Here is a 115,559-nt window from a genome sequence, read left to right as displayed (position 1 = left end):
TTCTCAAATTCACTGTTTGCACATTTAGACAAAAATACCATTTAAGGCACTTTTAACTCTTAATACATTGTAAAAACTGCTCAAAATTATTCGACCAGTACTATTGTTATTTTCAACGTCTATTAAATTTTTCTTTTGTTTCACCCCCCAAACACTGCTGATAGGCGTTTATCACGAGTCTGACGGGAAATGTCTTTGATTTAATTATGCATTGAAGTGAACTGCCATACACATACATCGTAGGTTGAAACACGATATTATTTCTTATCTAACTACTGAACCATCGGTAAATACTTTGAATGGAGGAACCTCTTGCTTTAAAAAAAATTTGGATTTCATTTACTACAAATATCTTTATTTTCAATGAAATTCTGATAACTATTGCAATCAAATTAATGTTTATAATGGTAATGTTATATTTGATTTGAGGTACTTTTTAACATAAATAGCGACACACGATACTGTATGTTCATTTTGAATGAAAAATTGTTCTTTATTTAAATCAATCTGATATTATGAAGAGTGATACATTGTGTTGCTGAAGAATTAATTGTGTATAACTTTGGCAACAGGTACATTTGAAATAATTCTGTACATTGTTTTAAATTAAATAACTAAAATACCACACTAACTGATATATACCCAAATCAAGCATTTCAGTTTCAACCTAATCATGACTCAACAAAAACGCAAATACCAAGCATGGGATGAGAACATCAACAATGATAGGCCATGAAATCAAATTCTGTAATTCATTACACTGTTTTAACACCCTCTACCAACTACAGGGGGCCCACCCCAACCCCCCATATTCACCACTCTTCCCGAGATATTTTTCATGACTTATTTCTTAAAGCATACTAGAGTTTAAAAATTGCTAATGCATACAACATGTATAAAAATATGTATTAAAAATATACACTACTGGTATATATAAAAAGGGACGCCCTTTTTTACTATAACGGTGTATTTATATATATATTTTTACATGACTTATTTCACATCAACTGTGAATTATACTAGTGTAGTATACATCAACGTGTGCTTTGAGAAATAAATCACGAAAAAATAAATCAGGAAGCCCTTATTATAAATTAGTTTTATATTTTATGGAAAGGGGGGGGGGGGGTCTCGTCCTCAAGAACCTGTGGGCCGTGTAGCGCGGATTCAGCACATCCAATTTTAATTAGATTGGATACTCAACGATGACATATCTTTACGATCCACAAAATTTCAAGAAAGTTTATATAATATTCTTTTTAAAATATTCATCATGCATACATATCCGTGTATCGTATCTTTGAAGATATATCTTATATGTAACTAAGGATATTTGCGTTTATCCGATTAAGTGAAATACTTTTTTGCTTTATTAGCTCTTGAATTAAAATCTACATGCTACATGCATTGATCGACTTTTGATTTGCCTGTTATACAAAAATCCGGAAATATCTTGTTCAACGAATAGACTAGATATTATGCTACTTCCTGCCATTTCAAGTTAAATGCGCGGGCATGTTTAGACTTCCTTAGTTACTTAATAGTATTGCTAGAGAGAAGCTGCGTTTTCGTGACTCCCAAAGATTGATAGTTTGTGAATACTATCAATCTTCGCCATCGCCCATCGATTCGTCGGAAGTGTCGGGTACTCGTGTGTGGTTATATACATCGTTCAATTGGAACAGTCTATCAACTGTAAATTTATTTTTATTCTTTAATTAACCTCAGAAATTTGAAAGGCCGTATTGGATATCTTAAAATTCATCGTGTCCAAAGATGAAGGACACTATGATTGTGACAAGTGAAGTCCTGCCAAAGCGTGACCCGATTGTAGTAAATCGGGACGTTTGGTACAGCTTCATGAGCAAAGAGGATGCCGACCCTCAGGCCTGCTGGCTTGAGAGGAAGCGGCAAGAGAGGATGAAAGTAAGTTTTTGCTTTTAAAATATAAAAGTAATGATGTTGTTTACATTTGTTATTAATCTATTTTTTTATTGTTTGAAATATATTCATTGTATTTAAGGCTGAAAAAGCTGCCTTGGGAGCTTCTACATCTAGAGTTTCTACATCTACAACTTCCTCCTCTGGGTCTGTGGTTTTGGACTCCATGAAATTCAGAAATATTCAGCAGAAAGGTAGGGGTATTTGTATTTTACTTTGTATATATTTATTGGATCCTGTTAGCATTTACTTGGCTCGCCATAAAAAAAGTTTGCTTGCCTTCTCTGAACAAATGACAAAAGGTTTGTAAGCTTCAATCCAAAATATTTTTTATCAAACCTTTTTTTTTTCTTTTTGTTACTAAAAATACAATTATTAAAGGAAATCTATTTTCTATAAGATTAAAATAGTCAACTATTAAGCTGTTTAATGCAGCATTGATTAAATAGAAACAACTTCCAACACTGAGTTCAGGAGATTAATTAAATTTATTGAAAGTTAGTGGGGGTATGCTATTAAAGGAATGACTTTAAGATCATAAGATATTTAGAAATTTATTTTAATAATTCTCAATTTTTAAATCATTTTGAAACTTTGTTATGAAGGTATCATTTATTTGAAGAATGTATTTATACAATTATAGTGGACAGAAACCAAAACCAGACTCCTTCTCCACCAAGTTCAGTTTCTCCACCAAGTTCAGTTTCTCCACCAAGTTCGGTTTCTCCCCAAAGTTCAGTTTCATCAACTGCATCAGATGATGAGGTTCCCAGAAACCTTAAAGCTGCCTCAGATGATGAAGTCCCCAGAAACCTTAAAAAATCATCTTCCAAGGCTGAATATGAAACAAATAGTGCACCACTCTCAGGCCATATACAGGCTCCAAACACCAAACACTATGCCAATATCGGCCAATATTTGAATGAAATCTATAACAGAGAACAGATATGTGACATTTCATTCAAACTGGGCAGCATCATTTACCCGGTGCATAAGGTCGTCCTTGCGAGTCAGAGTCCTTTGTTTGAGAAGTTGTTTAACAGCAAGGACTTTACTCAGCCACCTATCAGACCTAGGCAAATTAAGGTTACTGGAGTTTCAGAGGATTCTTTGAAGGCATTCCTAAATTGCATTTATTCTGGCAATATCAGTCACATGAAGCCCGATTGTCTACATGAGGTACTTGATCTCTCTCGGATGTTTGAAGTGCAGCAAATCACACAGATGTGTTTGCAGAAAATCTCCTCTCTTGGTCACCATGATATGCTGAAACTATTGCAAAAGATGAGGAGTCGTAAAGATGTTGAACTTTGTGACATTCTAATGTATGTGATAGCTAAAAATTTTATTGAGATTAGGAACAGTTCCTCTTTCTACGATTTGGATGTGGACACAGTCTGCATGATTTTGTCCAATGATAGGCTCAATGTGAGTTCAGAGATGGACATATTTGAGAGCACCGTAAGTTGGCTTCACCATCTTGGGGATCGAATGAAGAATCTGGAGAAAGTAATGGATACGGTTAGGTTCTCGCACCTATCAAGCCAGCAATTGATGAAATGCTTCGTAAAATGTCCATCCCTTAAGCAGAGCCCCTATTGTGTTGGCTTGATCACTATGGCTAACTGGTAAGTACATGTACTCTTCAATATTACCTTACTTTTTATATATGAAAAAGATAAATCATATAGGTTCATAGCTTGAAATTAAACAATAAACATAATAATAAACATAAGTAATAAGGCATATACATACATATTACCAGTCTGTTATGTAAAACATGCATATTAAAGGATCTACTCTATTTTATTGTGAAATTAAAAAATGACAGTGTTATAAAGAATATGTGAATTCAATGCATCTTTTATACCTTGGTGCAGGGTTCAAACCTCCATCAGCCTCAACCAGCAAGACCCTCTGAATCAGGAGATTCAAGAACCTAGGAGCCTTGCCAACAGTGGAGGGAGTGTTGAGCAATATCTAAAGGTGCATGAATAGTTATGTTTTTTTATAACATGAGTACAGTGTACCAATTGTTTTTCCTTTTACATTAATTTTAATGCAGTGTTTTTTTAAATTAATTTATACAGTATTATTATAAGCAGGTTAATTACCTGTATAGTTAATTTTACTTCCACACTAAAAGATGATGCTTCTATAAATAATAACCGGCTGAATTGACAGCATTATCAGGTTTGCTCCATGTGCAGCAAATCATGCTTAGATAGATTGATCATCGGTCTGTATATAAAGTATTGTCAAAGGTAAGTACATGCAGTATTGTTAAAAACTCGCCTCAAAACTGGAATGAATTAATGGAATGACTGTATTGATTATAAACCACCTTGAAATTCATTTGTTTGCCCTTTCTTGACTTGCAATATTCATGAACTTAAGAAGGAAAATTCAGTTTTATTTTCAAAGTTGCATGCATGCATGAGAATTATTATGATTAATATGATATATGCCAAGAATTTTATTAGATATACCTACATGAATTACATTCTTATTTATTAAGGTAGTTGACTTATGGAGAGAACAAAAACTTCTTTGTGAGATGGCTTAAAATCATAAATATATTTGATATATATCATTTCCTTTTTAATGTTTCAATTTTTCATTCAACATTTCAATGTGCATTGTAAACATAAGCTATTTCAACATTTTAATGTTACATTCCATTCTAATCTTCTGACCTATTCCTTTTCTGTCTTCCTTCTTTCTGTTGCCCGTATAGACACACTGTAGCTCTGAGTTCAAGGAACCCGATGTCACTTATGACATTGTTCTAATGACGGAAGATGCAATCGAGGATTTTAATCGTCATGCCTGTTCCCGAAGTCAAAGCTGGTCCACCATTTCTGCACCTTGTATCGAGCAATGCAAGGAATCAAAATGTAATATTTTATTGTCAACATACATGTACCATCAAAAAGTTAAAAAAAAATTGATGATAAAATGATATAAAAAGGAGGATAAAACCGTAAAAAGTATTTAATTCCAGGCTCATCATGAGAAAATTGACAATGTACAAGTAGACGTAGCATGGTGTGACTTTCAGTATAGTTATCATTTTCGGTAAAACTCATTTACATGTATAAAGACCTCTTGGGATAAAGGAGTTTTATTTCTTGATGAGTACATATTAGTAGAAGAGAGTTTAACAAATGATGGGTAAAATATTACAATTTCATTCATAAATCCCATCTAAACCTATTATTCTATTAATTATCCAAATTCCTTGTAAGCGAGTTTTAATGTAGGTGTTTACCTTGGTAACAATTAATGTACTATTTAGGTATAGCTTAGATAACCATCTTATTTGTACATAACCACTTTTTAATCATTTCATCTTTATGTCACCTTTATTCACTTGATGTAGTTGGCAAAAAGGCATTGATAGTTTGATACTTTCAAATTTAAGTTGATCAAGGTTTAAACTAACAAACCTAATTATCAAAGTGCATGAATGCTTCTAATTTTTAGACACTTTAAATATTTAAATTTGAAATTCATTTAGAAGATGTTATAATTACGGTCTGTCCCAGGGACAGAGTATTAAAAAACTTCTCTACAAATAATTTCATTATCAATTTGGAAATTGATGTTGAAACATATATATATAATCATGCATGCAGTTAGGTATTCAGATAGGTATTAAAACAGAGCTAGGGATGTCACTTGCTTCCTAATTATGTACATATGACGACCAGAGTTTATTATTTTGTAATAATTGAACTTGCTTAAAAGTATTAAAACAGCTTATTATATTATCGTAAATTACATTTTTACCTAGGGTCTGTGATGAACGACAAAGAAAAAGAGAACGACATTAAAGTTCTGGCATGGCTGGCTGGAAAGCCAGCCAATGGCTTTAACAATCGTCCCAACCCAACTGGACTACAAAGCATGGATTGTATGATGGGGAGGAAACCAAAGCAAAAACATGTTTCCATAGTGGAGGGAAAAAGCAATGACAAACATGTCAAAAAGAAAAGGAGTAAAAGAGATCGAATGCAGGACCAGCTGCCCCTCTCTGATGGTGGCAGAGAGGATTCCAGAAAAGAGATGGTGTGGGGAGGAGACCAGTGGTACATGGTTGGTAAGTAGATACAGTTCTACCTCATTTTATAGAATGTCAGTAACTCTTTAAAATACATGTACCATGAACATCTGGAAGTAAATTGGAAGTTCTCTCTATTGTTTCTTTTTTAAACTTCTGTATGTTTCTTCCCTGTGGATATGACCTTCTCTTTGATCATCAGTTCAAAATGTTAGATAATGAAGCTTGACTTAGGCTTATGTAATGCTTTTAGTTTATCATGTCACCAAGATTCTAGACTGAAGGACATGTTTTCTTCCTTTACTGTGTCTGAACTTTTTTTTCTTGACCATATCTTATAAACTTTAAAATGGAAACTAAATGTCTTAATTTTTAAAGGAAAAAATCAGTGTTAGAGATCTATCAAGATTGTAGTATTAGATAGATCAAGGTGGTTGAATTTCCACGGGACTTTGACAGGGTTTGGGGCAAAGCATGTCACAAAATCAGCAAAAACTGCAATTGACCAAATTAATTTTCATTTTGAAGAAAATATTAATATATATTTGTCAAATCAAATCATGTTAAAATCAATGCAAGATAATCTGATTATGCAATTTTTGTAGGTGGAGCCAGGTACAAAGATTCGGAGTGTCCCTCCCCCACCAATAAAGTATTGGTGTACTCACATGAAACCAAAGAGTGGAGACCAGTGGCTCCATTGAATGTTGCGAGGATGGAGCATTCCCTTTGTGAAGTAGATGGCTATATATTCGCTATTGGTGGAATAGGTGAAGGCAATCGGTATGTACCAGTATGTCTTCACAATTATCAGGACAAAAAAGAGAAATATTGATTAAAATTAATCAAAAGAAAATTGGGTGACAACTTTTAGAATTATTTTCATATATTTTTCATCAATTCAGCTTGCTTTCATCGGTGGAGTGTTATAATCCTAGAACCAATTGTTGGTTCTATGTGAAGGCACTCCCTGAGCCCAGGGCTGCTGCCGCTACCTCGGCTGAGGGGGGCAATGTTTGTCTGCAAGGGGGATATAGTCAAATGAATCATGGGCAGCCCTCCAGTTTTTACTATGAGAACAAAGATAAATTGTTCTACAACATGGAAACCAATAAGTAAGTATAAAAGAAGTCATATTAAAGCTATGTCATCATAGCTTTTCTTGTCTGATAAGACTTATCTGCCTTAATTGTCAATGAATTTTAGTAAATGATGTAAGTAATATGAGAACTTTTTCATAGTTTTCTTCCTTTTTGTATTTATTTTAAGGTTTAATTGTGGTCAAATAGTATTTCTCATTTATTCACTGGATTAGTTATACTTAACAGTTTTTGTAATTCATAAATGTACATTATGATTATAAAGTAATCTTTTCATATCTTTTTGTTTTCAGGTGGTTAAGAAAATACTAAGGCCCATCCATCAAACTGAAATCTTTTCTGGAGTTGTTTTTTTTTAAGGAAAATTTTAAAATCTTAACTTGATCAAATTTAAATCTTCATTGTCAGTGTACTTTTTTTTTAAGTGGATATTTTAGAAACATTTATGTATGATGTGGCAAGAGTAATTAAATTGTATGCAACTGTTGGTATTCAGGGTTTTTTTAAATTTTACTTTGAATTTATTTGATAAGTTTGCATGTAATGATTATGAAAATACCCGGCCTTGAAATAGAGCCAGCATTGTGTGGGCTTAATTGCTATGGCAAAATGGCCAATACTTGTACTCTTATAAGTCAATATAACTTACTTTTCAAAAATATTCAAATTGGGATTGTTTTGTTTCTGTTTTTCAATCAATCAAATCAAATTCTGTAATTCATTACACTGTTTTAACACAACACAATCCCCCTCCCCCGCTTTTACACTATTATTATTACTGATTATATTATTATTATTATATTATTACCGATATAATTAACGTTTATGTTAAAATCTTCGTAATATCAAAAATGAATAAAACTTCATTTATCATTTTTTCGGAGGGACCAAAAACAAAAAAGTATGTATAGCAATCGAAAAAAGAATGTTGCAAACAAACTAAAGCATTTAAATTACTCAAACAAATTGTATCTCTTTTCTTTTAACATCGATGTTGATTGAAGTTTGATTATGCTTTTCGGGAAATTTTAGCTAGTAACAATTAAGATGTTTCACAAAAATACATCTTCGCTAGAAAAGGGTTTCTGATCCGCACCGCTTCTCACGAACCCAAGCTGCCAAGGTTTCGTGAGAAGCCTTTGGCTAGCGAAGATGCTTGATAAGCATTTTCCATACCGTGAACATTGGTCGGAGCAAGGATCCGGAGAAACTGGTCACAGGATTTTGCATCAGGGATATAAATCCCCTTTCATTAGCCACGTACCCCACTTTTAAAACAGAGAAACTTCACTACTGTTTGGTTATTCTTTCTGTTGGAAAAAAACACGTTTTTCATGGGAATTGAAAAATGATTTAGAAGTGTTTTGCATTTTAAATTAGGCTTGTTCAAAATAATCCATCAAAGATCATTGTAATTAAACGATGAGGTTAATGGCTATATACATTATTTTACAACATTTTTAGCGATAACACTTAAAAACAGACGACCCCCCCCCCCCCAAAAAAAAAACCACACAAAACAAACACAACACCAACACCCCCCCCCCCCCCCCAAAAAAAAAAATAAAAAAATTAATTAATGTACGTGATTATGTATATAAAAACAAATGATACAAATGTTTATTGTATATAATATAATTTATTGCATCCCAGAATATTTATGGAACATACTAAAGACCTGAAATACTAATGACCTGAAAGACCTGAAATTTTATATAAATGATACTTTTATAAGATTTTAGTCAAATGAAATTATTTTGTGGGGGTTTAAATCATATTTCCAGGTATAATTTTGTTTAAAAAATATCATAATGATCAGTTATTCAAGCAGAAATATGAAAGACCTGAAAATTTGAATTGACCTGAAAATTTCAAATGACCTGAAATTTTATATAATTGATATAGATGATACTTTTATAAGATTTTGGTCAAATGAAATTACTTTGTGGGGGTTTAAATCATATTTCCAGGTATAATTTTGTTTAAAAAATATCATAATGATCAGTTATTCAAGCAGAAATGTGAAAGACCTGAAAATTTGAATTGACCTGAAATTTTCAAATGACCTGAAATTTTAAATGATTGATACATTTCTATGTTCTGTGTCAATTTCAATGTCTATTGTTGAGTTTTTATCATATTTCCAGGTATATATGTGTCAAAATATATCAAACCGAAACATGGGCTGTTAGATGACCTACACAACTACACCATCACAAAATTTCAGGTCAGCCCAAATTTTCAGGTCAATTCAAATATTCAGGTTTTTCATTTTCCTGTGTAAATAATATATTTTAACACTTATATACCTGGAAATATAATAAAAACTCACAAATAAACATTTAAACTGATAAAGAACATATAGAAATGTGTCAATTATATATAATTTCAGGTCAGCCCAGATTTTCAGGTCTTTCGTATTCCTGCGTAAATAATTGATCAGTATGATATATTTTAACACTTATATACCTGGAAATATGATTAAAAACTCACAAATAGACATTAAAACTGACACAGAACTTAGAAATGTTTCAATTATATATAATTTCAGGTCAGCTCAAATTTTCAGGTCAATTCAAATTTTCAGGTCTTTCGTACTCCTGCATAAATAATTGATCAGTATGATATATTTTAACACTTATATACCTGGAAATAGGATAAAAACTTACAAAAAGACATTAATATTGACACAGAACATAGAAATGTATCAATCATTTAAAATTTCAGGTCATTTGAAAATTTCAGGTCAATTCAAATTCTCAGGTCTTTCATATTTCTGCATGAATAACTGGTCATTATGATATTTTTTAAACAAAATTATACCTGGAAATATGATTTAAACCCCCACAAGTAATTTTATTTGATAAAAATCTTAGAAAAGTATCATTTATATAAAATTTCAGGTCTTTCAGGTCTTTCAGGTCATTAGTATTTCAGGTCTTTAGTACGTCCCAATATTTATTACAATTTTTTTTTAAAATAATTTTACAGGGTACGTTTTCTCTTGGAGAAAACGTACCCTAGGAATTGGGTACGTTTTCTCCAGGGTAAGTTTTCTCCAGCATTCTCATACCAGTAAATCCTGTCATTTCGGTAATATTTGATGTACCGATTTCCGAGACATGACCCGTCCTTGGTTTTACTTTTACCTAAATAAAATGGCGACGTCCATGAAGTCGACAATGCTTTAATCAATTTAATGATATCATATACTTATCGAGGGATTGCAGTGTACATAAGTGCAATTCACAGAACCGCTATTCTGAAGGTAAACTTATACTGATTGTTTAAATTGAATGTTTCATCGAAACCAAGAATATAGTATTGGATTTTTAAAAAAATGCAAAAAAATGATTCTTTAACACGTGTAGCATGGTGTACCACTACCAGTATGTACACATGTATATTCATACGGTTTTTTTTTTTAAATCATTGTAGTTAATAGACACAATTGTTTCATTTATCCACCTAAATCCTTTACAACGTACAAAAAACAGCTTTGTGCATTATTGTTTTGAAGTCATTGCCTATATAATTCACTGGTAATGTCAGAGCAAAGGTGAGGACACAAATTCATCTCTTTTCAGATTTTTATTTGGGCACTCGTGTTTTCATTGCTTGACAATGGCCATTTCAAAAATGAAATTAAAAAAGCTTCAGGGCTATTTGGAGAGTGTTGACGTTTTTGAAAACCCAAAGATTTTGTTGGAGCAATATCCAACTACACCTCATATTGCAGCAATTATGCTTCACGAGATTCAAACAAAGTTTGGAGACATAGATGGTTGTTCTGTTCTGGACCTTGGTTGTGGCTGTGGGGTTTTGAGCATAGGCTGTGTGATGCTGGGAGCTTCTTATGTCCTGGGAATCGATGTTGATGAAGAGGCTTTGGAAGTCTGTCAAAAAAATTTGGAGGATTTTGAGATATTTAACGTGGACCTACTTCAACAGGATATTGTAAATATTTGTCCCAACTCGGACGACACATCAGAAAAACTTTTGTCCAAGAAATTTGATATTGTTATAATGAATCCTCCATTTGGAACAAAGAAGAATAAAGGCATTGACATGGAATTTGTGAGGACTGGTTTAATGATGTCAACAAATGCTGTTTATTCTTTTCATAAGTCTTCTACTCGGGAACATTTGAAGAAAAAAGCTCAGGATTGGGGACTGAAGATTGATTTTCTTGGACAATTTGAATTTGATGTCAAAAATACATTCAAGTGTCACAAGCAAAAAGAAGTTGACATTAAAGTTGATTTTGTTAGATTTGGTCACAAAAATAAATAATTTCATGAGAGTGTATTTGATAGTGTTGATGTATTTGTTTTACATGGAAAGGAATAATAAATGATATTATTCAGCTCATGTTGTAATAAAAGTAAGATAACTGGCACTTAACATGAATGATGAGCTGCTGCCACTGGAGATTCATCATTCTAGTATTAATTTACAAAAGAACTGTTATGTAATGGGTAGCAAACTAAATAGTAAAGTGAATATAATAAGTAATTAATTAAGTAAATATTGATTTGCTGTTGTTAATGATGTCCTGGTATTCTGCTGGCTAAGTCATTTGAAACCTGAAAGATTTTGCAAAGAATTACTGGTACATTTTTGATGTACTGGTATTATTTTCTCAAGGTCAAAGAAAATCTAGCTAAGGCATGCTTTCCATTTCACATACAGTACAGGAACAGTCACAAGTCACAAACTTATCAAACAAAAAAAAGATTGAAGGATGAATGGGGGGGGAGGCAGAGGAGGAATGAATTCTAGAGGATAGAGATATATGTACCAACATAAATCAGATAACATTATACCAGTATAACTTGAGTAGCTATTTAATGCATACCTTTTGAAAAAAAGAAAACAGATGATTTCTTTTTATTAAAAATGACACTGAATTGTTCAAAATTTTAATACAGTAAATTGTTGTTTGTGTCGTTGCAATTCTGACACGTAATAGCAGTAATGTCAAATCGATTGAAAAAAATTGTAAACGATTAATCGACAGATTCGGTTGTCTATTACCAACTGATAATTGGCCAATAATTGAGTCATTTATGAATTGTATCAAATTCATTAAAATAGGGCACTAAATTTAATGCTATTATAATTGTTTAGTTTGAAGTATATAAGTGCTATTTGCACAAACTTTTTAAATCTTATAAGGCATATCCTGTATTGTTATCAATTAAAATGTTACTTTTCTTTTGAGATTGATGTATAAAAACCCTGTTTGTAACAGTTTTCATTTCATTAAACTTAATACAGAATACTGTATACAGGGAAATATTCGCCCCTGACTTATTTTCGCCCCTTTCACCCTTGTTGTCAGCGGGTGAATTTAAGACTGGGCAAATGCCAAAGTCTTAAGTTATTTCTCTTTAAACAAACCTATGTTTGGCCGAATTCAAGACGGGTGAAACTGTTTGCAAGAAGGGTGAAAATAACACGAACCGAAAATAACACTGTATACAGTACCGTAATAAAGAAAAAGATAGGGATAGTGTTAATGTAATAAAAATATTACAATTTATTATAAAATCTCTAATCGATTATCATAAATTGACAACCTTTGAAGCATTCCAACTGATCATCGATTAAAAGTTGATCATAGTGACAACAATATATAACAGGCATTAAAGGTTATAAATAAAAGTTTAAAATTTTTTTCAGCAAGTCAGTAATCAATTATTGGTAGTCCAGAAGTTATTCATCTACATGGAAATGGATTTAAACAATTGTTGGGGCTAGTGTCAAGTGTGTATATTTTGACTAGATTTCTTTCCAGGTCATCGTAAAGAAAAGTCGCTATGGACTTCGAGTCTGAATCATGGGATATAAGTGAAGAGACGGATAGTCTGAACCGAAGTCTTTTTAGCAGAAGTTTCATTCCTACCAATTCAGTATGTAATAAGCTCTAACTTGTCCATAGTGATGTTTGAAATGCCAATCATAGATACTGTAAACATACGATCTGTGCATTTATATTCCCTCATTCTCTTTTGTAATTGTAAATGTAGTTTAGTTCATTTTTTAAAAATATCTTGCTGCTTCATATATACGGTACATGAATATTGATACAGTATATTAAACCTGTATTTATCAATGCATAAAAACCATAAATATTTGGAAGGATTGAAAATCTTCCAGTTTTTATTGTAGAAAAAAGAAAAGAAAAAGAAAGTCAAGGAGAAGAAAGGAAGTGGAGGATTAGCTGGCAGTCATGAAGAATTCACAGATATAAAAATAGAAAACCAAAAGGCCAAGAAGAAGGCAAAAAAAAGGAAAATTGAATCGGTGAGCAGTGACGACAATTCAAAGAGAAAGAAAATCAGTGTTCAAAGTGAAAATTCGGAACAAAAACCCGAAAACAAGGAAAGTGATTCCAAAATAAACGCACATCAGAGTAAAAAAAAGAAAAAAAACACAAAATGCAAAAATAAATTCAAATCGGAGAATTGTGTGACAAGACAACCTGGGGGTAAAAATCTCCAGAGGAGGGAGATAAAAGAAAAAACCACTGGGATTAGGGAACCAGCGAAAGAGGCACTGGGGAAACTTTCTAGTTCAAATACAGATGGTTCAAAACCAGATGGCAAAAAGAGTATACATTTCATGAAGACGGTGTCAAATGATGAAGCAAGTCGTTCAGGTGTAAGCATAAAGATGGATAAAAATGGAGAAAATAGTGATTTAATTAGTAAGAATTTGTCAAAAGTAAGTAAAAAGAAAAGAAAGAAAAACAAAACTATGACAGCTGATACAAACAGTGCAGAAACATTAGATGTTAAATTTAAAATTACACCCAAAACTGACTCAAATAAGAACTTAAATGGAAAGGTAAGAAAACCGACATTTAACCCTGCAATATTGTCCAGGATGTTGGCATCAGCATCGGAATCTAAAACCGACAGTTCCATAGAAAAGAGAACTGACTCCAGAAAAAATAAAAAACGCAAAGAAATGAAGATAAACGAGGAGGATGATATGGAAAAAGCCAGAAAGAAAACAAAAAACCAGAAAGAAAATGAATTTGAAGAAGAGATCAAGGTAGAAGAAGCCAGAAAGAAAAAGAAGAAACGAAAAGAAATAAAGGTAGATGAAGAGGCTGATCTTGAGAAAGCTCCTTCAAAGTCTCTTTCCCTGAAGGAGAGGTTGATGGAACAGTTGAATTCTGCCCGGTTCCGCTATATCAATGAGCAGCTATACACCCAGACTGGTCAGGAGGCGCAGGAAATGTTTGAGGAGGATGAGGAGGCGTTCCAGGTCTACCATCAAGGCTTCCAGACCCAGGTCAACAAATGGCCGGCAAATCCAGTTGATTTGTTCATCAAGGACATTCAGCAATTGTAAGTCGAAATCTTTTGTAAAAGTGAAAGGTTTTCATAGATAAATTTTGGGCACAGAAAGATGTGGGTCATGTGAATGTATCGTTTTACTTTTCAGACCTGGTAATAAAGTAGTGGCCGACTTTGGATGTGGAGATGCAAAAATTGCCAGAAATGTTCCACATAAAGTCCACTCCTTTGACTTGGTTGCCCTGAATGACCATGTAACCGCATGTGACATGGCACATGTAAGTTTTCAACAAGTTCATGAACATACCATGTTATTTGTAAGGGCAATGCAAAACCAAGATTGAAAAAAAGATGAAAAAATAAAGGAATATGTAGTGTACCTGGTATATTGATTGTTTGCATTTTAGATACCACTGGGGAATGGGAGTGTAGATGTGGCCGTGTTCTGTCTTTCACTGATGGGTACAAATCTGGCAGATTACTTGACAGAGGCTCACAGAGTTCTCAAAACTGGGTGAGACACACTGATACATTTTCCATATTTTGATGCAAGTTTATGAAGTATCGAGAGGCATTTGTCTCATTTACACTGTCTCCGACACATGAAAAAAGCATACATAAAATGAGAATCATAATTTTATATTTCATAAACTGTACCAGTAAATATTAAAATTAAAATCTTTTCATTAATGTGAAATTAATGTGTGCACTATTTTCATTTGAAATTCATTGATTGTATACATGTATGTAAACAAATGAGATGATAGTAGTACCCGAACCAGTAATTCTCATTGACGTGTATAATTTCAGTGGGCAGCTAAAAATTGCAGAGGTTGCCAGTAGGTTCCATAGTCTCCCTCAGTTTCTGTTAAAAGTCGAACAGTTTGGATTCCACCAAGTGTCAAAGGTACAGTTACAGCTTCATGGGCATCAATTCTCATGGTCAAAGTGAAGTTCACATTTCAAGGATAAGTACAAGTAATCTAGTTCGCCATTACCGTTACATTGTATTATATTTTTCTTCTTTTTCAGGACACGTCAAACAAAATGTTCTACATATTCACTTTCAAGAAAACAGGAAAACCAAAAGCCAAAGCTCCCGTGTTAACCCTTGACCCTTGTGTGTACAAAAAAAGATAGAATGTGAAATTTTCCAAATCAACAATTTATTTATACAATATCTGATTTTTATGTCTATGCAATAAATATACAGGAAAATTTAAATGTCCATATCATCTGTCTCTTCATCTTTGGTGTTCAAAATGTCGCCGATTCGAACGCCTGTTTTATTAATGGCCATGATGGGTTTCATGGCTGCCATCATGCTATTGTACAAATTGGGGAAAAGAATCTCTTGAGCAGCAAGTAACTGTTTTGTTCTGTGCCTCTCCTGTAAAGGTCAAAAGTCATTCATAATTATATGAAATTATTTTTACATATGTACACACATTGAAGTGACATTTGTAAATACTTTGAAAGTAATGTTTGTCCCAAAGATTTTGCTCCATCTATTTCTAGTTTTGTCCACAACAAAAATCTTCATTTGGCTCTATCTTTTTAACTATACAAGATTGAAATTTTCCTTAGTGGTTAACAATGAGAACATTTAATGAGGTCACAGTCAAATTGTGTCTGGGTTGTACATTTCAAGCTTGCGAGTTTGAGAATAAAAAATTAATATGCAACATGTATTACGTAGTTTGAGATGGCCTTGTCTTGTACCTTTTAAGCACTTTATTTTAACATTAAAAAATTACCCCATAGGAAGAGAGGGCAGTTTTATCTTGGCATGAACCACTGTGTGTGTGGCACATAATATTGATATTGTATATACTTATAAGTATATAGATGATTATAGAGACTAACGAAAATTATTTAGTTTTGAAATGTTTTGTTAGAATTGAAAATTAAACTGTCATGTTACCTTTGGTGCTTCAAAGCATGCAGGACAATTTTCTGCTATTACTGGCAGTTTATTCTACAATGGAGAAAAAGTTATTAGTACATGTATTAGGTATACTTACATGTATTGTCGGTACATAATAGGCTTATTTGGTACACTTTGTTTAGTTAAGGTTGCAGAAGGTTGAAATCTAATACATCACCATACAATAAGCAATAAAAAATGTACAGTTATGATAAAAATATAAAGAATATTTTCTCTTATTAAAACATAGGTAATCACAGATTACAAAGCTCACCGAGACGAGGCATCACCCCTATGAGATCACCTTTATCATATTATATGAAAATCATACTTTATGATCTTGGGTATTCATGAATTCTGTTTTGACACAAAATCATATATCATCTGTTAAAAAATTGTATGATAATCATATGTTCATATATTAATCAATATAATAATATAAAATTAAATATTGCATCCTATCATACTTACAATATATATCATATAATACAATAAAATACTGTAATAAACAAAGATGATATTGTAAATATGAAATGACATTGTATTGTGTTAAACCTTATTGTATTTGATCACATAATACAACATTATTATATATAATACAATATTGTATTATATGATACAATATCATATTATATAATACATTATAACATTGAAACATATGATATTATATTGTATAATATAGTATGATATATTGTATTGTATGATATTGTATAATATTTGATACATAATATGATATTGTATCATATGATACAATATAATTTGATATAACATTATATAAATAGTGCCTGTTTGGGAGGGTAACAGTTGAAATTGACACCCCGAGAAAACCATTGTCAACCGACGCGAAGCGGAGGTTGACAATGGTTTTCGAGGGGTGTCAATTTCAACTGTTATCCTCCCAAACAGGCACTATTTATTTTGTTATACTGAATGTCTTTTTTAAAATTTTTAAGAAAATTTTACTGCTTTTATATAGGAATAACGTGAATTCTACAGCGAACCGTACGCGCATAATTTTCGCGCATGTAACATTTTTTATTGTTATACTTTCATGTTAAATACTGAAATCTGATTGGTTAAGACGCAGTTAATAATATTTACTATTACCCTCAGCGTTAGCAACGCACTTGGCAACGGGTAACATTAAAAAATGTTACATGCGCGAAAATTATGCGCGTACGGTTCGCTGTAGAATTCACGTTATTCCTATATAAAAGCAGTGAAATTTTCTTAAAAATTTTAAAAAAGACATTCAGTATAACAAAATAAATAGTGCCTGTTTGGGAGGATAACAGTTGAAATTGACACCCCTCGAAAACCATTGTCAACCTCCGCTTCGCGTCGGTTGACAATGGTTTTCTCGGGGTGTCAATTTCAACTGTTACCCTCCCAAACAGGCACTATTTATATAATGTTACCCGTTGCCAAGTGCGTTGCTAACGCTGAGGGTAATAGTAAATATTATTAACTGCGTCTTAACCAATCAGATTTCAGTATTTAACATGAAAGTATAACAATGTATCATATCAAATGATACAATATTATGTGATAAAGTAAAATATTATACATACATATTGTATCATATGATACAATAATATATCATATAAACCAATATCATATTATACAATATCGTATGATACGATAATATATAATATTACAATATCATATAATACAGTTCAGTGTGATATAATTGTAAATTACAGAAACCAATATCATATTATACAATATCATATGATACAATATAATATTGTATCATAATATACAATACTATACAAAACAATATCATGATACACTATCAAATCATAAAATATCAAAAAAATTGATACAATATCATATCATATCATATAACTTTTTACAATATAACATATGATATTATATTGTATCATATTAAACAAAAGTGTTTCATATCATACAATACTTTATCATAGGAATCGTGTTATATCATTTAACAACAACCTCATCTTTCTATCAAGCAGGTTTAAGTGAGGTAGGAGATTTCTTTAACATCCTTGATAATGGAGATCAGGCTCTACATCTGAAGCAACCTCTGCGTTTCATTTATAATATAATTAAATCAACTATGCAAGCTATCATCTATAAATCATGTGACCTGTTCAAAAAAATCTAAACCTCATCCAGCATCCGAAACCTATGGCTCAGATTCAGCATTCAAGCCTGTCAGGTGCATCAGTATACATAAGACGCATCTCCATGCAAGTTTGGTGAAGTTCAGACCAGTAATAACTAAGATATCATCATCAGAGGGCACTAGCAATTAAAACTTAACCTGCTCCAGCATCCACAACCTATGGCTCAGATTCAGCATCCATGCCTGTCAGGTGCATCTGTATCATAAGACACACCATCCATTCAAGTTTGGTGAAGTTAGGACCTGTAATAACTAAGATATATTTTTTAGCATCCTTGATAAATGAGATCAAGCTCTGCATCTGAAGCTTCCTCTGTGATTCATTCATACTACAGTTTAGTCAACTATGCAAGTTTGAAATAGTACTATCATCTATTAAACATGTGACGTGTTCCAAAAAACTTAACCATATCCAGCATCTGAAACCTATGGCTCAGACTCAGCATTCAAGCCTGTCAGGTGCATCAGTATCATAAGACGCACCATCCATGGAAGTCTGGTGAAGTTAGGACAAGCAATAACTAAGATATAATCATCAGAGGGCACCTGTTTCAAAAACTTTAACCAGCTCTAAAAACCTTAACCTCCTCCAGCATCCGAAACCTATGGCTCAGATTCAGCATTCAAGCCTGTCTGGTGCATCAGTATCATAAGATGCACCATCCATAGAAGTCTGGTGAAGTTAGGACCAGTAGTAACTAAGATATCATCATCAGAGGGCACCTGCAACAAAAACTTTAACCAGCTCTAAAAACCTTAACCTCCTTCAGCATCTGTAACCTATAGCTCAGATTCAGCACCCAAGCCTGCCTGGTGCATCAGTATCATAAGACACACCATCCATGCAAGTTTGGTGAAGTACGGACCAGCAGTAACTTAGATATTGCTATCAAAGGGCACCTGCAACAAAAACTTTAACCTGCTTCAAAAACCTTAACCTCCTCCAGCATCCGAAACCTATAGCTCAGATTCAGCATTCAAGCCTGTCTGGTGCATCAGTATCATAAGACACACCATCCATGCAAGTTTGGTGAAGTATGGCCCTGCAGTAACTTAGATATTGCTATCAAAGGGCACCTGCAACAAAAACTTTAACCTGGTCCAACAACCTTAACCTCCTCTAGCATCTGAAATTTAGGACTCAGATTCAGCATTCAAGCCTGTCTGGTGCATCAGTATCATAAGACACACCATCCATGCAAGTTTGGTGAAGTACGGACCTGCAGTAACTTAGATATTGCTATCAAAGGGCACCTGCAACAAAAACTTTAACCTGGTCCAACAACCTAAACCTCCTCTAGCATCTGAAATTTAGGACTCAGATTCAGCATCCTAGTCTTTCAAGTCCATAAGTAGGTCCAGATGCATCATCCATGCAAGTTTGGTGAAGATAGGACAAGTAATAGCTTAGATACAGGACATGCAACAAAAACTTTAACCAGGTCCGGACGCCGACGCCCACACCGACGCCGACGGTATAGCATAAGCTCCCCCTGACTTCGTCTCGGTGAGCTAAAAATGGTTTCCAAGGGATTTATTTTTCTTCAGGGAGAATGTTGCTTTTAATAAATGTAGCTTAGTGATGTTTGAGAAATACCTTTTCAGCAAAAAGTCTCAAATCTTTTTCTCTGACATACACGAAAGGTCTTATCACTCTTAAATCTCCCTCTCTGCAAGAAAATTCAGATATTGGTTGAAAAAATTTCCATGTGTAAATTTCAATAATATTTTAGATTCATAAACATGTCACAATAAATTCTTAAATTTTCACTGAATGCTTACTCTACATCATAGTGAGCCTTCATGGTCCTGAGGATTCCATTGTGGAAAAATGACATTAGGAAACTAAAAGGATGAAAAACAAACCATATAGTACATGTCAATTAATGTCAACAAAGAACGATTTTATGAGTATTTCATAACCACATACTGTGGTTTCATTAATATTCAAGTGTATCAATTTTCGTGGATAAAATGAAAATCACACTTTCAAAGACACGTAAATTCATTACCAATGACCCTATTAATACAATATAGTAGAAATTGCACTTCGATGAACATTTAATTTCGTAGATGAATTTAACAAAATCCACGAAAATTGGTTTTCAACGAATATTGATGAAACCACAGTAGTGTTTAATACTAGGTGATAATTTGACAAAGAACATGTCCATTAACATTGAAATTGGCCTGAATCATCAATACTTGATGTTTTTTATTTCTGAGAAATTACTGGTATTTTTACTCACAAATGGATATAAAATATTCTTAAGAATGATTCCTACGAGAATTCTCTTCTGATACCTTTCACACAAGTCGTCTAGGTGCTGCCCCAGAGCAAGAACATTGTATCCATTTTTCCTGGCACATGCGTAAATTCTGCCCCGCTTCATTCGACTACAAAAGCTGCAGATGGACGCACAGTTCTCGAGACTCTGGGCCTGATCCATGATACCTAAAATGAAAAAAATATCAGTTTAATTTCCAAGGCACTAAAATTAATGGACAACTTTGCAGTTTGACTGTTTATAGCACTTTGTCTTTGTGATTTCTAATTCCTTTTAAAATATACTGCTGTAATACTCACACTGTGACTCATAGAAGTAAGGAACACCGAGACTGGCCAGGTACTGCTTCAGAGGGCTGGGGTCATAGGACGGGGTCTGGGGGTCCACTGTTACAGCCCCAAACTCAAACTTCAGTCCCTGTCGTAGAATTACAACAAGCAACAATGAGAGACTGAGGAGTAAAGTTTCAAACTGCATACAACAGACACTTCCTCAACTTTAAAGTCTCAGTAAGGGTGCTGTTTAAATGATATATGAACACTCCATACCTTGGCTTTACAGTAGAACTGGTACTGTCTGATGGTGTGTAGCAGAGACAGAGAGTCCTTCCCCCCGGACAGACACACCATCACCCGGTCTCCCTCCCTCAGCATGCTGTAGTCTTCTAAACCCTGTTCATTAAACATAAATTTAAGGTCAAAATCCATCAACAGATTCCTAATCCATTTATTTATATTCACATGGTTAATATCTATACACATTTTATCAAGAATCTCTGATCAGAGTTGATTAATATGCAATTGAAAGGTACATGTATGTATAATAGTGCATCCCCATCTACAATTTTCATCACATGCTTTTTGGACAACAAACCAAAATTGGAACCCCACATTAACATGTTTGTGTACTGGTTAATGATTCCATGCATTTAGTTTTACTCCAGCTCCTGTGCATGTATATTAAGATCTTCATATGAAATCACCATAAAGTGTATTGTGTGTTAACTTGATACAAGTACAAATACATTTATTATACATGTCAATGCATTATAAATTTTGGTACATGTACATGTATGAATCTAATGCAAGATGGTACAGATAAATGTATATACACATTCATTTCTACATGTACATGTTCATATAATATTCATAAATCAGGTACATGTACCGGTATCATATTTTTACCTTGAGGAATTTTGTAAAGATTGCCTTTGGAGGAGAGAACCATTTACTTGCTGTGGATTTCTTTGCTTGTACAGGCTTTGAATTCTGTTCACCATTGACAGATTTTTCTCCTCCAACATTATTGTCCAACAATTGTTGTTTAGTTATCGTTTCACTTTTCATCTGTTTTGAGTTTGAGCAAGCAGCTTTTGGAGAAGGGCTTTCAACAGTTTTGTCCTGTAGATCTCTTTTCCTTGTAGCACACACAAGAGGACATGTTGAATTTGAAGTTGCTTTAGAATTGTCATCACAGATTTTACTTTCTCCTCTCTGTTTAGAATCAGAGCTACTTTTTCCTTCACTTGAATTCACATTGCAGGCACTATCACAGCCATCAGCTTTAATTTCTGAACAGTTAGAGTTGCACTGTACTTTTTCTAAGTTCTGAACTAGTTTCTCTGAGAAATTGGTATGTCTTTTTGTCTCAGATAGATTCAATGTTACAGGAGTATAAACAACTCCATTATTCTTTGTCACCTCCAATGCAAAGGGAGGTAAATTTGCTGTCTCTCGGAGGGCAGGCGGACAGAATGGAAGCTGGGAGGAGAAGTTCGGTACATTGTGTCCAGACAAAATGTCCGCCGCTTCACTGGGTAACAGGAACCAGCGGTACTTCTTGGCTTTATCATCAAACATGTTGGTATGATCTGGTAGCTGATACCCGCAGGTCTGAAAATATCAATGAATAAATGTGCGTCACATCATGGAAATCAGAATTAGCTGTGTCCGATTAAATTATAGAGAAATATTTCACAAACCTTTGCAGCTTGTTTGAAAAGTTCTCTGGACTTCTCTAGGCAATCCTATAAAAAAACAAATGCCATTTATTGACAACCTAATGTGACAAAATTAGATTTCAATAATACAAGAAAAAAATGTATTTCAATCATTATCCCAACAATACAACATGTGGTTATGCACCAAGAGATACTTACATTGTAGTCCGTGGGTAAAGGTCCCTTGACAACTGGGGGAGGCACTTTGTAAGACATCTCTCCTGATTTGTAAGAAATGTGACCCAGCCACTTCCTGTCTTTGAAAACTTGGAAATCTTTCTGTCTCCACTCCCCAGTCTCAGGATTAAACATGTACTGTAAAAAATATAAATACATGTACATGTACATCTTAAATCAACTAAATTTGTAGCATTAGAACACTCCTGAAATTTATTTATTCATTTATATCACTAATGGCAAATGCATGGTATTTCATGTAAATTGTCAATAAATAAATGTAAGGCATAGACAGTTCCCTCTAAACTTTCAAATTGCAAGAATTTTGAACAGAATGTTTATCTAATATCTAATTAATGATGAGTTAAAATCTTTGATCCATAATTTGACAAAAATCAGACCTGTGGTAGTAGTTTCCATCCTTCTTTTGCTACAGCTTTAACAGCCTCTAAAACAAACTGAGCTGTCTCTTCATCCATGAAGTAGGGGAGATTAATTCTAACAAAGCCTGGTCTATAGAGAATCAAATATATTAAAATACCCATGATGTACGTAACATATGATGCATACATACAATCAACACATTTACAATAAGTTAGCTCTCTTAACTGTATTTACATGAAGAAAAAAAATTGTTAGAAGAACCTAATGATTTCTCTGTGTGAATACTCTCGGTATCGCCGTAAGTGTGTTCTATCCAGCCTATCATCCTCTGCTAGCAGGTTTTCTATTTCAGCTGAAGTTGCTTCATCTAACCCCAATAAATCCTGCAATGTCAATTTATGGTCATTTCATAACCTGAAAAAAGTTTGAGAGAAAGACAAGACTGATGATACTGAAGCCAAATAAAGCGGGACAAACCATGGCGTAGGGGCCAGCACAGGCACAACCCCCTCTGGCCTGGATCCCGTACAGGTCGTTCAGCAGACTGGCCACAAAGTTGTGGTGGAGGAACCTCCCTGCCTGAGGATTGTAAATCAGGAAGGAGAACACAGGGAGGCTGTTGTTCTTGTTTCCAGCATTACCCAGTAGTACCAGGTTGTCACAGTCTTTGAAGGCCTCTACAGCCATACTAAAAATGAATTTGAGGAAAGAAAACTTCAATGTAGTGCAAGATAAAAACATATAAGAGCATTTTGAATGGGAAACCAGAATCATCAGTCATCTTGGCAAATGGCATCTTGAAGACAATGTCATTTAATCCATTTTTTAAAATCTTTTTCCCATTACCGGTATTATCATTTTTGTTGGGGGTGGGGGGGGGGGGGGGGGGGTGAATACAATGGACAATACACATGGTAAACTTACATTGCTACAAGAAGACTCAAGTGTTTTCATGAGCAATAAAACTACCAGTTTAATGGTCTTTATTTTCCTGGTATCTACTGGTATACTGGTAGTATTGCCTATGGGTTGAGGTATCTATCACACTGTTACAGGTGGCCTGGGAACCGTTTTGCCCCAGTCCACCTCATCACATTGAGAAAACTACTAAAGAACATGGAAGTGTTATTGTGTATTGTTTACAAAGCCTTTGTTTGTGAATTTACTTGTGGAAAAAAACATGTAGAGGGAAGCAAAGCTCAGAAACCATAATGATGCTCTACCTGCGAAGCTGCTCCTCTTTCTCCATGATTGTTTGAGGAGATACTGCATTTTTAAGCTGGAACACTAGCCCTGCCCTGACAGACTCTACAATGGCAGGTGTCCCTCCCTCCTCACGAAACTCTGGCTCTTGTAGAAACCTGTAGTTCTCTCTTCGTACCTGTGAAAAAACCATGATGCATATCAAAACAATGAACTCCACATCCTTTCTAATACAGCTAGTGATTTTATACAATTATGAACATGGACAGTAGATACTTTGCAATTCATCTACATTCGTCTCTTACACTGTACCCATAAATAAAATAATTAATAGTAATGTTATTCCTCTTTATTTCGGTTTTAAAAATATTATATGTTCAGTTTGTTGTGTATCACTTCATTGCATGCACAATGTGACAATAAATCTCTTACATAAAATACAGTCCCTCCTCCACAGTTGTCTGGTATTTTATTCTTGAAAAGCTTTTTCTTTGCCACCAGGATACCTTGTGAAGATTAAGAAATGACTGAAAATCTGTCTCTTTCCCACAATATTGTATAAATATAAAAATATCAGTTTGGGCATCTACCAGGCTTATTGTATTTGTTGGTAAATTCCGCTCTTTTAATTCTACCTGGAGTTTGGACTCCTCCAACAAACTTGTGTGCTGACATAAAAATGGCATCCTTGTATACATATGGCTGGTCCTCGCTGCTAATAAACACATTCACACAAGTTTATTTTATGGGAAACAATATTAGGATTCCAACAGAACTGGATATGCACAATAATTAATACAATGATGTACTTAATATGTTACATGGACATAAAAGATATATGAAGGATGCTTCTTGCTACACTTGGTATTATGTCTACAGTTTCCAGGTTTGTGGATACAGATAGGCAATTCACATGTAAAAAGTAAATATCAGCTGTTTTTGTATAATGTTCGCATAGAGTGCATCAATATACATGTATTATTCAGGGAGCTACATGTAACTGTAGCCTATGCCATCCTCAAAATTATTTGAAATCTGTACACTTCCTCTACCTTGTCAACACTGGATTCATGTCAATTTTGACGTAAGGAGCAGCTGTAGCATAATCCCAGAAAGAGAGCGCTCCATGCTTGTGAAGACAAACGGTGATGGAGTTGACATCCACTATACTGCCAGTGACGTTAGAGGCAGCGCAAAAACACCCAATTAAAGGATGACCAGATGACTGCCAGTGCTAGGTAAATAAAATCCAGAACTGATGAAAATTACTAGCATGTACAATACAAACCACTAGCTGTTACTAACAAGTTTACAATAATGATACCTGTAATTTACTCTCAAGGTCTGTAATATTTATGCTGCCTCCCTTTTCTTCTTGAATTCTTACAATCTGAAATTATTTTATCAAAGATTATTTAGATAAAACAATATATGCTGTTGAGTCCAATTTACATGTTGCAAAGCGTAATTATATATGTACATGATTTTTTTACCCAACAAAATTAACTGAACCTTGTTATTTTTAAAATACATACTACTGCATTTATGCTTATCCATGGGAGAAAGCTTGAGTGGTGTTCATAAGGCCCAACAAATACTACCTGTAGACAAAATAAACAATAATTATCATTACTAAACAAAATTAAGGGATCTTTACTACTTAGAGTCTAGTAAACTTACCGGTGGCCTCTCCAGATTTAGTGCGTGAATGAGTTTATGAACAGCTGCTGTAGTACCACTTCCACAGAATATCACAGAGTCATGTTCACTAGCATGAACAGAGTTCCGAACAATATCCCTAAATTAATAACAAAACAGACAAAATACCAGTAAACTGATTTTAAACTTTCATTGAAAGCCATGACAACTAAAAATACAAAAAGGACTTTGGGGCTTTCATCATGGAAACATACCTTGCTTCAACCCTGTACAGTGTTGTCTGCAGAGAAGTTAAGCTGGTAGTGGTGTGTGTGTTTCCATAATCTGGCAATACTTCATTTTGGATGTAATCTTCAATGAATTTCAGAGCTCTTCAAAAGAAACAAAACAAAAACTTTGTAGGTATTTACTACCAGTAATTCTGTCTAAAATATCTCAATATTTCATGCATTCTATTCATTTGTTATTACAGTACTGAAAATATTTTTTTTAAATCCAAACACAAAAAGTATTTCAGGAAAATATTAGAAGCTAATATTGATGAGATTTTCATTACTACAACTATGATTAACAAGAATAGAATTCCTGGGTCCCCCGCCGGTCAAGCAGTATACTAGTATCGAGTCTATCGACCAAGGCTGATTTAGGAACTTGACCAAAGTATTAGTGGTATAAACATTTGGTATAAATTTAATGAAAATCCGTCAAAATTTGTAGGCATGAGAGCGCTTACAAGGTCAATTTTTGGATAAAATGTAGTCATTATTGTGGTCAAAGTCCCATAACTCCAACAAAAATTATCGACCAATGCTGATTTTCGAACTTGACCAAAGTATTAGTGGTATAAACATTTGGTACAAATTTAATGAAAATCTGTCAAAATTTGTAGGCATGAGAGCGCTTACGAGGTCAATTTTTGGATAAAACGGAGTCATTATTGTGGTCAAAGTCCCATAACGCCAACAAAAAGTATCGACTAATGCTGATTTTCGAAGTTGACCAAGGTAATAGTGGTATAAACATTTGGTATAAATTTAATGAAAATCCGTCAAAATTTGTAGGCATGAGAGCCCTTACAAAAAAGTCTGACGGACGGACACACGGACGCACAGACCCACGGACACACGCCCGGCATTTCTATGTCCCTGCTCTGCGTTGCGGCGGGGGACAATAAGCAATCTAAATAGAACAAGATTTTTTACCTTCCAGATGCAATGTAGTCTGTATAAGTAACTGAAGAAAAGAAATCAACATCAATATTTAACAAATTACTAGTCAGTAGATGTATCAACTTGCAAGAATAAAAAATAAATTACTTCTGTTATAATCTCATGACAAAACATGTTTGACTTAAATCATATAATGGTACTTAATATGTAACAGAGACACTTTTTGCCTCTGTTGGGGTTTGATCCCGGATCGTCTGGCATGCCAGTCCAGCACTCTACTGATCATGCTGATAGATCAAGCTAAAGGGCTAACGCACTAAATGCATATATCTGACTTTACCAAATTTATTTTATATGTCATTGAATTCCGTAAATAAACAATTCGTTCAAATATTTTGTATTTATATGTCATGATGAAGATAGTTAAAAACAAATGAGCCATACTGTCTAAATTCCCAAAGTTACTGTGTCATCAATAAACATGTTATGATGTACCACGGTATTTGCAACGACACCTTTCCTGTGAATTGGCAACTTTAATCTAATCAATTACTTTGACTAATAAAGCTACACTCACACACCCGTTGTAAAGACTGTTAGAATATATTTTTATTCTTGTTCAATTTCTCTGGGTAAACAACTAAAAAGAGGGGACATTGTCTGACATGCATCAAAGTACTTTAAAGTTTTTTCCTCTAATGACAATTTCAACTGTTCTATGCTGAAAAGTATGCGTACTTCATAAGAAAATAAGTTATTGAATTAAAACCCTGGGACAGACCTTAGAGTTATTAGGAATCAATGCTATTTATCGCTGCTACATGACATGTGAGATGTATGATGAAGCATAATAAAGCAATATAATCAATGATAACAACTTGTTCAGTGGCTGGCAACCTTTTCGTAATCCAAATGGTCCGCTAAAAATCTTGTCTTTTCCAATAACATTATTTCGAATATAACTTAAAAGGGATTCCTTTGATTCTGTGCTATCTTCGGCAAATTCAGATGCAACAGGTTCCTCGGGGAGGGAATAAAATTGGCGATTTCTTGCATCATGTGGGTTTTCCTCCATGGTGGCAGCCATCTTGTTTTGTCATGGTCATCAAAACGTTTAGATAGAAATAGAAAGAAAATGGGATACGCATTATAATCCCGGACCAAGTAATTAATATAATTAGACTAGACAAATGTTATTCAGTCCAGATAAAAAAATAATAATAATAAAATTAAGCCTACCTAATAATACATCTCTTCAAAAATGCTCTCTTTCAGTGTAATTGTGATGACCAATTTCTATCATTGAAATCTTTCAAATTTAATTTTTTTAGCCGGGCTCTGCTGAAAGCAGAGTCCAGAGGCGAGTTCAACAGTGCAAGCGCTCGCGAGCGCTCGCCAAAATTCCCAATACCTGCAACACAAATTTTGGCGAGCGATCGTGAGCGCTCGCTCTGTTGAACACGCCTCTGGTCACATTTGAAGGGACGCGGGCAGCGGGATTAAAATGGGTTTTCTATATGTTATACCATTGAGAAAACGTGTTCTTTCATAAAACACCGTTAAAATCAATATATTGTAAAGAAATCCCGCGAGTTTCCAGAAAACTAATAATTATGATGTGCATTTTTCTTAGGCAGATAGAATGTGATTTAATTTTATTTTGACAATACGGGTGGGGGGGATGCTCGGGTGCGCCCCACTTACATCTAAATCCGCCACTTTATCATCTAGCGGTTCCCACGAAATTTTATTTTATTTTTCGTAAAGGATAATTCCTTAAAGATAATTGTGTTTTACATGTAGTTTTACCTACGTTAATTATCTTAGGGAAATGTGTTGTTTATTACAAATATTTGAGACACCTATTAATATATTTTTCTCCATTGGAAAATAGTTGTCTCGTAATATGCAAGTAACCATGGTATTTTAAAATTAAGTTTAACACTATCTAAAAAAGGATTGATTACTAACTACTTAGGCAAAGCAAGATCAGAAGAGTTATAAATACCCATGTACACATACGTAATACTATTCATTTATCACTTCATATCTCATAATTTTACAAGGCAGGAAATCGGCGTTTTGTGTGTTTTAAAGTTGATTTTATTGTATTTTTCTTGACTTTTTCCTTGTTGGATTTCGCTTTTGTGCATGTGTGTGTGTTAAGGGGAGGGATGATGTAACTTGTAATTTTGATCAGTTGAAATTTAAGTAATTGTAGTACCTGATTGAAGAAAAAGAAAATCTTATCCTTTTCTAGAACATCTTTATTTGAAATATAAATACTGTGTGGCATATGTTTAAAATAAATCTTAAAAGTACAACGAATGGACAAAATACTACGTTATTTTTACTGTATGATCTCAGGATATAATCAATTTTGTACTTTGAACAATGTGTTAGATAACACTTAGAACTGTTAATATTTTTTAAGTTATTTTCATGTTGTACGAAACTAATTCATTTAGTGACCAATTTGACAAGGCCAGACACTGTCTTCATACAATGGTCCTTAATGTCCATCAGATCGCAAACAAGAGAGGCTACATCGCCATCAGTATCCTGGCACAATTTATCGTAAATCTCTGCAGCAAGGCTCTCTATACGCGCAAGGATACAATTTATTCGTTTTGGGGACCTGGTATTCTGATCCGCAAACACTGCAGTATACTCGGCAAGATGGCGCATTTCTAAATACAAGTTCGACATACTGCGCAAAAAATGTTCAAATTTAACGTACGAAAGTGATTTTTCTTCAGCATTATCGTCCGCCAAAATTTCTGCAATCTTTGTTATCGATTTCCGTCCTAGTGTCCGAAATTTTTGACATAATGAGTGAATTGTCCGATTCATATTTACTGTTTTAGGCAACGCCCTCTCTGTTCGGTGATTGACTGCAGCTTGAAGAAGTGCAGATTCCGCTTTCATCTTGTTTTGCGCAACTTCATAATTTTTAATGCGCATTTTACGAGTATAGTGTAGGTCTCCATGTGTGGATTGGTTACAGAGATCGCTCCCAGCGTGGTTTTCACCATAAATGCCTAGGCATCCCCAGCAAAAGATGGTACCACATACGCATATCATGGTATAACATCCACCATCTTTCTCTATAAATCGTTTGCATTTAGGACAGACCTTTCCTTTGACCGAAATCTCTGGAACTTGTGTTGAGTAATCTGAATCGTTAGGAGTTATGTCAATGCCATTCTTCTTCAACAATCCCCAGTATTGCTGAGAAGTGTCACATGGTGCAGGCCAGTGAGGAAACTTGAAACAATGTGAGCAAAACTTGATTCCACATTTGCATGCAGCATTCGTGTGTGTTGTTGCTAACAAGGTAGATATGACCCGTCCACACTTCTCGTTTGGACAATATTTCTGTTGAATTTGAACCAAAGATTCCCTTCTACGAATCAAATACTTTCGAACTTCTGAGATATTTAGAATTTGAAGAATCGTGCTGAAATCTACCTCTTTATCGCAATTAAACTCTGGGCAGAGAAGCTTGGAGAAATCTTTGTGGAGATGCTCTCTCCAACAGTCTCTGCAGAACCAATGTCCACAACTATCCAAAGCAATGCCGGATCTATTCTCATTCATCGTTTCAAAGCAAATGAAACAAACTTCAGAGGGCAGCGCTTCAAATTCTGCTCCCTCAAATTTGCTCATTGCTCCATGTTCTTGCAAAGCCTCTTCAAATAATTCTTCTTCCGACACAGTAGATGATTTACTTTTAGACCAACAAGAATCTAAAACGTTAAGCACACCCTCGTTTTTTCCATTTGGATATAGCTTTAACCGTTCGAATTGATTTTCTTCAAAGACTCTGACCTGGGATATTGCATGATTAATGATGGATTCCAAAGAGCCGCTGATGTAACTGAACAATGTGGATGGTTCTATGATATCTGCCTTCACATTCACATTGAGATACACGTCGAATGTTTCCTCTGTATTTGCATTTCCTGCGTAAATATCGTATGTGAAAATTAGAAGAGTGGTAAGGTCATACAGAAATGCTTTGTAACTCATAGGGGCGGTTTTCTTCATTGCAGCTTTTACTTCATCTGTGACGTTGATCACGAATGTACGGGGAAACGTTTTGCATTCTATATACTTGTCACCGTACACGAACTTTAAGAATTCAGGCTGAGTTTCTTTAGTAGATAAAACAACCTTTCTTGGGACCATTTTTTTTCTATATCCCACTTTACGTTGCTCCGAGGTTTGAGTAATTCTCTTGGTTTCTAGTGTTTTCTTATGGTTGCTTTCTTTGGGTTCGTCTACATATACAATTTTGGCTTTTGGTGTGATATCCTCGGAGCTCAAGTTTCTGCACTTTCTTTTTCCATTTTCAAAAATCTTCTTTGCCTTTGCTGCTGATTTAAGGATATCAGCTGCGGTGAAGAAGGTCAGTGGTCGTTGGGAAAAATGATTCTCTTTTTCTACATCATCACCATTATCATCCCAATACTCTTCACAAAAATCATCTTCAAATAGATCTATATCAAATTTTGCATTACGAATTCTTCTCTTTGTTTTCTTGTTCTTTGTTTGAATTTGGAAATCGGTGTGTTGGGCCGGTTTGATGTATTTCCTGTTGTGGGTGAGAGAGCTTGACATTGGAGTTGGATGGTAAACCTCTACATTGATTTCCGGTTCTGCGCACTCTTTTACTTCTTCTGTCCCCTCTTTCTGCTCCTTATTTTTCAAAGATGGTGAACTCAAATTCTTTACGCTAGAAATGTTGAAGTATCTCTTTTTGGATGGCACTGCCTTTCTGATGGGTCCTTTTGAGGCGTAGTAGCCGAGACATTTGGCAGGCTTTCTTATTTTGTGGCTTTCGGTGAGTTGAACATTGGGGCTATCTTCACTGAAACCGCTAAGGAGGATGTGCTCTTTTAGAACGTTAGGAAGGACCCACCGGCCCTTTTTGTTTAGAGAGTAGACCACATCATCAGTGGCAACGCCAAAATCCTGTAGAATGCGCAGGTTTGCGGAGTTCTTGATAGTTCGGACAAGATAGGAATTCTTTCTGTATGTCTTGGTGTATCTGTAATAATATTGTTTGATTAATCAGAGATCGCTGGACGATAACTTTTGGGAAAATATTTTAAATTTGGTAAGCAAGAATGTCACGATATGGTTTTAATTAACTGTTGAAAAAATTCTTTACACAAGAGGAATTAGTTTATTACGCGTATTTCATGAGTATAAAATAATAGTATAAATGTGAACATATAATTTATTTTCGTTTTTTAAAAGGATGGGTTCCAAACAATATTTTAAAAAATTCATATACAATGTATGTTAATTAAATCTCTTAGAACTGGGGGCTACACGTAGAGGTCTAAAACCCACCGGCACCTTTTAAATGTAATAAACAAATCAAGTTCTTTCGTGCTGAAATATTCCCAATTAAAAGGTAAAGAATATTAAACTGAACTAAATTTTCGTAATATGCAGGCCTATGATTTGAGATTCTTATTACTCCAGCCCAAGATAGAGGACTTGCGGGTTTTTGCTACTATACAAGTTATTTTATCAATTGATATTTCTTTGAAAGATTTTTATGAATGAATTTTAGAAAGAATTTTTCCAATTATCAGGTCTTTAAAAATATTTGCCTTTCTTTTTTTATAAAGGAAGAAAATATTTGATCCATCCCCGAAGATTGTACAATTGTAAACAAACTTACTTGCTGTTAGAAGCACGCAGTGTGTTCCCGGAATGGACACCGCATTTCGTTGTCTTTTGCACCATATTTTATTTTTTTAGGGATCCCGTTTACTTCAAGCTTTTATGTGTCCTTGTGTCCTTTGGATTCGGTTTTGTCGATCTGACAGTGGTGTCGGTCTGTTTAAATAGTTTTTCAATGCATTGCTGGTTAGTTGTGCAATGTTTATAATTTTATCAACGTCATTTGTTATAAATAGATTATTCGCATTCTTTATCCAGAGTTGTCGTTCCTTTGTTCATAAATTTTTTTATTTTTTTTATTTTATGGATTGTTTAAGTATCATTTCTAAACCAAAACAGATTTCCCACTTTCCTATATTAAAGATACAAAAAATAATTCGTATAAAATAACTGAGAGCTATATATCCTTTTTTTAACAACGAAATCATGTTTTAGAAATGATATTTTAATGATCTATAAAATAAAAGTTTGGTGTAGGATTCCACCTTAATTGCATTATATGTATTTATTGCAGATCTCAAATATTAAAGTCATCTAACTGCATAAACCTTTATTTATGTATTAAGATAAATGATTCACTATTATATATACTGATTTTTATTCGGACAGATCAAAGGGGAACAAGGAGTCCAGTTTCCCCGACGAAGTTGTTTTATATAAATAGTAAACATCCAGGAAATAGCCATTGGAACCCAACCCCCCCCCCCTCTACCCCGGTACAGTCGAACAGCATAAATGATTACCCCAGAATATACAATTTTGGTGGCCAAATTGAATCGTGTTAAATCCTTGATGCGTGTAGATGCACTTTGTTGTGGGGCAATTCCGTATTCTGACGCACCTTATATGGTATTGCTGGCATATCAGCGTAACGTACGCAGTTAGTGCAAGCGTTTTATGCGTGTTTTGAGTATTTTTATATTTCAAATATGATGTACATGTATATACTTACATTTAAATTGAATTTTCGGTGTTCTAGACGATCTTTTATCATACAGATGACACAGTATCATTGAGATGGAAGAAAAAAAACCGTAGGACTGACGACATTAAAAATTAAAATACAGTAAACATTGGTTTGAACATATTTTATTGTATATATAATATACAAAGGGTTTGAACACAACTTACTAGGTTTTTAATTACAAGTAATTTGCAATTGTAAAAGTAAACATTAAACATTAAAATACCCGGTAATTAGTGAAACTAGTAATTTGTGAAACTAGTATTTTTAGCAATGCAATTTTGTTTACGTTTGCATTACTAAGCAGTTGTTTATTCCAGTAGCTATATACATATGATCCGAATAGAGAGCTCTAGACGTTGCCTGGTTTGATTTTCCGATTATATATTGGGACTATAGTCTGTCGATCCCAAAATATTCATGCAGCACATTTGGACGATTTATAATGGAAAATGTTGACATCTTTTCTCCATTTGGAAGTCACTCAGAAGACCTTGCACAATTTTTCAACACTATCATCCGGGTCAGTGTTGAAATGCAAAACCCCGTAGACTTCTTTATTTTTAGCCGTGTATTTATACCAGCTGATAAGCTAGAGAGGACGTTTTCAAGAAAGAATAACGAGAATGTTTAATGCTTCTAAAAGAGAATCGCTTGAACCCCGAGGTATATAAAATATACAGCAAAAAGTAAATCGAGGATATTTTGGGACAGAATATAGTGGTCAATGCATGTACTGTTAATTTTGAGGAAATAAATATTCTTAAATGATTAATCTAATATTACTAATCTTTCAAAAAAATTAAAAAGGTACATAAAGTATATCGTTTTAGCATGATTAACAAATCTATGAGGTAAATAACGTTAGATAAGATTTTCCGTTTTCCCTTCCGTTCCGCGTTTTAGCAACACCCACAACATCACGAGTGGACTCATGAGGACCCCCTGATCTTGTGAGGATGCCCTTGATATTAAACACATTAAAGAAATCACTGAGACTGGAAATCACAATTTAATGAATTTACAACCAAGATTAAGCTCACTGTATTTGAAAAGAAAACGAGAAACTATTTGGTTATAACACAATATTATCTTGGTTATCAAATATACCATCATCAATTAATTGTCTGTACACAGAAATATCTACATATATACAACATGTACATTGAATTTCACACTGTTTATGTACACAGAAAAAAGACAATATATAATTTTGTTTACATGTATCACAAACTAGACAATATATCACAAATATAATTCAAGTAAGCAATGCTGGCACCAAATGTAACTAAAATGTATTACTCCTTATGTCTAGATGATTTTGGATTCTATGAACAGATGGCAAAAAATAGAAAACCATAAAAGAATTTAGCACTTGTGAAATTGTGGAATTTAATTTTGCCCCCCCCCCTTCCAATAACTTTAATTTTTTGTCTACAGGTGTATAACTTTAAAGTGAGAAATATCTTTCTTCGTTTTTGAATAGCTTGTAAAGTTTTTTTTTAAAAGTCTCAAAAGAACATCATAAATTTTAATTTATGTTCTCGCTTTACTTTTGTTTTGGTGATCGTAACTAAAATTTTCGTTTTCAAATCTCTAAAAAGATTATGTAGTTACATGTTTATATGTGTACATATATATTACATTTACAATGCAGTTATAACTGTATGGGAAACATCTCATCCTGAGATTACAGTATATTTTTGTACTTTCAGTGAATAACATGTATTGTGTTAGAAAATAAGGCTAGAATTAAAAAAGGAATGTTTTTAGATAGTCTAGAGAGTACATCATGTACATACATGTAAGAATGATGAAGACACAAAGGAATTAAATCAAGAAACAATTCAAACATTTTCTATACTCAGGTATGGAAAGGTAAAGAGGAAAACTAATTTTTTTTTTTTAAATCTCTCATCCTTGAAATGATGAAAAAGTGTTTACAGAATTATAATACGATGTACAATACCATAATAATCACACTGCAATGATATTACAATATTAAATAGTAATCTGATATTGCATCATAGTAATGATATTACATTGTACTTCAAAAAGTGAAGCAGTTGTTGACACAGCACAGCATTACACCAAGCAGTCCATTAAAAAAGTCAAATGATGGATCAGTAAAATCATGTCAGGGGTACACAGAGGGGGCATCGTAAACAAATACAAAATGTTCATTATAATTTTACAAAATGCTACTGTATACGTAATTAAATAATAAATATATATTTACATTCAACATTCTCTTCTACATTTACTAAAGATATATGATCTTGAATTAGAATTGTATGTATGCTGTACTGATATACATTTTAAGTATTTTGAAAATAATAACCAAAAGTGACATAAATTTTAGTTAGAAAAATGTCCTATTAAATAATAAATAACAATTTATTTACTCTTAAAACACATAATAATATTTATTCTGATATTTCCATGTAAATGTACCAATACCAGTACCAAATAGCTATTATTTCAATTATCTAATGTATTTCATGCATTCTCAGTATAAAGTATAAAATGAACTCCTTTGTCACGTGCATTGAAAACCCACAGCCAGTCTCACCAATTTTTTTATTTTTTTTGGTGGATAATTTTAATATAAAATGTCATTTCTTGCAAATGATTCCTGTCTATCTCATCCATTTTCGTTTGATGTTATTTTCTCATACCTTATTATGCTTTAAAAATATGCCTCTTACCAGTACATATTATTAAAAAATACTTGAAATATGTGCAAGACTGCGTGGCTGAGGGTTTTCAATGATGTGCCACAAAGCATAACATCTTAAAATCAGTAAGTATTTCATGAGGAAAACATATGCACTTCACTTAGAGCTGTACAGGTTTATAAATAGCACATCAATAGTGACCGACACTTTATTTAAAATCACACACTGTACAAATATACATGAACTTTTTATACAAGATCGGTTTTGTTTTTTATCTTTCAGCATTTAATGCCACATTTAATAAAGTCACTAAATTGTAATACATGTTTCAACTCATTATTTATAAAGGTTAAAATGACAATAAAATGATGTAAAATGTTGATAACATTGCATGAATAGACAGTATCTATCTGAATAAAACAGCTGTTGAGCCTGTAATAAATGCAATCTACACATCCATATCAATTGTATGCTACAAATTAATTGAACTTTTCACCAAAAAAGAATATTCTAAACTTCCTTAAATTAATTAATCCCCCAAAATTGATCAAAGAATTATATGAAGTATTTTGTAAGAAAAAAAATCTGACAAAGTATGAATCTTAGTTACTGTCCAATTAGGACACCTTAATTAATATGAATAATTACGATACAGAAATTTCTATACTTAAAACCTAAAGCCATACTTGTCATTCTCACATATAGTAAAAGGTTTGGAATTGCTCACAAACTATTATCATTTAAAATGGAAATAACAATATAGTAAACAAAATGTGAATATAAAAAACAATATATCACACCTGGCGGGAAATAAAGATCACTCGTAAGTCCTCGTACATAACAACGCGACCCGTGCATTCAGAATTAACAGATAACGGCTTTAACAATAAATACTCTTGGTCACCGACTCACTGATTGTCTTCTACCTGACAAGACTGTTAGAATATATTTTTTTTTCTTCTTCTAAGACTTCCTCTGAATAATATATACACAAAATGTATACCCACATTTTAAGTTACAGCAATGAGAAATTGACATCTAACAGCTGTATACTGCAGAAGATGGCCTGAAAAAATTGATCAGTAGCTACACACAGAATGGAGACCATGCAGATCTTGGCTACTCCCTGGACTGATAGAACAAGATGTATCCTGTCTCTGATGTCTTCTGCTGCATGTCTGCCGATGACATTCCATAGAAATCCTCTATTGCACTAGGGTCAATTTTCTACAATATTAAAATTTCTACCTGTAGGCTTTAAAACAACATGTACCAGTTCCATGTACCGGTACTTGAGTCACAACTTAAAAATTTTTTGCAGTAAACAACCAGTAACACATCATGCACAAATAAAAGACAAAAGCAAAGGCCGTCCTTAAAAATTGTTTGTTTGGAATTGCTGCCTGGAGGAAGGAAAGGGATTTTTTAAATGTTTATTTCAAACTTGAAGTTTCACTAATTAAAAATTGGTAAAAATAAAAATCTACTTTTAAAAAAAAGTTCATAATTTTTTGCTCATAAAATTTTATTGGCACGGGTATTTCATTAAGGCGGGAAAAAAATTCCAAACAAACAATCATTTTATTTTGGCCCAAAATGAATTATGATTATAACCATAATGGGTTATAAAATCTTAATACAAGAACAGTTTACTACATGTATGTACACCTAGGTAATCTTTACATGTAGAATTTAGGATTTACATTTTCCTCTTTGATTACTTACATCCACAACGTCATCGTCAAATAAGAGCCAGAATCCGTCACTTTTAACAATACTGACGTAATGGCCCCTATTGAGAGTGCTCCCTATGTGGATTACCACGGCAACAAGATCATACATCCGGTCCGGATTGTAAGCATCATCCGACTGAAAGAGTCATCAAGCAAAGTTATAATGGCTGAATTGGCTTGATAATTTTATTGTACAATCTGTTCAATTGCTTATAAATTTTTATTGTAAGATGTAATTTTTCATTATCCAAAAATGTCCAAATTGTCTATCTTCATGTATATCACCATGCTTGCACAATCTTAAGACAAATCACGATTAAACTTACTGTTTCAAACAATCGAAGTTCAAAAGTAAAGAGAACCCGATGTGAAAGCTTGGTAAATCTATTCAGCTGCTCCATATATTTGAATCTCTTTAAATGCAGAGCTAGAATCTTTGGAAGTTTTTTCACTCTCATTCTGTGGAAGAAGAATAGTATATATAGTTTTATATTTTTTTTTTAAATAAAAATATAATCCCCTAATGAATCCAAAGGCACCATGGAATCTTTAACATGGTAATTGTCTAAATATTGTCAACTTTAAAATGCTACATGTATATTAATATATATAACTGGGTTCAGGGGAATACAAACTAAGAAATAGATGACAGGCCTCTGATCTCCAAATGAAAAAAAATATTACCTGTACAGTTTATTACAATTGGTAATAAAATCTGGTAAAATGAATATCTGATAAATATCAATGCATTAACAATACTGTGAGGGCTGATGCATATAAATTGATTACTCACCTTTTCTGAGCCTCCTGTTTGGTGCCACACACCTCACAGTAATACTTGTGCTCATCACTGAGCGTCTCCATGGAGCTGAAGCCGCGCAGACAGTGAGTGATGCTGGTGTTCTGTTCCACGTCCACCGACAGATCCAGGAAATCCTCATCCTTACTGCTCACCTGCAACACAAAGGGGGGATCTAGAGGAACGGACTGAATCAATGATCTTATAATAGCATTGTATGTCACATGTAGTATAAATACTCAAACAGGAGCATTGTAAATATTTCACACACAGTGCAAATACTCAAATAGTAGCAATGTATGCATGTGTATCAAAATTAGTAAAATGCATACAAGTATCACATGCAGTAGAAATACTCTGATAGTAGCACAGTATGTCACATTACTACAAATACATGTGTACTAAAATAAAAGTATAATTGTATGTTACATGACTGTATCACAAATACATGTAGTAAGACTCTAACATGCAGTACCAGTAGTACAAATGTTTATATTGTTTTATGTACCATGTAGTACAAACAGTAATATTGTATGTCACATATAGTACATGTACTATAATAACACTTACCTCAAATCATGGTACCATCATGGAAGACATGAAGTAACAAATAAGTAAATAGAAACATCATAACTGTTACAGAACATTGGGATTCTTACTGTTTCACAAGTGAGGCAGCGTGTTTCGTTGGTAAATGTTCCCTGGAATAAATCTTCGACCCAGGTTGGTTCTGTTTTGTTCTGATTTTCAGCTCCATTTATTTTTCCTTTATTTCCTTGTTTTTCTGCTAAAAATACATAAAAATTTAAGAGTGCCACAAGTTGATCAAAAGGGTATTAAAATAATATTCAACACTAATTGCAGATCTTTATAAGACTGGACTGGGCTTAACTACAGAAAATTCAGATATTTATGCACAACTGAAAAAATCTTACTTATAGATAACATTAGATTAATTTCTCTGTTTTACTCAATTCATGGAAAGTCATACATTTCATGTAATAAAGGTGTTTAATGCTTTTTGTGCTGTTTCTCCAATACATGTAATAACTAGGTATTATAGTAGTGTTGATATTTTCCCCATCAATAAAACAACAAACAACAAGTTTTATGGACAAAATATTCAATAGAAAATTCAGTGTTTAAATATTCCACCCTTTTTTCTTTTTTAAAAACAGGAAAAGGAATAAATTACCAAGATGCATGACAGAGTCAAGGCTTGCTAAGTTGCTAACATGAATAAGCTAATGATCAAGACAGTTCAAGCCACATAGGTCAAGAATCTGCATAGCTCTTTCATATAATGGGAGCTAAATGATTATACGACCCTAAATTACAATGCTAATATATTGAAGTTAAATCAACTTACCCTGAAGAAGTTCAGACACACGATTCAACAGATAGTTCAGGAACTCGTGGGCATCTTGTTGCATGAAGTTGTCAAAGAGATCTGTAAAAAGAAAACAGATTTTTTATTATTTTAGATACCTTGAGAATTTCAAATTCAAGAATGATTATTTCCCACAGTAATAAAATACAGTGACACTTACCATACTCTTTTCTCAGACGAGTTATAAATTTTTTGGGTGCAATTGTGCCCACTTTTTTCTTTTGTGAAGCTATGCTGTAAAACAAATCAGCTAAGCATGTCAACAGTGATTCCTTTTTATTGTTCTTCTGCAGCTGTTTGAACTGTAGAACTCTATCTCGAAATGGGCGACAAAAATAAAGTGCCTGTAAAACTGAGTTGCAGTAGCATGTATTTCCAAACTGAAAAAAGAAATAAAATACAATTTGTTAGCAATCTGCATTGTCCATGTGTTTAAAAATTTGTCATAATAAATAATATCTTACAATCAATAGATTTCTTGAAGAAAAAAATTATTTTGACAACTCAGAATACCGGTAAGTTAAATAACCATGACCTGTCAATGACAAATTTAACATATTTAGCTAAGCATAAAACTCACATTTACAAGTCCAAAGTAATGTTCATTTGCAGGCAACTGATCTGACCCTATCTCCTTCTCCAAATGGGAATAGTTGTTGCCCTGAAATTCAAAGATTAAATTCTGAAGCAAAAGTAACATGTGTTATGGTTAAATATTTGCTCCCATTTTTAAAATAATTGAATTTGTAGTACCGGTATTTCACTTTTATATGAATATAAATTAGCATTATACATATTTATAACTTTCATTGAATATTTATAACCACGGTATGTATTTATATACTCTCAAATTGGCTGATTCTGTTATACCACTTGTTTGATATTTCATACATGTTCTTGACAGTATATATGTATGTATTACAAGTTGTCGTACTTAAGTATCAATTACATAAAACCTGAATAAAACAACACTAAAAATAAGGTAAATAAATAAATGTTTTATTTTCATGGTCTTCAAGTAGTATATGTGAATACCATCATCTGAAACCTATGGTCGGTCTCACTAATATAGAAGCGAGACCGACTGTGGGCTTCAGACGATGACAGGAACACACACATGACCAATTCAGGATTTGCAGAGTACCAGTATACCTTATACTATCATAAAGTTATATTCAGAGAATGACTCTTTGCAAAGTCAGAAGTGTTTTGATAAAAGTCAAGATAACCTTATATATCAATATTTATCTTAAAACATTGCAATATATATCTTTATAATTAATATCGATTCATTTTGGTGCGAAACGTCTCAGCCGGAAAGAGTGAATGGTCTTGACGCAAATAGTAAAAATCAGCGAAACGTCCTGATATCCAAATATAGTTATCGCTGAAACATGCTAACCGACCTCAGAAAACAAAGTGTGTTAAATTCATGTGCAGATCAAAAGTTGCCATAATTACATGTAAACAAACTACAACTACACTATAACACTTTACGGGGCTGGTAATGATTTTTTAATTAAAAGAATGTCAGAGGCAAATAAAATGACAAAATCTGTCGTAAAATGTCCCAGGAATTTGTTGGAATCAAATGTGTGTTCATAATGCGTACAAAAAATAAAATAACATAGTCCAAAACAAGAGCAATTTTTTTTTATTTTTTGGCTCATTAGGAACTGTAGCTCCCATGTTGTCCTTCTGAATATTTTTTCAGACCGGGGAGCTATGTACATGATGTAGTTGCTGTGTATTGAGTGTCAATTAATTTTTTCAATGTGAAGTTTTGATAAAACTTGACCATTCAGTCAAGAAATGTTTGCATTTGTACGAAATAAGTAATCTTTCTATACACTATTTTGATTGCAAAAGCATGAAAGAATGCGAATTTCGTAATTTTGATTCATGCATTTCCAAAATTCCTGAAGAGGACTTACAAGTAATAAAATGTCAGCAAAAGTCAATTCACGAATCTTGATACTGTGTGACAATATTTATGAATGCACTTTTTATGTTGCAAAATTCAAAACATGTTCTTACCATTTTGATTTGCAGAAATATTCTTGGTAAATAAATATTATTTTCGTCTCGATCGTTTAACGTCCTCCATATTGCTTTATCCGTTCGGAATACCTCGCACTTTTTCGATACTCCAATGTCGCGTTGCGAGGTATTCTGAAAATGTTCAATAATAGATAACTTTTACTGAGGTATACTTTGACAACTTATGAATAAATAAATTAGATCCTTCACGCTCTCGTATTTCATGTGTCGCGAGAGCGTGAAGGATCTAATTTTAATAAGATTGAAATAGAAAAACAAATTAAAAAAAGAAGAAGGATTGAAGAAATTTTTAAATGATAACTGTATATTTATGTTTTTTTAATTTAGATTTCTTACTTCTGACCACAAGTTTGTTACGTTTACACTTGAAACACATCATTAAAACTATAAAATTTTAGACAAATACATATTTAATAAAATATTTTTATGATACCGCCCTAAAATAATATATTGAAATTTCAGGCATCATATCACGTCACAGAAATGGAAAACTAAAAAGGTTTTTTTATTTAATATTTTGATGATAAATGGAATTAAAATTTCGACCAATTCTTGTAAAGAATATTTTGGTCTAGTCTTTTTTAAATGAAATTTATATACAATTACATCACAGTATTTAAAATTCATTGACACACTTTATATAGTAATAATTACATCTAACTAACTTTTATAGAGGGGTGAAGGTTGAAACTGAATGGATCATGATCAGTAAAGGTTAAAATTTGGCGCAGATCCAGAATTTTCTTCGGATTGGTGTTTTTTTAGGTTCCGAATCCCTATTTTTGGGGACTTTGTTATGTGAATTTAAATATTTTAGATTTTCCAAACCCCCGAGACTCTTCCCCCCCCCCCCCCCCCCGGACCCTCGCATGGTACATCGACCCGAACCAGGGACTTGCAATTTATATATGCCCCTGCTGAAACAACTTTCGTTTAAAAGATGATATTTGAATTTTAGCAAATGCAAGAACAGAACTATTGTGTTTTTCTGTTTTCACTGTAGAGGAACATTCTATAAAAACAAAACTCTTCTGTTGTTATACTATTGATGGGTGGATTGGGTGCATGCAAAACTATTTAAGCAAAAGGAGGAGAAGGTGGTGCACATTGATCTGACTCAATCAGACTGAGTCAAATCCCAGTGCGGTGGATGGTGGGGGGTTTTTTTTGGAGGGGGGGGGGGGGGTTACGAATCAGAAATTGTACAACCTGTTAAACTCTCTGCGTTTGCGCAATGTAATTTTCTTTTCATTTCCGGTCAGCCATAGTTTAGGTCTGTGCATTACACGTGCTGACAAATTTTGCACTTTTAACTTGATTAAATCCACACAGTTGTGTTTAATTTATATGAAAGTCAATATATATTTGATCTTACACTTAAATTCAACATTGAAAACCCATACTTTCGGGAGCACATTCTTTTAAAATGTTAACACTCATAACCGGGTAAATCGACACTCATTTTTAGCACGGAAAGTCACCACTTTTTGTAAACAGGGCGATATTTAATAAAGACATGATTAATTTGTGAAAACAATTAGTTTTAAATACTTAAAATGAATTTTTTTATATGAATCCTTAGGGTGAATATATTTCATTGAAGACTCCATGTACTCTTAAGCAGTTTATTTAGAAAAATACAGATTGTTTTAAAAGTTTCCGAAGCCGAATTGATAAAGTCATCTGTCAGAGTGAATACTTATATATTGTGACTATTTTAGTAAATAGGTACTATATACTCAGATTCTCCAAGATTTTATTTTCATTCATTTTTGTCGGTCCAATTTAATGACCAGTACTGTACATGTAATATATTGCAAAAAACAATCCATTCAAATTTTAATTTAAATAGGCACAATGACGAACACAAAGGGATACAGGCGTGGAACGCGTTACATGTTCTCCAGGCCATTCAAAAAGCATGGAGTCATTCCCCTGTCAACCTACATGCTCAACTACAAGAGAGGTGACATTGTTGATGTCAAGGTAATGATTTGAAAAACGGTTGATGCGTGTACTAAGTTAGTGTTAATACCATGTAGTTATCATACAACTTGTATGGTCAGAATTGATAAAGGACTGCTTTTAAAGAGGAGAAAAAATTACTTTTGATATCTTGTTTAAAAGCATTGTCCTTCATTACTGAAATGGTTAAATTGGTCAAACATGCTAATTCTGAAAGTTGATTTTTTTTTCATGGTAACAAAACTCAGAAAAATAACAACAGCAAAAATCTGGTTGGTCACAAAAAGGGTTTCTCATGCATAAAAAGAGTTTCTTGGATGATTGACAGTTGTTCTTCTATAGAAAAATACAAATGGATTATACATGAACTCCTCAGTGACACAAATATTCTCAGGTTGCATATCGATTTTATGAATAAAATTACTGTTAACATTTTTTATTATCATGGACATACGTGGCTTTCTTTATTAATTTTCAGAGCTCATAATGGGATCATTCAGCTTCTGTATTTTAGATTGAATCGACATTCATTTCATTATTCCTGAGTTAAAATTAAGTACTTTTTATATTATATTTGGCCAAACTTAAATAACTGCCTTCATTTGCATTAAATCGTCTAATTCTCATTAAAGACTTTAGAATGTTGCTATGCTTCAATTTTAAGGTCTTCTGGACTCTAGGAAAAATCTTTCATTAAATAGAATCAAGGAGCTTACTGTGCAATGAATAGGAAAATGTTTCACATATGTATTACATGTAGTAATATGTAATTTTTATTGTAGGGTCATGGAGCTGTTCAAAAGGGCATGCCACACAAGTTTTACCATGGCAAGACTGGTAGAGTTTTCAATGTAACTAAACACGCTGTTGGAGTCATCATCAACAAGAGAGTGAGGTGGGTTTATGAAAATGAAACTCTTTTTAGCTCACCTGAGCTGAAAGCTCAAGTGAGCTATTCTGATCACATTTTGTCTGTCGTCCGTCTGTCCGTCCGTCTGTCCGTAAACTTTTCACATTTCCAACATCTTCTCAAGAACTGCTAGGCCGATTTCAACCAAACGTGGCACAAATCATCCTTAGGCAAAGGGGATTCAAAGTTGTGAAAATTAAGGGCCACAACCGTTTTCAAGGGGAGATAATTAGAAATTAATGAAAAATTTCGAGAAATTTTCAAAAATCTTCTCAAGAACCAGAAAGCCAGGAAAGCTGAAACTTGTGTGGAAGCATCCTCAGTTAGTGTAGATTCAAAGTTGTGAAATTCATGACCCCCGGGGGTAGGATGGGGCCACAATGGGGGGTCGAAGTTTTACATAGGAATATATAGAGTAAATCTTTAAAAATCTTCTTCTCAGAAACTAATCAACCAGGAAAGCTGAAACTTGTGTGGAAGCATCCTCAGGTAGTGTAAATTCAAAGTTGTGAAAATCATGACCCCTGGGGTTAGGGTGGGGCCACAATGGGGGGTCGAAGTTTTACATAGGAATATATAGAGTAAATCTTTAAAAATCTTCTTCTCAGAAACTAATCAGCCAGGAAAGCTGAAACTTGTGTGGAAGCATCCTCAGGTAGTGTAGATTCAAAGTTGTGAAATTCATGACCCCCGGGGGTAGGATAAGGCCACAATGGGGGGTCGAAGTTTTACATAGGAATATATAGAGTAAATCTTTAAAAATCTTCTTCTCAGAAAGTGATCAGCCAGGAAAGCTGAAACTTGTGTGGAAGCATCCTCAGGTAGTGTAAATTCAAAGTTGTGAAAATCATGACCCCTGGGGTTAGGGTGGGGCCACAATGGGGGGTCGAAGTTTTACATAGGAAAATATAGAGTAAATCTTTAAAAATCTTCTTCTCAGAAACTAAACAGCCAGGAAAGCTGAAACTTGTGTGGAAGCATCCTCAGGAAGTGTAGATTTAAAGTTGTGAAAATCATGACCCCCGGGGGTAGGATGGGGCCACAATGGGGGGTCGAAGTTTTACATAGGAATATATAGAGTAAATCTTTAAAAATCTTCTTCTCAGAAACTAATCAGCCAGGAAAGCTGAAACTTATGTGGAAGCATCCTCAGGTAGTGTAGATTCAAAGTTGTGAAAATCATGATCCCTAGGGGTAGGGTGAGGCCACATTGGGGGGGGGGGGGGTAGTTAAAATTTTACATAGGAATATATAGAGTAAATCTTTAAAAATCTTCTTCTCAGAAACTAATCAGCCAGGAAAGCTGAAACTTGTGTGGAAGTATCCTCAGGTAGTGTAGATTCAAAGTTGTGAAAATCATGACCCCTGGGGGTAGGGTGAGGCCACATGGGGGGGGGTGTTAAAGTTTTACATAGGAATAAAGAGTAAATCTTTAAAAATCCTCTTCTCAGAAACTAATCAGCAAGATAATTCTTTATAATTGTTAAGACTTTGGCTCCAGGACAATTCTTCGGCCTCACAAGAAGGTTCAGAGTTTGATGTAGCTAAATATCCCATATATAAACAATTGTAAAGGATCTTTTTGAGAACTGCAATACTCAACATGTGATATGACTATAAAATTGAAGCAGGCGGCTATATTTTCATTAGAATCTTTTTGAATTACTGCTTTGGGTTATTGCCCTTGATTTATTGATTCTTGATTATTTTAATTAATGCATCCACTGTTAACCAATTATTGTGATGATTATTTTTATACTATATTAAATATTCAATGTATATAAGTTGTTCTGCATAAGTAGTTTTGGGTTAGGCTGGATTAGTTTGTTTATTTTTGATTTCCAATTTTTAGATACTATGAATTATTTTAGGCCGGCACATATATAGGGACAGTGTCTATTGCAATGCACCAAGCGACTGTTTGGGGTTAATCTTGAACAGGTACAGAGATTGAGGGTGTGGACATCCCTGCTCTATCTAATCTTCGTGTTTATCTAACCAATGATACAGAATAAGCGGCCATTTCTGCCCTGTATCGCATTAATACAAGTGTGCTGTCATACCTGTTTGTATTGGTGGTGGTTGCGGCAGAGCACTAGTGTATGGTCATCCCTGCTGGTGTTCTGGCCTTTCTAGCGCAAGTGTGCGGCACTCCCTGCGTTTGGTTGAGCTGTTGGCGCAAGTGTGCGGTCATCCCTGCTTGCGTTATCTCTGCTTGCGTGAACGTTGGTACCTGTTGAGTTGCGTAGGTGTGTGGTCATCCCTGCCTGCGTAACGTTGAGTCCCTATATATGTGCAGGAGCGGTGATTAAAGTCTGCTCTTGTAAATATTGGCAGCAATCAGGGCTATCCGAGTTCCAAGGGGAAAAAATGGATTTTATTTATACAGGATCTACATGTATTAATGTACATTGTCCAGATTGTATTATGACTCCATTAAGCTGACTTTATCATACCTATTGTTCCTCAGGTGAGCGATGTGGCCCATGGGCCTCTTGTTTTTCTTTGCTTATGAATTTTTGTTATCATAGCCTTTTCCACTGGTGACTGTGAATTGTGATTTGTGATCATTTTAACTTTTTAGCCTATCAATTTGTCAAAAAAAATTAGAAATGCAGGAAAATACATTTATTAATAATTGTACAGGGAAAGGGTCATCCCCAAACGAATCAACGTGAGAATTGAGCACGTTAAACACTCCAACTGCCGACTCGAGTTTTTGAAACGAGTGGCCAATAATGAGCAGGCGAAAAAGGCTGCCAAGGAGGGAGGAGAAAGGAAGAACCTGAAACGATTCGTAAGTCTTTCAAGTTTTCCAACTGAATGCTTTTTTTATTCTGAAGAACATTTCATATTGCTATCACAAGAATTAAAGATACTTTTTCAAGTTAAAGTTCGTTGTAAGAACAACATGTTATAGAAACACAGCTTGAGGTTGCGATTTGTGTTTAACATGTATTTCATGCACAGCTTACATTCACTTTTGAAGTTAGTCTATGATGAACTCCATATATGCTGTTCACATTCTGAGTCACTGTGGAGAATTCTTAATCTGAGACTGGTGAAAATAACTTGACTCTTCTTTTTATACAATTCATGCAAACTGAATTTCATTCTGACATGAAAGTTTTGATTTTTTTTTTTTCAGCCTGAGCTGCCCAGAAAGAAGCACTTTGTCAGCACAAAGTACAACAAGCCTGAAGTGTTGGAACCTATACCTTATGAATTCATTGCATAAATTAAAGTGTTGACAAACATTTTGGTGTCGTAGTATTTACTAGTATTACACATAAGCTGTGTAGACCACAGAACACAAGCAGTAGAACATCAACAAGGCTTATCAGAGAAATTATCTTTTCTTTTATAAGCATCATATCCCAGTGCGCTACATAGTTTATTAGTAAAACCAAAAATTAAGATGCAACACTGAGCCTTGAGTAACGTGATTAATCAGTAATATGGGGTAGAGAAAACGTGAAAGAAAATAATGTGGACGACGACGATGTTATTACGGCAGTGATTAGTCTGTTTATCTGTCTACTATTTGTCCAAGGGTATGGCTCATACTTCACGCACAGTGCCTTTGGGAAATTTTGTTGAAGTGACCTTGAACCAAGGTTTTAGGTCAAAGTCTTATTGGACAAAATTCCTTGTCCAGACCATATATTCTTTATCTGGCATTTTCTGGCAAAAATTTGATCCACAGAGTGCCTTTTGGTAAATGGTGTGCAATAATTCTAAGTAAAATGTCAAGGTTTAAGACCTTAGTGAAGAATCCTTGTTGAAACCTTATTTTCCTTGCCTTATCTGGATCATACTTATGCTTGTTGGTAAAAGATGTGCAATGAGCAATGACGTGCAATCGATTTAAGTTTCTTAGTCAAAAGCAAAGATCAAAGCAGATCTTTTTTCTTTCCCCTTTATACTATTTTGGTCAGACTTTACCAAAAGACTGCATTTAGGTAAGGAGTTTGGCAACCTTTAAACAAGTCTTGGAGGTCATAGCATAGTAGACCTGTAAAATCCTTGTCCCAACTCTAGAGTGCTAGTTATATAAGGGATGAGCAATGATTTTTAACTAAATTTGTAAGTCATCAGAAAAGATTGAAAGCAAAGGATTATAGGATAGCATAAATTCAAAATTTAATGTTCATGAACTAAATTATTAAAATTTGCACAGACTTGGAACAAAACTCAGTTTTGAATCTATAATACATGTATATGTACCCAGAAGATTCTTGCACAGTAATATAAACAATTGTAGTTCTTGAGAAAAAGATTTTTAATACAATTTTCTGTATATTTCTATAACAAATTTTGAACCCTTCTTTGGACCCCAGTACTGATCTAGAGGTCATGTTTTAATCTAACAGTTTTAAAAATTAGTTGTAGAGAGGACACCAATGAACCCCCTTCATGTTTTTTTTGAGATTTTAAATCTTCAAAATAAGTCTGTTTATAGTGATGCAGTTCGACAGCTATTCTGAGTGATTAAAAAGGTATTGTCCTGTTCTTGTATGCATATTTTTCAAGCAAAATGACATGTAGGACTTCATATTTTATTACTTTTATATCTTTTGGTAACATTTTGGCCAGTTCCGGGCAGAAACAAACCATTGCAGGTAATGTTTATGTTCTCATCCTCAAATGTAAAAGATGGTGCCACACATCCCCCTGAAATTTGGCCATGTGATTTTAGAGAAGTAAAAAATGTGAAAGTTTACAGAAGCACAGAGAGACAAGCGGTTGTTGAACAACTGGTTTTCAGAAAAGCTCATTTGAATATTTGCTTAAAAAAAGAAAGTGGTCAAAATTTGTTCAGTTTCGGCAATCTGGCCAGAAAAAAAAATAATGACCAGTCTGTGTTTTCCATGATATACACCATTTATGTACATCTATCTTGAAATTTGTAGCCTTTTTTTTTTTGATACAATAAATAACCAAAGCTGCATATTCTATAGGTTGAACCTGCTTTTGATTAGTATAGGCATAGGCTTATAGCTTTTTCACTGTCTCTCACAGATATACGTCAGCAAATGCAAGTTTTTTTTTAATGGCCTTGTGTTTTTTGTACATATACAAGCTTTTTGTAGAAAGAAATGACATTTTCACATCCATCTGATTAGATCTCGACTTTACTTTATAAAGGATGAATTCTCCAAAATGATACAACAATAATTTAACGGGGTAAACATTTTATTGTAAAATTAATTGCACATTGGTTCAGTTAATTTAAAACAATTTATTTAATGACAATATACATGTAAAACAATCATATTTTGTAACAAATTTTCTTAACTGTTCATTTGATTTAATTAACACATGTAAACTTTTGACAAACTTTCAAAATTTCTCATTGCTGACAAATATAAAATCATAAAAAGGTATTGATTTTTTTACTTTAAAAAATTATAATATTGAACTCTACTTTTAATACACATTACGGACGAGACCAGTCAGCAGAGGATGCTCACTCCTCCATGGCACATCGCCATGCACATTTCATTAAAGTACAATGGAGTTTGATCATTTTTATTTTCTTTTGTTTTACTTGCGTGTTGCAATCTGTAACCTTGCTTGTAAATCAAAGATAACAACCAATTCTTCACAAAATTGTAATTGACTCCAATCAATTTATAAAAACTAAAACATGGGTTGATAATGTTATGAAAATAATGTTAAATCAATCAGGAAATTTTTAAATAATATAATTCTCTCAATCAGGAAGTTTTCAAATAAATTTTAGTTTTAAGCTGAAGTTAACCTCAACTCCTGTAAAACTACAGTATTCATAATCACTCCTCATATTGTAGCATAAAAGTATCTAAAACTGACATCAAAATATTTGAATTTAAATGCAATCTGCATATTGCCAATTGTTGCAATCTGCATATTGCCAATTGTTACAAATGGAGAGAATAAAATATAAGATAATGCAACTGCCAAAAAAATCCATTTCTTAAAGGTCTAAAAACAATTCAAACAAGAAGGTAATATATAAAAGGGTTAAATCAAAACTTTACAACCACCAGGTCTATTAGAATCAAATCAGACATTTTTGAAATCTTTGAAATTTCAAAATGATATTCCAAACAATTTTTTTTTTGGTCACATTCACTAAATGAATACCATAAATTATCTGTAACAGTAACAAAATGTAATACATGTATAATAACAGTATTTAAATCATGACTAAACCATTCTCTAATTAGGTTAATGCATGATGATTACTTTTAAATTCTCTTGTGGTAAAAAAAATGGATTAAAAAGACAATTAATTTTAGCAAGTATAAAATTTTTAAAAAAGGTGTAAAAAGTTGTTCATCAATACTCATGAGACCATTCAGCTTTGAAAATTTGTTTGCTATCTTTCTCTATTCCCTGATGACAATTCATTTGACTGACTTTCCCTAACAATTCAGAAAAGGTTGAAAATACTGTAAACCAACTTTCATTTGCATATCTCTGTTATTTTATTTTCAAATTAGTCACTGTGAACCAGTTTATGTCTGGTAAATAATAAAGTTGTAGCAAATAAAAGTTGGTTTACAGTAGCTTTTTTATCCCCCTACTTATGATTTTACCTCTCCTACCTCCTTCAAAGTTTAAACATTTGGAAGAGCTGAGCAAACAACATTCTAAAGATGGCCTTTACTTTGATCAAATTATAACAACTGAATGAAGATTGATGAAATCCACACTGTCCTTGAGCGTCTACACAATTTTAACATTGATAACCAACAACAAGTATCTCGGAGATTCAACAGACATACAGAATACATATAATATGTTCCGATTTACACATGGACAATGTAGTATTATGTACTGCATGATGAATGTAAAGGAGTCGGCTAGCCTTGGACATTGCCATAAGTCCCGTTTGGAGGTCGGTAAAGCTTGGGAACATACAGAAGCTGGAAGCTGTTGAAGGCATACTTCCTAGAACCAATGTTTTTATACGTGTTTTCTCGTCTCACTCCCTCACTGAAATGAAAGAATATGGATTACTGTATATGCATGAATAAATGATTGCACAGGCAAAGGTAAGTAAACTGAAACCATTACAAGTATGGTACATGTTTTACACCCTAAAGTTTAAAGTGGCTGCATAATACATGCAACAATGAACATGAGCAAAAACTCTTAATATTTCAAAGGTAGGAAAAAATGTTTTATAGTTTATAATTTCAAAGAAACAGCAATGCCTGGCTGAATCTGCAGACTTTAAAGTTTAAGTCTAACATTTCTAACTAATCTAAACTGAGATTTGCCTCAGTTTGATTAATGTCCAACTTTTCAGTCAAATCCTTGCTGAGATTAATCTTTTAATGCAAATTTCTTTTTTGTTAAGAATGCAAACTTTATGACAACCAAAGGCTTTGATGAAAGAAAATGCCATTGAGTTTTTGGATTCATTTCTTAAATATTTCAGTCAATTCTTCATTTGATTTTTTTTTAACTGCAATATTTTCCTGTACAGCGTGTACTGAATGTGTCCTACCTTCTGAAGCAGTCCAGGGCTTGGGAGAACACATGAGAGGCTAGGTCATGCTCCTGTTGTAGAATATAAACTTGCTCCAGGGTCACACTCATGGAGGTTCTATCTTTGGCACTCTTACAACTCGTTACCCGAATTCCATTAACTTTACGACAAATCTGGAAAAAATACATGTAATAATCATCTTTGATATTAAATATCTTTCATGTCATATCATTATATCAACATATTATTAAGAGTAAATGTATTTTTCACAAACCTCTGCAGCTAGCTTCAGGACATCAGTATTTTTGCTTTTCTTGGAGGCTGTGTTGTACACAAGTTTGCTTTTCAAATCATTCATAGTACCTTGACCTGATTTTCCTTTATCTGCAAATGAATATACATCTAAATGAATTGATTATACATATGTATATGTGCTAATGTTTAATTATGAGTTTTAATAAAAGTTTAAAAAATGCACAGTAGATAATTACCTAAACTTCCAAATATCTTCTCATATTTCTCTAAATATGAAATCACTTTGGTAACATTCTCTGTATTGATTTTTTCTTGTAGTGAAGTGTCTCCAATTCTTGAATAAAGAATAGAAATATATATAACATTCCATTGATACAAATGTATTTAAATGGATAAAAAACATATTCATGCTATCATCTTATGTCAGTAGAAGTCTATACATACTTTTGACTTAGATGGTTTTATTTCAATTTTAGGCCCAGAAGGCATAAAAGATTACGGTACATGTTAATAAACAATGTACAATATAAAATAAGAATTTCATTGTGTCTATACTCCTTATTAAAAGAAATGTGGGGCTACTTTTTTCTTCTTCTTCTACACTATAAAATTGGCTCCTCTAGTTAAGTTTTTTTTTTATATAAGTCTTCTCTACTTTCTGTGTGACTTAAACCTTTGGTCGGCAAAGGTGCCTTTGATAGAAATGAACACATACTGAAATCTTAAATGTAAATATAAAGTACTTGGTCAGTTTTAGAAAACTTATGAAGAGATCAAGTGAGTGAGTGTTATTGCAAATTTAACAGAATGTCGAGGTCCTTTTCTGAGATGGTGAGTAAAGTCTTACTTGTCTGCTAATGAGGCCTGCTCATTAATGCCGATGTTGAACAGTACTGGAGTGACATTAACTTTCCCTCCTCTCTGTAATTCATTTGGCAGTTTGTTGAACATTTCATCTTGGAGGGGTATACTCACACAGACGCAATGTCTGAAAGAAACAAAGAGCAAAATTATGTGAGCTAGTGTTTGGAAACTAGTTGTCATGAAGAAAAAAATCCAAAGATTTTAACATCTAGTACAGTTCTGAGATAACCCCTAAACTTCATGAAGATGGGTACATAATAAGTAAACAAGAATTTTTCGAAAATTGTATGACAGCTAGAACTATATTAACTATACCTGTGAAAATCTCCAAAAGCACCACTTTTAAAATGACTGAAATTGAATCATAAACACATTTTTTAAATCAACTTGCTTTGACAGAGGAAAAGAAAATTAATTTACAATGAAAATGCATAGTCAAGCTCAGTTTAAACAAACAATTACCCATCCTGAAAGACTGTTGGGGAAACACTTGGGTCATCAGTTTTGACAAACTGAAATCTGACAAACTTTAAATCATCTACTGCTACACAGAAATCTTCTATCATTCCCATTTCATCACCATGGCAACTAAGTAATCCCTCAAATTGACAAAATATTCCTACTTCCTGTATCTGTTTAAGGAACTCTTCATTGGATATACAGCTGGTTATCTTGGTAACAAAGCCACTAACAAGTGTTGTAAGCTGAAAGAGAAAATAGACATACCGGTATGATCAATTTTAGACATAACACGTTCTATGAATGCATTTTAATTTTTTTTTTGGGGGGGGGGGGGGGGGAGGGGGAAGGGATATAATAATTAATATTACACTACCATACCAAAAAAAAAAAAATATCTTTGAGATGACGGCTATCTCAAAAGGCCCTATTTTAGTAAAAACAACTTTAGAAGAACAATGTTTTATAGGACTTAGTTTTGACCTTAATATTGGTTCAAGATCACTGCACATCATTTATCCAACAAGCAATTATGCATGAATTATAAGGCAGATGCAAGAGACAAGAGGAGAAAAGACAAGTTTTTTTATTACACAGGGGTCTGCCATGACCCTGAAAATTGAGAAGAAAAAACTCAATGCAAGTTCACCTCACACCATTTTTCTTCAGGCAGTCTTTAGGTGAAGTCTGAGGACCAAGGTGAGAGAAAATCTTGTCTGCATGGATAAGAATTTTAAATGATCTGCTACAACATTGACCCTTGACTTAGAAACTATCAATATCACTACACCCACTTCCCTATAGGCAGTCTATTGGTGAAAGCCAAGCAAAGAGAAATCGTGGTCCAAACTAAATTTTTATCTGCTATAAACTTCACCTTTGACCTTAAAACTTGGTTCAATATCAAGTAATACTTTTTACCCACATGCAACTTTATGTGAAGTTTGAGCTAGATAGGGTCAAGGGGAGGGAATATATGACCCAAACAAGGATTTTAAACAAAGGTCAGCTATGACTTTAAACTTAGATGAACAAACTTGGTTCAAGGTGACTGCAAGGTTTACTCTTTACCCAAAGACACTCTGTTCATTAAGTATATGAGCTAGATTTTGCCACAGGAGAGAAAATTATTTAGGAGAGGTGAAGTCAGATGGACAGCCTAATGGGAGCAGAGCCCTAATGATTCTAAAAGAGAAAAAAGCTCCCTAAAACCTAGAATGTCTTTAATTGTACACATTATCTGTATTTACAAAATACTTACTGCATGAGAGAAGCAAACATCTCTTCTATATCTAACTATGTGCATCAACCTTGAGTTACCACGGTGTTCCTACAAGACATAACATAATGACACGAATAAGCTTAAATGTGACATTAATTCTATATTTATGTAAATGACTTAAAAGATTTCTCTCTTAAAAACACATTAATCATACCTTAATGTTTAAAAACATGACAATTAGTAGGATTTTTTGGTAGACAATTTCCAGGAAGCTTTTAAGTTTCATGACGGCTGGGTTGATTTCTTCCAGCCACTTGCTTCTCTCCGCTGATTCACCGACCACCAGATCATCCACTATTGAGATCAGACACATGGCAGCTGCTTCCATGTTTAAACGAGTCATTTCCTGTACAGAAAAACAAATTGCTATCAAAGTTAAGAATCATATTCAACATATAAGACAGTAGGGGTTTTTTTTCAAGCTTTAAAATATCAAGCTTTCCCAAGTACATGCATCAAACATAAAAATAGATTTCCGGTTGAAGAATTCAAATAAATTACCCAGGGTTCAGCAGAAGGGCTTTTCACAAAGTCTGTTCCTGACCACTTCCAATTTTTGCCAGTGTCCTCATTAACCTTAGCACCCGGAGTTGTGTCCCCTGATAGTGAGTCTGGACTGGACTGGCTCGAATTCTGAGATAATTCTGCTTTGATGCGATTATATTCATCTGCAGTATTCTGCACTAAGGGAGTATCACATTCTTCCACCAACTCTTTTATCTGTACAATCAATTTTAAATGCATTGCAACTTTATACAACACTGAATCTTTATAATATTGAAAACTTCATTTCCCAAGGGAGACCAATCTAGTCCAAAAATGGCCAAATTCATTCGGCCCTCTTTTGGACTCTATACAAAAATGAAAACAGTTTAATTTTTTAAATCATAGATCACTCTTATTATACAAAGTACCATGAAATAAGTGTGCAATGTAGTGATGGTCCTTCACGCAATCTAATTAAAATTAGAACTTCCATCTGCTCCCTGGTTTTCGATAAATGTACGTTGGGTGGAAGATCTTCCACACAACATATTAGAAACTGAGTAGCTGATGGAAGTTCTAGTTTTCAAAATCAGATTGGTCCTTTACATTAGATTAACTAAAAGTATAAATTTGAGAGTTATGCACCTTTTGCTGTAGAGAGTTTGTTATTTCAGTCATCTCCTCTGCAGTCCCACTACTCGAGAGTCTACACAAGGTATCACAATCTTTTGATATGCTCATTTTATGATCATAAATAGAGTTCACGAGATCACAAGCCAGGGACAGGTTGGTCACTGAGTTGTTCTCTGTTGAATGCGACTCCTGGAGTTGGCTCAATAGTCGACTCAGGCCGCCATGTTTGTATTTCTGGGCGTAGGCGGTGAATGCTCCCACCGTAATGGCATCGTACCAGCCCGCTAGACAGTTCAAAGAAGTGGAAAAATAAGAAGTGATTAAAAAAATTTTTTAATTGCCAACCATTCAGTTCAGGAAAATAATTCAAACATTTATCACTTAAAAATTATGACATTTGTCCAAATGTAAATCTACACATTATTTTACAAAAAATACCAATAAAATTAAATGAATTTACATGTATATGGAGTCTTTAAAAACTATCAGAATCTAGATCCACATGTTTGTGAACCTTAATACTGAACTTTAACTAAAGAAATCAGAACTATAACAAAATTGAAAAAACAAGAGATGTTTGTGAAACACTTATGCCCCCCTTCCTTGGAAACATTCACAAAGAAAATGGACGTAAACAGCAAATATTTGGAATTTGGAAGTCCAAGGGGCATAACTCTGTCGAAAACTGCTCTATCATACCCAAAATCAAACTGACCTTGATATTATTTAGATAAACCTGTATACTAAATTTCATATCAATATATGCACCCTCTGCAAAGAAAATGAGTGGAAACTGCAAATAACTGGAATTTTTCTACGTCCAAGAGCCATAACTCTGTCGAAAATTGCTCCACCGTACCTAATATCAAACTTGACCTAGACATTATCATGATAAACCTGTATACCAAATTTCATTTTAATATATTAATCCTCTGCGAAGAAAATGAGCGGAAACTGCAAATAACTGGAATTTTTCTACGTCCAAGGGCCTTAACTCCAAATTTCATTTCAATATGTTTATCCTCTGCGAAGAAAATGAATGGAAACTGTAGGTGGACCAACCGACAGACCTACGGACAACGGCAAAGCAATATGCCCTCCCTTCTTCAAAGGGGGGGCATAATAACTGTCCTTATAAAATGTAAAAACTATTGATTGAAATGATAAAAAAAAATTGATTTGCATAAAAAAAAAATGGATCGAGTTGAACATTTTGGACCGTAGTAGCTATATCTGCCTCAGCTGACCGCAGGTGTGGGTTCATTTTTGAAATAAATTATGAAAATCTCATATATATACCAGTATAATAAAACAATGATGGCATTACAAATCCGGAGAATGTTTGATGGACACTTACTCGTATTCTTCTCCTCGTTTATCACAGTCATTCTCTGAAGATGGAGATTCAGGGGAAGGAACTCCAGCTCTTTGTCACCTTTCTTGCAGCTGGCTTTAAAGCATGGACCTAATTTTGATCAAAGAATTTTCATCAATTAAATAGACATAATGCCATAATGCAAGCAGTCAAAAAGATTGATCTTTACTAGAAATTAAAAGTTTGCTCACTAGTTACTGTTTCGTATACATATACATGTAGTTGAAATTCAGACTTCAATATCTTTATAATACCTCGGATATTTTGATGCGAATTAGAATTTTTTATTTATTTTAACCTCGTTGTGATCAAAATGACATTGATTGACAGTACAAGTTAATGGTTTCAAATTTATTGCATAGAATTATTAATGTAACTATAACAGCAAACTGGATTATTGCACTTTAAAGTTTTCCATTTTCCCTTTGATTCATGCAAAATTCTATTGACATTTAAAACATGATGATTTTCTCAATATCTCATGAATTTTAGATGTCATGATAACAAATTTTAAGTTTAATAATGAATACTGGTAAGAACAGAACAGCATCTGAAATGTCAAATATTTTTCACTTTCATTCACAATTCTCTTTACCATTGGGTGTAACTCGATCATTACAGGAAACCATTATGGCTCATTCATTAGTAAAGAAGCATTAATTATTTTTTTAAATTCAAGTTTGACGCCATAACAAAAAAAAAAAAAATTAATACGAAATCAATTGGCCAAATTTCTCACTGCCGTTACTTTGGATAGCAAGATTAGCAATATCATACAGGAACTATGTAAATGCAGGTACACGTATATAAGTATTATTGGATTATTAGACTAGTAGGTAAAGGAAGAAGAACGTCACCTTTGAAGGAACTGAGAAAGTTAAGATGCTGCTCATACATTGTGATCATGCTCGTACAATAATCCAGTCGGTCTTGTAAAGCTCGCAATCTCCCGTGGGCAAACATCTACACAAAACAGGCGGTATATTGTTTATATACATCTTGCAAGGCTTAGAAAGGATGGTCCAATACACAAAACTACATACATGTATAAAAGCATACATGTCTATATATACAACTAGAATATGTATGGGCACGTACGGTTTAAGTGTTTTGTCAATACTGTGGAAAATATCTGTAAATATTTACATGTTTCATTGGTTGCTTTTTAATATTTCAAGAAAAAAAAACTGAGATGGAAGTTAATGGATTATAATTCAACCTCTTTTTGACATGATGATAGTCCTTGCATTCATCAAATGTTTATCAATTATTTTATGTGTAGGTCTGTATAGACAATTTAGTGCCTTACATATACATTGTACATGTATATATAGTCATATATATATACAGTAAAACACGCTTATAGCAAATGCGCTAATTATTAATTGACACTTATAGTGATCAGAAGTGATTTTCATTCCATGTGGATTTTAAACATATTGTAAAGTTAACGGATATAGTGAATTATGTATTTAACAAAGCAAAATCGCTCATCCCTTGCGCTTCGCTATCAGCATGTTTTACTGTACTTGGTAAGTACTTAGTAAACAGTCACAAACAAGTCATTCCATTAAAAGCTCATTGCTACGAAGTTAAACAACTTCTAAAAAGAAACATCCTGGTTAAAATCAATAATCAAGGAGATTGAGAAAATCTATTAATCAGACGACCAATCTGCTATATTAGTATACACTGGACAGTTCCGATGAAGTAATGAGTACTGGGTTTAATGAGGACTGAGTCTGAGCTCGCTCGCACCTTGGTGACTGGTCAGACTGTTGAGCGAGTCCGTGTACTTGGAGACGATGGAAGCCGACACAGTGATCAGGGAAATCTGGTCACTATCGTACTTTGGTGGGAGCTAAAGATAAGGATAAGCTTAATCTCATAATCATAACCTAGTTGTTACATTAATGGACTATTATAAAAATCAAAGTACCTGTTTTTGACCTCGGATCAAAGCTATGATCCAACTGCTTCATTCATGGATGAGTATAAACTCATGTCATTCATCTCTTACATAAACATTTTATATTTTGAGGGTACAGAATTTGGTGAAAAGTTAACTGATTTTTATATTTGAATTAATATATTTCTGAATGTACCTATTTATACACATTTCTTCATTTTATCAGAAAAACTTGATTTTATTGGAAGCTGCTTTTGGCAAAAAATGCTGAATAGAATACATAGCAAACTATAAGACATTTAATAGAGTAATCTAGCAGTTCCAGTCATGGAAAAGTATATGTGTATACAAATTAGAATATATGTCCTCACCAGATCAAAGTTTATACCGGTAATCTAGCAGCTACATGTACATTCATGGACAAATACAAACTCATGTCCCAATTTCTATGTCCATTTCCACAGAACAAAAAGATTTCATAGCTTATTTTCTGATGGCCTACTAATTATCTTATTTGAATTTGTACACAGATTAATATTTCATTAATGCGCTACACTTCATTCAATCAATATGATATATAATCTCACTTTCATGAAGAATTTGAAGCTGATAGAGACGATAATCGTTATAATTCATTAATTAAAAACAAGTTTTCAATAAATTTTACTGTATTTAGCAACTGTGTACGGTACTTCTGTGCTTGATCTAATGTGTTTGGTGTGTGTGAACCGGATAAAATTTTTTTTACTTGGTACCGTACTGGCTTGGCTTATTCCAAAATGAAACAAACACACCATATTTACACACCTGACCAATATCTTGGAGCTGGGATAACACATGCTTCTCTTCTTCAATCCATAACCTCCTGCACAAAAAATAAAATAATGATTATAGCAATCAAAGTGTCAAATGTTCAGCCCAACACCCACACATATTGTATAATCAAAGGATATGAACACTGAAAAAAAAAATCCCAGAAGATTGGTGTTCGGCATAAATCAAACTGAACAAAACTTCACCAAAAAAAAAACGATCAAAACTTCAATGTTAATGAGACAATGACAAACCTTAACAATTCATTTATTACAATTTTACTCTAGCTACAATGAAGGGTTGAATCAGTGAAATGCATTAAAACCAGCACTTTCGGCCCACTTATTATACAGTAATGGGATTTTGTGACAATAGAGTTTTACCTCCAGCCAAGGTTTATGCTGCTAATGTGCACGTATGAGAACTTTATAAGCATTAGATTTTAGTGACATTTTAAAAAAAAAACTATGGTAACAGAAAATTAACAATCTATTTCAGTCCATTTTTTTTTTAAAACAAGTATTGCAGGAAAGGCTTCGTTGACATTATTTAAGAAAATACTTAAGGAAGACTATGCACTCCTAAGAAAAAACCCACAATACAATTGATCTAAGGGATTCCCAGTATATGGCAGAATTTCAAAAATACATGTATAATTGAGTTTGTGGGTAAATGTAATTACTCTCAAGATTATTTCAATACATTTACATTAAATACATTTTTTCGATTTTGACACTTTTTGGATACATAATATGTATAGGAATGATCCTATCATGTCCCGGGCCAGCCCCTGTTTTTCTTAAGGTCAGACGACACGTTCCTCAAATTTATTTAACTTTTTCCAGGAATTTGTTAATGGTTTACTACTACTTTGACAAGCTTTCTTAGAAAAAATTAGGGTACCTTACCAGGCATTTCTGCAAAATACTAGAGTATGTAATTTCCTATAAAATCTTGTTGAAAATACACTTGAATTGCTGATATAAAAGTAAATAAATATACAGCACAGCAAAACACCATAATGGAACTCTATCTTGGCCGGGGCCGGGCTTTGAACTCAAGACCTCAATAACCTACGCTCTTGGTAAAGAGCGGCCACGACTATAACCACTCGGCCATCAAGACATATTACAATATACACACGTATATTTTAAGCATTTTGAAATAATCATAAAAATAATAACTCTTTATTATGAGGAGATACAAAAAAGATGCTCGAGGAACGTGTCATATTTTTAGTATTATTACAGGAAATATACAAACATGTATATATCATATAAATACGGTACTCTCCGTTTGTGGCATTGTTTGATAGCATTTGTTTATTGTAAGTTAGGTGAATAGTCCTTATTAATAATTGATTTGTGCCTATTCACTTGGTCCTTCACTCAATATATTATTAAATGATATTCTTTTATTGTATTCATGACTGTGATTAAGAGTTTTGTGTCAATGTAGCATCCCTGATATCAGGTATCCAATTTAGGTATACCTGAACTGTATGATCAAAATCATTTAAAGTTTCTTGGGGGGGGGGGGGGCAATTTTTTGTGGAATCCCATTTTTTAAAGCTTTAATTGTGTAGATGTTATTTCTTGAATATGCATTTCTTATTGATGAAGGAATCACCAGTGAGATGCTATTTTCAAAATTCATTACGAATGTAAATTGGGGGTGAGGGGTGTGACCCATCAAATCCATGCAAATTAAGCCACCATGAATTCTAATGATGCCATTGCGAGCTTTGTGGCAGGTAATACTTACAAGAGTTGTATAGGAATATCAAGGCTAAACAGGCTTTCTCCCATGTATTCGTGAACCAGGAGTTTCACATCGCCTTTTGTGGTGTCGAATCGGAATGTTCGGGTGATGATGTTCTTGTAATGAGGACGGAGAGTGTCGACCCGCTTGGAGCGGTGTCGGACAATGGCAGGCTTCTTAGGATTTGAGTCAGTTTCCGACTAAGGAATTAAAAAATCCACAAATTAACACTATTACCAATGATAAACATTTACATCTTCAAGAGAAAAGAAATTTCTAAAAATGTTCCATCTGAGAAACAAATACAGCAAATTATAACCATGGTTATGCATACATATCAATGTGCTATTACAGAATCAAAAAGCCTCAAGGTAAGAAAAGAACCATTTGAGACAAAAAAGAAAATGTAAAATAACAGATTATAACCATATCAAAATGCTATCGCAGAATCGAATAGCCTAGAAAAGATCAATTTGAGACAAAACTAGCAATTTATCCATATCAACAAAGTACTGCAGAATAAAAAAGAAAAGTTTGCCCTAAAATGAATCCTAATGCTAAAACACCAGGAAAATCAGTTACTCTGTGATTATCTATTTGTTTGCATTGATCACTAAATATGACAGGCAGAATGTGAAAGCCATATTATGCCATCTATCCTTACAGGCCTTAGGCCCCCTATTAAAAGAAAATCACTAAGAACATCTAAATATGAATGATATTAATCAAACCAGTATTAAAAGGATGTAAATATACCCAGTATTAATGAGTATATTTTCTTTATATATGGATCGGAGATAGTCATTCATTAATTGCGACTGACTCGATTAAATCTCAGTAAAAAATCCTTGGTATGTTGATATATAAAAATATAAATCATTTTGAATGCATTAATTTTGCACGAGCTTATATTGGCCAAAGCAACATTTGAGCTTTTGCTATGGAAATTTATCTGATTTACTTATAAAGTAACAGTTTAATATAGCATTTTAGACACCTTCCTAGCTGTAAGCAAAGGAAAACATTCTGATATATTCTGATAATATAACTTGGCCTTATTAAACATGTACATTCTTACCGGTATATAGACAATCTAGACAAAATAAAGCATGGCTTGATGTTGAACACTCTCTATGATCTCATTATAGCTTTTATAAGGGCTTTTTTTAGTTCTTCATTCTAGAATCATGATACACATTCCACTTTCTAACGGGAAACTGGGGGGAAAAAGTTAACGTATGCCTACTCCCTCTATCTTAATTTATTTCAGATCCAAACAATACCAAAATTAACAGGTAATTATTTGAGATGGTGTCTCCAGAGCCAGATAACTCAATTGTTTTTTGCACCTTTAGAACATGCATTATTCTAATTTTTGCCCAACAGTTACAATTTCTTAAGAGTTTTAATATTTTGTCTGTGGTTTCCATAATGTTAGTGGCAATCAATTTTAATGGATTGGGTATAAGAATCACAATTTCAAATACAGTTAAATAACTTAAATTTGTGGCCACAGATCCTACCAATACAATATTAGAAATTGCACTTCCAAGGAACATTTCATTTTGTGGATCAGCTCAAAAATGAAATCCATCAAAATTGGCATTAAACGAATATTGATGAAACCATAGAGGTAAGATATTTCCCTACCTGTGACAGTGATAGGTTTGTGTCATTGACCCAGGCCATGATGGTGACGGTCCCACAATCTAGGGGATCTGGACCTCTGTAAAAAACACAGAACTAAATCGACAATGTACAGGTACATGCAGGTGTGGTACATCTCTGATTCAATGACATGTATACATGTACATGTAGTACACATGTACTATCAAGTAGTGTTTTTAGGTGCTTTTCAAGTGTTAACTAGATTAGATTAGAAAAGAACAATCCCTGACATTGACCAATAAATATCATAGAAAACATTATCATTCCTACAATCTGGACATATAACAACTGATACTAGTAGTTTGTTTGTTGATAACAAAAATAATGTTCAGTACATCTATCAGGAAACTTGTAAAGATTTGTTCTAGTGAACAAGTAAATATTGATTCAGTACAAAGGGAAGTAATTTAAATTAGATATTAAAGAAAAAAGAGTCTTAATTGCATTGGCATAAATACGCAATGTTCATAAGGGTAATAACTCAGTTATAATAGCTTAACAAACAAAAAATTACCCACCCCAAAACAATTGTAAGTAAAGTCAAACTTTGTTACTTCGAACTAGATGGGATATGCACTGTTTAAAAACTTTGAGATATCCAAGCATTTGAGATATCAATCTAGGGTAAAATACTTTCAAAATAGTTGGTTGGAACTAGAAATCACTTCGATCGACATATCCATGTTTGATATATCAATGTTCAAGATGTCAAAGTTCAACTGTATTTTTGCTTTAAATAACAAGCAACCAACAAGTGGAAGAAATATGAAAACAAATTTCTGGAAATAAAACAGCTGGCAATTCAGCTAGTGATTGAAATTTATCATTTGGATCAATCGGCACAAAACAATTTTTCCTCTATTTTTTTGAATTGCTGAAATAAATATCTTGGACTAATGTATAAAATAGAGAATCCTTAACAGAAATGGAATCTGCAAGACCGGATATTTAATATTAATGGCAAGGGGCAATTATCAGAGCAAACAAAATGGTGCATAAAACGGTTTGACATAAAAAGAGATGATTTTTCGCATTAAAGCATGAATTAGTATCATGAAATCAATTTGTACTTGCAATCAGCGGTAATAGCTACAGATTTTTATGACCTCAATAAATTCCCGGAGACTGATATTGCTTGGAGAGGGTGTTGGATTCCTAATGGAGCCATTCCAAGCTCCGATCTGGGAGCATCACTCTACAACTGGGTCATGCTGTCATAACCAGGATGTTCTGCTGATCAATTACCATACTTGACATTTACTGTGCTATGGTTTTGGGGTTTTTTGGGTTTGTTTTTTTTAAAGACTATATATGTTGCTTTTTTCTCTCTGAATTTAAAATTTTGTTACAAATATTTCAAATTAAATGTGCAGGTGAAAACAAATACCTGCATATATAAACCACTGAATTTGATGATTTATGAATCAAATAATTATGACTATATATCTTTCTCAGTCCATTGTTTTTTTTCTTAAAAACATTTACTGAATTAGAAATTTCATCTCCTCTTTGTGCATTATTTTTCAAACTTGAAAGATTTTTTTTAAAAATCCACTTTGAAAATCAATTTTAATCATTGTGATCAATACACAGATCACAATGTTTAACTATTGATCATGACAATCATTGTAAAGGATTTGATTTTGTCTTCCCTGCTCCTTAGGCATTCTATTTTAGACTTGGCAACATTTCTAAATACAAAGATTAAAAATCAAACTTAAAAAAAAAATCATTATAGATCGGTCATACTGTGAACAAAATATTTAACAGATAATAACATCGATCTGGTTGAATTGGTACAATTCATTATATTAAATCAGTACTCAATGAAAATAATACTAATTCCATTAAACCAATAATTTTAAAATATAATGCATTCCTTGGTGGTTCATTGGGGAATGAAGGTGTAGCAGCTAGGAATTACACAAAAAAAAATGCATAATCTGATTAAGTTTTAATGTAAATATTTTCTACATTCATAAGTGAATTTACCAGGTAGGCCAATTATATTGGTAACACACACTGTTGAAATAATCTGTTGAAGGGTTATAAGGTGAAAAAACAAAGGAAAATTCAACACAATCGTTTCACACACATCTACACAAAATTCTACTTGTGAAGTTATATTATTCAAGGTTTGTCAAACAGGTTGGCGTACCTTTTTGATGAAACTGGAATTCCCATTGTGACTAGAGAGTCATTTTCACTGGATTACATAAGAAATGTATTACAGTTAAAAAACACATTTCATTACATAGGAACTTCTTTATCAAAATATCAAACACATATTTCAATATGGATGGCTCATATCATAAATACAGTCACAGATATCAATGGAAGTGTATCACTTTAAGTATCTACTGCAAGATCCATATGAAGACATGACTAACTAACTGACCTATTTCCACTGAACATTCAGGTCAGGGTAGTTTTTTAATACATGAGTACCGGTAACTTTAAAATTGAACAGTGTCTTTGATATTTAAACATTCCACCATTACACTGGACTGTGCCTTTTTCTGACCTTTAAACAGATTATTTATATGAATTTATCTATACTGGCACTGTACCAGTTATCGGCTAAAATGTAACGTTTTCTTTTCGTATTTCCTTATTTCTTGATATTTTTGGATAACACTTGACATACTATAAATGGTTAACTCCTTATTTATCCATCTGTTAGATTATATCAATATTTAGAACCCAAAAACATCTTGTTTTGTGACTTTTAGCACTCCCCGAATTTGCCAAGTTTTCACGATTTACTGTACCAGTTATCAGCTTCGTGATAATAACAAAGTAAAATTCCTGTTCATGTTGATTTTTCACTCTGCAAAATGTAATTTGAATTATGCCCCTTGTGGAGTCAGACTAAAGGTCGTAAGGATTATGATACATATTAACAAACCTCATAAAATTATTCGTTTGTTATCATACAGTAATACACAAAATCGTAGACTATTCAAATATAATATTTGTGCAATCAGGCGTTCAACTGCGCTATGAATCTCTCGGAATTTAGTGAACTCCCTTTGTTTATGGATGTTATATGTATTGATATTTTATGTCAAATAAAAGAAGGGATATAATAACGTATCACAAAGAGGTAATTTTCTATTTTTAACTTATCACGTCACATCCCCCACTGCTGAAAGTGCAAAGATGTAAATAAGCGGTAAACAATGATCGTTTAAGTTTAAGCTCATGTTTAAAACATATTCAAGAAAGTTAATTTCAAGCAAACTTACTTTCCTTTATTCGAAACAGACGACTGATTTAATTAAAAAATCTCAGATAGTCGCGTGCTATTAACCCGAACCCTCAGTTTAGCCGATAACTGGTCTAAGCTGATCACTGGTACAGTACCAGTAGATGTATCCAAAGAAAGAGATCATGGAAGATATCTCCAGACCTTTAACTAGCAATATACTGTGATTTACCTCATCATATTGTATGTGTTTCACCACGCTTGTAAATACACAAAAGAATTGTTAATAAGGTCCTGTGACACATATTTCAAAATAAAAATTAAACATGTAATATATGCTATATTAATTATTCTATTACCTGAGTACTCCATATGATAAATTTTGATATCACTAGATAAAATGATTGCAAATTAAGTTAAACAAGTAAATAATTTTATTTTTTTTTGTTATGTCACTTAATTATCAATTCAAACATACTTGCATAAACACTTGAATTATTGCCAATTACATTGATTAGAAAAACTTAAACTGAGTTTACTTTTCCTATTTCAAAATGTTACAAATGTTGCCAGTGAAATAATTTAAGAATATTTGAGACGACCAAACATTTCTTTTATCATTTTGTCTTTATTATACAAAATAATTGTCCGATAGTTTTTATATATATATATATATATATATATATATATATATATATATATATATATATATATATATATATATATATATATATATATATATATATATATATATATATATAAAAATGGTTTGACTATATCAATTGAATCAATTAGAGATAATCTTATCAGTTAAAATGGGTAACCATGACCCCCAAGATGCTGCTATTGATAATGAAGATCATGACAACACAGAAGATGGTAATAATGATGATGAGAGAGAGAGAGAGAGAGATCTGCCGAGAGAGAGAGAGAGTCTTCTATCAAAAACTTAAATGAAAATCAAAAAGTTTATAAATTATTGTAAATTACTGTACAAAAAAAAAGAGCAACATACCAATCATTGTCAGAAAATTAGTAATTTCCCTGTCTGCTCAATATCAAATCAGTTCAACTTAATAAATTCAATTGATATTGTGTCTGGTATGCATGGATATAAACATCAAATATGTCACCAAGTGTATGATATGAGTTGAGTTGACTTAATTTACACAATATATATTAACACCTCCTTATCACATGTTGACATTATAATAACCTCCCGCATGAATGTTGATCTTCATGCATCAAAGGAAATCCTGTTCTTCAGGAAAAACTCAATCATGAAAGACTCACACAGGATATCAGCGTTGGACATCTATGCAATGTACTTACTGACCTGTTTACATAATAAGTACTGTAAAAGCTATATAAAGAAAGAACACACAAACTTATATGCATTAGATGCATTTTATGGTCACGACAGAGGTTAGATAATAATACCATTGTTTTTTAATATCATCAAAAAATTCTGCAAGCTAAAACTCATTATTATGCATGCGTATGCTGTCTTAAAGGTTGCACAGAGATAACTGATGAAAAAACACTAAGGGACCCATGGGCCTAATTTGCTATTTCATTACAAAAACTTGTCTAAATGCATATTGATGTCAATCAAACAATAAGTTCATTTCCCTCAAATATCAACAAGAATGTATTTTTTCATCCTTCTTTTATTACAATGTACTGTAAACGTACTACATTTGGCAGTGTATTAATTCTATTTAGCGCTTTTGGTGGAATGCCTTCCGCTAAATCAAGTACATCACTAAATGCAATACATCTATGTATAAGAATAGTCACATTCAGGAATAAGCTAATTCAAATCCATGCCAATTTGTTCGAAAACTAATTTCTGCCAAATATCGTACACACCAAATATGTTTACAGTATGTTGTTACAGTACAAGTTTGCTCAAATCATTCTCGTTATCAAAAATTAAGGTGGTATGGGACACATGTCTATATTTATGCATGTGGATAAAATTCAATTATCATCAAAAAACTTTCACCATTTTAATAAAATTTTACAATATTTGACCAGAAAATATGTTTTTCGGAAAGGTAAAAATTATAAAAGCCCCAGTGGGATTCGAACTCATGACTTACAGATTCATAATTTGTGCTCTAACCCATTATGCTACATCGTTAGATAATAATTTACACCGCTAGGTAACATTTTTAGGAAAGAAAAGGTTTATAAAATTATGCTTTATATTATTGTTTATTTCTTTCTGAAGTACTTGGAGGTGTCCTTTTCCACCTTAAAGCCCTTGATATTTTCCACAGATTTCAACACCTCTCCTTAGCCTTCATGCATTCACAAAAATAATTGACATCTATATTAAATTGCGACCTCTTTTTGAACATTGTGGGGATGGATAAATCCGAATCTCTACGCATCAACTTGCTTCCGTAAATAAAGATGATTTGTCAAGTTCAAAGCAGGTGAACAAAAAACAAGGTAATGATATAATATGTGGTGTCGCTGTTGACAGAAATATTTTATATCTCCATTAGTTACTGTGCATGCATTGGTCCACATAGTACTTGCTTCCTGTCTCGGTGCATTGTTAATGACAAAACCCAGACCAATCACAGCTAAAAAATGCATGAAGGAAGGGGGGAAAATGCCAATTAACATTCTAAAAGTACGAGGTGTGAATTATGGGCAGAGGATGGGAAGAGTCATCAATCTTCAGACATTGCCCACAGATATTGCCGAAATTTTTTGTGCCATTTCAGCTGTTCCAAAACTAGAGTTTTGTAATTCAAACTTGATTAGAAATAACAAATATGAACTACCAGTTAAAAAAATGGAATTAGCATGCAGATGTGTATTTTCACCATGTTGGTAATCTTATTTAGAATGAATAATGTAGCCTTGAGTGAGATTTTTATACTCTTTGCCAGGCTCTTCTGATGAAGGTATTGCATGCCTGGTCTCTGTTCATCAAACTGCCCTGCCATGTGTACAGGCGGTATAAGGATGAGTTACAGCAATGGCCAAACACAACCAATGCATCATTGCCCCAATCAATAACGCCAAACAGTTTCACTGTCTACATCCTAAGGACGCTCCGTCACACCAGTGCGACAGTCCGGAAATTAAAAAGCCTTGTTTAGACCTATAGTATTCATTATGAAAGCTATTTTGTGTCAGTTTTTCTATTGTTTGTAGTTTTTCACGCCGGGTAACATGATACAGCTTTGCATCAATGTATAATTTGATATATGATTCAATTTTATCAATGAAGTCAGCTTTATGGGCTAAATCGCACTAAAAAAAATTCAGCACTGTCAATCAAAAAACATATGAAACTAACAGTGCATCAGACAGTCTATTACAGACATAATTTATCTCAAACAAGAGATCGTAGAATCATTTGAAAATTGAGAGGTCGGCATCCATGCAATATTGAAAATCCCACACATTGAGAGACCTATAAAACATATCTCCTGGGGGTAATACCTAGATGTCAACATTCCATCCATAGATATCAGAAAATATTGTCACTATTTGCAATGTTTACATTGATGGCGGGGGTGGGGGAAAGATGGCTGGTTCCTCCACTTTAAAAAAATTGTATATTTTCCTTACATGTTCTATGGGAAAATAAATGTATATAAGCCAATGGCACCTCTATTTTAAAAAAATGAACTTTTATATTCAGCTAACAATACAATACATGTATTAACAAACGTACTAATAAATATGTACTATGTAAATTCATAACCTGTTCCAAGATATACTTACACAAGTCTCATTTTGCTTTTCATTTCCACATTCATCAAAACATCTTTCAATGTGAAAATAGCATGACCAAGCTGGGACATCTAAATGCAAAGGAAATTACATATCTTGAGTATGTGATTGAATTTTTGCTTTACCCTAAACTTACATATTTTGTCTATTTCCCCTTTCCTTTATATGTATGGAAACTGTATTATATTGATGTGAATACTGATGGGCTGTAAAGCCTAAAGTGAATGAATGAATCAATGAATGAATGATATGAATGAATGAATGAATAAATATCATGTACTCTTAAAATTTATATCAAGTTCTTGACCTTGCGTCTTGTCAACTTAAGTGATCTATCTTCATCAGTGAAAACAGTGTAAAAAAGTTAATTTACTAACAAACATTTCACTGGTAATGTAATAACATTTTTAAATAACGTGCTTATAATTTTTTCAAATTTTCACACTCAAAGCTGTTAACATGTAATCACACTGGAAGCTTGTAAATAATCTTTTGTCAAAATTAAATTATCATGAAGCTAATCGGACACGCGGTAATCTAATACTTACAGTCCCTGTCAGCCTCTCTTTGACATGGTATACCGTGATCTTCACCCGCATGTTGAGATCAACCCCGTCTTTGTCACCAAAGCCAATGGTCTTCAGAAACTGGGGATCATTACTGCCCTGGTAAAACAGGAGGAATATTTTGCATTCAAAATAATCTTGTCGTATGATCACAGGTTCCAGGTATCAAAACAAAATGACGATCGATCATGCAAACTCAAAATGAACACAATTTAAAAATCCCAATCATAATTTTGCTACAATATTAAATGAAGACATGTTCGTAAAAAATAAAATACTCACATATTGTACATAAATGACTTATTAAGATATCAGTAAGCTTTACTTTTTTCTAAAAACGTAAAATAGAGATATCTTGTTTTGATAATTTGAAACAACAGACTGTTAATTGAAAAATCATTTCCGACTAAAAGACTTTTAGTTGATTCAATGCACATTAATTTACAGTCGTTCTTAAAAATTTCTATCCTGATAATTTCCATAATCTTCTTCAATATTTTATATTCTGGCAAATGAATATTCAATTCTAATTTTTTTTTTTTACTCTAGAGACTACTGAGTTATCAAAAAACTGATTGGATTTATTTCATCAGAGGAATTCAAACTTTTAGGAATTAATGCCAGACTTAATGGATTAAAAATGTAACTTATCCATATTGAAAATGATAATAAACACCAGTACATATCGTTTTGCAAATACTTTTAAAGCATTATCAATACCCGTAAATCTTCTGGGAATGAAGGCAATTTTTTTTTTTACACATAAACAAGTACTAGTAAACATTGCTATCTATACACCTACTTAGAAGTGTGTGGTGTGTAAACATACTGTATACAGGGAAATATTCACCCATGTTTTATTTTTGCCCCTTTTGCTCTCGTTGACAGTGGGCAAATTTAAGACTGAGTGAATACAAATTTCTCGTTTTATCACTCCTTAATACAACTGTGTTTGGGCGAATTCAAGACAGCACGAAACCGTTCACAAGTACAGAAGGGCGAAAATAACACGGGGCGAAAATAACCCTGTATACAGTAGTACATGTACTAACAACTGTACTTACTTCCACTACTTCAGTGTTACTGTGCTGGATCCAGGTCTGTTGAGGAGGGACAATGGTACTAAGAACAATGAAAGGATTGGGGGGCTGTCCACTAACGTCATTATGCAAGTCATTGCAGCCTGGCAGAATCAAAATTATAAAGATGAAGCATCATTTCGAATTTCACTTCTGCAATTGACAGAAACATCACTCATGTAAACTCAAGATTTGACCAACACAAAACTTACTCAAGCATATCTCTAGGGCAGGGTCATCACTGGCATTTCCTACAAAATAGAAGGCTTTGGTGAATGTTCTTTCATGTGTCTTTTGACTGATTTTTTTACTGTAACAATTCTTTCTACTGTGGTTCCTACTGCATTCTATCCGTTACACTGCTTTCAACAGATGAAAGCAGTTTTACAGAATAACTGATATAAAAGCAATGGGTTCCAATGATGCCTTCCAAGTTGCGCACGAAATCAAAAATGTTTTATGTTTCATTTTAATAAACTGATAGAAGAAATTATGTATCATGCCTACGTACCTTGGGATTGGGTCTCATACTCCATCCCAAACTCTGTGGGTGGGGGTTGAGTGATGGGGTCCCTCCCAGTCTTGGCCTGGATCTGCTCTCTCAGACTCTGGAGCTGCATTTTCAGACATTCATAGCTGGCTGTGTGGATAACCTGGATCCACTCATCCCTCTCATCCTCACTCGGAGCCTGGAACTTGTATGTATGATCCTCTCCTTCATACACTAAAAAACAAATCAATCACTGTATAAAATTGAGAGATGGATATACAGTTGAACTTTGATATCTCAATGATAGCTCAAATACAATGGATATTTCGAAGTGATTTGTAAGACCCAATCTCTCACTTCCTAAGTATTTTACCCTAGCTCTATATCTCGAAAGCTCGGATATCTCGAAATTTTCAAACATTCCGATCTAATATGAGATAACGAAGTTTGACTGTATGTTGTACCTTGTAAACTAAATAGAAACTTATAATAAATTCTTTTATTAAATGGTACATATGTACAGTAAACCTGGGAACTTAAAATTTCAGTTCCTTGCATGGTGTATGCAAGATTCATTATTCAGAAAGTATAAGATAATTAAAACTAGGAAAAGGTCACTGGAAATTTCTTACATAGTATGTTTTATTGTATTTGGTCAAAACACACATTAATTTATAATTTTACTACAGCCTTAAAAACCCTGAAAAATAAAATAAGAATTCTTTAAACATTATTAAATCTTTGGACATATATTGAGCAATAACATATTAATGATCTTTGTTTGACCTTTTGACCTCAATAAGAGGTTATCCAATATCCATCTATCTTTGGCTAATCTGTGTATGAAGTGTATGGTATGTTAAGCAAATGGCTGCCAAGGGCATGTGTGAGGTAATGAGGGAAACAAAATATATATCATGTACTAGTATAAATTTTAAAATACATACAAAACAAGTTACAAAATGTTGGACACAATGTTGAGTCAACCCCTTTTTGAGAGTACTGGTGACTTTAATATTTGTGAGTGCCAAAAATAAGCATCTCTGATACACAAGTCAAGCCATGAACACATCTATCAAATTGTTATCCCTGTTTTCTGTAGACCTAATTAAACCCCTTCTCCCTTAAATAGAACTGATGCATGTTAATTCAACGAAACATGCACGCACATTGACAGCCATTTCTCTACAGACATCAGGATGGTGTACTTTAGAGGAAAGCCTGGTGCCTATGCAAGCATTTTGATGCAAATCTTAAACTTTAGCTTCTATAGGATGTCAAGTTGAATCAGATCATACAACTGATCTTTCTTTAAGAGAAAAAAAATAAGATATAAATCAATCAACCTCAATTTAAAAGAACAAGAGATATAAAAAACTTGGAGAGGTACAGGACATCTTAATACTGAGATGTAATTTTTCTCAAAACAAACAATAAAATGGACTGTATAATCATACACATATATTTTTTTCTTTTTTGATCGATGTATAAGTTAACAGTGTAGCACAATAGGATGAAATGTCAGCAACTGGTCTGCAATTCACAAGTTTGAAACCCAATGGGGCTTTTAAAATTACCAGCTAGTATATCTACTTTTCTAAGAATTCAAAAAATGTGTTTCATGTTTAATATAGAATAATTTGAAAAAATTTATTATGCTGAATATACATGTATTTTGAATACATGATGTATTTTCACCCCATATTGTTATCCCAAGGTGTCTAATACCATCTTAAACTTATATGATATTAAATGTCACCTTGTTTGGAATCAAAAGCTAATCACAATTCTTTTTACAATTCTTACATGAGTTAAATTATAATTAAAATTGGTGATTTCCCCAATTTTGTATCTAAAATGGCAGGCTTTTGTTATACATTGTAATAATATCATACAGTTCACAGCTGTAAGAAAAAATAATAACCAGATTTTTAAAAAAGGGTGCTTTTAGCTATTTGTATGCAAATATTTATTTCCCAATTTTTTAAAGGAAATTTACAGTATTATATACAAGCACATGTACCTATAAGAAATCCAAAGTCCACTGCCTCCAAATCTAGCTCCACAGTACACCTCTCAATGACCAGGACTCCCAGGGGTGGCTCACTGGACTGTAAATCACAACATTGTAATGAATCAGAGCAGTTTCTGCTTCATATAACACTTGACAATTAAAACAAGAACCAAATTTAAAAAAAACAAAAAAACTTAAGCAGCTATAAAGCTTGAGTATTTAAAAAAAAGGGGATAACAAAATCTAACACATAAAGAAGACAAAAAAAATTTCAATTACCGGTATGAATTGATCATGAATGGTATTTTATGTCAAACATTACAAGAAAGATTAATCGAAGTGTTGAAAAGTAGGACGTCATAATCAATAAATGCTTCTTTTCAAGTAAGTTTATTTTACAAATTGATGGGCATAAAATGATCTATTGAGATTTCAATAATTTCAGCAATACAGTTACAATACAACAACCGATGTGATTAATTGATTGAATGCGAGACCTGACAAATTATGAAATTATGAAATGTAAAAACTAACCTTATTACACAAAGCAGATAATATGCATGAATATCAGCTGATTACTCTTAATCCCACCATCAACGAATTGCATAACACATTAACAGCAAATCAGTCAATCAAAAACATAACCTCATATGTGAAATTTATAAAAACATAAGTGTTCTGTACACGTACTTTGCACTTTTACCGTAATTACTGATAGTATCAATGAATATCACAAAAATTGTTATACTGATCTGTAAAAGTTATCCAGATATGAGCAGATTAAATATTGAAAATTTTATAAAAATAAATCAAACAGGAAAATTATAATCTCTCGGGGATCAACAGAATCATAATGAAATTAATAGTATTTCCTGGTGTGCAAAATTACATTTGGATTCCAAATGATCATTTTGACTAAATCAAACTTTTTCAACAGAAAGTTATAAAATAACAAATTCATGTGTTTGTTATCTGCAAGACAATGGAAACTTAAATTGACTACCACAGAATATAAGGCATTGGTAATTAAACATCAATTCATTTTCTCGATGCATATCTGTATTAATTACATGTAAAAGCTATCTCCATATGAATATGTTAGAATCCAAATCTGACCATTCAATATCGTAATTTTCCTTGACTTTCACTGTGCCTAACTGACTATTTCACAATTTTACAAGACTTTGACCTGAACCAATTTTTTTCATGCAATCAACACCATAAAAATGACATTAGGGGTTCATAATTCTGTATTGGTGACTACAAGTATTGGTGACTACAAGTATTGGTGACTACATGTATTGGTGACTACATGCATTAGTGACTACATGCATTGGTGACTACATGCATAGGTGACTACATGCATTGGTGACTACATGCATTGGTGACTACATGTATTGGTGACTAGTATACGGTACATGAAGTGACTACATGTATTGGTGACTACATGCATTGGTGACTACATGCATTGGTGACTGCATGCATTGGTGACTAGTATACGGTACATGAAGTGACTACATGTATTGGTGACTACATGTATTGGTGACTACATGCATTGGTGACTACATGCATTGGTGACTACATGCATTGGTGACTACATGTATTGGTGACTAGTATACGGTACATGAAGTGACTACATGTATTGGTGACTACATGCATTGGTGACTACATGCATTGGTGACTACATGCATTGGTGACTACATGTATTGGTGACTACATGCATTGGTGACTACATGTAAATACTTACCACTGACTTGTCTTTGTCTTTGAAATAAAACAACAGGTTACCCTTCAGGCGTAGATAACGCTTTTGATATTCTGAAAAGAAAAGCATATAACAGTCTACGTCAATACACCTAGAGTTAAACACACTTACCCGGCATAGCAAAGTGCAAAGGACAACCGATGTTGATTCATTATAAATGTTATTTCATTAAACCAGATAAGTTCATAACATATGTTATCACAATAAACCAGAGCCAAGGGAAATTAAACTGATTTTACTTGGGCATTGATTCATTATAAGACTTTTTGCTATAACCTTGTTTGACTGTATATAAGTTTACTTATTTTGACAACAATTTACATTGACATTACTTTGTAATCATAATATGCATTAAAGTGCTATATTTACATTTATTGAGTACCAGTATTTTTCAACATATTTCTTATTCATTTTCTACAGATAAGTTATAAAAATAATATATGTTACTTTTGCTCACTCTGATATGTAAAGATTCATGTACGTAGATTCAGATAGAGTTGTAAATATAAATGGTAAAATGCTTTCCTTGGAGGTTGGTACTGGCTTTGAAGGTTATTGCAGAAAAATACATTTCCTCTGTATGCAGAGTATAACCAAGATTGTATGAATGTCAAAAAGTATTAATATTCTATTCAACAAATTTGCAGAGCAATATAAAAAGAAAAAAATAACTACTTATTGCAATATACTTAAGGCACATATATATTAGATTTATAAATTCAGTAGCTGACAAAAATCAATAAATTTTACATTTCTCTGCAGAATTAGTTCATAAAAAAATATCAGAGAATATTTTACTACTTCTCCATCATCAGTATTATGAATCATACACATCAGTTGAGCTATACAATTTGTTACAAGAATAGAAGATTTATTGTTTAAAAACTGTGGATCATCATTGTAGTAAAAATAAATACATTGTACCTTCTCCTTTCTTAAATAATCCATCTGTTTTGTCTTTCATTAATAAGGACCCCTGTTTGTCAAATGTCCCATGGTGAGCCAAGTAGGCCAATTCTTTATTGTTGAATCTCATAGCAGATATTTGCAGAGGCTGGGCAATCAAATGTCAAAAATCTGCAAACTTTTTATACTAAAGCCATCTGAAAATAACAGAAAGATTCTTTTTTTATATTTAATATCACTGAATCAATAAAATAAAGATTGTAAAAAATAGGAAATTAAGAACACATACATCAAAATTTAATTACCTGGTATTTTTCATTTTAGTATTTGAACAATTAACATATTAGCCAACAATATACCATGTATAGGTAAGTAACGAAACAATGGCATAAGCCTTTTAATTTGACTGACTGTTAGAAATACCTGTACCTACATGTAGTTTAGCAAAGAAACATAAATAACGATACTAAAGTTTGAAATATTTATGCTGTTATCAAGACAATGCCCCTATAACTGTAGCAAAAACTGAGGTAAAAAAAAATTAATAACACCTTCCATTTTCTTTGCATGTGCATTACCGTAATATTTCTTTTTATATTATATTTTCTTTATGTCAAAATGAAGTAAATTGCAACAGGTATACATGTATTACATAAGCAAGGTGCATGTATAATTAACTTTACTCTTATACATTGCACTGGTGCTTGAGGATAGGACCCAGCTCCGGGGGGGGGGGGTCCTATCCTCAAGCATCTGTGATACATTGTAGTTTCAATCAATAACTGACTCCAGACCTATAAGTAAGGAGATGGCAAATGAAAATCAACTTTTTATGTTTAGCCTTACATTTTGTTAACAGAAGATAACGTAACTTATCTTCATGTTATAAAGATAATAAAATTTAAATTTTGTATTATTTTTTCTTATGGACCTCCAACCATTAAACCATTAAAACAAGACTGTCACTTTTTAGTAATTCTGCATGTTCTCTGTATCTTAATTAATTTCCAATGACAGTTGTGTTACATTACATTTTTAAGAGAAGTATTCTAAGTTGCATCAGTTTTGAATATTTTTAATTTATACAACAAAATAAAATAAATGCAAAATCAAGTTAAATTACAAATTCTGACTTGATAAATTACAATTCTTTAAAAAAAAAATACATTACACATAAAGTAATTGTACTTTATCGTACACCTAAAGCCAAAATAAAAAAAAAATGATTGTTTGATATACTCCAACCGACACATCGAAATTGCCCCTACACAATTATTTTTTACAGCTTTTTTTAATTCAATTTATTTTTAATTGATTGTCCATATCATATCAAAAGCACATTTAGATTAATTTGAATCAACAAATATTGAATTTGATTAGTTCTCTGAGTTAGTATAGAAATATAGTTTGGTTATCTGATTATCAATGTGCAACAAATCAAAAAAAAGGGGGGGGGGTTACCTACCTATCCACTACGAAAAATTTGGTCGGAGTACAACAAACGTATAAATTATGAATGCTAGCCAAATCAAATTATCAAACTCGTTGGAAATGGTTTTCTTGGCAATGGCAGAATGGGCGTTTACCAAATAAAAGCACGACATGACGATATGGACCAATCTAAAATCTGAAATCCACAAAACTATCTTTTAAAAGAAAACTGACACTAGAAAAATGATTAAGCTATAAACGTAAACTTTTAAATGATGGGGTAACAATTCTGATTACACGTTAGCAGTTTGAATACGATTTGTCCACGACAAGTCCACGTACTCTACATAACCAATCTTAATGTATCTGGATGTATTTAAATTTTTCGATACCTTTAAATTCAGAACACGATATCATGAACAAAACGCCCCGTTAACATCGTTTAATCCTTTTTTAGGCTTACACTTTCATTTTGCTGACTGTTTTCATTTTTTAGTCTCACTTCCGGATAATGAAATTAGATAACTCGTTAGGAGAATAGTCGATATGTATAGTAGCTCGAGCTTAAATATTTCACATCAATTTCGTAAGTTGTGCCACACATTTATTGGAGGAATTATTTAACGTCATCTCATAAAAATTATATCCAAGTCAGCGTGAATGGAGCATTACATGACTAATGCTTAATTTTTTATATAAATTATTATATGATATATTTTTTTCCAAATTAAAATGACAATGTACGTACGCGTTCTCTTTATTGGTCAGTATTTTCCCCTAAATTCGTTCATACACGTTCAATTAATCTACTATAAGCTGCAATAATGAAGCTCTCTACTCTCTAGCTCTCTATATTCAAAGGCGAGAAGGAGAGAAAACGACAGAAAAAAATCGGAGAGCATGCGCGGATCTGGGGGGGGGGGGGTGTTACAAATATGCTTTGGACCCGATGATTATAGTCTTATATTTGCATTTCCATTGTTCTTTCCCACTGTAAGCCCATACGGAGGAGCTGCAATTATTTCTCTATAATCGCAATTGCTCTGTCAGTATACTACGACGTCATAAAGGTGTAACGCGCATCATGGAATATGCCAACAGAGCAATTGCTATTCATAACGCCATGTTCACTAAATAACGTTGTTTATTTCTTAAGTATACTGCACAGCATGTACCTTTCGCATCAACTGCAAAACAAAGTGCGCTACGGTCGAGGCATAGGTCATACGTACAGGTAGCAAGGGGCAGTTTCGAATAATATTTTTGTAAAATTGAGAGTTGCTGTACTTGAAGGCTTATATATGAGTGTTGCTAAAATTCATGAAATGATTTTTAATGATTATCATTAGTTAGAGGGGTGTCTCTTGTTGAAATTAATATGCAATACGTAGGCCCCTTATGTTAGGTACATGAGAATCAGAAGTAAAATGCGAAACCTGCGGCTATGACTGTTGTGCTGACTTTACACAGTGAAATTGCAAGTTACAGACGGGAGGTAAAATAACACGAAAAGTAGGTGGATGGGACATTGTAAACTATACACCGGTAAGTTTCTGACATGTGATAGTGCAACATGCACGCGGTACGGAAGGTCAACCCTCTGCAGGGAATTAGCTGGGGGAGGTCTAAAAAACTGAAAAATCATGAAAAATTAGCAAAATATTAAAGGGTCAAAACCTCATAAAAACCAGTATGTAGAGAATTTTACAGGTTTTGATTAGTAATTTTCTTCAGAAATTGGTGATTGGCCTTATAAAGAGTGAATTAAAGGTATTTGTGCTGAATGGGAACTGAGGAAATTCTAGTTACAGAGTTCCGAAGACATGCATTCCTTGGCTACAATGAATTGTATCAAAAAAACTGTCCCCTGCCACCTTGAATACAATGTTATATGCAATACCAATATTGAAACTTTGAATTGACTTAATAATCAAACAGAAAAATCCCACTTTCGAAGAAAATGAAATTCTGATTATCAAATATGATAAGACATAATTATGAAATTTCGGACCATCAGCGTGTTTTGTTTTAAGGGTTTTTTTTTTCGAGTAAAGCAAGAATGTGGCAGATATGGAGAATCATTTAGAGTGCCAATTTCCTTCGCGACTCAAGCGATCAGCTATATCATTGATAGTTTTCTAGGAAAGACATGATTACACACAACTACAGTGTATAGCCTGTTTATTCTATTGTTTACGCAAAGAACCATACTTAAGTTATATTTGGTTTCTACTCAATATGAATAATTCATTTTTTAGGATTCTTTTGGACGTTTAAGAGTAACTATTTCTGAATAATAATTGTAGATAACGCTTCATGGAAGAGGTATGCATTGCAACACACCCTAAATAGAGATGAATACCATATCTAACCTTATCACACTTCTTTCTGTCTAATGATTTGTTAATTTGTGACTGTTATAGATGTGGCAAATTATATGCCGAGTCGTGGTCAATTAGTTCACCGCTTATCGCAAAGATTACGTGAGAAGAGGTGTTTCATATAATATTAAAAAGCTAGGGAAAGTAGTCATATTGCAGATATTATTTGAAAAATAATATGTCAGGAAGGACAGTACATTGGGTGTTTTTTCTCGCAGAAATATTTATTAAGCCTATAGATACGTGCTTGTATGGAAAGTATTTTTAATTAAAATCAATTATTTAGTTATAAAACACAAAACTGTTTTGTGTTTTGTAGTTTTTCTTTTTGTGTTTCTTTTTTAATTTTTTTTTGGGGGGGGGGGGGCGGTGCCTTTAAAATTCACACTCAACATACCGTATCATAGTAAATGTACGCATGCAATCCTAATTAAAAAGTAATAAAAAAAATACGGATTTTAAAAATTGGAAGGGGCTTTCTTTTCATGCATCTATAACATAGGACGTAGTCTAATTAAAGAACAGTTAACGAATCGAATTAGCAAAAATGAATTTAAGGTTTGACAGACTGGGATAAATGAGACCTCTAAAAAGGTGAAAGGTTAATCCAATTTAAGTTAATTGCATGTAATTCGAGAGTTTCAATTCATTAATGCAGCAGCCGAGATCGAGATAAAAAAATTAATAAATTCCAAAAACTGACAATTAACAATCAGTGTTCGAAGACAACATTAATCATAACTTTTTAAAGTACAGATCATTTCAATGAGAGCTGTTCAATAACCTCAGCCAGCCTCGAACAAAGTCCCATTGATTTCCTGATCAGATCAGAGATACAGAACTAGGCTGTCCGCAGCATTCTTTGACGACCCTCTGCTGCAAGGATTCACCTATTGTCCTCCCCGCCCGATCCATGCTCTCATCTTAAATTGCCATGTCGAGGCTCCGCGTCCCTTACCCCGTGTCCGGTTAATTATTTCGTGTCCAATTTTCCCTAAGATATACACCGCTGACGTCAATTAGCTGAGGATGACAATTCTGAGCTGACAAGATGCTAATTAAGAGCATTTTTCTTCATCTGGTACCCGCCGCTCTCTTCCATAAAAACCACTGATTGCTCTCAGACACGTGTGTAGAATAAAAATCAAACATAAAATGGCGATTGCTGACGTCTGACGCACTTCATGCCAAAGACTTTGAAGGAAAAAAGCGATCTCAATTAATTTGCAGTCATGTATCTTTTAATGAAACCTCGCTTCTTAATCAACCTCAACCTCAAGGTCACCTTCAAGTGTACATTTAGCAAGGTTGCATTTGTTGTGGGTGTTTTGTTTGTGTGTGAGTTTTAGGGAATTTTTTGTTTCTTTTTATTTTGGGGGGGGGGTGGGGGTGGAGGGAGGGTCAATATTTAAACCAAATAGGATTAGTTGATATAAAAGATTTCATTGAAACCCTCTCATTAGATCTTAATCATTATCATCGTGACCAGCAACCGTCGCCATCAGATCGAGACAACAAACTCAAAGTCAACAGAACAGTGGCATACTTTGTATTGCAAGGTATTAGACTCCATCCATGACAAGCATGCGTCTATCAATACATCCGTAGGAACACAGTGCAGCCACATTATATACACAAAGCGTTGTACCAATGCATGCAGTTTAGAGGTAGGAGAACGTTTGTATTTGGTAACCGAGGAGGGTTATCGAAGAGACGTTAAAGAACTGATCAATCAATCAATATATTCTCCTTAAATCGTTGATGAGTGGCAGTTTTCTCTGGGGCAAAATCTGTCTAATCTAATGCATTGGGACAAAGGGGAATTGCCCGTTTTGCCTTAAATACATAAAAATAACTCCAATCGAACTTTTTTAATGACTCAAAATCCATCGTTAATTGAAAAGTTTGTCCCAATCAACGATATTAATTTTGATGAATCTTGACATGCAGATATTTAGTAAGGCGTTAAACCGTCCTTGACTAAATGATCATATCTATATACACTGTAGCTGCTTTATCGATATTAATACAGGTTATTTTTTCTACATATTAATCATATTTCATAAAAAATATGAATGAAACAAAAGTGTGTTTGCACAGATCCACTGGTTAATTCTATATTAGGATGTAATGTTTGATATTATTAACATCTCAATCTTATTACAATTAGATCTTTAATTGATCCGCTCCAAATAGTTTGTGTAGCGATCTATTTGGAGCGGATCAAAGATCTAACTTTAATTGGATTGTAAACATAAATCAAAAGACAACAACAGCAGCATAAACGCAAGTTAAAAAACTTTAAAGTTTGATACTTTTTTAATGTTTGCAAAAAACAGACTTAATAGAAAGAAGACTTTGTTGCAAAATGCAACATAGTACACTACATACAAGTACACAGTTCGCTTTACGTAGAGTACAAAACAAAATCCCGCAAGACTTGGTACTTACATGTACATGTCTATAAGAATGTTTGAGCAACTCTACGTCAAACCTATGGTGCTTTATACTGTGACTGAAAGGTCATTTTGTAAGTTCAACAAAATAAACAACAACTTAATATTTTTTATTTTATTCATGAGCCCATTTTCCTAAAATTAAAAAAAAAATAGTTAAATACTTTATGAACAACGCTATAGAAATAAACAAAAGATATCTCTGACAATGTTTAGTAATTCATGATTTTTAAAAATAAAATCGTTAGTCATTGAACAAAAGTACTATAGCTGATGCATTTTTTTATATTGATACCGTCCCAATTCCTGTCTCTAATTGCACCTGCAAGGTAAACATTCAATGATCAAACATAAACTGAGATGAACCAACTTGCTCCCTGCCATCCTACGTCTGGGTTACGACTCCATTTCCTGTTTTATTCTTTTAATCCATTTACTTTTTGTTTTATTAAAATTAAACCAAAGGTCTTAATAAGCTATGATAACGCATTGCCTGTCACGGCGCGCTTAATTTACATCCGGGCACTTTCCTTTAATGAAGGAATTAAAACCTTCCCCCCACAGTTTCCATTTGATTCCGTACGATGTATGCGGCCGGATAATTGCACATTTACGTAATAATCGAACCCTGCCTATCTCTGGTATCGCAAGTAAAAATCGATCAGCATGGATTGAAATAAATGATTAGCTTAAGTCTAAATGGCATTTGCCGGGAAGCCATATACAGGAGAAATATCATGCGCACGCTCTGAATGGCCCTGAGGAGATGTCTCAAACACATGCACTTTTTCCTTTCTCCCGGAACAAGTTTTTCCTTCAGGCTGAGAATACGTTGCGAGGAAATTGGACCGAAATGTCACTTGGAGCGTTTCTAATTTAAATTTTGAATATTGTGCATTGTTTGGCGATATGCAAAATTGTCCTCAAACTTGTTGCATCGCAATTTGCAATTTTCATGACTTACTAGAATTCACGGAACAATCTGTTTAAACAGTGTTTCCCTATACCATTTTTATCAAAATATGATGGCGTATTTTGTGGCACTGTTAAATTAATTCTGTATTAAGAGAGAGAGAGAGAGAGAGAGAGAGAGAGAGAGAGAGAGAGAGAGAGAGAGAGAGAGAGAGAGAGAGTCCATTACTATCCCTTGTTGCAAGATTGCGGAGTTGTAAAGAAACAGTCGGTGGATTTCAGAAGGCTTAAGATTATGTTACCCAGCTGTGCTCAGACTCATTTCTTAATCCACTTACACAAACCAATCGCAAAGACAACGATTTTTTAAAGATAGCAATACGTGTGCTTTTACCTTAAACGGAAACGCTGTAAAATTAGTTGACGGTTGGGGATGGGGGAAAGGGGAGTGTGTCTTCTGGGGCTGTTTGTATTCGAAACAACAAAAGATTTCGTTAGTTTAATTAAACAAAAACTGCTTTAATTAAACCATGGATATCTTCAAAACTAATCGGTCATGTTCAGTGTTACATGTACATATAGTTCTATAACAAATACATGTACATGTATGTTACACTTGTAGTGTACGAATGCCTTTTGCTAGATCTAATATGTTTTATCATTGATTTCAAGTTCAGGAATACTTTTAAATCCATGTTTAAGTATTTTCAAAGCTTTTTGCTTAATCAAAATCATGAGAGAAAAGCATACACACTGTATTGCTTTTATCAACACTAAAATTGGTTTGTATCCTTTGATCACATGACCCAATCCGCTCCTTGGGGATTCTTGTTTGACCAAGCTATCGTGCAAATACAAACAATCCATTCATTTAGCTGATCTAAAATTGTTCAGGGTAAGCCTTTCGTAATTACAATATCATTTATTGTTGAGTGGAAAACATGATCTAGTTCGATGCAAGATTGGAAAATAGCCATACCTTGAATAGTTTATCGTACATTTAGCAATGGAAAAATTATGACAGTTTCTGCATTTCAAGTCTTTTGAGTAGATTTGGTCAGCCTGCTGTCGAGAGTTCTGTTGCCTATACTATAGCTGAATCTAACTTTCCCAAAAGTTCTTTTGACCGCCAATTTGTTTTATTTATTTATTTTTTTTGGGGGGGGGTGGGGGGGGGGTGGGGTGGTGGAGTGCATAGGGTTATCAAATAAACCATTAATTGCAGATTTGTGTCCTCAAACTATTAAACTTTCTTCCCTGTACAGTGTATATTGATTGCAAAAAGTTTTAGGCCAGAAAGGTGTAAAATTTAAAAAAATAAAAACGGTTGATTATCAACAGTTTCTGACATTTTTTTGTTCATTAAACAAGGAAATACGGTATCGGACAATGGCCGGGTTCCAAGTTTTACAGCTTCGTAGGTGTGTAAAACAGACATCTTCCAGAATCTGTAAATCTTTCTCATTGACACTTTGCGGTTATATGGTAAGGAATGCAAAGGATTGTTACAGACTGTTGGAATGGTTCATGCTATTTGTACAATATGTAACTTGCATAAATTATAAACTTTCCGACCAAAATTCATGAAGCGCGCTCAAAAGTCTACCTTTCTGAGTTAATGGAAAAGCAAAGAAAAAAACCCCCCAAAACACGCTAATAGAATGAAGAGAGCTCGTCTATTGGCGAAGACCACTATAGGAGAGCTCGTCTACTATAGCTGGTGTTTAGAATATCTTCTAATTTCGACAAGAACCCATACAGATTTAAGCAAGAGTATTAGGCATATTTATTACTGACTCGTGCCTTTTGGACATGGAAAAGGCGAAAAAATGGAAGTCTCACACCGAAACTGGGGTATCGATCAACAGATAATAGCTTGGTAAAAATATCAATTTCAGTAAATGGCCAAACTTAATGCTGATCAAGATCTACATAAACGCATTAAGGACCCCCACCTCGGTTGCTGAACCGCTTATCGCAAAAGTTTTACAGGCAAACGATGAATGCCCCCGTCTTGATATAAGAAAAGGTAATAAATAACTCTTTCGTCCAACACAAGCAGTTGGTTTTTGGTTGCTTCGCTATTACTAGACGGAGAGAAATCGATTGATGTATGTTTGATAATAACACGTTATAAATCTGCTCTGACTTTGACAGATAGGTAGAATGTTCATCTAGTAATACGAATATACATGTGTCATGGGAGATGAGGAATGGTACTTCATTACAATGGCGAAGCAAGCAACTCTTACGATTACACCACAGGAAACCAAATCTTGGACGGTGTTCTGACTGAGACTTTGTACGACTCGTTTTAATGCTGATAACCGCAAAGTACTATAGTACTACAGTACTCAGCTAACTGTGAACTAGTGACTGATACCAATATATAAACGATACGAGATTATATACAATGCATGTTTAAAATAATGGGGTTTAATACGTACTCGAATAGATTTCGGGCCACGTGATCAGATTATATAAATAGTAGGACCATGCGGTGACGTGGCACTGTAAGCTGTTTTAAGTTCGAACGAACGTAGTGAGAGATTATTAGACCAAACTAAGAGTCTCAACTTCGGATAAATCATATCATCTAAAAAGAAATAGCAATTAGCATTCTAATTTTGTTAAATGAATTTGGGGGAAAAAAAACAACAAATGTGTATGAGACTACGCTTCTATGTTTTGTTGAACTGAAACTGTGTGTCCTTCCATTCATAGCCAGAATCACCAGAAAACAGAAACTGTAAAATTATAATTGTTAGAGGGTTAACACGCTGTAAACGGCGGCACTAGAAGTTAATGAGACCTACTTGTGTTGTACCACTCGTGTTAATACGACCTTCTAATCCTTTATCACTTTCACTTAATTTGCTTTGGCTTTCATGTTGCAGTGCTTGAGCCTATTAATGCACCAAACTTTTCTTTAACAATATAATGGTCTTTTCAGTTTAGAGGCTCATCACAAGCACTTCGCTAGTTTTACTCCTTCGAGGCGTTTTCTTTTCCAGAAGAATCATTAAAAAAAGCCTTGACAATGAAGACGATCGACACCGTAAGAGCGAAACAGCCTTTCTTTTATTAACCTAGTAAATTAACGTGCACAGCTTTGTGACGGTTAATCAAAGAATACTTGTTTTTTTTTTTAAATGAAGCAAAGGGATACGGACAAAAACAAAGTAGTGCTTACAAATAACCTGCAGCAAAGAGGCGCAAGTAAATTACGCCGCGAAATAGAATTTGTACTCATATACCAAACCAAAGCGTTACAGATCACAGAGGATGATTTTCATATAACAAATGATCGTAGGAAGCAAAGAAAAAAACGGAGTCGATAATGGCAAACAATTTGCAAAAGAGATAGAGACTCTATGTCAAATTGCAAAGAAACCAAATCAGATTGTTTCCGCTTCTTCCATTTTTAGCACATCATTGCAAAAAGAAATTAGCAACATTTGAAGATCATTAGACTCGCGAGACGGTTACTCACTGAAGGGCAGAGGACCAATATAAAAACGAAAGGAAATAACGAATAATGACATAAGAAAACATGCCCCGCCGAGATTGTGTTATTTACATTACCTCATATAGTATTTCGTACAGTGGACGTCGACTTTATCTGATTTTAATTTTGCGTAACGTGTTCAGCCTCCTGAAGAAAACTGATCTAAGATGACTGACTAATTTGTTTCTAATATTGAAAATATCCAATTATGACAGCGCACATTCAGAGAGAATAACTGAAATGTGACACTCTAATAAATCATTCAGCAAAATATTTACTTTGCAGGAGGATAAAAGTAATTGATGAAAAAATGGATTCTCCGTTGATTCATTCTGTTTACCAAATTATACAAAACACTTTAAGAGTATATGAATAAGATGAGCTAAGTTAACTATTTAGAATGCGTTACATAAACAGATATATATATATATATATATATATATATATATATATATATATATATAAAGAGAACAACTTGATCCAATACGGTTGGGTAGTTTGGTTCTATCCCAATGAATTCTGGGCAAAACATCGCAAAATGATGCAGTAATTACTTCACTACCCAGATGTTCATCCATATACTATGCAATTGCCCTTAATTATCAATGCTAAGGCAGTGGTGTAGAGTATTCTAATAGTGTTAAACCAAATTGAATATACTAATATTCTTAACTGTTACTTGTTGTGAAATAACATATTAAACTTAAACCATGATATTCATTTTATAAAAGAAATAATGCAATTTACAGTATTCTTCAATTAATCTTACGGTTAATATATACTGTAAACGCGAAAATTACCACGTTGCCGGATTTTACAGCTGTATATACGTTGATATTCGCTCAATATTCTTCGCCCTGATAAAGACTCCCCATAAAAACAAAAAAAAAAATACCAGATCTAGAAATATTGCTGAAAATATACGACGTACACATATTATTTTCCGTTCAATGCAACACACAGATATATCCAAGTTTACAGTCTCGCTTCAAGGTATCACACCGGTAATCGACAAATCAAAATGAACTTAGAGAACTCAATTGTAGTCCCATATATACTTCAGAATTATTTTTTTTCTTGAGTGCATTTTTACATTTTCCTTTAGTCAGTTTTAAATTTTTTTTATACCACTGAGAAGAATATTTCATGTATTTTGTTAGATGATGATCTTTTTTCACAGGGACTACTTTTTTCAGGGCACATGCAGCAGCTTCCTGGGGAGTGTGCAGTCTGTTTACATACAAACGGAAAACATGTGGTTTTGAGGGTAGACCTGTTTGGAGCTAGATATTTTGAGAAAATGTCGTACCGCTTGCCCTTTTTATGGTGTTAGCTGATGAGATAGGTAACAAATAACATTTCCTCCGAATATTTTGTCATGAGAAATACAAACTGATTTTTAAGAATTTTTTTCCCTCTATAGTGCTATACAGTGAAAACAATTACTGGTGTGATACCTTATCCGATAGTGTGCATACCATTTAAAATTGGCTTCGTCTGTGGGGAAAAAATATATACATTCATAATCTTTAAAACTATTTCCCCATGGCTATATAAGGAGGTTCTTTAGAAAATAAAAGAGGAAAGAAGCGCTTTATTCGCCTCTGTGTCCATGATGTCTGTGGAAGAAAGGCATCTCTCACTCAGACTTGTACACATAATAGCATCGAAACATTAAGAATTAATTGTAAAATTTCATGCTCTGTTCTCGACGTAAAACCCATTAAGACAAACCTGTGAACTGATAACAAATCTGTGTAAATAAGGGAAATGCAGACTTATGGAGGAATTAAGTGATTAATTTTGTCCTAATTTTGAAACACGATGAAATTGAGGGAAAAAATTGTTTCGCCAAATGTTTCAGACAAAAAAAAGGAAGATTCACATTTTGTTCCATTTTCGATGAAAGAAGTGGTAATCGACCTGCGGGGAATTCTTTTACACGATCGAAGTCTCCATGATGAATATTTAGTATTGTTTTAAATAGCTGTATCCTAGTTGTATCTGTCAAACTCATTTATTGATGGGCCGCCTCAGTTGCCTCCTGATGAACTTTTGTCATGCAATTGATGCGAGGTCGCCCCATGGCTATACTGCTTAAAACTATTTTCTGCTTAACCAGTGAAAAGAAAACACAATGCAATGTCGAAGCAAATGTACACACAGACGTTAGAGATTGTTTTTTTCCTCCTATTCATAAACACACCGTTCACATTGGATATCAAGATGGAAACAATTGGGAGCAAGAACGAGAACCATTCCTGTCACGTTTTGCTACTTATTTCCACTTTTTATTTATGTTACGACCAACGAAAGATTAAATATATAATTAAAAGAATAATCTTTGACACGATAACAACAAAATAAAGCTTGTTTCCCCTTTGGAGTTCTTTTTCTATAATTTTTTCATCTAGGAAGAAAGTTAGAAGAAGAGACCCCGGATAAACATAAAATGCTTAAGCAATCTGTAAAACAGGCACACAAATACCTTTCGTTAATTAGCCCTGTGCTGTAAATAATCCCTGGGAAGACTAATAGCCCACATTTGCTTCCCCTTAATCACAAACTCCGGTGTACAAATTTATATAATTGATATAAACGGAAAGGCTTTACGATAATAAATACTTGAAAGCAAGGAATTTGATGGTAATTCGGTCTACGCATTCACACACATCTTTTAGAAGTCGGGTTACCTTTGAATAGAATATGTATATTCAGAGAGAGGGCAGTTGCAGTGCAAGACACAATGTGGTAATTATACTGGTGTGAATCATGGATAAAGTGAGTACCATGTGGATCTAGAAGGGGGTAAGGGGGTCCAGAACAGACCCCCCCCCCCCAATCAAGCAAACACGAATGACCGTCGGACACCCCCACCCCCTAATAGTTGGATAGAGAAAACTATAAAGGTTCTAGACACTGATTATGTCAGCATTCATAGAAGAAAACCACACCCACACCCAATGAACCAAATTTACCTAGGAAATCAGAAAGTCGTGCCCATTATTGTTTTTCACAGATATGCAACGTTTATTTTTTCCTAGATCAAATGGCAATGAAAGTAGTTTTGAAAATCGGTCAGCAATGTACGTTTGTAACAGTAAATAGGAATGGCATTTGCTTCGTACATGTAGCTTTCCTGCCTCTCTCTTTCTACATGAAAAGAATAGTGGAAATTGAGAAAAGACAGATGTCACTTTACAATACAAGAATGCTTTGGATGATTGAAACCTCGCTTTGTCTTCAAAACTCAGAATTATAAGACTTTTGATTATTATATGCAGGAATTGATAAGTGTAGGTACAACTCAGTTGGTTAGTATTAATACTATCATTCATTGCAAAAGTGTTCTGTCGTCAGATTAAAGCTAATATTGAACCCACCCGGTACATCTATATCTTAATGATAAACAATTCAAAAACCCAGCTGTTCATCGACTTAAACTCCGCAAGACGGTAAATATTCTGACATTTTTAGTTGTTATGTGATATCAGATGAAAAAGTATGAATACTCATGTAGACATCTTGATGTCTTTTTAACAAAACAACTATCGAGTTATGTCATAATCTATTTATTTGTTTCCTTGTGGTTTATATCTTTATATCCTTGAATATCTGCACAGCGTCCATATGTCGAAAAAAGCCTTAAAAGTAACGACAAAAAAATCATTTCTCTAGAACGTGACAAATGATCACAGATTTAATATACTTTCCTTGTTGTGTCTGATAAAAGTTTCAACAAAACATAAATATATGTACGTGAACAATGCTTGATCTGACAAATGTTTTCAAGGAAGCTAGATAAAACTGCAAAAAGGAGTTGCATGCTTGTAGATATTGCTGATATCGACTGACATATATTTCTCAATCAATCGACATGTTGTTAAAATTCCCTTTAAGACTGTTTTGCTCACATGTAAAGTAGACCAGCAGTTTTACTGAAGATTTCGTACGTTTGGTCAGAAATATTTAAATTCTTTGTCATAAATAAAATTAATGTTAAATCAGCATTAAGAGTAGCATTCATAAGGAATTAAAGAGATTCGGATTTCACTAAAAAATAAAAACAATCGCCATGCACGACTTTAAATATTAAATTTTATGATTTTTTTTTAAATCAAAGATACATGCTCATCAATAGGGGGTTTACAATTCATATTGAAGTATGCCAGTAAGGGTTAATAACCCAAATGAAAGAAGTTCACAAGGTTAAGTTAAAGATGTATCAAATAATGTAAGATTTTTTCCATTACATGAATAAAGGATCGTATACTGTGTGCTAATTTGTCCAACGAAATGAAATGGCTGTGACATTCACAAGGCTCCGATGAAAAGCGTCACCCGCTGATAGAGTATGAGTTTACACTGAGAGTAATATCCAACAAACGTATAAGTATAAAATGTGTCCCACACTTTGACATTAGTATTGAGAGTCGGCCGCGTCCACTTAAAGCTTCTCATGTAAGCTATCTAAATTTGCAAGCTATCAACTTAAACTTAAATACCTCGTGTGCAGCAAAATTTTCATATGCAATTGATCAAGCATTTAGCTAGTGAAGATCTTTATTTACAGATGAAAAATATGCTCCTTAATCATATTTGAAAGATCGGATTTGCTAAAAAAAAAAACATGAAGAAATTCTTATCCTTTATCTTGACCACGTGACGGATGAGCACACGTAAACACGCACTCACACAGGGAATAATAACTTGCAGGGAGAAATGATACCTATGATAGAAAACAAAGTTTTTTCTCCATCGAATGTTGTTGTGTGTCCTCTTAATTCATAACCCCTGCCGGAAATAAGAAATATTTCAGCAATCTGTGCACAGGAAAGAGGCTCTCCGAAGGAACACGGAAGACCTTGTGAACGTACTTCATGTGGATTGGTGAGATTTTTTTGCAGAGAGAGGGCGAGAGAGAGAGAGAGTCTAGAAAATATTTAGCCCTGTTTGCTTGAGATTTCAACATACGTTCTGTAGGAAGTGTAAACATAGGGATTATCTGAGTGCTCTGTAACAACATTCGCTGATTTTGCTGCTGTTGCTGAAATCGATGGACAATCTATGTTTATTGATTGGTGGAAGTAAAATAATCCGTGAACGGGGTGAGAAGGAGTGAATCTTCGGTGAATATGCATTATATTTTGTGAGTGATTGACATTCTCCATCGATACTTAAGCAGGGACCTTACTCTATCAATACTTTAATTTGATTGGACGGCGCCCTAGTCAAAACTGTAGTCTTGGATACGCCAGAATCTGTATTAACATATCTATAATTGCGTCGAGGTGTATCAAAAATACATTTGAAATGTGAATGCTTTCTGCTTATTCAACAGCATCCACGAATGTGATATCTCGCTGAGACCTCAACTATAGGTTGACTTTTAACGAGCAAAGTATCGTACATCAAGGAAGAAAATTCAGACTTTAAAATTTTGTGTTCATGTAGTTTTGTTTCCGGTTAAAAAAATCAAAGGTGAAGAGTGTGAAACTTAATATTGAATGAACCGTCAAGTAGAATTGGAGGTGAAATCAATGGTGTAGGGTTATAATTATTCTCTTGGCCTTTTCACGATTATACTAACCCAGGGATTGCGAAGAGACCGTTAGTGGTCAAAGGAGAATTGATTTCCGTTGATTCAATGAAGAAATAGTGTCCATCTCCGCACATATACATCATGTCTGATTCGGCAGAGTCCTTTCCAGATATTTTGGAGTTAAATATCGGTGGTGTGTTCTACACAACGGCTTTGGCCACCGTCAAAAGAGAAGGCGAGTCCTTGCTGGGACAGATATTCAATGGCAGTTCCAAGGTCACAGTTGCGAAGGACTCGAAAGGTAAATACTTTATTGACAGAGATGGGGTCTTATTCAGATACGTTCTTGACTATCTCAGAAACCAGAAAATCGTTTTACCGGAAAATTTTCACGAAAAGGAAAGACTCAAACAAGAGGCCGAATATTATCAACTCCCCAACTTAGTGAAGATGTTGAATTCTGCAATTATGTCCCCACCTAAGCTTGGACAACTTCAACATTCGAAAGTTCCGCCTATATCTAACAGTAATTCCATTTCACCCGTCAGTATGGAAGGGAAGACACCCGGTTATATTACGGTTGGATACAGAGGGACTTTTGCATTTGGTCGCGATGGATTAGCAGACGTCAAATTTCGTAAAATGAGTCGTATCATTATTTGTGGAAAGGTTTCCATCTGTCGCGAAGTATTCAAGGATACTCTGAACGAAAGCCGCGACCCAGACCGAGGTGAGTCGGACAGATACACTGTCCGCTTTTTCTTGAAGCACAATTTTCTGGAACAAGCCTTTGACATGTTGGCCGACGAGGGTTTCAAAATGGTCGGGTCCTGTGGCTCGGGCACAAACAACGCCGGGGAGGTGAAAGCAGGGATGGATACGGAGGAGGCTCGTTGGCAGCACTACAATGAGTTTATTTTTGAGAGAAGATAAAATAAAGTAGTTCGAACTTTTACTTACTGTTTAAAAAAGTGTCATCGAAGCTATGTCAATTTTAATGTGATTTTATTTCTATAATGTGAGTTTATAAAAAAAAATGTGTGTGCGAACAATTGGATACTAATTCCCCTCGGACAGAACGATTGTTGGCGATGAGGTACTGATTTCCGGATGATTGTCGCAGATATTAATATCTAGCATCTGCTGTCTGTGATAGATTCATTTTAATCAGACGGAAGCCTATGTCGTCTGCTAATTAAATCGTCAATGTATTAGATTTATCTTGACAAATCTGGCCTTTTTTGTTGCTGATAAAAAGCACTGTACGTTACCAGATCATGCATTCAATAATGATTTGTCAATTTATCATATGCACGAGATTGTATGGAAACCTAGCTCGTATTGGAAAATAAAGTACCTTAATATGTAAATGTGGTATCGATTCTTATTGTGCCGATACATGTTATACCTCGGAAATTTCATGATTTTCTTAAATAAGCAAGGTTGTGGACCCTGTATATGTTGATTGCCAGCATTACTCCAGTGTTAGGCGAAAGTTCCATGCCAGTATGCTAGAAGATCAATAAGCGCTAATATTATTGGGACAAAGTCTTATAAGAACTGTGATCGAGATGCTAACAAATTGATACTTTTCAATTAAAGCATTAAATTTTCATGTGCTCGTCACTTAGTCATTGCATGCTCGAGTACATCTATTACAGGCCATCTTGAAGCTGTAATGGATGCACTTGTCTAAATGATGTGCATATAGCTTTTAAACTTTATACTCGGGCTCTGCACGCCAAGTTTTCGGGAGAAAACCTCCTGGTTTGCTTGGCTTAATGGAATTTAAATGGAAAATTGACGAAATTGATTTTGGATGATCCTTCTGATATCTTAACCACGTGGGAAAAGATGCAAAGTAAAATTCTGCGGTTCGAAAAACTTTGCCCGTCATTTCTACTCTTAGATAAGAACGAGTTTTATAATTCATAAACTAGATCGAAAAAAAAATTGATGAAGAGTGATAGTATTTGTACAAACAATTCCTGGAAGCTTGAAATGAAGCACGTGGTTTGTTATTTTCAAACAGTTTTGCTGTTTACTCAGCGGGAAAACTTAATAAGACTGTACACCTGTCTTCTAAATGCTCGGGTTTCCCCCACTAAACACCAGGAGAAAAGCAATTAACGCGTTTTAAAACACTTGATAAGTAAGTAAGAAATTTCACGTAGATAAACACCCCCCCCCCCTTTGCCCAAATAACAAAGTATTTCTTATAGGCAGCAAAAAAAAAAATTAAAAACCCCAAAACCGACGATTAACACGGAAATTTTAAGAAATAATTAACAAAATTATGTACAGTGTAAGCCCACACAGAGGAGGCGTATATTGAAACAGGAAACAGTATTTTCGTATCCTTTATAGAAAAATCTTGTAATTTAATACAAGCACATGCGTAACAATTTAAATTTAATACATAAAAGAATAATTCATTCGTAGAAATAAAAGTTTATACCAAAGTGTTCCCTGTTGATCATATCTCTAAGTGTAAAAACGCTTTAAAATGTATCAAGGTAGTGTGAATATAAAGCTAAGGGAAGTATTTTACATGTACATCAGAGGCAGGACACGAACATTATTCATGAGTAAGAGTTTGAAACACTACACATCTCTGTGTGATCTTTGATCTCAGATTAAAATCTCTTCACAGTTGTTTACTGAGGAACAACTAATTTCATGAATTTGGTACCTCTTTCCGCTTTACAAAAACGTCTCGAGCGCCAACAAATGCTGCAGACAAATATAAATGCATGTACCTAGTAAACAAGAAAGACATAACTCAATGTTGATTTGGACGAATTGAATTTGTCTCTGTTTACTTGGGTCGGAATCATTCATTTTGCAATAACCACAACAGTTGGGCAAAAGTTAATGGACAAGGTGATATGCAAACTTGCTCCAGGCAGAACGTGGTATCCTCGAAATCGATAACAATCGTCTATCATTCTTTCAAACTTGATTACATTGCTTTTTTTCTTGATGATGTACGCGAGTTTTGTGAAAATTTGAAAGGCCCATGGTGCATTTTGCAAAGCAAGTCCTTTAATTTACATTGGTGATTATATCGGTTAGAATACTCCAGAGTGTGTCTTGTTTAAAGACCAAAAACGCTGTTTGTTGTCTCGTCTCTGCTTTGAAGTGGGATACTTATTTTGTTTTAACTACTACCACCATAAGATCTATAGGTGATCCACCAGCACGGAAGCATTGCGCAAGGTTGCATTAGAGCTATAAAGAACTCCCAATATAGTTGTCGGGAGAGAAATACTTTCCAATAGTAATGTGACGTTGTATTTACAGAGAACCTTGTGGATAATGATGACTATTACAGATAAATATGGCTGCAACACCCCATGATTTTTATATCAACTGAAAATGATTTGATACAGAAAACTATCGGATCCCCGTGTTCCATTGCCGATAAATCTCGTTTGCATGTCGATGGCGTCTGTCGCTTTGCAGAGAAGCTCCGAGAGACCAGCAAAAAAGATTTTTTTTTTGCTGTTGGTAGATTTATGAGCGGAGCGAAGTTAGCTTATTTCTGCTTGACATGATTATCGATCTGCTTGCGCAAATTAATTATACGGAAACAACGAATTTTCTCACATGAAACTCATTTTGTGCATCACAGATTTTCTTAATGATAGTCCGAAAAAAGAAGCTAGCGAAGCTAAAGCGATCGTTGGTACATTATCAATAGCAGACAATTAGAAAGTAAGGTATACCTAACACCTTCTGCAGACGTAAGCAGGTTAACACGCTTTTTTCTAGGGTGGCCAACGACTAGAAATCTCGATAAAAATGAGCCGTTTTACAATTTTATTGTGTGGTCTTCTACAAAAAAAAAATAGCTGTCAAGATATGGTTCATAGCTTATACATAAGGTTGTGTTCTTTATAAAAATCTAAACTAAAACAGTTTTCTTCTAACCACGGAAATAAAACATGTAATAGCTAGACAGCTTGTAGTTTAACCTTCCTGCTTCTTACAAAATTCGCGATTGTTGTAATGTGGCAACTTCCAGAGCAAGTGTTGAAGCACAAATTAGGTATGGTATAAAAAATGACATGGCTTTTAATTCATAGAAAAGAGGAAAAATCTAGCAAATTTATGAATAATGACGTAATTGTAAGTTAAATTTTTAAAAAAATGATTTCGGAGAAAAAAAAAACCCCATTACGACATTTTCTATAACAGCATGCTTCTTGCCGACCATTAGTGGGAATGAGAATCGTAAAGTCACAGCTTCTTGGGTGATTTTGTTGCCAGACCCGGCACGTTGCAGACCCAGAGACGATGTGAAGTAAAAACGTTTCACAGTGTTAAACTACTTTTCACATTATCGAATCAATAGTCTGAGAGTTTTTATATCATCGGGCGCTGTTTAGCGCATTATATTGTGGCTGTCGGAAACAAAGCAATTGATCTCGGAGGCTAATTAGAAAATACGAATATAATCCGATTCCCTTTCCGCCTATCTTAAGTTATTTGATTTTGTAAATGAAAATACGATATCGATTTTGTTTGAAAAATAAAACAAATAATGAAAATAAAATTACTGATAACAATAATTTGTTACGATTGGCAAAACCGTATTGCGCATCAAAAGAGAATATTGGTGTTTGGGGAAAACCATGTCAAAACATGCATTGGTAAACTTAGCATATGAAGAGTAATGTAACACCATGTTAACAAATACTCTAGAATAATTCATCGCCGAATAAGTCCTCGATCTTGAGCCCCTTTATTTGTGAAAGAATAATGGTGTACGGTGTGAAACAAATATAATTGCATGTACATAATTCATCGAGAAGCAACCCTATATCACATTTTCTGAAATACAGAAATGATAAAATATTTATCACAAAAACCGATAGATACAGCGTTCATGAACGCATCACCTGGCCACTCGGGCGCCATAACAATAAGGGTCATTTCACACCCAAGTCCAACGCTATTTACATATCATTGTGGGTCGTTAATATTATTCAAAATACTAGTATTTAGGTGTGATAAAGTGATACTTTACATTCCCTTTGTCTTATCTTATAGATTCGAACATCGAATTTACAGTACTCTATTGATTTTTAAAAAAAATATTACCTGCATTGATCAGACTATCTTTGCTAAACATCAAGGATAATTTATATGCATGCACGTTAATCACGCGTTTAGATTGATTTCATTTTAAAGATGAATTTATTTTAAAATGTTTACAAATATTGATTGACACATTCAATATTTACCAAAAAAGGAAGGGAAAGGGGGGGGGGGGAGAAAAGAAAATATGTCGTAAAAATCAACATTGATAGAGAGTAGATGATATCAGACTTGGCTTCAAGGAAGCAATAATAGCTGTATCTAAGGACTCATATCAAACAAGTCTGCGAGAATTCACCGATGGAAAATCAACATGTTTGATAAATCCTGGTAATGGTGCCTGTCATGGTTTGAGGAAAGGAAATAAAAAGGTTCTTTTGCTTCAAATTTTATTAAAGATTCATGACTAAAGATTAGACTCCCTCGGGGCTAATGGTGCATATATTCATCGAATTTACTTAAACTTGTCCCATACTCTTGCATTTTATTGTTTTCATTATCCACAGGTTACTCTGAGAGAGTGGTGGCCTTAGGGAAATATGAGAGAGAGAGAGAGAGAGAGAGAGAGAGAGAGAGAGAGAGAGAGAGAGAGAGAGAGAGAACGAACGTATGTTAACATAAGACTCTAATCTAAATATCATTTGAATATCTGAATTTATCGCACTTAATCGGGAATCTTTGATTAAAATTTTAAATTGTCACTTCGAATGACTCATTATAACAGCTTCAGATTTCTATATTCTGCAGAAATATAGCTTATGTTTTAATAACAACAAAAAATAACAGGTAATCTATCGGAAATAAGGCTTTTAGAAGGTAAAAACTGGATTTGACTGGTTAACCAGGTAAAATAAATAGATACCAAAATTGGATGAACACAGAGGAGAAAAACGTGATATTGATGAATTGAAAAGAAAGCTGGATTAAATAATAATTTTGCACCCTACAATACATTGTAAAGTCAAACCTTTTTAAGTAAAAATAAATACCCCACCTATAATTTAATACATGCTATCTTCATGAGATACCTTGCTATTCATACATTAAACCGATTTATATTCGACTTTGGTATAAAATGGGCATTTGAAGGGAGAAATACTTTCAAGTAAACAGCATGCTAAAATAACATTAATCTAGTTATCTACTATAGGAGATAAGACTTAGGTTATCTGTAATTAATGGTAACTGTACTTTGATGCTGTCAATATACCTTACATTATTAAGACCGCGGAACATTAACTGGCAAGATTGGAAAAATACAGCGTACGTCAATTTCACTCATTTGAAATGGGCGGGAACAAATTGACACGGACGTCTGAGAAAACAGTGGATTGTTTCAAAACTGTAGTTTTAGGAAATGTATTTTCAATCCACCTCGGCATTTCTAACTTGCTATATACATGTTAATTTAAGCGATCGAAAAACATAATATTTAGTATCAGCAAAGTGATTGAAAAAAATTATTTTACCAATAAGTATATAATCAGCAAATATGAGAAGATCTCAGTTCGGGAGAGATAATACGCAAGGCAAGGCATTGTCCGATGACTTCAGAGAATCAGTCGTCACAAGTCTGATATCAAGTGGGGTTTATTCACAGTAAAGAACAATCAAAGTTCCCATTAATAAGATTAAAATTATATCCAATAATAGAATATCATAAAATGTTTCATATAAGAAGTCATCGGACAATTCTTTGCCCTGCGTATGATATCTACGAATTGGTATCTTTTCACATTTGCTGATTATACTTATTGATGAAATAAAATGTTTTTCAACCGCTTTTCTGATACTAATTAAAATGTTTTTCGATCGCTTTACATTAGTATGCAAGTTATAAATGCTGAGGTGGATTGAAAATACATTTCCTATAACTACAGTTTCAATCCAATGTTTTCTCAGACGTCCGTGTCAATTTGTTCCCGCCCATTTCAAATGTTTTTACTGTAACAAGTGAAACTGACGTAAGCTGTATATTTCCAATCTCCGCGGTCTTAAATTTATTCAAATAGTGTGGCATAACAAGGATTAACTACATGTATTTGTATACCTTTACAGGTCTATTTCCAAACTTTTCTAATTAAGAATTTATAATAAATTATTATTATAAATTTCCTCTAAGTTGGGGGAAGTTGTTTAGTTTTCTTTGGTCTATAAATTATATAGATATGTGTTTGAAAATCGATACAGAAAACGGAGGATTTGTTAAAAATTATTAGATCAACCATATGGAGCTATTCTAATTAAATAAATGACGTCAAACATAGTTCAACGAACCCATAAACACCACAGTTTTTTCTTTGATTTTTCAAGGTGAAGTCTTTATATTAGTTTTCTAACCATTTAAAAACAAATGTATCCTTTAAACATTTGGATTATTCTCATGCGCGGATAAAGAACATTTTTCCCGGGGGGGGGGGGGGGTCCGACGGTTATGAGTTATTTAAGAGGGGGGGGGGGGGGGCTCCGAGCCATTTTTTTGTAATTTTATAAAATAAATTGAAATAAATTTGAATTTTTCAGGTGGGGGAGGGGGGGGGTCTTGATCCCTTTTTAATTCCGCCTAAATTCGATACAACTTATTGATCCAACCTCCCGGAGTATATTAAAGTTATTCATGGTTTGTATGTCGTAATAGTGTATAATAATTAAACAATAAAATGCTTTCTTTGGTGATTCATGCAAAATATGAAGTTAAATTCAGGCGACATTGGAAAAAATATTTACTGCAATGATGCTACCTTCTATGTTTCTATATATGTTTCCGTAAGAAATAGAGGGAATCATACTCGGTAGATGTAAATATTGAAATTTGAATTGCGCAATACGCTTGTTATCTCGTCAGTGTAACAAATTATACGTATCAAAAAAGCAAACAAGAGAGTAATGAAAGAAACGCTAGAGTTTTCCTCCCCTATAGATCATATGTTTGTATATACAATCTGTCTGGACGTTTGTTTTGTTTTTTGCTTTTGTTGTTGTTGTGTGTTTTTTTTCTTTTTGCGAAGCACAAGACTGTCGCTGCATTTGCTAAAAATGTAAAACAGTACCCATTGTTGTGAATGACAATACAATCATTCAGAAAACACAGATGACGTTCACGAAGATGTATTTGAATTATTTCTATATTGGACATCAAAGTGAAATAATCACTAATAATTCTGTGTACAAGTATGCTTCTACGCACAAACATGCTCACTGTAGACTTATTTTTCTTTCTGCTTCAATAATATTTACTCCAGCTAACTTATTTGATATAATACAATTAATAAATCTGATTTTTGAGACCTCATGATAATCAATATAACTGTCGAAAAGTTATGTTGCATACTTTTTCCCATAGAAATGACTTGTCTTGATGATGATGTACATTTTTCAGAATTTTGCAAAATCAATTCTGAAAATACTCAGTTAATGGTTTTGAAACATGCAACATTTTATACTTGTTTAATATTCATTGAAAGGCAATGTGAAAACATTAGGTCTAAAAGATGTATAGCGCACGATGATACCGCTTTTGCAAACTACAGACTTTTTCAATATTATGCAATACTCAGTTGAAATATATTTAAAGAAATACAAATTACACAATTACCAGACATCATTACACGACATCATTAAAATCTTCAGTCAGTTTTTGTAAGGAATATATAAAAAGATACTTAGTATGCAATAAAAAGTTGGATATTTGAGCAATTAAACCACTTTCAACCCAAAAATCCGATTAAGGTTATGTTCTACAGGCATAGGCGTCGGAACCGGGGGGGGCTTAGCCACGTTTTTTGCAAAGTTAGACTTAACCATTAGGCATATAGCAGAATAGAAGGTTCAGCCCCCCCCCCCCCACTTTTTTTCATAGGAAACATAATTGTTCCTTAATGTACCTTCGAAAGATTGAAAAGTTGGAGTCAAAGGCATACTAGACCTCCCCCCTCCCCCCACGGATTGGGATTTTCATGATTTGGGATGTTATGGCCGGGAAGAATTTTTATTTTGTTGGAGGTATAGGTTTACCCCCCCCCCCCCCCCCGGATTAGGATTTTTCATGATATTTGGAATTAGGGTTTTTTCTCTCAATATTTCTGAGGATCAGTCTAGCCCTCCCCCCCCCCCCCACTTTCAATTTGCTTCCGACGCCAGTGACAGGTATTGTAGTACAGGTTTGCATTGAATTTATTTTGGTTTAACGTGGTCTTCGTACTGAAAATTGGACAAATATTTCAGTTAATGACTTTTCTAATGTATTCATGTATATAGCCACATATATTGAAAAACATTCTATAAATATGTTATATGCGTGGCCTAGTGGTAATGCTTATGTTCTTTTTCATTTTGTGGACTCTGGATCGATTCCGCCAAGTGGTGAATTTTTTTTTTACCTTTCACCTAACCAATGATAAGAATGGAAAGTTTAAATAACATGTAACCCCATGTACTAATCTTTTGTGTTTTAAATTCTCACGTATAATTCTGAGTAGAAGCACACCCAATATGACTAGATCTCTTCAATAATACTACACTCTGTTTACACTTGCATTTATTGCATTTTGCTGGAAAAATCACGGTTCAGAATATCAATTGCCTTTATACAGAGTTCTGTATAGTCATTCAGGTTTTCTGAATTTATGAGAAATCAGTGGTTACAGACCACATTATAAAATCAAAAGGTCAAATATACGACTGTTCCCTCTTTTTAACTTGCTATATCTTTCTCACTTTCATTTACTTCATATATGTATTATGAAAGACTTTACTTTGTATCATAATGACCCAATTTAGTAAAAAAAAATTAATGATTACAGGCGTGGATCCAAATTTTTGGGAATCATCCATCCTTCCCCATCCCCCTCTCTTTCTATCCCGAAAAAAGGATCAAATCAATTTACATGTACCTTAATTATTATGACCCCCCCCCCCCCCAAAAAAAAAACAACAAAAAAACAAAAACAAAACTCAAAATACAAGACCAAACAAACAACAAAAAACCCCACCATCCAACCAGCTAAGCAAGCAACCAACAAACAAACGAACCAACTTACCCCCCCCCCCCCCTTAAAAAACCCAAATCATACAGAAACAAAGGGTTCATTTGAATAGGTTATAATGGTAAAATTGTTGCAGAAAATATCGATCGATCGTCACTTAATCAGGATGTAATTTCAAAAAAAATAATCAATGATGCACCAATATTGCACCAATAGATTCCAAAATTGATGTTGTTAAAAATTCAGCCAATATATTTGACTGACAGGAATCATCCAAAATTCATGAAACAAATCCCCACCAAACATTGCTGATCAAAGAAGTTGTATGCCGAGGCAGCATGCAGTAACAGATGCATTATTGGTATTCCTCGTGCTCGAAACGAATCTTTTTTTTACTAAAATAGAAACATGCCAATAAAACCTTGGTTCGAGTGCCATCAGTTATTTGAATGTTAAAATTTTCATACAATCAATATTCATACTTTTATTGGATAGAACTTGAATGTGATATTGAACGTAAAGTCCTTTTAACTCAGTTGTTTAATTGCTCGTAGGCTGTTGACTATAGAGCTGAAGATGACAAAAAACTGTCCAGGATTTATTGCATGAAAATACATCTATATTAGCAAATTGCAATTAGCTATATCCATGTCTCAAATGAAAGTGAAGCACCATTGTCGTGAAAGCAGAATTATATATTTTTCATCTAGCCAAAAATAGTCATCAATTTTCAAACAATGCAATATTTGAAGATATATTATCAATACTGGTGTGCTTTTGTTTAAGGTGCTTGAGGACAGGACCCCCCCCCCCCCCCCCCCGATTAAAAAAAAAGCATAAACTACTCTGGGGGTCTTAATCGGGTCTTGTCCTCAAGTACCTGGGGCTTTTGCATTCTTTGAATATTATGAGGTGATCATTACGGTCGGGGTGTGATCAAATCCAATAGAATCCGAAGGGTTTTACATGTATGATAGATTTGACCAAGCTTCCACCGTAATGACCACCTCATAATGTTAAAAGAATTATTCCTTATCACTAATATTTATTATATATTTCTCAAAGAATGATTCCTTATTACTTATTTTTATATATTACTAAAAATTAGTACAATTAGATATTATATTTTTGGCATTTTACACGTTATTTTCGTTATGCATATTATTATACTAACCCATCTTGCACCTATAACAGTATGTCGTTTGCGTCATTGATGAAATGTATATATTGGACTATATATACGTTATGATTCGCAGTGCTATGACAGACAAAGGCATCGGAAGACTTAACTATTTTACCTTTCCGTTCTACGTGTGTGCCAGTTCTACAGACCATCTCATTAAGCTGTCTTGATTAATGAAAGCTTTACATACATATAATATAGAGAGAACGACTTTTGAATAAACAGTATTTCTCTATGTGGAAAAGAAGAGTGTTCGAAGGGGATATTGATTTGCACATCGCAAACTCATGGGAAATCAAAAAAAAAAAAGATTCTTAAGATTGCAGGTATCTTAACGAGACACTACGGGACAGCTGGTAACAACAGCTCCATTTACCCAATGAGGATTTAATCAATAAGGCCAATGAATCGATATTAGACATTTTAGTATACATAGATTAAAAACTGTTTCAAATTGTCCGTATAGCAAATACGATCTAGTTCATGCACGCCGTCACCAACTTTCCTCAAGTCCATACTTAGCCTCAAGTCTGAGCATTAACCTCAAATTTATGCACTATTTTTGAAAGGATTTGAATTTAGGAAGGAGTTGAGTGATTTGAAAGTTTTGGTGACGGTGGAGCCAGAACATATTAGTTTATATATTTGGTATTATTTGCTATAAGTTTTTACTACTACATGTACGAGGTTCTCATCCTATAGTCAGTAAGATATTTTGAATAAAAAAAGGGTTTGGCTACTGTTGTTCTTCTCTTTTTTTTTTGAAAATAAAAATAAATATATAATTTTTTTTTACAATAAATTATAATTATAAATTACTAAAGCCGGTTAAATTCTTGAGAGGAATTACTTTCTTGATTTGCATATTTAAAGATTTTTATAGAACATGCATCATACAGAATCTTGGTTATAGTTTGAAAAATATCCCGATAAATGAATAAATTTTTGGTAAAACATTGCCCCACCTTAAATTAAAAAGTTTGACTGAGGAAGAAAATCTCTTATCAATCATAAAACTAATCCAAACCCTTTTCCGAGAAATCATTTGATGTGCATTAAGTATTTCATCTCTGTTACCTTGATTTCAAAATTCATATTAAAAAGGGAAAAAATCATGCATCATTAAACCAGCAAAAAAGTTTAAACCATTTGAGTGAAAGTGGCGAGTAGCGGCATACACTACACACACACATGTAATTATATAATTTGCATGGCAGCATGATATATACATCGAAATTGTTTTTTTCAAAACATGCATTCATACAGTAGTTTGGACGCCAAACAGATTAGTTGTCTCTAAATTTGGAGAGCCTTGTTTTGCAATTACCCAAATCTCGTGCACTTACTGAAAAAGACCGCAAATCCCTGTACTATAGTCAGATGGCTGGTCTTAGAGACGAGTCTAGATAATCTGTCTCTTTCCTTATGAATGAATGCACGGCATATATCTGATCAAGAACCCCCTGTATGTACAAGTAGACAGTATTCGTGATTTCCCTTGGAGATGCAAAATCGACTGCATATAATTTGGTTATTCATTTGTTAGAAACGATGTCTTGTAAAGAAAATATAAAACAACCATTTTAATTATAACATGGAACATTCGGCAACGGTAGTCGTCATTATTTTCCTCTCCGTTTTCCGATGGATTGACGTAAGCACATCTCCCATTAGAATACGATTTACAATACACAAACGTTCGTGTCGTTTCTTGTTTGTTTTCTTCACAAAACCCCTTGTCTGTAGTTCGAGATGGCCATTTGTTACTATGTGACAAAAGGTGGATAAACTTTCAAGGAGCAAATAATCTTGAATATATTTAGAACCTAAGCGCGTAAGCATTCATTCGTCTCTGGCGCTACTCTCAGGTACTGAAACAATAAACATTTCAGTTGAAACCATTAAAAGTAAAAGCTGATGAGTTTAGCCTGAATAAAATCGATTGAATGTACTTTTTTACAGAGATTAGCTATATGACTAATTCTTTGCCTTTTTCTGATTTTATTATCAAATTTCAAATCCCAATTAAAATGATTTAAACAAACTACAATGTATTAGATCAAATTTCAAAGACAAAGTGTCACATCTTGTCTCCAGAGTGATGGCAATGGAATCGATTTTTATCATGAGAATAATGACACCCCCCCCCCACACACACACAAACACCACACACCCCAATAAAAAAAATCCCAGCAACAATCAACATAAATGTTGAGCATTTGGATGACATCTTTTTCCATCTGTCTGTCTTTTCCCCTTTCATATTTGGATTGCTTTTTATCACACGCGTCGCAGCATTGCAGTCATACGATAGGCTAAATATCACAACTTTACCAAATGTAGAATATAGGTCGGCTAAAAACCCTGCTTTATTGTTCATGGTTCTGTACTAGCTTTTGTTCATTGTGACGCATATGTTTAGCTATTGTACATGTAACAATTTTAAACTTAATAAGATGTTGTTTAGCTTATCGATATGATCCAGAAAGGGGTCAACATTACAATAATGTACTGTTTTTCCTACGCTCTCTGATACATGTACATGTATAAGGGAAGCCAGTGTGTCCTCAGAAGGTCCTCTTCATTTTGGAAACTTATTTGAAATGAAAAAAAGCTTTCTGTTCACTCCAAATTGTATTACCAAATACTTCAAATGTTATTCTTAGAACAATTTTAACAAGACCTTGGACTTTCAGTAGGAATTAACGATCTATTTCTTGCATCAAAACAAGCGAAGTATACACCGATTGCGTAGTCTTCGCTCAAAAGCCAGACAAATCCCCTGTTGATTTCAAAGAGCCATGGATGAGTGGCCAACAATATTTATAAAATAGATAGGCCTACGTCACATTGCCGTTTGACTCAACTACCCAAAGTCCAAACTCTTGTTAAAATGGTTCTAATCTTTATCAATTGAATCAGCTTTTGATTTATAAAAGATACAATTACATGAACATTCAATTTTGATTTACTTTAAATTGATATTATCTTCCCTTGTGTTTTTAAAATTCGGTAGTACACTATGACACACAATCTGACGATAATAGATACAAGTATTAGAACCATTTAACAAGACCTTGGACTTTCGGTTGGACGTAGCCACCTATTTCTTACGTCAATACAAGTTAAAAATGACGCGGCTTCAAGCGAAATAGGCACCGATTGCGTTATCTTAGCTCAAAAGCCAGACATATCTTGTTGATTTCAATGAGCAATGGCTTATAGATAGGACCAGCAATGAAATAGAAATGTCTACGTCACATTGCTGTTTGACACAACTACCCAAAGTCCAAGCTCTTGTTAAAATGGTTCTATATACACTGTAGGTGATTACATGAAGATTATGCGCCATATCTATTATCTGCATCAATTCTTCGAGCCTTTCTACTAAATGCCCAACACACAAAGGTGTAATTTCGCAGAGATATAACTAATTCTTACGAAAACAGACGCGGACGATTGTCGATGCTGACATGGAGGAAATTGGAGACGGAAGGGATGTTTTGTTAACGACTCTTCTATCCCATATTGAATCTTCTCCCATATTGAATCTTTACTAAATTACATCCAACAACAGTATCCTTTCAAAGCATTTTTTGTCAATTCGATTACCAAGCTAGGAGTTACGAATACAATACTCTTCTTTCTGCAAACAGTTGGCTCCGACAACGTACCTAGACTTTGCGAGTGTTGTCAAATAACAAAAAAAAACCCCCAAAAAACCAAAAAAAAACAGACCGACGAAACATGGAGGAAATTGATTCGTAATTATCGGGACTTGATGGAATGTCGCGGTCTGAGAGACGGGATGTTGCTTGATTTACACCTTTCTCTCCTTTTGGTGCAATCAACGAAGAATTGCACGGATCGAGAAGCCAAGTATCTCCACGTCCCTGTGATATGTATTAAAACGTCGCAATGCCGTGACGTACGGCCAACAATTTACATACAATGTTCTTGTTCTTCTCGATAAAGGTTTGTAATTCTGTGATTTTTTGATTTTCTGATCACATACAGACGACAGTATACAATCATGACAATCTGTGCTCGCGGTGCAACTCGATATAACTACAATTTCCGGTGATCTAGAACTTCAATTGTAATGATATTTGCTGACGTTCTTTTTTTTCTCATTGTTTCCATGTTTCTTTTAACAGGCGGCATAATATCAAGTACTTGAGATGACCGCACTCGATGAAATGTGAAAGAGTAGGGAAGAAAAAGAAAATTAAATGCAGATACATACAATCAAACGCAACCTTTACATCTTAATCAACTGTTTTTAACGCTGTCGTGTCCTCAATGATCTGATATTCACTTCGAACACCACTCAATTTTGAATTTTATTATCAACAAAGATACACGCATATACCTTATTAAAAACGATATCCAATCACATCTCAATCTCTTTTTAAAGAGATATTGAAAGAATGCCCTTATATTCGAAGCAGTGTCTTTTCGAGTATATAAGGTGCATTTACACAATGTATCTAAAATTGTAAATGTATATTTAATTTAATATCTAGGATAGTTGAATTGAAAACTTTTGTACACAGTCAATATCTTTCAATCAAATTACATATACATATATCTTATTGTTTTTGAGGATTTCTTTTTATGGGTGTTTTTGTGTGGTTATGGTTTGGGGGGGGGGGGGTAAGTATGGTAGTTTTTCTTTGCTTTACTTTTATCTTGGGGGAGAGGATGTAAACGCAATGACAGTTTTGTCGTATATTTGACGTTAAGCATAGTTTGTGCGTATTTTGATTAACAGTGTCGTAGATAAACGTTCCATAATTTCTGCAGTTTCCATATCAAAAAAAAAAAAAAAAAATATCTGACATTTACGGCATATAAAAAGTTCTGAGTGCACTTTGTTATGCCAAATTGATACTTCGTTATATATTTATGCATGTAAATTGAAGTGAAAAAAAAAAACCAGAAAAAATATATACTGCAGTGAGTTGATATTTTTTTATTTGACATGCATGCAAATGGATTTGATTACACGAAATATGCAATATTAATTTTCTTAGTTCCCTTGAATACATTAGGCTTAAACATATAAGAATATTTTATTCCCAAGTGTGTTGATACACTAAGACCTTTTAGATTTTAAAAGCCGGATGTTTACCAACATGCCAAATTAGTTGGGCACTTGCAAATATGAGTATTGGAACCATATAACCTCTAAGGAATTCGACATAGATTTTGGGAACAGAACCGATTAATGTCAGCTCTGCAGACTTTGGAGACTGAGATGAAAAGAACACACATATGCACGGGTTTCATGCGCAATTTGAGTTAGAAGGACATATATAAAATGTATCACGAACAATCGAAACACATTCTCATAACAATTATCCAAAACCAAATTAATACAATTTTGCAGAATTCTTTTCACAATGTTTGTGAGAATTAACTAACACGACATTGTCTAAGACAACTAAAACTCTTTAGTTACATTTTTAAACGTTTCCATACGAGTTGCGTCCAAACACACTGTAATTTTTCAACCATAACATTTCTAATTCTGCGTAAATAGATTTAAAAATTGAAAACGTAAGTCACAGATAGATTTTCAAATGTATAAATTCTACTTGAGACAAAAATATTACTATAGGAAGATGAAGAGTTGGGAGGGGAAGGGGGGTCAAACCCACCTACTGTATTGTATTGCGTAGAAAGTGCACGTGTATATATATAGGCATATTTGAATACATTGTTTAAAGACGAACCATTATTTTGATACATAATACTAATGATCTGGTAGGCTTAGAACCTATCTACAGAGTAAACTGTTGAAAGCGAAATCTACTCTAACTCTTACACAGAACAATGATGTCTGTTTGCAAATCCATTAGACAAAGAGTTTCTGAGCTCTAGAATATGTTGACCGGGTTTATTTCTCTCTCTCTCTCTCTTTCTCCCTTCTACTAAAAAGATGTCATCCATTAAAAATAACAGTGCGACGGTAATGAATTAATAACAGACCTGCGTGCACTTATTTAGTCGATACCTTCACGTATGAGATATGAAGCTGTACTGATGCTGCTAATACCAGGGCATTCAGAACCCTGCCATTGAATATGTTCTCGCATTTACAGCGTTTTCCATTTCAGAATTACTGCCGAGATATGATCTATACAGAGAATATGATTTTTTTTTTGGATGTAATTGACCTATTATTTGGGATTTCCCTATTTCCGGTTCCTCGATGCCAGGCACCCGAAATAACACATCATTACAGAGGAAACTAATTGCTGCTTGGCTTCAGCAAGGGTGTAGCTTCAAATCATAATCTCGTAATTGTACTACCAATATTTGATGAAGTGGCAAATCAAAGCTCAATTTTTGTATCAAAGAGAACCTTCCCTCCATTTCTCTAGAGGAAAGGGGAACGCAGTTTTCTTAATCATAACCATTGATGTGAAATGAGGTGTACATATATGGGGGGGGGGGGGGGGGGGCATACATGTATTTACGTTGCTGATCGGCTTCAATACATATGGCGTTACGATCAGGGGGTTGGAATCTCAAGTTCGATTCAAATATATGTATAGTTTTTCTTCCTCCCTAGAGAATACGTTCATTAGTGAACGCGGGAACTGCTGTCGATTCTGCCATGTTGTTGACGAACGCTGTTGAAAATGTGTAATCAATACTTAACGTCAAAGGGACACGTATATAACTAAATAGGCCCAGGACAAATACGACCCCTTCTGAAGTTAGCTGGGGTTTGTGGTTCAAATGATTTGATTTTCAATTAACGGTCTTGTATAATAACAACAGGAATCGAATCAATACTAGCTCTAATCTGAAATGTTCGTGCAATCACGAGGCACGCCATTGTGAACTTGTGTATATCCATTTATATACAATTAGCAAATTTTCAAGGTCACTTTGGCTGAATGCAATATCCTGCTGTTTTTGAGATGAGCTAGAATCCCTTGGGTGCCCCTATGGAACAGCAATATAAAGGGTTTGCATTTCGCAGTCTCCCTTTAAATGGGCAAAAAATGAAAACCCTAATTTATATTAGTTGTGTAATTCCGCAATCAAAACCAGTTTGGGTGAATCAGATGATAAAATATTGTTTATAGGACACAAGGGATGGGCAATATTCCATAAAAATAAACTGCATGGATTCATTGCTTGCGCTGTCAAAGTCTTCTGACGCAAAAGTCCTGTCACAACCTCATTGCGTCAATCACAATACGTAAAAGTAGTATTAATTGACTTGTATTGTAGGCTTATGTTTAAGAATTTATTTTACATGTGAGAGGAGGTATGACAAAATGATTGTAATTGCGAAGTAACAAAAACAGACTCAACGGTAAAAAAAAAAAGAAAAAATGAAACGTTGCAAATTCAATGGATATGTTTAGCGAAGAAGACCCAAACACACTATGCCATTACCAGATAGAAACGAATAATGCTAAGGGTATAACAAAATTTAGATTTGGGCAATTCATAAGCAAGGGATGCACCGTTACAATTTGCTTCGAAAAAATGATTTATCAGCTTTTTAATTCCATCAAAATTGATTGGGTCAACAACAAAATTTGGCCGGTTATTGTCTTAAAATATAGCACAAAAGTTTATTTTAATTTCAAATGTATTTTTCCCAAAAGAGTCCTAGCTGTCATTTTCTGACATACAAACTGCAGTGACGTGACAAAGTATCTTGAAATCTGCACTTGAAGGATAAAGTGCTTTCAAGTGTTCTTGACATCTGATTCTCACAAAAGACATACCAAGTATCGCACATAGCATTCAAAATTGCGAGAAAACATGCATTTACAACAGTGGTCGATCAAAGGAATGATGGGATTTTTTTTTTATGTTTCTGAGTACAGTCTGTTGAATTAACATGGAATCAAGTAAAGGCAAAATGTACATTAGGAGTTCCATCGGTTGCATAATCTTATAGTGCTGCGAATGTAAACATTTTAAATGGCGATTATGTTGTATATGTTACATAGTGTATTTGACAAAGCAACAAAGTGCACTCGTTCTCACTATTTCCATTGTGAGATTATGTTGCGAGTAAGTACTTAATGACTTTTTATTTTTTTACATGTATGATAAATGTATATAGATTATAAAATATAAATATAAAACTAACTGGTAGAATATTTGAAGTTCAGTAACAGTTGACTCATTGTTGGAATTGGAAGTTGGAATCGTTCGCCGAAAGAACGTGGCAATGGCAATCAAGGAAGTTTTCTTTTAGAACTTAAAGTTCGCAAAAATATTAATTCTATAAAGTTTCTTTTTCCGTTCATCACAGACGAACCGCCCATGCAGTAGAACTGGTGGCTGGTATTCATCCCTATGATAGACACATTTTAGTGACTGCATGCTCTGGGGCCAAACCGTCGGGAAGGCAGCGAGAAGAGAAGGAAACTTTTACAAAGTCATGTCTAATAAATTCGATTTGAAACCACTGGAACTGAAGCATTAATTTAATCTAGGATAAGTGTGTATAATATGCAAAGAAGGGACTTCCGTTTTGCCATTCGGATTGCAGAAGCCACTGGTCTCAACGTTTAAGTGATGATGACGTAAAGAAATAATCTTTACAACACCAGCGACTTCTTCTATGAAAGAAATCCCTAAATGAAATTCACAGAATCTTATTCCTACTCGAAAGCCCAGCCAAGGGAGTAATCAAGAGAGTTTAGCTTAAACTACAAAATTAACGAATTGTGACTGTTGCTTACGTCTTGTGATACAGAGAAAAAGAGAGGAAAAAATCTCCCTTGCGTAATTCAAAGTACGCGTAACCGATTAGATTATCCCAAAACGCGCGATCATTGGATAAAATGTCTTTGATATGAACCATCGAATGCTCTTTCTCTGGAAGAGGATTTGCTCAATCAAAGGGCAATTTTAATCCTTTTTGACAAGGCACAGTAATTTAATTTTCGCTACCGGTGTTTGATTCTTCATAATTGAGGAGACTGTATCGATTTTCTCCCGATTTTACCCCCCGATTCTTAGTTGTCTGGTCGTTACTCAGAGGTAGAAAATAAATGATTAACTTTTAGGGCCAATAAGAAATTTATCATATTATGGAACCCCCAGTCAGTGATAATGTTTGATGTGTCGCTATTAATCTGTGTTATTTAGTCGTTTTATGTCCTGCATTGCTATTCATCGAAGCATTTCACTCTGAAAACGGTTCAAATATGATAAGAACAGTTGGCTTATGATTGTTGATTTGGTTATGTGTTTTGTTTTAAAACAGATCAAAAAGAGACTTTCAACTGTACTAAAAATTATTCGGCCATCCCGGGAAAAAAGTATTCCGTCTCGGTTTTCTGCAAAGCATATTGAATTATTATGTATTTCCCAAAGGGCACTGTTAAAAGATTAGCTTAAGTTTTTAATGAATAAAGGATATATTTATTTCAAAATACACGATACTTTATCATATTAAGACACCGTTTTATGTCTGGCTGAACAATTTAGGTTAATCTTTAGGTTTCCTATTTAATTTTTGCTTCGGAAAAAAAAGAAAAGAAAAAAAGAATAAAGCCAATAAGATGTTAAGTTCATTATTTGTCAACAACTCCCTCCGTGATAGGAGGGAAGGGAATTCCATCGCTCAAATTAACAAGATCGTCAGATGTCAGATCGAGGCGACATGAAGCGCTATAAAGCATGTCTATGACGTCACTGAGGGAAATAAAAACATTTCCTCAC

The 115,559-nt window shown here is 33.8% G+C and overlaps 8 protein-coding genes across 15 annotated transcripts; 4 read left to right on the top strand and 4 right to left on the bottom strand.

The window, feature by feature from the left end:
- Positions 1-1,350: 1,350 nt before the first annotated feature.
- Positions 1,351-7,611, top strand: LOC128191656 (kelch-like protein diablo). Its single transcript, XM_052863839.1, has 9 exons — positions 1,351-1,926; positions 2,024-2,135; positions 2,585-3,569; positions 3,822-3,927; positions 4,679-4,838; positions 5,738-6,043; positions 6,610-6,787; positions 6,910-7,119; positions 7,398-7,611. Exons 1-9 carry the CDS (start codon positions 1,777-1,779, stop codon positions 7,414-7,416), a joined length of 2,226 nt encoding a protein of 741 aa, XP_052719799.1. The 5' UTR covers positions 1,351-1,776; the 3' UTR covers positions 7,417-7,611.
- Positions 7,612-10,237: 2,626 nt separating this feature from the next.
- LOC128192455 (ribosomal RNA-processing protein 8-like) lies at positions 10,238-15,642 on the top strand. 2 transcript variants are annotated; one of them, XM_052865130.1, is made up of 7 exons: positions 10,238-10,372; positions 12,905-13,019; positions 13,279-14,465; positions 14,563-14,692; positions 14,822-14,928; positions 15,225-15,321; positions 15,447-15,642. In XM_052865130.1, the coding sequence occupies exons 2-7, from the start codon at positions 12,927-12,929 to the stop codon at positions 15,552-15,554; spliced, it is 1,722 nt and encodes a 573-aa protein (XP_052721090.1). In that variant the 5' UTR covers positions 10,238-10,372; positions 12,905-12,926; the 3' UTR covers positions 15,555-15,642. The 2 variants fall into 2 exon arrangements, with proteins under 2 accessions (XP_052721090.1, XP_052721091.1); XM_052865131.1 differs by having other exon boundaries at positions 10,254-10,372; positions 12,893-13,019.
- On the bottom strand, positions 15,564-28,456 carry LOC128192453 (uncharacterized). 2 transcript variants are annotated; one of them, XM_052865127.1, is made up of 23 exons: positions 28,267-28,456; positions 27,403-27,433; positions 26,455-26,571; positions 26,222-26,339; positions 26,077-26,142; positions 25,866-25,931; positions 25,594-25,775; positions 25,177-25,256; positions 24,974-25,047; positions 24,562-24,719; positions 23,816-24,026; positions 23,600-23,721; positions 23,356-23,467; positions 22,937-23,092; positions 22,760-22,804; positions 21,963-22,670; positions 21,327-21,449; positions 21,078-21,195; positions 20,795-20,945; positions 20,273-20,335; positions 20,088-20,160; positions 16,339-16,392; positions 15,564-15,804 (listed from the first exon to the last, which is right to left on the bottom strand). In XM_052865127.1, exons 1-23 carry the CDS (start codon positions 28,454-28,456, stop codon positions 15,634-15,636), a joined length of 3,189 nt encoding a protein of 1,062 aa, XP_052721087.1. In that variant the 3' UTR covers positions 15,564-15,633. The 2 variants fall into 2 exon arrangements, with proteins under 2 accessions (XP_052721087.1, XP_052721088.1); XM_052865128.1 differs by having other exon boundaries at positions 25,177-25,253.
- A 1,157-nt stretch (positions 28,457-29,613) lies between these two features.
- Positions 29,614-33,301, bottom strand: LOC128192454 (uncharacterized). Its single transcript, XM_052865129.1, has 2 exons — positions 33,068-33,301; positions 29,614-32,422 (listed from the first exon to the last, which is right to left on the bottom strand). Exons 1-2 carry the CDS (start codon positions 33,130-33,132, stop codon positions 29,830-29,832), a joined length of 2,658 nt encoding a protein of 885 aa, XP_052721089.1. The 5' UTR covers positions 33,133-33,301; the 3' UTR covers positions 29,614-29,829.
- A 1,728-nt stretch (positions 33,302-35,029) lies between these two features.
- Positions 35,030-42,792, bottom strand: LOC128191750 (ubiquitin carboxyl-terminal hydrolase 46-like). Of its 2 annotated transcripts, none has more exons than XM_052864004.1 (9): positions 42,671-42,792; positions 41,214-41,294; positions 40,794-41,013; positions 40,613-40,693; positions 39,903-40,030; positions 39,238-39,398; positions 38,771-38,903; positions 38,437-38,580; positions 35,030-37,938 (listed from the first exon to the last, which is right to left on the bottom strand). In XM_052864004.1, exons 1-9 carry the CDS (start codon positions 42,671-42,673, stop codon positions 37,831-37,833), a joined length of 1,059 nt encoding a protein of 352 aa, XP_052719964.1. In that variant the 5' UTR covers positions 42,674-42,792; the 3' UTR covers positions 35,030-37,830. The 2 variants fall into 2 exon arrangements, with proteins under 2 accessions (XP_052719964.1, XP_052719965.1); XM_052864005.1 differs by having other exon boundaries at positions 39,903-40,027.
- Positions 42,793-43,936: 1,144 nt separating this feature from the next.
- Positions 43,937-48,826, top strand: LOC128191751 (60S ribosomal protein L21-like). The gene is made up of 5 exons (XM_052864006.1): positions 43,937-43,967; positions 44,547-44,680; positions 45,442-45,554; positions 48,216-48,366; positions 48,718-48,826. Exons 2-5 carry the CDS (start codon positions 44,552-44,554, stop codon positions 48,805-48,807), a joined length of 483 nt encoding a protein of 160 aa, XP_052719966.1. The 5' UTR covers positions 43,937-43,967; positions 44,547-44,551; the 3' UTR covers positions 48,808-48,826.
- Positions 48,827-50,705: 1,879 nt separating this feature from the next.
- LOC128191749 (type II inositol 3,4-bisphosphate 4-phosphatase-like) lies at positions 50,706-80,286 on the bottom strand. 5 transcript variants are annotated; one of them, XM_052863999.1, is made up of 27 exons: positions 80,171-80,286; positions 79,813-79,974; positions 78,366-78,544; positions 77,424-77,494; positions 75,686-75,773; positions 73,684-73,896; positions 73,385-73,423; positions 73,158-73,276; positions 72,076-72,192; positions 71,519-71,598; positions 64,540-64,615; positions 63,968-63,982; positions 62,893-63,089; positions 61,123-61,180; positions 59,264-59,369; positions 58,389-58,496; positions 57,044-57,315; positions 56,414-56,632; positions 56,067-56,258; positions 55,892-55,960; positions 54,634-54,875; positions 54,487-54,522; positions 54,155-54,295; positions 53,544-53,641; positions 53,327-53,436; positions 53,071-53,225; positions 50,707-52,553 (listed from the first exon to the last, which is right to left on the bottom strand). In XM_052863999.1, exons 3-27 carry the CDS (start codon positions 78,475-78,477, stop codon positions 52,421-52,423), a joined length of 3,066 nt encoding a protein of 1,021 aa, XP_052719959.1. In that variant the 5' UTR covers positions 78,478-78,544; positions 79,813-79,974; positions 80,171-80,286; the 3' UTR covers positions 50,707-52,420. The 5 variants fall into 5 exon arrangements, with proteins under 5 accessions (XP_052719960.1, XP_052719959.1, XP_052719958.1 ...); XM_052864000.1 differs by lacking the exons at positions 59,264-59,369; positions 79,813-79,974 and adding an exon at positions 60,165-60,267 and having other exon boundaries at positions 50,706-52,553; positions 80,171-80,280; XM_052863998.1 differs by lacking the exon at positions 79,813-79,974 and having other exon boundaries at positions 80,171-80,280.
- A 13,443-nt stretch (positions 80,287-93,729) lies between these two features.
- On the top strand, positions 93,730-95,947 carry LOC128156491 (BTB/POZ domain-containing protein KCTD12-like). Its single transcript, XM_052818663.1, has one exon. It carries the CDS (start codon positions 94,719-94,721, stop codon positions 95,508-95,510), a length of 792 nt encoding a protein of 263 aa, XP_052674623.1. The 5' UTR covers positions 93,730-94,718; the 3' UTR covers positions 95,511-95,947.
- The last annotated feature ends 19,612 nt before the right edge of the window (positions 95,948-115,559 follow it).

The sequence above is a fragment of the Crassostrea angulata genome, chromosome 7 (assembly GCF_025612915.1).
Source record: "Crassostrea angulata isolate pt1a10 chromosome 7, ASM2561291v2, whole genome shotgun sequence".
Lineage (NCBI taxonomy): Eukaryota > Metazoa > Mollusca > Bivalvia > Ostreida > Ostreidae > Magallana > Magallana angulata.
This window is presented reverse-complemented; position numbering and strand designations above follow the sequence as displayed.

Bases quoted from the DNA above. Each gene is read 5' to 3' on its own strand.
- LOC128191750 (XM_052864004.1), bottom strand. The intron at 41,014-41,213 runs GTGAGTTTTATG...TTCTTTTTTCAG, and splicing joins ATTACTTTGGACTTGTAAAT to TTTGGAAATACATGCTACTG. The intron at 37,939-38,436 runs GTAAGTAATCAA...TTAATATTGTAG, and splicing joins TTGACGATGACGTTGTGGAT to AAAATTGACCCTAGTGCAAT.
- LOC128191656 (XM_052863839.1), top strand. From the start codon at position 1,777: ATGAAGGACACTATGATTGTGACAAGTGAAGTCCTGCCAAAGCGTGAC. The intron at 1,927-2,023 runs GTAAGTTTTTGC...ATTGTATTTAAG, and splicing joins AGCGGCAAGAGAGGATGAAA to GCTGAAAAAGCTGCCTTGGG. The intron at 6,044-6,609 runs GTAAGTAGATAC...CAATTTTTGTAG, and splicing joins AGACCAGTGGTACATGGTTG to GTGGAGCCAGGTACAAAGAT.
- LOC128156491 (XM_052818663.1), top strand. From the start codon at position 94,719: ATGTCTGATTCGGCAGAGTCCTTTCCAGATATTTTGGAGTTAAATATC.
- LOC128192453 (XM_052865127.1), bottom strand. From the start codon at position 28,456: ATGGCTGCCACCATGGAGGAAAACCCACATGATGCAAGAAATCGCCAA. The intron at 26,340-26,454 runs GTATGTTTCCAT...TTATTAATTTAG, and splicing joins CTGTACAGGGTTGAAGCAAG to GGATATTGTTCGGAACTCTG. The intron at 16,393-20,087 runs GTATTTCTCAAA...TCTCCATTGTAG, and splicing joins TGAGACTTTTTGCTGAAAAG to AATAAACTGCCAGTAATAGC.
- LOC128192454 (XM_052865129.1), bottom strand. From the start codon at position 33,132: ATGGTGCAAAAGACAACGAAATGCGGTGTCCATTCCGGGAACACACTG. The intron at 32,423-33,067 runs GTAAGTTTGTTT...ATATTATTACAG, and splicing joins CTGCGTGCTTCTAACAGCAA to ATACACCAAGACATACAGAA.
- LOC128191749 (XM_052863999.1), bottom strand. From the start codon at position 78,477: ATGAGATTCAACAATAAAGAATTGGCCTACTTGGCTCACCATGGGACA. The intron at 56,633-57,043 runs GTGCATAACTCT...TTGATTGTACAG, and splicing joins CAAACTCTCTACAGCAAAAG to ATAAAAGAGTTGGTGGAAGA. The intron at 54,296-54,486 runs GTATAGTTAATA...TGTTTCTTTCAG, and splicing joins GCTTTTGGAGATTTTCACAG to ACATTGCGTCTGTGTGAGTA.
- LOC128191751 (XM_052864006.1), top strand. From the start codon at position 44,552: ATGACGAACACAAAGGGATACAGGCGTGGAACGCGTTACATGTTCTCC. The intron at 45,555-48,215 runs GTGGGTTTATGA...ATAATTGTACAG, and splicing joins ATCATCAACAAGAGAGTGAG to GGAAAGGGTCATCCCCAAAC. The intron at 48,367-48,717 runs GTAAGTCTTTCA...TTTTTTTTTCAG, and splicing joins GGAAGAACCTGAAACGATTC to CCTGAGCTGCCCAGAAAGAA.
- LOC128192455 (XM_052865130.1), top strand. From the start codon at position 12,927: ATGGACTTCGAGTCTGAATCATGGGATATAAGTGAAGAGACGGATAGT. The intron at 13,020-13,278 runs GTATGTAATAAG...TTTTTATTGTAG, and splicing joins GTTTCATTCCTACCAATTCA to AAAAAAGAAAAGAAAAAGAA. The intron at 15,322-15,446 runs GTACAGTTACAG...CTTCTTTTTCAG, and splicing joins GATTCCACCAAGTGTCAAAG to GACACGTCAAACAAAATGTT.